The sequence below is a fragment of the Megascapheus bottae genome, chromosome 18 (genome assembly GCF_031878675.1).
Source record: "Megascapheus bottae isolate mThoBot1 chromosome 18, mThoBot2.hap1, whole genome shotgun sequence".
Lineage (NCBI taxonomy): Eukaryota > Metazoa > Chordata > Mammalia > Rodentia > Geomyidae > Megascapheus > Megascapheus bottae.
The window spans coordinates 45,184,510-45,328,688 of record NC_143526.1 but is presented as its reverse complement, the minus strand read 5'-3'; the positions used below and the strand labels follow the sequence as shown (position 1 = coordinate 45,328,688).

The following is a 144,179-nucleotide window of genomic DNA, read 5'->3' as shown; positions in this document are numbered from 1 at the left end:
CTGCCTGCCGTGGAAACAGAGCAGGCACCAAAGGAGCAGATATTCTCATAGGGATGGAGTATTCCAGGGAAGGGGCCCTTTTTGAATACTTATATTTTTCACACATCATTTTAAATGATGCACAGAAAGCAAGAGAAGCCAGCCTGGTTAATTTCCAAGGATTCCGTGTTGGGATAGAAAAGTCCTCAACAACAACCCTGGCTCATGCCCTCAGTGCTAACGAGGCATTCATTTTCTACTAGAATTGTTTGTGACCTTGTGCCATGCTCTCTTGGCAGCTCTGACAAATGTTTCAGTCACCTCAAACTAAGAATATTGGGGTCCTTCTTAGAGGTGATTCCTGCTCACCCTCAAGCAGGAAGCCCGGGCTAGGTAGGCAAACTCAAGGTCAGATCCTGCCTTATTAGAAATGTGGATATTTTGTCAATGATGCATTTTTGCACCTATTTAGAGTTTCTGCAGGCATCGAATTACAATCTCCTTGCTTTCGCAGCTGAGGTTCACTGCCTCCTAAATATCTGCACAGCCTGCATTCTCAGCCCTAGAAGAATCCTGCAAAAATCTTATTGATAAGCCAGGTGCTGGTCACTCATACCTGTAATCCTAGCTATTTGGGAGGCTAAGATTAGAGGACTATGGTTCAAAGTCAGCCTGTGGAGGAAAGTCCATGAGAATCTTATCTTCCATTAATCACCAAAAAGCCGAAAGTGGATCTATGGCTCAAGTAATAGAAATGCCCCCCTGAGCAGAAAACACTTAGGGGGAATGTGCAAGCCCTGAGCTCTAGCCCTAGCACTGGCGCAAAAAGAAAAAAAAATCATATTTATAAAAGCCAGGAAAGGGCCAGGAGTTTGGGCTAGTGGTAGAGTGCTTGCCTAGCATGCACAGAGATCGAGTTTGATTTCTTGCTACACATGCATAGAAAAACCTGGACGTGGTGCTGTGTGTGGCTCAAGTGGTAAAGCTCTAGCCTTGAAAAACCACAAGGACAGTGCTCAGGTCCTGAGTTCAAACCCCAGGATTAGCTAAATAAATAAATGCCAGACGAGATGGGCAGCCCTCTCTTTCTCCATTAACTGCTTCTGACTTTCAGCAAAGCTATTTGACACTCCTCAGGCTGTGGGGTGACGCTGTCCCCATCAGCCGTTTGTAGTGGGTTGTACACAGCCAACCCTCTCCCCAGGCCTGGGCCTTTCTTACTGACTCATGAGAAGAATCTGTTTCTGGTTTTTAACTTGCTAGGCTGGATGCACAGCTCTGTCTTGCTGTGTTCCAGAGTTCCCATTTATTAGGGTCTCCTGCTAAGTCAGCCTGAGGCCATAAAAGAAAGGCTAAGCACTGCCAAGTTATGAGAAGCTCTCGGCTCTAAGAATCCAGGCCAGGGCAGAGGAGAACACAGGCAGATGCGTGGTCCTGTTGAGTGGTTCTAGGGAGACGGGGGGTGGGGCAGGATTCAGCACCAGTCTCCCCCCAAAATCAAAGCACAAAACGACGCCTGGACCAGCAATGTGCCCATACTGTGGCTCTTATCATTGCATTAAGTCATTCTCCAGACTTATTTTTCCTCTGAGGACAAATGATATCTCTCTCAGGGTGGGGGGAGTGAGTGTTTATATACACTCACACTTGGGTGTGCCTGTGTTTGTGTATGGGTGTGTACATTGTGTGTGCACGTTCCTGTGCCTGGGTGTGTTTCTCATCTTCAGGAACTCTTGGTTGTCTACTGAAACATAAAGAACAGGACATTTTCTCATGTGAAACAGAACTGCCCTGACGCTGGGCGGGAGCTACACAGGATCTCCTTGAGTATGAACTGGGGTCCTTTACACCTACCTCCCCACTGCTGGGAGGCAGGGAAGGAGGGAAGGAGGCAAAAGGGAAGAAGGGAGAGTTGGAATTCTGCAGCCAGGTTGATTCCAGCCACCACTACGGAGCCTTCTTAAGGAAAGCAGTATTGTTTGCTCCCAGCTTCCTTTGTTTTCAATTCTTGCAGGGATAAACCACACCAGAGATGCTGGAGACATTCATCTGCTTTCAGATTTAAGGCCAAGTTCCTAGCTGCCACATCCCTTTCATCTAGCAGAAACCCAAATGTCCCCGGGGTCACCTTGGGTCACAACCTCTTTCTACCAAGTGTTCTTGCTTCAAATTAAATGGCTTTGGGGCTTCAGTGGGAGTCAGTTGCATTCCAGCCAAGCCTGACTTTGCCCCCAGACAGCTCACATCCTCAGAGTAGCTTTCGGGGGGTTTTCAGTCCCTGGGAATCCATGAGAAAGGTCAGCTGGTAGGGTCAACTTTTCCAACAAACTCTGAGATTGAGCCCCGAGGCTCACATTTTAAAGCATCTTGCTGTCAAATGTTCTAAGAACTCTGCAACTCCAATTCCAAACCAAAGTGCAAGGTGTGCTAGGTTTCCAAGCAGGAGACTGAAGTGGTTACTGGAAAAGACTAAATCATGAGTGAAAGAAAACGCTAATCACTCAGAATTTGGAGTTCAGGCCCACTGCGATACAGCCAGGGCCACCTTCTTCTTCATGACCTGCTCAAAAGCAGAGCGTGGAACTATTCTTCCTAAACCCAAGTCCACGGTATTTCCGGTGTCTCTTCTGCTGCCCGCCAGGGCTCAGGGCTCTGGTAATGCTGGGCCCTGAGGTGGAAAGCCAGGACCTGGGACCTCAGGAGTCCTCGACTACAAACCCTGGGCATGCCAGTCTGCCAAACTCCCCGGGGAAGAAGGGGACTCCTCTTCCTTCCAGAAATCTCCCTCAGGAGTGTAACTCATCAACTCATTCTCAACGGCCACCTTTCCATTTTGTGGAGGAAGCTGGGCCGGTGAGCTCAGGCAGCTTCTTGCCCCCGTTCCCAGACCTTGCTGTTATTTACCAAGCCCAAAGGAGAATAGGAAATGTCAGAGGAAGGGCCCAAAGGGCTGGACTAAATCCCAACCCACCTGCAACAACCTTTGGCCACCTGAGTCTTTATCAAGCTGCTTATCAGCAGCAGAGGCAGCCAGGTGGCCTTTCCCAGAGTCTGGGAACTTACATGCTAATTGATGCTAACAGCTGTGCACCTGCGCCTTACCTCGGGAAGGGCTGGAGGCCTCTAGGACAGAGGGTGTGGGCTCCTGAAGGGTTTTCTGAGAGTGACTGAGGGAAACTGAAGTCTCTAGAAGACCAACTTCAGCAGCCATAGAGAAAGAACATTCTAGTCATTAGTGCCCCTCAGTACCCGCAATAGGCAGGGAGACATCCCTAGCTGGGAAGGGGCTCTGCAGGTTGTACTGGCCATAGTGGGGGCTGACCAGATGCACTGACCACTGCCCGTGCACTCTCCTGTGCCATCTTCCAACACCTTTCCTCACCAGGGTCTGGACACACTTTCTCAGTAGAAGATTCTGCATTCCAGCAAAGACAATGTGGTCCGTGGCTTGAGCTCCTGACCATGGCAGGTGGGTCTGCTCCCCCAGAGGAGGCAATGGCAGTGAAGGGGCCCTGGATGCCTTTTCTATCCCTAAAGTGAACATTCATGGGAAGCAGGAATTGGGAGGGCTGGATTCAAACAGACCCAGGCCTGGCCCTGCCCAGCCTTAGGGACAGCACCAGATAGCTGGAAGGCAGACCAGGGCTTCAGCCAGAACAGACGCTTATAGAGCAACAGTCACATCAAGCAAAGTCCTACCTCAGGATGGCGCAGGGGCCTTTAGTCTCGCTCTATCCACTGCGGACTTGTGCTTCTCTCACCTCCAGCGTGCTGTGCCTACGTGCTCAGCACTGAGAGCCCACCTGGCTCTTGGAAGCTAATGCACATCCCCACCCTTCTTCACAAACCCAGAATATGCTTCCAGAACAAAACTGAGGACACTGAGCTGGATCAGAGATGTGGGCTTTTGCACCTGTGCTCATTTATATTCTATCAAGTCAACATGTGAAGGCCATAGATCCATCTCCCAAAGAATAGAACCACCTTTGGGAGTCTGGGCTGGGAGACCAGGTCTTTCCTGCACCATGGGTTCCAGAGCCCACGCCAGTGCCACCTAGACCCGGCACCCCATGAGATCTCATTGACTGCCATGCGATGACTGAGGTGTGCCCGCTGTTATGAGATCAGATCACTCAGAACGCTTTCCCCAAACCACAATGGGCATAAAGCCATTGTCCTTCTGTCTCAGAGAACCACGTCTTCACCCATGCCACTTCTCAGGGCTGGCTCACAGACCAGGTGACTCTTACAGGGGTCCCTCCAATCCTCATGAGGGGGGAAACCCAGCTGTTTCCAGTCTGCAGAAAGCTGGGGTTCCAGAACCACCCCCAAGATGTTCTGGGGTTTGGAAATGTGTTAAGAATACGAGAGGCCAGGGTTTGAGGTGACGTTGTCTGTGTGTGGCAGAATACATTAGAATGCCAGTTCAAATATTTTGTTAATTATGAGGGTGGTGATGATTTGGCTCTTTACTTCTCTGGGGAAGAAAAGAGCATAAAACAAATGCCATTCTTGTGGGATTGTGTAAGCGGGGCATGCCAGGCAAGCCTGGGCAGCAGACTGGGCATCTCACGGATACGGCCAGTCCTCAGGATCTCAGAAGACCGGAGATCACTGTGAGCTATGGCTTCATGCAGTCAACACCTCACTGGGGGGGGGGTTCCAGCACCCCCACCTCACCAACACACCAGGACTCGGGGGCAAAGCTCCAGCGAGCGGAGGCTGCAGATACCAGACTTTCCACCGCACTCATATTTCCAAAATCCTGCCCCGCTCTTTCCATAAATACATTCCTGTTTGTCCACCATGTGGCTCGGAGTTCTGTTTGGAAAACATGATCGCCATTGCAGTATCACAGTGCCTTGTTCGTTTGTCTGCGTTGGAACAAACAGATGTCAAGTTCCCTCCACCACAGGGCGGGGAGAGGACAGCGGGGTTTGCTGGGTGCTTGGAAGCTACTCCGTGGACCAGCATTCCTCTGTAACCAGGCCAGGGGACATGGTGAACACTGACGGCCCCGTGATGGCAAGTGTTATGTATCAACTTAGCTAGGTTATGGTGCCCAGCTGTGGAGGTCTCTTTTTATATAAGATGTCATTAACAGTAAGATGCCGAGCAAAGCAGACTACCCTCCACATGGAATCGGAAGAATGAAGAGTGAAGAGTGAAGAATGAGGATGAAAAAGAAGGAGCAGCAGAAGAGGAAGAAGAAGGAGGAAGAGGGGGGTGAGGATGAGGCTGAGGGGGACGAGGGGGAAGACGAGGACAAGGAGCAGGAACGGCCTCCTCCCGGATGCCTTTGGGCTTCAGTCTGACCCGCCAGCATCTGCTGGCATAGGCAGCCCAGCCTCTTGTCTGGAGCAGCAAGCTCACCAGCCACCTTCTCTAAGTTGGCCGCCCGCTGTATCTTGTGCATATCCTGGGAGCCCCCTGTCTCTGGAGAGCCCCCAGCGCAATGCCCGCCTTTTCCTAGGTACAGAGGAAGAGAGTGCCCAGCCCAGGTGCCCAGGAGTGAATGCACCTTGTCCACCTCTCCTCCTAGCTCATTCTTCACAGATTTCCAAGGCAATGAAATGGGTTGTGCTTTCCCTAGTTTGGGTCTGTCTGTGATTTTATGGGTAGGTAGTCAGGTTATCTGGGGGCTGGGGGAGCATGGGAAGTTCCTCACAAGGCCAAGGGGTTCCTGTGTCATGAAAATGTCCCTGTACCCTTCATTACCTGTGGCCTCAGGCCCTTCTACACAGCCAAGAAGAGCCACTGTCAAAGGGAAAATCTGCTTCCTTTTGGATGTCATGAGCTTTGGGGAGATACGATGAAATGATCGGGGGCAATGTACCCCAGGAAAATGTGCATTCCCACCAAGATCTGCAGGGTGGTGCAAGCTCTAGGAAGAGGACTCCACCACACACCTGCATGAAGCAGGCTCGCCGGAGGTAGGGGACTAATAGACTGGAGCTGCTCAAGCTGCAAAGCTGGGGAAGAAGCAGGTGTCAAGCAGCACAACTCAAGAACCCACTGCATTCTAGGTGCTCCAGAAAGGGCTGACCAAGCTCAGGCTGAGGAAGGAAATGAGAGAATCCCTATCTTCTATCTCAAGACTGGCCTGGATATTCCTTCCCCTTCCCCCCCACCCACCCCGGATGCTCCTGAGCTGGGGAGACGCATCCTGAGATGCATGCAGTGTCACCCGGTCTCAGCCTGGCCCTCTGAAATTTCTCACAAACAAAGGCCAGGTGGGGATTGTGGGTGGGCTTGTCTGCATTCAACCACAAGGGCTCAAGGAAGAGTGGCACTGAAAGACTGAAATGCCCAGTGTTTGCCCTGAAGCATCAGGACCCTTTGGGCTCCTGAGCAGAAGGGACCAGGGACAAGCTACATCCTGGAGGAGTGAGACTGGAAGGAATGGAGGATAGGGGTAGCTGGGCTGAGCTAGAAGGGGCCCAGCTCCTCTGGCAGGGCCTCACATAACAGGGGCCTTTAACTCCATGCAGTATTTCTTCTGATTCTTCTATTTTTCTCAAGTCCCGTGGTCCCTGTCACTACACCCCACCTCCCCACCGCTTTCTTTTTTCAAATTGCAATCTTATTCCAGATATTTTCAAGATAGCAAGCAGAAGGAAAAGAAGGCATCAGTGATGGCTGAAGGAAGGTAGAAAGGCCATGCAAGAAAATCTTCCTTATGATATTTATTTTCTTTGTTTAATTTCAAAGTGCTCTAGTCTGGTGGCCGTCACTTTTGTTGTCCAAGCAGCTTGTTGAACATACAAACACTGGATTCATCCTTCTTCCCCACTATTTAGAGAAAAACAGAGTAAGGGCAAAGGGGAAGAGGTAAAGTCAAACTTTGAGAGAAAGTGATCAAGTTAGCTATCCTGGGAAAAGTCAAAGATTTCAGCTTTGTTTTAGGCCACACAAAACAACTCCAAATCTGGAGGCAGGAGTCCTAACACCTCAGATGTGTTCTAAGTAACCACTTCCGCCCCAGCCAGTGTTCAGGGGCTTGGAGGACAAGTGGAGGGCTAGAGGGGTCTTCAGGTGCCTCTGCTGGGGGCTAGCATGGGAGACTCGCTAAGCCCAGGGCTCTGTCCCGTTCCTGGGGATCTCGGTTCTTGGGAGCTACTTTGGCGAGATCACAAAGACAGAAGGATAAGAATCACAGAAGACAAGTGTCGGGGTGGTGGAGCTTACCAGAAAAGATGACTGTGACTCTGTCCGAGAATATGAAGTGATCCAGGACAGCCCAAAGTCATAGTGGTGACTCAGGGAGCCCAGCAAAGGCAGCGAGACAAGCAAATGCTGGCGTGAGGACCAGGAACAGAATTTGTGACAGCCCGGGTAAAGAGCCAGCGTGTAATCTTGCTCAAAGGGGATTAAGAAATGCCACCTCGGCCCAGGGTCCATCTCAGTGCTAAATGTGTACAAGTGACCAGGTGGTGTGCCAGGATGCTGGTCCTGTCAGCCATACTGGCATTGTGATGTGGCTTAAGGACCCACCAGGATGTGGGTAGAGCTCAGGTCGCCTGCTTTGAAAGACCTTGCATTCCTCAGACCTTGCTCTTCTTCCTGGAGATGTCCAGGTAAGAAAGACACTTCAAAGCTGATCCCTGAGGGTCTCTGAGGTTATAAAGGAAGGCGTGAGGGAAAAATAAAGATGTCTCCAAACACAGGGGCCAAGTGGCCTTTTCAGGCCAAGGATCTGCATTCACAACCATCACCAAGTTCCCAGCCAGGCATCTCTAGTGAGAATGTGCAAGAGTCTCCCAAGATACCAAAGAATGGACTCCAGCAGCTGCGTGTCCAAGCGCAAGTTCTACAGATTCAGAGAGAAAAACCAGGTGGTGGCCAGAGCTAAGTCAAGTCCTCTAGAGTGCTTGCAAGAGGTGTGTCTGCAGAAAGGTCTCCTGGGGCTGGGAGTACAGCACGCTCCTGGTGGCCCACTGCAGGCTGGCTCAGGACTCCATGGGCTTGTGTCCCCAGGCCCCAAGTGAGTAAGAGCTCTAAAGGACTGGGGATGGGAGGGGGAGCCCTCTGTGCCATGCCTGGGGCCAGAGCACGAATCACCAGGGAAGAGCAGTGGTGCACCCAGCAAGGCAGGGAAGCAAGAACCTATCCTATCAGCCAGCACAGGGGCTATCGAAGTCTGTGAGCCCACTGTCCCCTCCCCAGGGAGTGGGCTGCTTTCAAGGAATTTTTAGGCTCCTTAGGGTCTGGCCGGGTTAGGAGCCCACTTAGTCTCCTGGGGCAGGAGAGCTGGCTTGGGAAGGAGGCTCAGAGAGACTTCTCAGGTGTCTAATCCCCTGGCCTGATTATTTCCCCTCTGACAGAAGCCCCCACCGGCTGGATTCCTAAGTCTAGGATTGAGTTTCTCCTGGGCCAGGCTCTCAGAGGGCATACACACTGAGTGAAGGCCAGAAGGAGGCCCTGTAGAACCCAAAGGTGGCGCCAGGGCTGTGCCCCTTCCTCGCCCCTCCCCTCCTCCCTCCCCACCCCGCCCCCCCCAACTCACTCAGGAGTGTTGATCCAGATGATGTCTAGGTGGCAATAGTAGACACACTCCTTGTCCTTGTAAGTGAAACACGTGCAGCGCCGGGCACGGGGGCGTGCAGGGCCCCCACTGGCTTCCTGCTCCCCAGACTGGCCCGGACCCTGCACTGCTGTGGGGGATACAGTCTTCTTGCTGGGGCCAACCACAGTGTCTTTGCAATCCCACTCAGCTCTGGCTGCAGAAGGGGCCTGGGGCACGCTGGTCCTGCCAGAACCCCCAGCCTGGGGGCAAGGCACGATTCCTGCAGGAGGCAAAGTGAGGGGTGCAGTGAGGGGCCCTTCTGAGCTGCAGGGGCAGAAGGCAGCACCCCCAACCCCTCAAATCCTGGGCAGAAGCAATGGCATGCATGCAGTGTACACACACTATTTGCAAACTCAGTCCCACAAAGTTTGCGAAACTATGTGCCCCGAGTCTGAAAAGTGTGTAAGTTATGTGCATACTTGGTACAAAGCTTGCAAGCTATTTGCACTCTGCAAAGTCTGAAAATGATTTTGCACTGGATGGAAGAAAACTTGCACGCATTTTGCAGACTTTCTGGGACGCTTGCAAGCGTTCTTTGTAGTCTCAGAGTGAGTAGTTTGCAAAGTTTCTGAATAGTCCCAACTTCGGGAAAAACTGATCAAGCGGTCAGAGCTGCAACCCCCAAAGCCCCTGCGTTCCTGTTCTGCCCCAGCCGGTCCCCGCCCCCAGCCTCCCGCGCTGGCTCTCAGCAACGCAGACCCCTAGCCCGGGCTCCTTTTGTGTGCGCTGGCGCCACGCGTGGTGCGCGCCACCTACCCGCTTACCTGCGGCGGAGGTCACTGTGAGCCCGAGAAGGAGCCACAGCCCTGGCTCCATGAACCCCGATCAGGCGCTGGAGGCCGGGGCCGGGAGGACGGCCGTGTGTGGCTGCGAAAAGGCACTGGGGTTGGGGCGCAGCTTTGAGGTCGGGCGCGCACTGGCTGCGTCCTGGCTCTGGCGGTTGGGAAGCGTCCGTTGCTGTGGTCACGAACTTTCAGAGCTCTCGGCCCATCTCCGCTAAGGGCTGGCGGCTGCGGCTGGGGCTTTTCTGGCTCCTGCACCACCCCCTTCGCCTCCCCGCCTCCCGGAGGGGCTGGAGCTGCTGTGCGGGGCCTTTGAACCTGGGGCGCACCGGGGGTCGCCTCCACGGCGCGGGGGCGGGGAGCGGGCCTGGAGCCCGGGCTGCGGCCGGCCCGGGGCGGGCGAGGCGAGGCGCACCCAGGCCGGCGGGGGCGGGGGCGGGGGCTGCGAAGCCTGGTGGGTGGGGTGGGGAGGGTGGGGGCCTTGACAGCTGCAGAAGGCTATGATCGCGGGAGAGCTCTGCAGAATGGCACTTGCGCTGCTCCTCTGGCTTGCTGTCCCAAACCTCTGTCCCCAAACAGCAGCCCCTGTCCCAAGAGCAGCCAGTGCGACAAGCTGAAAGGCAGAACGCGTCCTGGCTCTCCTGAGGACACCTCCCCCTGGCTCAGGGACTGCTGTGCCAGGGCGCTGTGTACTTTACACCCTGACTCACGGGCACGATGAACTGATAGGTGGAGTGGTGGTCGGGAGCAAAGTTGCAAACATTCCGGAATAGTTAGCGGTCTTGGGATGTCTTTTCAGGCCCGTGGCAGGGGGGGTTGCGTCAGTGAAGAGCCCGCACCTCTTTGTACAACTGCAAGGTGGAAAGGGCCCAGGGAATCTCCTTTCTTCCTTCCTAGCCTCCAGCTCCCCCAGGGGAGACGCACTACCTCCATCGCAGACACACGCCTGGGAGAGCTGGGTCATTTTTCACTTCCCAGGACACCCACGTTAGATGGAAGACATCTGTAAAGCCCCCGTCCTCTTCCCGTCAACCTTGGGGATCAATACCCTGCCTGACCCCCCACTCACAGCGTCTTCTTAGAGGAGCTGTCAAAGGTGCTTCAAGTTCCACTCTGCACACTCTCTCACAGCCACCATGACAGGAGGAAGCTCAATTCAGTCCCCTTGAGAGACCCCTTGGAGAAACCCACACGGAGAGAAAACGAGGCCTGGTAACCAACAGCAATGTCAACCCCTGAGACGAGCAAAGAAGGTGATGCATTCCTCCAGACTCCAGAAGGCCAACAGACAGCAGGCACGGGGTGCTGGCAGGTGGCAGAAGCTGGAGTCCCATTCAGGGCGCCAGCGGGCGGGGCCTGTAGGGAGGGCTGGCTCCCTTTCAAGTTGTGGCCGGTGTTTCTGAGGGAGGGAATGGGCTTTCCACCAAGGGCCAGAGGAGGAACCAACATCCAGATTCCAACAGTCATCTCTTTCCTTGAAAGGAAAATGTCCTTCTGTAGCTTGAAGAATGGAGAAAGAGAAACTGCACTAAGGAGCTGAAAACGACAAGGGCAGACCACAGTTCCCAGACACTCCCAGACGTGGGCAGGAGTCGATGGCCACTTGTTTCTGCTGCCACTGAGTGAGGAGCCTGTCCTCACCTGAGGAGGTAGGGCTGGCTGCCTGCGGGAATCATCCCTGCCTAAGATGAGGGAAGTTGGCAGTAAAGAGGCAAGCACTTCCCAGGATGCAGTCCATCAGCTGGTCCTGAAAATGAGGCGGCCCGGTGGCCCCAGGAGGTTCCCTACAGTGGCACCTATGACTGACTCACAGGGAAGAATGGTCTCCCCCTCTTTTACTCTCCTTTGGCCCTGCCAACTGTGTCAGGACATTAGGCACCACCACCCCCCTCTTGTACCAAGGGGAGCTGACTGCGGGCTGAGCCTCAGGCAGGCCTGGACTCCCTCTGAAGGGTTTTTATAACATTGCTACCACTACACTTCGTTTTTTTATATTTCTCTTTAATTTATGGCAAGTAATACTGGTTTTCTTCATGTGTTAGTGATAAATTAATTTCTAAATTAATTTACTTAAGTTTTAAAAACAATTAAAATGTGAAGTAATCCATTGTAAAGTTGGTTTGGACACTTGGCAAAAATCACAGTTTGTTTGCCAATGAGCCAGTCCTAGAAAGCTGGGGTTTGAAGGGCAGTGAGCATAGGACTCGACAAGGAGGAGGAGGGAAAGGAAAGAGGAAGGGACGGGGGATGGGGCCTTTTTGATTGCCTGGTCCCTAAGCTGGATGAAACAATGGCCCCTCAGAAGGAGCATTAGGGAGGGGAGATCACATTCTTGAAAATACCTTCAGAATCTGCCTGGATTCCTAAAACACATGCAGTAGGTTCTGGAGAATTGGTGGCATAGAGGAGCTTCAATAACTCTTAGTCTGCTCTCTGAGGACAGTCACAGACGGGAGAGCCATGGCTGCCCAGAGGACATCATTAGCCAGAGGACATCATTCTTCACACCGCTGGCCCTGCCCTGAGGACTCAGAGGGCTTCCTATTCCTCTCATGCTTTGACCTGGGGGGACCTAGGGAAAATGACAGAGGGGCTGGCTACCTGGCAGCTCCCTTCTCCAGGTGGGGGACTGGCTTGTCATTTGCCTCACACTGATCTTTAACCATCGCTTTGGAAGCTGCACTGGTCAATGCGGGTTCTTTCCGCTCACCAAGTAACCTTACAGTAGCCTTGCAGTTTCATCCTGTGGGGGTTGTTTGAGGAAACCCTACCCTTTTCTACGTGGCTCAGGTAGAACCCGAGTGCCCCATGAGTGTGAACGTCAAGGCATGAGAGATAATGTTGTCTGATTGGCTGTAGTGATGGGTTCAAGGCTGGGTATGTGACCAAGTTAGACGACTCAGAGGCAGTATCGGGACTTCTCTAGTCAATGAGATTGTTCAAAATAAACAAAGCCTGCCTACAGCTGTAGATAGCTGTCTTGCCACTATGAGACCATACTTTGCCTGAGAATGGGTCTAATAGGGTGAGAACAGGAGATGGAGAGACTGGATTGGAATCCAGATGTAGCTAGGCCTGAAATCCACATGAGCCACAATTGATTTCTAGTAGCTCGTTGTTTGTTTTTGTTTAAAATCCTTTGGGATTCTGGCAATTTCAACCTGAAAAGTCCTGATTGGGATACTCTGTGTGCTATGCTTGGTCACACGAGAAGGACGTGTGACATCTCACCTTCCCAGTGGCAAAGAGGGCCTGAACGTTTAACTCACTGTGTGGCTCAGAAAAAGTTCAAGCAAGCCAGGTTCTGGTGGCTCAGTCCTGTAATCCTAGCTATTCAGGAGGCTGAGATCTGAGGACTATGGTTCAAAGCCAGCCTGGGCATGAAATTCCGTGAGACTCTTACCTCCAATTAACCACTAGAAAACTGGAAGTAGTTCTGTGGCTCAAGAGGTAGAGCACTAGCTTTGAGCTTAGGAGCTAAGGGACAGTGCCCAGGTCTGGAGTTAAAGCCTCATGATGGTCAAAAAAAAAAAATGTTTAGGGTAATCAGTCTATCAACCATCAGGCTGTGGTTAAGGAGTCCAGATTTAAACTCTATTCTATCTCATTCCAATGGTTCATAACCGTTAGCCTCTTGAGCTCGTCCCCTGAATTCATTCTTGTTTCTGTTTTCTTCTGTGAACCATGGGCGAGTCATTGCATTCCCATCTGTCCGATTTCCTTATTCCCATAGTCTCCAATGAAAGGTCACACAAGGGGATGGTGACCACGTGTCTCTTCTGCAGAGGGACACTAAATAAAGGGTCTTTCTGCCCCTTCTAAAGTCGGCCCACACCCCTTGATCTTCCTTCACTTCCTCTGCCATCAATATGCCCCAGGAGAAGTCACAGATCAGGGCAATTCTCAACTTCAGCTCAGCTTGGTCTGTGCCCTTATTTTTCATTAACTTCTTCTAAGCCGACAGATGTGTGGCTGTTACTCTGAGCCCGGACCTCTCACTTGTATTTGGAATCAAAACACAGCCATTAAGAATTATCTCAGCTAAGCATCCCCTCAACTTGCTCCTTCATGTACTTTATAACTCTTTTGAAGATTGTTTTCCCTTCCATTTGAGGGATTTAAGGGACAGTAACATAATACATTATGGAGTTTTCCATTCTCCAAGAATTCTTCCATCCACTCTGATCATCCAAAGCTCTGGACTTGCTCAAAATTGGGACAATTAAGTGCCCATCTGTCCTGTGATCCCCACGTCTTAGCGCTGCCTCCCCTGGTGATCTGATGGCTGATTCCCAGGCACCTGTGGGGAGGTCCCGGCCTCCAGTGCCCTTACTTTGAAGGCAACTTCCCAGTGAAATAAATAAATTCACAACGAATCTCAACTTCAGATCTGCTAACTACACATGCATTTCCTAAAGGAAATGGGCCAATCCCTCAGAGAAATCTGACAATAAGTGCAACCAGAATTGTGCAGGAGTGCTCCCAAGTTTTCTTCTCTGCTTTCTGCTGCTCACACTGGCTGTCACTGTTCCCTTGTCATCTCTCTGTATTGTGCTCCTACAGATTGGGTAAGGGGCTCACCTCTTCCCCCAGAGAACTCTCCCCACTTCCACAAGGTCTGGGTTGTTCTCCAGAGCCAAACTCTGCCTCTGGACTAGCCAATCAGAGTATCACGTCATCTCTGAGACAGGCACGATTATGGTCCCTCTATAGATGTCTGTAGCTCCATCCTCAGGACCTATGGATGTGTCACTTGGGCACAGTTATGACTGGGGATCTTGAGACAGGATATGAAAACTGGAATACTCAGGGATCCCAGTGGCCACACAAATGAGCTCTAGAAGCTGGCAAAGGGCTAAAAAGTGGATCCACTCCTACAGTCTGCAGAAGGAACACACTCCTGTCACTGTTTTTTTTTTTTTAAGACTTCTGAACTCCAGATTATAGGATACTACATTTGCATTGTGTCAAAGCCCAGCTTGTGGTGATTTATAGAGCAGCAGTGGTAAATGAATACAATTTGGAATATAGTGGTTGATCTTGGGATGGGTCTAAGAGCCATGCCCAGTGGGTTCAAACCAAGTTGATTGGAGGGAGGGAGACGCTCCTGCCTCTCATGGAGCTTCTGAACAGACTCAGTGGGAGCTGCAAGAGGCCACCAGCTATCCACACCTCCAAGTGAAAAGTTTTCCCACAAATGGGCCAACAAAGAGAGGGGGGATGAAAAAGCATGAAGGTAAGTTGAGCTTTGAGTGCCTGCATCCACCGGCACTGAATTTCCACCCCACGGTCAAGGCCCCTCCGCGTGCCCTCGCAGGCGTGTGGACACAGCTTGTTGAAGCCTCCCGGAACTGTGCCTGCGCATCCGCACTCCTGCTGCTCAGGAAAAGCAGAGCAGAATGAAGGTTTGATCTGGGGACACAAGCTCTCTCAGCAGAACAGCTTCTGAGAAAAACGCGCGATGACTCTCAAAAGCTGAGCTACCACATGTCTAACCTACCTGTGACACGTGCTCCATCCAAACCTCTCGTGAGACAGAAACTAGGTGAGGGGAGCAAAGGGGCACCCGAGCCCCACATCACACATCACATACCCATCAGAGGACGTGCTAACCACCTCACCAAGGCTTCTGGGCACACGGAGTGTCTGTCTGTCTCTCCATCCACCCACAGCATCAGCCCTTCGTGGAAAGACTACAGGTGCATACTTATGATCTCTCCTGTCTACATTTTGGTCCCCATTTTCCTCAGTAATGGTTCCAGTTTGTATCTTTCTGTCTGTCCTAGCTAGGAGTCCTCACCCAAAACGCGCGCACGCGCGTGCGCGCGCGCACACACACACACACACACACACACACACACACACACACAGCCTTCTCACTGTATCTCAAATAGTACATGCACATTTTTCCTGGCACCTTTAGTGCCTTAGCTAAGGTGGGAATTCCAAGCATCCAGAAAATTAATGGCTGAATCATTTTGAGTAAGTTAAGTCAACATACCACAAACACACCTGCCAGCTTTACCTCCTTGAAGTAGCCTTGGCATTTATTATCACAGAAATTCTTCACAAGGTAGATCCTTCAAAAGCTCATCCAGCGGGGAGTTCCTGTGTCCAAATGAAGCCAGTGGTGGATGATCTCAGCAGAGGTTAAATACCTCTAAATGTTTGCAGAATGAAAATATTCACAGAAGCATTTTTTCTGTTCCCAACTCATTGCAATTTATCCAGAACCACTCCAAAGCCCCTTTCAAATACTGTTCCTTCTAACAACCTCTTCCTGATTTGCCTGTTGAAAAGGTTATTTTCAGATTTTTTCTTGCCGCGACTAAAACACTTAGATTTTGCACCAAAAGGTAATTATAATGTTCTGAGGCTTTCGAGTCAAAGATTAAAGTCCTGGATTATAGTCTTGCCTGTCCCTTGCTTAGCTGTGTGACCTTGGAGAAGCCTTTTGACTTTCCGAATCCCAGTTTCCTCTCTGTGAAATGAGGATACAAGGGTCCGGACCTAGGAGGTTGGTGGACAGGCTGAGAGAGCCTAGGGTTGATCCCGTGGATGTAGTCCCAGGAACAAAAACAATAAGCATTTGGTAAATGTCACTCCGCAGTGGGGGTGACTGTAGCAAGAACTCTTGTGTAGGGGCATTTTCCTCCCACCAGAGAGGAAATCCTCGGAGGAGGAAATACCAGTTGTCCATGGTTCTAGCCACACCAAGACATTGAAAACACCCTTCATGGTGATGACCAACACCATGACGGCTTTGGGGCCCTCTGTGCCGCTTCCAAGCCTCTGCCTGTGTCTGGGGGCCCAAGCATCCACGTGGTTCTTGACAGTGGCAAGGATAGCACAGCGCAGCTCGAGGGCAGCCAGGAATGTCCTTCCTGGGAAGCAGAAGGAGCCCCTGCACACCTGCCCGGCACGGTGTCTGAACATCCTAAGGGCAGCGCAAACGTCGCATGGCAAAAGGCAAGTGGTGTAGAAAGGATGGGATGAAGAGCTGCAGGCCCTGCAGTCTGACACAACAGGAAAACGATACCCTCCAGCCTGTCTAAAACACCCATCTGTACACATACCCCGGGTGAGTCAAGTGTGAATCGGGGATCTATATACCTCGCTTGCCACTGCTAAAAACTACAGTCGGTGGTTTACAAAAATAGAGGAATCCAGGGAGTAGAGGTAATTCGTTGCTATTCAAGTTTATGGCTTTATTGGGGTTTCCCACAAAATACAATAGCTAGCTTTATTTCATTACTACTTAAACTTTTGTTCTCAGAATCAGACATAAAAGAGGCTGAACTCGCCCTACCTTCACTTCCGCGTTTCTTACCTGCTTTTTCTTCTTGTCTAGTTTTCCCTCTCACAGATGGGGAACTGGATAAACTTTTAGAGTTGTTTTGTTGTTGCTGTTGTTTGGTTTTTAACGCCGGTACTGGGGTTGAAGTCGGAGCCTCGTGCTCTAGCTGGGCTTTTTCACTCAAAGCTGGTACTCTAACATTGGACCCACAGCTCAACTTTGGGCTTCTTTGCTGGTTAATTGGAGATAAAGGGTCTTTTGGACGTGTCTGCCCAGGCATTCTCTGAACTGTGACCCTCAGGTCTCAGCCTCCTGAGTAACTGGGATCATAGGTATGAGCCACCAGCCTGGCTGTTCAGGCATTTGGAAGGGAGGTAAAGAAATGATGAGTTAGGGGACCGGAAGCCATTGAAAGGAAGGAGGCAGAAGGCTGCCTGATACGGAATTTCTAAAACTTAGTTTGAGGAATGGTCTCCTCAAGCTATGGTGCAGATGCTTTTTCTTCTGCAAGAAATTTCACAACTACATCTTTAATGAGCTCCACATTTTCTCGTGTGAAAAGGATTTCCTTCAAAAAGACCAGAGCAGCCGTCTCAGCAGGACAGAAGTTAAACAAAGGAGTAACTCAACTGAGCCTGGAAGTTATAACTCAAGTTCAAAACTCTAGAGAGGGCAGATTTGACCTGATACCTGACACACAGGTCCAGCGTGGAGACAGACACAGCATCATCTCCTGCCAGAACATGGTGATGGATTGGGGAGAAAATGGAAATCACTGAGGGGGTGTGGGGCTGGGGAGAGATGAGAGGTGTATGTGTTTAAGATTAAACTCTTAGTTTACAGAGATATCATATAAGATCACCCTGAAAGTATGCTTCAAGGGGCCCGATGTCCATTCCTTTACCCACTCACCGATTTCTCAAGCACCTACTGGAGCCAGGCACTGCCCCTAGGAACAAGATGTGGCCCTCGGAGACCTCCACACTATTGGAGAGGAAGGCAATGAGACAAAACAAATATTAATCAACCTGATGTTTGGTCTAGTGTGTTGGTTAGCTTTTTTTTATTACAATGGCAAAAACATTTGAGAACAACCGGCTAAAGAAGGGTTTCGGCTTGGTTCACTATTCCAGAGATCTCACTCTGGTTATTTGAATTCCAGGGTTCCTGGGTCCAGGCATGCTGAGGCAGTGCACCAGTGTGGGGAGGACATGACCAGCGAGTTTGCTCACCTCACCACAGGCAGGAGGCAGAGACAGAGAGGGAGGAAGACACACCTTCCTGCCAGGACCAGATACGCTTTTCAAAGGCACCCACCAGTGACCGGCTTCCTCCACTAGGCCCACCTTGGTGGGCTTCCGAGGCAGACGAGCTAGCTAGATGGGACAAGGAAAGTAAGACACAGTAAATGGCCAGCTGCAGACAGTAGAACAAGGAAGCCCAAACTGAAAACTCAGCGGCAGAGCTTCCCCTCTCACTGCCGCATTGGCCCTCCTTTCCGGGTCCCGCTCTGGCTGCCAGCTGCAGAAAGACCCATCCAATGCTGGTTTTTCTACTTGGTGGGGTCTGGCCCTGGCCAGCACCCTGCGGGGACTGTTTTCATAAGCAGCATTTGCAGACAAAGGATGGTAACATGCCTGTGTGTATTCTTTGTCAGTGCTGCTTGAACATCAAGCTTTCTAGAAGGATTGTTCCAGATGCTGTCCCCTCCCCTCCAGTACCAGTGGCCCTAGTAACTCAGCTCCCCTAGGTAGAATGAGCATCCCCATTCGTGCTGGGACTGCTGTGGCCCAAACCAGCGTGGAAACGCGGGGCACCTGGTGATACTTCTGGGACAAGACAATCCTCAGCCTTTCTCTCAACATGTGAATCAATTAAGAATTCCCACCAGACGCTGAGGACAAGGTGCTGTCGTGTGATCCAGATAAGCCACGGGGATGATGAGTCCATCCACACCAGTGGCTCACGGCGCCATGCTGGGCACCCAGGCCAGGCAGGATTGGCTCATACTCTGCACTTTAGAAGCCTATGATGTTCCATGGAAAAGGCAGGATATTGCTAGAGCACAAGGCGGATGCAAACAGACAGAGAAGGTATCTCCTACTGCAAGGGAAATGGTGTCCAAAGCAGCCAGGCCCGTTCTCAGCAGCCGTTCTGGGATCTGTGGGCTCCCTTGCTGGCATGCAATCGAATCCAGGATGTTTGTCAGAACTATTTGTCTAAGATGTTTCTTTTGTCATTTTTTTCCTCAAAAAGTATTCTTTAGAGCTGGGGGTAGGGGCTCATGCCTGGCGTCCTTGTTACTCAGGAGGCTGAGATCTGAGGCCCAGGATTCAAATTCAGACTGGGCAAGAAAGTCTGTGAGACTCTTATCTCCAATAAGCTGCTCAGAAAAAGCCAGAAGTCGTGCTACGGCTCAAGCGGTCAAGCGCTAGCATTGAGCACAAATCGGCTCAGGGACAGAGCCCAGGCCCTGAGTTCAAGCCCCAGTACCAACAACAAAAAAGTGACTTCAGAAAATAGACATGGTGGTTTGTAATCCCAGCTACTTAAGAGGTGGAGGCAGGATGGAGAGTTCAAAGCCTGCCCAGGCAGCTACTGAGGCTCTATCTCCCAAACAAAAGGTCTGAGGACTCTGCTCAGGTTGTAGAGATAGATGATGTGCTGAATTCAACCCCAATATCAAAATAATTATTATAATAATGGTAATTTATTAATTAACAATGAATGATTATATGTTAGATATACTCAAAAAATATCTAATAGCATTATTATTATTATTATTATTATTATTATAAAGAAATGTCATTAGTTACACAAGTGGGAGCAGTCTCATCTATCTTAAATAGAAGATAATTATAAAATTAGACATAATAGAAGCATAAAACAACATCATCAGTCTTCTAACTGAATCTGAACGAGTGTCAAGGATTCTCAGCTCTCAGGTCTTTCTTCCAGGTTGGGAAGCATCCAAGATGCTGCCGCCAAAAGGAAACTGTCTGGAGGACCATCAGGACTGAGACCAGGGGGAGGCTAGCCTTAGCATGCTAGTACACATGAGAGACCAAGACAGACTCAAGAGAACTAGACGTGTGGTGGTAGGGTGATGCACACTGAAGCTTGCCAGCTGGGCAGCTTGGCGAAGACTGCAGGGTCATATCAGAGGCTGGGCTCGGCTGGGCTTTCCAGGTCGAAATGACCACAGTAACCACCCTTCACAGGCTCACAGCCTTGCTGAGTGAAATGACACCGTGTGACATAACTTCACCAAAACAAACCCCATCATTGCTTTTGCTCTAATAATGACGATGGCGGTACGAGTTGAGATCCACACTCCCTGCTGGGGCGGGTGAGTGCTTGTTTATCTAGAAAACACCCAAGAGGATTCTATGCCAGTAGACATTGCCCTGCCCTCGACGAGCAGACACTTTAGCAGGAATGCAGCGTAAGTCTGGGCAAAGATCGGTGACAAAGATGATGAAGTATGCTGTGCCAGAGCAGAGCCAGCTGATGTGGTCTCTGGAATCAGGAAAGGCTGGGCAAGGCACCCCTGTTCTGAGCCCACCATACAGATGGGCAGACCTAAGCTGTTCCTGGGCAGACTTCCCCTCCCCGCCGGGGCTCTCCACCCCACGTCCTCCCCCGCTGGGGGAAGGCCAGGCAGGCCTCGGGGCGAGGGTGTGCCCACCACCAGGGAGTGCCTGCCTTCTGCTGGTTCAAAGGGCTGCCTGGGTGTGCCTTGAGGCTGCTCTGAGGAAGCATGCCACCGTCACCTGCACTGCCCCCAGGGAGCGCCCTGCCCGCTGGCTCACCACAGAGGTGCAGGAGCGAACGTCAGGCACTGCCAAGGTGGCTATAAAGCACCCTGCTTTGCAAAATATTTCTCCTCCTGCAAAGTCTAAGTCATTGGTCGCATTAGAAACCTGGATGGAACATGTCTTCCTCAAAGAGTTGAAGTGAGTCCACAGACAGCCCCAGAAGACAAGCCACCGCAAAGCTGAACTTAGGACCTGGGCTCCCGTGGACATCTGAAGAGTGACCGTGGCTACCACCACCGCCCTCGGTGGCTCCTCACTCAGGTGGCTGGGCCAGGCCTTGCTCTCAGCACCCTCTGGGCCCTGTAGGGCCATGTAGAGAATGGACTGCCTCCTTCTAGGACAAAAGCAGGAAGTGACCAGAAGGTCTTGCTCCTGCATTCCAAACAGAAGTGGTTGGCGACTTCCCCTGGGGTTGCAGTGTTAGGAGTCAGGGGAAGGGACGGGCAGAGACTGCTGGACTTTGTGATGCCCTGGAGTTGGGTGGGAGAGAAGAGTGCTGGGCAGGAGTCCAGTGCCTTCTAGGATTTGGGACCTGCACTTGGGAGGAGGGAGTGCTGTGACAGTGTTGACAAATCTACCTTCTGTGTGGGCAAAGGGACCCCTCACCCGTCTAGCAGTGGAAACCAGCCAGGAGGCCTTGCCAAGCCCCCACCAGTTCCTCTCTTTCATTTCCACCTTCTTTTCTACTTCAGACACAGAGCACAATTCTCAGAGAAGAGTCTCAGGGATAGGAAGAACAAAGGAATGACTCTTGGAGGCCAATTCTGTAGCCCAGTAAGCTGAGCAGACCTCCCTCCCTCTGTAGAGGCTGCCCTCTGATCCCTGCCTGCCTCACCTCTGCTCCCTGGAGACACTGCTGCAGGCGGGACCTCTCCAAGCCCTCTGTCACTCCAGCACACCTGTCCTAGGCTGTCTCTTCTTCCCAGGCCACAGTCATTTCCAGTTGGAAATCATCGTATTAGCTACCGACCTTACTGCTCTGAGTCGACTGAACACAGAGGGAAGTGACAAATGATACCCCCTGAACAACTGGGCATGAAAAGAACTCAAAAGTGGCACACACTCATGCACTTTGTGTCGACTGGAGGTGGCTTTGAACTGCAGGTCCTGAGCAGCGATTGCACAAAATAACTTTAAGAACTGGAATCTGCTGCCACATAATTCTTGCTCTGCTTTTTCCCTAGACGTCTTTCATAAAGAGATGTGTGCTGGTGTGGGTGGTGGCAGGGCCCTTCCTCGGCTGGGCCTTAGTGAGAGGAGGGGGAGTAATGCTTACCTCTTCCTGGATGCTGGCAGGGCAGCCCTCATCTAGCATATGCAGCCGCAAGCAAAGTCTCCTATGGCTGCTTTGTAGAGAAGTGGAGGGGAGGGGAGGAAAGGGGAGAGGAGGGAGAGGAGAGGTCAACTCCATTGGGCCTCAGGTCCCCTGATGGTAGGCGTGGCCATACTGACACCAGTAGATACTCCTGCTATCCCAGTGGTCATTTCTCCCTGGCTCCTCTGTTTAAAGTGAGCAGGGGTGGTATGACCCAGCTACTAAGTGCTGTGGGAGGAGGTAGAGGCAGAGTTGGCGCCACACCAGAACCCCCCGTGTTCATGGGTCCCACGCGTGTTCCTGAGTACAGATGAAAGAATGCTTGGGGAAAAGTCACATATGTATTGAATATGCCCAGCTAAGTTTCTTGTCATTGGTCCCTAAACAATACAGTACAACACCCATCTGCATAGCATTTGTATTTTATTAGGTATCATCAGTGATCCACAAAGGAATCTGTGTAGGCTATGTGCAAACCCATCGTTTTGTCTAAAGGATTGAGCATCTACTGATTTTAGCACCCTTATAGGTAGCGAGTGATCCTGGAACAAATTCCTACCAATATCACAGTATCACTGCACTTGTGATCCACCTAGAGTACGCTGAGATGCCAAGGGCGATAACTGGGAGGGAGAACTCCGTCGGTGTAGACCTGTCCCGGGGTCGCACAGGTCCACCTGCTTGCCCGGATAAGACAATGTTGTGCCTCCCTCCCCGCCCCTCCATCCCTGCTTCTGTTCCCAGGCTCAGCCAGGCCCAGGTCTGAGGAGTCCTAGGTGTGTCTGTGTATGTGTGTGTGTGTGTCTGTGTGTATGCGTGTGGGTGTGGTGTGTGTATGTGTGTATGCACGCGTGTGTGTGGTGTGTGTATGAGTGTGTGTATGTGTATATGTGTGTATGTGTGTATGTGTGTGCATGCGTGTGTGTATGTGTGTATGCATGTGTATGTCTGTGTGTACGTGTTATGTGTCTCTGTGTGTGTGGTTTGTGTGTATGTGTGTATGTCTGTGTGTATATGTGGTATGTATGTATATGTGTGTATGTGTGTATGTGATGTGAGTGTATCTGTGTGTGTGGTCTGTATTTGTGTGTACATGTGTGTGTATGTGTGTATGTGTGTATACATGTGTGTATGTCTGTGTATATGTCCGTGTGTGTATGTGTATGTGTGCTGTGTGCTGTGTGTATGTGTATGTGTGTGTGTTTGGTGTGTGTGTATGTGTCTGTGTGTGTATGTGTGTATGTCTGTGTGTGTATGTGGTGTGTATGTATGTGTGTGTATGCATGTGTGTATGTCTGTGTATATGTCCGTGTGTGTATGTGTGTGTGTGCTGTGTGCTGTGTGTATGTGTATGTGTGTGTGTTTGGTGTGTGGGTATGTGTCTGTGTGTGTATGTGTGTATGTCTGTGTGTGTATGTGGTGTGTGTGTATGTGTGGTGTGTGTGTGTGTGTGCACGTGTGTGTGGTATGTGGACTTGCAAGGTCAGCTACAGGGTATCTATGGCAGAGGCCAGATATTTAGAGGGAAAAAGATGGTTCAAGTCTCCTCCCTACCTTAAAAATTACCAGGAGAAAGAAAAAGGAACAGAGGCCTTTTCCTTATAAACTAAGTGTGAATGTGCCCTGGGGCATTTTTTGTTTTTTTGCTCCCCCTCGCCCTCCCCCCACATTTCCAACCTGCTCTCGGACTGCTGGACTCAGTTCTCCTTGAGTGAGAAGAGAGGATGCAGGTGAGCTGTGGTCTAAATGATCAAACATATGCAATCTTATTACAGAAAAACATACTCTTTCTCTGGGCCAAGCATTGCAATCTGTGTCTGCCCTGTTGGGTCCCCAGATCTTTTGTCCGAAGAAAAAAGAAGCCAATTTCTCCAGCAGGTTTCTTGCCCTTTATGAGAACATTCGCCCCATTTGTAAAATGTAAGAATTTCTACTGGTTTTTACTTTTTTAAAAACAGAACCAAGGGCTTTGGGGCAGTTTCTAACTCTTGGGGAAATTTAATTTTAATATACATTAAGATTTTTCTTACAAGAGCTTGGGTCTTATTTGAAAGAAATCTTTCATTTGATAACTTTGGAAAATATTTCAAATTAAAGGATTCTTTTGCTATTTAGCTAAATTCAATGGGAACTTGTTCCAGAGAGTTGGTCAGTGGCCGGAAGCAAGCTCCTATCCTGTTGATGCATTTTTAAATTTGGCTTACGTGTTCTATATCAACCCCTTAGAATTCCTTGTACAAGCCCATTTGCAGCTACGTGTCCATGTGGGTTCATCTCGGTGGGCCCTCAGATCGACCATTAATTTGATCAACTAGTTTTAAAACCTGACATATTGAGCAATTGTACTTGCTGGCTTTTTCTTTTCCTGCTTTGACTAATAAAATTACTTTAAAATCATGTCTTCGTGTGTGACATTAAGGAAAACATAATTGTCTTGTCCTTTTGCCTGACATTTTCTTTAGACCACCGATTTCCCTCTTCCTGACCCAAAGTTTGTACATTTTGGGGGAGAGAGGAGGTAGAGAGATGCTTGGAAATTTACTTTAGCGGATCAGAAGAAAATTCCAGGCAAAGCAGAAGCAATGAAATTAAAGGCTCAGCTGAGGACAAGTCCCAGGAGCTACAAGATGTTTAGATTTTATTTTATTTTATTTATTTATTTTTTGTCATAGGTCCCTATGCACAGGCGTCGGGAATCCTGGTGACTTTCTGGGAATCCCAAAAGCATTGTGGGAAAAGGTTGGGTGAGTGTTGAGTTGCTTTTCATCTCTGATGTGACTGTGTTGAGTTGGGGCCTTTCTTCTGCCTCAACAATAGAGTTATGAATAAGATTTCACGGTTAGGGAGAGCCTTAGACGTTTCGGGAAGCACGGGCAGGGCCTCAAGAGAAAACACTTACATAAACCGAAAAGGAGGCCAGAGGTTGTCCAAATAAACCTTGAGAAACAATCGTTCTGAAACGCGCTGAGACCAGCCTGTGGTCTCGTGTTCAGTCAAAGCTGCCAGGACTCAACCGAGGAGGAGATGGGTGGGGAGTGAGGAGACTCAGCCTACTAAAGAAGCCCATTGCAGCCCTGAGGGCCTGAGATTCTCACACTTGGGAAGCATGAAGGAGGACACACAGACAATGATGGATCTGTTGGGAACAGCTGCCCACCTCCCAGAGAGCCAAGCCATGATCTCAAGATGAATTTGAGTCTGGTGGGACAAGGGACAAGGAGGTGGCTTTGACCAAGATGCATTGGTCCTAAGCAATTGAGTGAAACCCAACTCCTTCATGACAACTAAGTGATTAAATAAATAAATAAATATTTGTTTAAATAAATAAAACCCCAAAACGGGAAAGTTCTAACACCCAGATGAATACGTGGGGTGAAGATGATGCACTTTCTTCAGCGCTCTCATGACTGAGGAATAAGGAGGCGTGATTGTGAACGTGAGCGAGAGAGGAAGAAGTGTGAGCATGGGAGGGGTGGGAAGTATTCAGGAAAAAACAAATGACCCTTAGCAGACCAGCGGTGAATGGTGACTGGAGGCCTTGAACAAATGAAGCCGGTGTATCTTCTGGAAGGTTCTGGAAAGCGAATAACTGGCATCACCTAAACACTGGCGAATGAAGATGGCAAACTTCCTCCAAGTCATAAATAGCAGAAGGAACAGGATTTTAACATTTGCATTTCATGATAGTTCAGCTTCTCCTCCCCCCCTCCCCCACCGCCATGTTCTTATCCAACCCACATGGTACTTTGTGTACTTTTCTTCAACGTGAGATGTCGTAGGTGTATTTGTATCAGGAGTTTTCAATTGGAGTGATTTGCTCCCCGGGGGACAGTTGACAACATTTGAATACACCTTTGATTGTCATTACTCCCTGTGTATGTGGGACATTGTTGGCCAGGGATGTTGAAAAACTTCTTCCAGTCCATAATACAAAGAAGCGCCTTGTCCTATTGTCTGTCTTCCGTGACTGTGGACCTCAGTCCACTAGGCTGAACATTTTGGAGCATCCCAGAGGTCTGACAACAAATCCTCACTGAGAAATTCTCTGCTAAAGTGGGCTCTGTGTATCCTAGCTAGAAGGAACCGAGCCCACTCCCCCATACTGAGACAGAAGAATAATTCCCTGGTTCTGCGAGTCAAGTGTCCTTGGTACTCTCACCTGAGTAACTGCGCGGGCAGGCCACCACACCCGACACCCCAAACACGAAAGTGCCTCCATTCTGTGTGCTTCATTCTTCCACACCCACACTCTGACCTGGGAGAAGACATTCTGTTTCTCATCAGCGGAGGCAAGAAACACAAAGAGCCAGAACCCCTTTGATTTTCTATTGTCTTATAAACATATTCGAGGGCTGGTTAATGCGCCTCTGGGATTTTAATTTCTCTTGGAAAATAGTGGGAAAAAATACAATGTGGACCTGGCATAAATTTAAACCTCCTGGCACATGAGCATATGCCCTGTGCAATATCCACCTCTTCTAGGTGTGTCACACAGCCCTGATGTCACACAGCGCTGAGACGGTGTCTGGCTAGCTTTAGAGCATTTGTAAGTCCTAAGTGATTGGGCCAGGCACTGAGCTGAGCCAGCATCTTCCTTTCATCCTGCCATATAACAAAGTAATTCGTTTTTCCTAACACCCATTTTTCTTCTGTGGTCCCAATATGCTGTAAGCTTTTCAACGATTAGGAAAATGTGACTTATGATGTTGGGATAATTGCAAAGAGCAAAAGGCAGATCGCTTATAACCATCACTACTTCTTCCTCAGCCAAACAATAGAATGCTTATTTGAGTTTAATTGGACATTCACAAGAACTAAAGACCCAAGAAAACAACAATAACAAAAGAAAAAGAAGAAAAAAAAACAGGCAGTCTGCAGCAGCTTTCAATGGTTCAGTGAATTTTTTGACTTTGGCAATATGCATTCAAGAGAAACTATACTTCAAGTATTCAGACAATGATTCTGTTTTGTACCTTCACTGCAGTATTGAATGAGTAACAGGAGCTCTTCTACACATTCTTAATAAATAGCCTTCGTGTTTCATGACCCTTCCCATCTGCAGGCTGGTGTGAGTTCCCAGACACCAGGGCTCCCTGCAGGTTGCAAGGGTGCTTTGCAGCTTTGCAGCTTTGCAGGTACATTCAATGCATAGTTTACTTAGCAAGCATTCACCACACTGTACTGTGTATTTATTGGGATATCACCTTACCCATCTGGAGAGAAGAGGCAATCGGAACAATAGACAAGGCCCTTGTGCCCTATAATGCAAAATACCTCACATTTGCATTGAAGTTTCTATTTTGAAGCTTATCTCCATGCATTTTGTGACTTCCAGGCATCTGGAGTGCTAGGACTTGGTCTTTGTACCTACATGGGTCCACATGCCATGGGCAGGAACTTAGATTAAGGACAGCCTGACCAGAAAGGCCAGTCAAGTCCTGCTCTCCTCATTTTGCACACAAGGAAACCAAGAAAGAGCCTTTTGGAGGGTCCTCCCTGGCTTGGGAGGGAAGTTAAGGTTAGCCACTGTGGAGTTCTCCCCAGCTGTTCTATTAGACCACACATCTCCTCCCTTCCTCACTGTCCCTACTGCATGCTGAACTGTCACACCAAGACTCTGAGCTTCTGTCTACGGGCTGCTTATCTCTGGCCAGAAATTGGTATGATGGTTTATATTCTGGTTCCTCACACACCCCAGTTACCAACAGCTGGAGCCTTAGCTCCAAGCAGAGGGATGGCAACTCAGAAGCCACCAAACAAACGGAAATGAATGGCATATTACCAGACTGGAGGTGAAGGCCCCATCACACCCTGGACTGCTGATTCCTGGAGGGCAGGAGTTGGTCCTGGTCACCTCTGTCTGAAATAGATGCTTCACCTTCATGCTTGAATCCTCCACCATCACTCGCTGTCTAGTCCTATGGATTCTCTCTGCCTTCTTCTAACCATCCTCCAGGCATGTCACCATGGAGTCCTAAAAACCGCCCTTCAGACCAGCTGAGAGCCTCAGCCCTCAGAGAAAATCGCCCTGCCGTCTTTTCCCAAACCTATGAGCTTGGGCTAATGTAAGGAAAACATGAGACACACCTAAATGGAGAGACTCTCGACAAAACACCTGATCCGACTCCTGAAACTCTCAGGGTCCTTGTTACCTTTGGATATTACGCAACACCCCAAAAGGCTCAAGTGCTAAAGGCTGGGTCTACAGTTGGTGATCTAATCGCTGGGCGGTGACTAGACCTTGAAGGCTCTGACCTAATCCCCGGGTTACTTTGATGATAGAAATCACGAACCTTTGCTGGTCTCATAATTCCATGGCATTATGGGAGATGGTGGAAAGTAGGAAGAAAGGACCTGTTGGAGGAAGTGTACCTTAGACTTGCCTCTTTCCTGCCCTCCCACCCTCATTCCTGGCCATCCTGAGAAGGATAGCTCTGCTAAGCCAGGCCCTTTTAGCTATCAGAATCTTCCGCCTCTCCACGGGCCACCGCTATGGCGCAAACCTCTGGCTTATTTTCCTTGGATGGAGATCTCAGAAGCCATTAGCCAAATGAACCTTTCCTCCGTTAAGCTGTTTCTCTCAGGTATTTGTCACAGAGATAAAATGTCTAATTCACCTAGTCATCAGACCCTAGAAAAGTCTGAAAAGCTGTCACAGATCAGAGAAATCTATGGAGGCAGTGACATCTAAATTGAATCTGGTGCCCTTGGTAGGGTCCCCAGCCTGAAGGAAGCACGGGAAGACAATGAGTGACGTGTGAACACACCGTGGCCTTTAGTGATTGGAACACAGCGCTGTTCCTACCGTGTTGTGATAAGCTCTTGACAGTGAACAAGAGGTGGGTGCAAGTTTTGTGGGCGCTCTGTGCTACCTTTGCAGCTCTTTGTAAATCTAAAGTGATTTTAACATTAAAAAATGATTCAGTTTCAAACCATCTGCCAAATAACATAGCCCACTCTAAAGTAGGCACTGTGTGTGTGTGTGTGTGTGTGTGTGTGTGTGCACGTGTGTGTGGCACACGTTCATAGGCAAAAGGAGACTGTCCAGAGGAGTTCAAATCATCGGCTCCTAACCTGATTATCATTCTAGCAATTTCTCAGACCTTGCTCTAAGATGTTCTGTTTACCCCAGGGCTCCCAAGAATTAGATCACGAAAGAAGATCTCAAAGAGATAATTTCTCTGCTTGGAAGCATGAGTGACCCGCATGGCTTGGGGGGAAAGAGAGAAAATGAGGCTGCAAGGTCTGAGAGCTGAATGTCTCACGCAGTAATTGAATCACTTCAGCCCTCGCAGGGAGCCACGTCACCAGACCCAGTTAGAAAGCCGACGCTCTGACACCTCCTCAGAACCCCTAGAAGTCTTGAGTGCCTGGGTGGCTTGAAAAATGGTCCTAATGCAGTGGGGCCTGAAGGACAGGAAATGGTCTGGAGTAACCTCTCACACCGTGAAGGCACCAAACTTTCTGCTCCTCTAGAAAAGTCAAAAGCCCACATCTGCTTCCAATCAGGGAGACAAACTTTCCATCCAGAGCACCACATTCTCACACATTCCCTTCGCTGACTCTTCAAGGCCCAGCACAAGGAAACACACACACACACACACACACACACACACACACACACACACACACACACACACACACCCTTTCAAGATCTGGGCCTTCTCTCTCTCCCTCCCTCCCTCTCGCTGTTTCATGTGCTCCCTTCCCCCTGGCTGATGTCACTGTGTCCTCAGCCACCTCCCGCAGTACCCTAAGGGGCTCCTCAGAGGTCCCCTGTCCTGGCTCTTGAATCTGTTCCCCCTCTCTCTCTCTTTCCCCACTTCCACACCTACCAGTGGCGTGCACTTCTAGAACCTTCCAGGGCTGCACTCTACTGGGCAAAGGAACCCACAGGTCATACCAGCCTCTCCACGTTCCTCACTCTTCTTCCCGCAGCATGCTGGGCTCCATACCCACGGTTGGCTCATGTCTCCAGCATCCTCCACTCATCCCCACACCAACTACCCCCTCAACCTCCCTGCCTCCAGCCAGGCCTGGAAATGATAGCCTCCGCAGCGGGAGTATGAGCCAAGCAGGTCAGACTTGAACCTGTCACAAGTCCAGGTGACCTGCAGAGCCCCTCAGCAGGATCACTGGGTGGGCTGGAGTGGGGCCCTGCCTCTTCCACGCTGAGCTGGCCCACAGGGGCCGGTTGTACGACCGTGATCTGGGAGCACCCCCCTTACCTGCTGGTGCACTGGTCCTCGCTCTTTCCTCCTACCTGCCACTTGAACAGCTCGTCAACTTCCTCCATTTCTCTGAACATGCTTCCCTGTCCTTCACATGCTGCAGGGAACCCACTGAGTCCATGCGTGGCTTCTGCTGACTCACGTTCATCCTCCTGGTCCTTACAATGCTGCGAGGAGCCAGCTGAACCCCGGGATGCACACGTGGGCTTCTGGGGGGATATCCACAGCCACGCTAAGGAGGCACCAGGGAACGACTGTCCACAAGTGTCACGCGGTCTAAAAGGAGAGACACACTGTAGCATCACCACAGATGGGTGGGCAGACATCCATTTTCTGACTTCTCTCCCTTGGTCCAGACCATGGGCCTCAAGGCTTCCTGTGAAACCAGAGCAAATGGCTCACATTTGCCATCGTCTTGCCAGGGCCTGTGTGTGGTCAGCTCTGAAGCAGAGGGAGTTGCCACCTTGTTTTCCAGGCGAGGAAATGGAAGGCCAGCAAGGAAACACAGGTAACTGGGAAAATATTGACTTGTCTCTGATCCTGTTCAAACCCTGATCCAGGCCGAGGATCCAACTCTGCCCTCCAGCCAGCAGCGGTGGGCTGGCACCTGGGGTGTCCCCAGGGACTCCAGCAATGCAGCTTCCACAGTAATCCACCAGAACCCAGAGCAATTGGCGTGGGCCAGATGACAAGAACTTCATCTGGCTTGAATTATGATGGACTCGGGGTGATGTTGATATTTTTCATGCTGTACTAGAACCATGATTATTTTCTTTTATTCATTTATTTTCTTTTTCTGTCAACTGTAGCTACTAAATCCTCTTCAGTATAACCTTCCTGATCTTCCCAAAATTACCCAGGATGAAGAGGATTTGCTGTTTCCTAAGCTAGCGGCTCGGCAGGGCTTGGCCAGGCTGCCCACGGATAGACAGACAAACTGACAGAGACTTTCTCAGTCTTTCTTGTCCATGATGGCTGGCTCAGCAGGGAAAGCTTGTCTCTGAGACACTCCTCCCATCTCCACTAATTCCTTTCCCAACTGGCTGCATCTGAAGCCAACTAGCAGAGCCTCTGTCCTTCCAGCTGTGGCCTTGTCCTCGGCCGCTGGTTCTGACAGTAGCACCCAACAAGAGCCCCGAGAGACCTTGCACCTTGCAGTTGAATGTGGCCTCTCCGTGCTTCCATGTTTGCCTTCTCCCTGGCACTTCTTTGAAGACCTTTCAGGATCTCCAGGCTGCTGACTGGGTGGCCAGTGACGGGTCATTCAGCCCTGGGTTTATGTGTCACCAACTTACCAAAAAATGTCCTCATCAGACCACTTGGGCATTCAATGTGGACATCCCAGAGCCCTCTGTGGGGACTCAGCAGCAGACTGCGTGGCTCTGTTTTGAGATGGGAGGCCAGGGCGGGTGGGGGGGGAGGGGTCCTGCGGTCAGTGTGACCACCCTCCCCTTGGGCAGTGGAGTACCACAGGCTGAGAGCAGCTGAACACACTTAAGAAAAACTCACCTGGTCACTTACACAGACAACCGGACCTTCCCAGCTGAGGCCTGAGACACCTCGCAGGTTTTCAGGCCCAAACACACTGAGGACAGGCATGAGGGGCCAACTGAAAGCCGATGTGACCACTCCGTGAAGTCCTACGCAGCTGTTAGGATAAGTGCGAGAAGTACCGGCCACATGGCTGGGGCTTCGTTGCGCAGGACTCAATGGGAAAATCAAGGAGCAAGACAATATATGAACAATACCACTCGTGTAGGTTGGAATTTATGCGAAAAAATGTTTATCTGTGGCGCTAGAAGTTAGAGAGTGGCTACTCTGAAGGCGTTAGTAGTGGAGTAAAAGCAGCATGCCGACACATTCTGGAAGCTGAAGGCTCTTCTAGTCTTACTTGAGTGAGGCTCTGAGTATAGAAGAACGGTGTGGTGGCTCACACCAGGGACTCTAGCTACTGGGGTGGCAAAGGTCAGGAGAATCTTGGCTCAAGGCTAGCTTGAATTTAAAAAGAGAAAGGAAGGAAGGAAGGAGGGGAGGAAGGGAGGGAGGGAGGGAGGGAGGGAGGGAGAAAGAGAAGAAAGGAAGGAAAGATGGAAAGAAGGAAGGAGAAAAAAATTTCAAGACACACTTCTTTTTCTTTTTGATATTTAGTTAATTTAATAAATGAATTTAGCTTTCATTATCTTTAATTAGTTGTGCAAAAGGGTTTCCATTCAACATATCAATTCATGTGCACAATACATTTGACTGGTTTCACTTCTCCCCAAAGCAGAAGATATTTGTTTTATTTATTGATTTTATTAAGAGATTTTATTAACTCTGACTTTTTATATTGTATTTCAAATGCCATTTTTTAAAAAACAAGCATTCAAGAATGGAATCTCTATATGCAATCACTGGCACAAAAATTTAAGAACAAAATTAAAATTAAGCTGAGATTTTGTATGTCATAGATTCATATCAATCTATATAATACATCGATATATGTCTATAGAATATATATCCTATCATAGACCTATATGTCTACATATCTCCAAGTTCATGTCCATGACCTTGAGTACCCGAGTACTGAGTCATCACTCTTGTACTGTTTGGATCTAATATCCACATATCAAGGAGACCATGCGCCTTTCGTTCCTTTGGTCTTGGCTTGTCTCACTCAACCTGATTTGCTCTAGTTCCATCCATTTCCCAGCGAATGCTGTTATTTCATCTTGTCTGGTGGCTATGCAGAATTCCATTGTGTATATATACCACATATTTTTTGTATCCATTCATCTGCAGTGGGGTATCTGGGTTGTTTCCATCATTTGGCTATTGTGAATAGTGCAGAGATGAACATAGCTGAGCAGGTGTCCTTGTCATATCCTGGGTTATGATGCTCAGGGTAGATGCCCAGTATCGGTATGGCTGGGTCACAGGGAAGGTCTATTTTTAGTTTTTTGAGGAACATCTAAACTGCCCTCCAGAGTGGTTGAACTAGTTTGCATTCCCACCAGCAGTGCAGTAGGGTTCCTCTTTCTCCACATCTCTGCTAGCATTTGTTGTTACAAGACACCCTTTTTAATGAATAAAAATCTAGGCAATGGGGCCAGGAGTTTGGCTTAGTGGTAGAGTGCTTTTCTAGCATACACAAAGATCTGGATTCCATTCCTCAATACCACGTACATAGAAAAAGAGGAAGTGGTGTTGTGGCTCAAGTGGCATAGCACTAGCCTTGAGAAAGCCCAAGGACAGTGCTCAGACCCTGAGTTCAAGCCCCGTGAATGGAAAAAAAATCTAGGCATCACTGTATGGCAATACAATCAGCTATATGGGGAGAACAAATAGGAGGATCAAAATCTAGGCCAATCTGGGCAGAGAACAAAAGCCTCCTTGAGAAATAACAAAAGTAAAAAGAAATAGAGGTAGGGTTCAAATGATCAAGGGCCTGAATTCAAATTCCAGTAGTGCTAGGAAAGAATCGAGAGTATGAGTGGTGGGTAGAAGACTTAAAATTCATCTGTGCGTGTGTCCAAGCACACAAAGCAATAGTCCAAATGACCCATGTGTATGGCAGTCACTCTGGCCCCACACAGACGCTCCATTCCGTTAGGTTGAAAAGACTCAGGCAGGATCATTCCTCAAAGATGGGCCTGGACCTCTGGATTCTCCAAGGCCAAATCTGAAAAAGACTGAATGACTTTTGGAATATAATAAAAATATTAACTATTAATGTCTTTTTTCCTAAGCTTCTGATTGAATCTGGAGTGTTTACCCATGATCTGAGGTCTGACAATAATGAAGTAAAATCCCTATTTTCTTGATGGTTCTACTCAGGGCAAAATCTTCATTCCACACAGTTGTCAAAGTTAAATTCGTGGAGTATAGAGAACAGGGCCTTGTAAATTGCAAAGCATTATGCAAATGGAAGTAAGATATTATCTTCAGCCTGGTGTATGAAGGTCTCTGGTGGTATTGATGATTTTTTATTTGACAAAGATCTATGCTTTTTCTATGCTGAATTAAGTCACTTATGCTAATAAAACAAAGAAATCCAGTTGCCAGTGCCTCAAAAATAATCTCATTTCTTCCCGTGAATTCTAATGACTTTCCTCTTGTCTCCTATTTTTCTTTTTAACTGGAAAATGAAAATAGATAAGGTGCCAGATCTGTGGAGTCATTTAATTCAAAAGAATAAGTGGCTCATAAGTTGAGGGAGGGAAGAAGAGGAGGAGGAGGAAGAAGAAGGAGAAGAGGAGGAGAAGGTAAAGAGAATGTATGTGTGTGTGTGTGTGTGCGAGAGAGAGAGAGAGAGAGAGAGAGAGAGAGAGACAGAGACAGAGACAGAGACAGAGACAGAGACAGAGACAGAGACAGAGACAGAGACAGAGAGCGCACGTGCAGTTTTTACTCGGCCTTAGAGCTTATCTCCAGATACAAGCCACTTGAATCAACTATCCTTTTGGTTAAATGAGACAAAGCCAGCAAAGCACTCACTAGAACGACGTTTCCACTGCCCTCCGTGGACCTGCTTGCTCTCTTTCTTCTCCGTGATGCTCACATTATGGCCCCACCAAAAGGCAAAACCAAGGCAGAGAGCTGCCTAACGCTTGGGAGATTTCTGCAGAGGTCAACAGACATCCTCTGGGTCACTTTCCGCCTCAGAGGCGCTCTCAGGTGAGAAGGCAGATTACGAAAACAAACGTCAGAATCCTGAGCCGTTTTCCAAGCTCTCGATCTCTATCCGGGGCTGCCAGCGCCTGGGTGACCGTAAGGGGCTCTTGGAGGAGGCGGTGGTTAGTTGCGCCTTCCTGTCTGGCCTCCATGCTAGCAAGTCTCAGCCTCCTCCTCCCACAAGGGTCCTGGGTCCCTGCAGGGAGGCAGTGGTGGGAGACCGGGCCCAGGCGGGGTGGGAGCACAACTCACTTTATTGTACGACCTCAAACACATTCCCAAATCTTTCTAGGCCTCCATTTCGTCTTCCATAACTGAGGTTGCTCTGGGAGGTCGGGAGCCATCCAGGATGCCAGGATTCACTGGCATGTTCTCAGGTGTGATCTGGGGGCATGTCAGGACCCTTGCCCAGCAACACTCAGGTGAACCCTGCCTTTCTTACAGAGATTTGCTCAGGACTCCACAAAGGAGTTGCCCAGAGACTCTGCAATGGCCTAGTGCAACAGGCACTAAAAGATGTTTAAATGTGGGGGAAAGAGGCCCCCTGTCCACTAAATTCTTGTTTTGAAAAATGTTTGTTATTTGAAAATATGTAATGAATTTATTGTTGTTGTTCCTTCAAAATTAATTAACAAAGTTAACTGTTTTCCATTTTAATTTATAATACAATAAATACAAATGGCTAGTTCATAATGGAGATTTTTGTAACAAAAGTGCTTTAGGGTCCTCAATTCTTTTTATCGGTGTCAAGGACCAGAGTGGATGACTGAAAAGCTATGGAATATTCCAGAATATGAGTGCCAGCTGCAGATCTGTCACTGGACACGCTAAACCATGAGGTGACTCTTCCACTACTGGAGGAGAAATTGACTCAAGACCAGAAATTCTGAGCCAAGCCAGCCTCCAAGATGGAGTTGGGAATAGGAAGCCTGTCAGGTGCAAAGGCCGTGTGGCTTGTGGGGCTTAGCCAAGCACGGCTCCCTATCACTTCTGGCTTTATCCGCCATGGCCTGCATCACAAAGCTGCATGTGCGTGGGGCTTGGTCAGTGAGTCAGGAAATAGAGGGGGGTTCAGCTTATGCCCGCAATTCAATCCCATGGGCCATTGGGGTCCTCCCATGGGATGGGCCCTTTGCTAGGGTGAACTCTTCTTCCTGAGGGCAGGACACAACTTCCTTCTCCAGCACAGACTGAACTTCTAGTTACTGCCCAATGCCCAAGTAAGCAAGCCCAGCTAAGAATCTGTCATTCTGTTGCTGTTGTTTTGGTTTGGTTTGGTGTGGGGACAAGGGGTTCTCTTCTCTCTAATAGCAAAAAGATCCTTCCTTCCTTCCTTCCTTCCTTCCTTCCTTCCTTCCTTCCTTCCTTCCTTCCTTCCTTCCTTCAACTTTATGTACTTGTGCTGGTACCAGGGCTTGAGCTTGGAGCCTAGATGGTGTCTTTTAGCTTTTTTGCTCAAGGCCAGTTGGTGCTCTACCACTTGAGCTACAGCTCCACTTCTAGCTTTTTGGTGGCCGTGAAGATGAGTGTCTCATGGACATTCTTGTCCTGGTTGGCTTTGAACCATGATCCTCAGAGCTCAGCTTTCTGAGCAGCTCTGATGAACAGGTATGAGTCGCTAATGCCTAACTGCAACATCTTACTTGCTGAGGGAAAGCATCATCTGCTGCAGTCCTCAGCCCCATCCCCAGAACTCTGGGAGCTCAAGAACTCACATGAATGAGGAGCTATCCCTCCCCTGCTGCTTCTAATCAGAGCTTCACACCTAGAGAGCCGGACACAGGACACAATGTACCTTTTGTCCCCAACTTTCCACACGGCCTTTGCGTCTGTGGAAATTGGCAGGGTACAACCAGATGAGCTTGTGCTCAAGACAGATGAGAATGTGCTGCTCGGGCTTTACAGGGAGGAAGCAGCACGTCCTCCCACAGAACGGTACCAGGCTAGGGCCCTTGCTCAGTGGGTTTCACCCTGCTATGGCCCCCACCCATGTCCTCAGGCCACTGGCTCCCCTCAGGTGACACCGACAGCCTGCAGTTCAGGGCTATGTGCCTTCTCCAAATAATCACCCGCAATTCATACGTGTGAGACCGGAAGCTCTGTGTCACTTGCTGCATGAAGTCACCACGCAGAGAAGACCCCAGTGACCCCGCGCTCAGCTCTGAGGTTTGGGGTAGAAGCCCGTTGAGTTTCCACCCTGGCCTTTCCTGCAGATCCAAAGCAGATTATCTCATTCAATCTGTCAGCACTTCCAGTAACCCGACTATAAATTTGAGAGTACATCCGTGGATTTGTTTTATCTCATTTTTGTCTCGTCCTCACATGGGCTCCCTCTTCCCAGTTGGATTCCTGCCCCGTGCTGAGAGTGTGATGGGTCACTCAACCTCTGGGGCTCTAAGGGCCTCTCCTAGCCAAGGATTGAAGCTTCTGCAACTCTGTTTATGAACTGGGTAATAGTCGTGTCTCCCAGGAAGGGATTACAGCGTTACCTTCTTGACATGTGAGTTGTCTTAGCAAGTGAGTCACTCATCATTTATGTATAATGTATGATATAGTGTTACATAGATATTGCATATAACACATGGTATATATCACATATATGATATGACGTGTACTATACCACATATAGTACATATTACATGAACACTATATATGATATGAGCCCTTGGCTGTGGGACTGTTTGCACTGACCAGATAGTTACCAGGATGCTGGGACTACAAGCTTATCTTCATTGTCAAGTGCTGCCTGCTGCCGTTAAACCCATGGTGATTTAAGATGTTAAATATTCTTGGTTCTCAATAGTGCCCTTAATTAAAAACCAATATGCACCTTCTGCTCCAGGACTCTGAGTCTGGGAGCCACTGCCACCGTGACAACAACACATCTTGAAGTGTTTTCCCCGCGCGTGCTTCTCTGCACATGCAGACCCTTCTGCTAAGCACCGATAAAGAGATGACTTCTAGACACTGCCCCGCGAATCCGCTCCATAATTGAATGTTCTCTAAGGGGAAGAGCTCAGCCACTAATTGAAAAGTTTGTGTTTCAAGCTTTCCATCTGTGTTGAGTAAGGCCTGAGAGGGTGGCGCGACGTGGTGCCCTCAGGGAAGCAGGGACCAGCCATTCCCTGCAGCCTGCTCTTCTTTCAGACAAAGTGCGGTTGCTGAAGGATCTCTCTCTCAGTGAGACAAGGATGAGAGAAAGCCCTCGGGTGCAGAGGCAGCCAAGGCTCAGCTAAGCTTCTGGAATTTTCTCAGATCCCAATTCACTTGAGTTCTGCTCCGCTCCTAAGTCAGAGGAGCTGTGCCTTTCTCCACAGGACACAACAGTATGCTGTCGACATCGGGGTCTCCTGCCGTCGTCTACACTTTTATCGTGCTTCCCTTCCTTCCCATGAAGGCAGAAAACAAGAAGGCTAGCTCTCTACTCCTTTCCTAGAGGGTTTGTGGATCTCCAGTCAAGTGGCTGCCCATGAGCTCGGCCCACCCTGCGCGATGTCGTGTAGATGTGCTGTGACAGTGGCCGGTGCAAACGGCAAGGGGACAGAGCCGGTTGTAGGCAACTCCACAGAGCTCCCCACACCAAATGGAGCTAAGAACACCTCCATGCTTGGCATTTAAATAAACCTCCTATGCCACAGCGTGCATTTCAATTGTAAGCCAAAGTGGGAAGTGTATCTCAGTAGATCACTTGCAAGGCCCTAGGTGATCATCATCATCATCATATCATCATCATCATCATCACCACCACCATCATCACCATCACCATCATCATCATCGTCATCGTCATCATCATCATCATCATCATCATCATCGTCATCATCATCATCACCATCATCATCACCATCATCATCATCATCATCATCATCACCATCATCATCATCACCATCATCATCATCATCATCATCATCGTCATCGTCATCATCACCATCATCATCATCATCATCGTCGTCATCATCATCATCACCATCATCATCATCATCATCGTCATCATCATCATCACCATCATCATAATCATCGTCATCATCATCATCATCACCATCATCATCACCATCACCACCATCATCATCATCATCATCACCATCATCATCATCGTCATCATCACCATCATCATCATCATCACCACCATCACCATCATCATCATCATCATCACCATCATCATCGTCATCATCACCATCATCACCATCATCACCACCATCACCATCATCATCATCATCATCACCATCATCATCACCATCACCACCATCATCATCATCATCATCACCATCATCATCATCATCACCATCATCATCATCACCATCATCATCATCACCATCATCATCACCATCACCACCATCATCATCATCATCATCACCATCATCATCATCATCATCACCACCATAATCACCATCATCATCATCACCATCATCATCATCACCACCATCACCATCATCGTCATCATCATCACCATCATCATCACCATCATCATCACCATCACCACCATCATCATCATCATCACCATCATCATCATCATCACCATCATCATCATCACCATCATCATCATCACCATCATCATCATCATCACCATCATCATCATCATCACCATCATCATCATCACCATCATCATCACCATCATCATCACCATCATCATCACCATCATCATCATCATCATCATCACCATCATCATCATCATCACCATCATCATCATCATCATCATCACCATCATCATCATCACCATCATCATCATCACCATCTTCATCACCATCACCGCCATCCTCATCATCATCACCACCACCACCACCATCATCACCATCATCATCATCAATGATAAACTAATTCTTAGCTGTCCAGTCTCAGAAACCTTTATTCCAGAATCTACAAACGTGGTGTAGGTGTTTTGGTTGTTTAGGAAACAATTTCCTTCCTGACTTGGTCCCCAAAGCCCTCTACATGTGACCTCCCATCCTGGAAGTTCCTCCAGTGCTGAACTCATCAAACTGAAAACCCCCCTTCCCTCCAGGCCTAATTCCTCTTCAGAGTTCTGCCTGCAGTGGCTCTGATTCTGCAGCTTGCGTGGGGCTTCCTCTTTTCTCACCAGGGATGGTGAGAAGTTGTAAACAAATTATAATATTTAATACATAAAGTACAAATAAAGAAATATGTAATATATAACATGTGTATAAATGATATGTCATAGTAGTACACAGGTAACATGTGAATAAATAACACGAAATATGCTATTTAATATACTGGGGGAGGGAGAGACAGAGGAAGAGGGAGAAAAGAGAGGGACAGGGAGATAGGGAGAGAGACAGGAGAGGGAGCAAAAGAGAGAGGGAGAGAGAGAGAGAGAGAGAGAGAGAGAGAGAGAGAGAGAGAGAGAGAGAGAGAGAGAGAGAGAGAGAGAGAGAGAGAGAGAGAGAGAGAGAGGGGGAGAGAGAAGGAAAGGGAGAAAGGGAGGGAGGGAGGGAAGGAGGGAGGGAGGGAGGGAGGGAGGGAGAAATATCTAACAAGAAATAGCCTTTCTGGAACCACTATTAGAATCACTAATGCAACATCTAGAAATGTCTTTTACATGATTGAAAGTAATTTGGGGTATAGAAAAAGTCACAGAAATTTATCCTGATGACTGCTAAACATTCTAAATATCCAATAAATGTTTGTTGAAACAACGAAGCCTTTTTTCCCCCTTGTTCTCCCGCATGAATTTAAAACCAGAGGAAGATAATAAGATGAACACATTTGGAGCCAGGCAGTTATTTTCTCCAGATCACTTGTTTTTAGCATAAAAGGGATAGCTACTTGTGATGTATTTTTCCATTATTTTCTTCGTGCAGGAGGTTTTTCTTCTTTTTAATTAATTGATTCTCTTTCGGCACCAGGTTGTCTCAGAACTGAAGACATAAAGCGTCTGTCTTCTGGAGGCTTTCTGGTGACGTCTCTTTTGCTGGTGGACTCTTCTCTGTCGTTGCCTATTCTCCTTGCTGAAGTGCCTGAGAAGCAGCAGCAGCTCGAGTTCATAAATGATGGCCCACATGGGAACCACACATCTAGTTGGGCTTCAGTATCTTAAGAGAAGTTTTATTTTTGCAAAATAAACACAATCAAACTTTGACGAACTGGAACGTTTGGAGGGGTGAGGTAGTTTGGGTAATTTGATTTTCTGTGTAATTTCTAGTCGATGAGAAATCTATGGATATTTTCCAACCCTGATGTAGAACATTTTTTTTGCCTATCTTGGCTTTTGCTCAGGGCCTGAGCACTGTCCTTGGGTTTTCTCAAGGCTAGAGCTCTACCACTTGAGCCTCAGCACCACTTCTGGCTTTTTTTTTTCTATGTATGTGGTACTAAGGAATTGAACTTGGGTCTTCGTGCATGCTAGGCAAGCATTCTGCCACTATGCCAGACTCCAGGCCCAGAAAAAGATTGTTTTAAATAGGATTCTTCTTATGCCAACCAAAGGTCACAACGCAGAGCAGAAAACACCAGGACTGGGGAATGCAGCCAGACATGGAGGAAATGAACTTTAGGCTCTCAGAGCCCTGGGGTCAACTACAGTGTTGCTTCTGTCTCAATCCAACCAGTCCTCAATTTCCCCAAAAACGTTGCCAAGCAATGACCTGAATCACTCCAACCAAACCCTAAACCATCCACCCCGGTGTGGGCACAGTCTTTCCCATGTGCCTGCCCTTCAGAGAGCACGGCGGGTCTGCTCTCACAGGAAGCCTCGTGTGGGGGGATAACTGCTCCTCGAACTCAGACCTCCTTTACAAGCACTCAGTGACGACCACACCACAGGCAGCACAAAGCTACCTCCGACGCTGGGGAGCGTCAGGCTGGGGGTCAAGCGGACTGGCACTTCACAGTAGATGGCCTCCCGTGTGCAGGCTGTAGACGTGCACCCCAGTTCCGCTGTGAGAGCACCACGGAGGCAGCTGGGGGCACACGGGACTGAACCAGAGCCCGTGGGGTGATGGAACCATGTCGGGTTTCCAGTAGACTGCACACCGGAGTGCCTCGGGCTGGGCACTGTGCACTGGGTCCCTCTTTGCTCCCGATCCACCATGGCCGGGCACTGTGGCAGCCTGAGCACAGTTCCCCACCCCTACTGACAGAGGCCACCCACACTGCACCACCCAGCCCCTCCACAAGCCTCCCGATGGCCTCGGAGGAGAACAAGCTGCCCCGTCTTGAAGCAAGACTCTAAAGCACTGCCTCTTGGTTTACCCCTGGGAAAGAAGCCACAGTGAGATGTCCTGGCTGCTGGGGTGGGGATGGAGTTCAAAGGGCCCTGGTGCCCTGGAAATGAGCAAATGAGCAAATGTACCCCCCCCCGCCGTGCCTTGGCGGAGGAGGGGCGCCTGAGGCCCACTGAAGTTCCCAGGAAGATGGGCGGGATGCCAAGAGGATTGACGTCCACGCCACCCTGAGGCCGCGCGTGGGAAGAATGCACAATTCCTCCACCACGGAGCCAAAGCGGTTCAGTGTTGATTCCAGTAACTAGGCGGAATTAGATCCAAAGTGGACTAGTATTTCTTCTGCGCTGCATATCTTCCTTCCTCTGCATCCTCACAGCAGCTGCAGACACACACCTGTACTACTTGACCGGCTAAGAACGTAGAAAACGGAACAGGAAACCATGTCTACGTTCTGAAACTGGTGACAACAGAGATGTCTCTTGCTGCTCTTTCCCACCTGTGGTAACAAGATGGGTCACCAAAGAAAGGTATCGAATGGCGTCACTCATCTCACCATCTTCCTTTCCTCTCTGACTCTGGGGAGCAGCTTCCATTTGTTTAGTTAACCAACGTGCATTAAAGCCTGCTAAAAACCAGGCACTGTGTCAGGGGCTAAGAACACCGAGATGGAGATGCCATGGGCCATAGCCTCAAAGGAGATGATTCCCTTTGGGCCAAATATGAAGCTGGCTCATTTCCTGGCTCATTACCCCCAAACTACTCAGTTCTTTATTTAAAGAGGCTTTTAGTAGGTGTTCAGTCTCTCTCTCTCTCTCTCTCTCTCTCTCTCTCTCTCTCTCTCTCTCTCTCTCTCTCTCTCTCTCTCTCTCTCTCTCTCTCCCTCTCCCTCTCCCTCTTCCTCTCCCTCTCCCCTCTGTGGCATACATATATATTATATATATTTAAGAGATTCTTTAGACCAACTATTTCAAAAAGAGCTATCATTTGTGATTTGCACACTGTATACGCCTAGCTATCTGGCCTTTTATTTGTAATGGAGCCAAGAGGACTCAAGAGTCCTCTTGACTTATATTCAGATTCACACAATATATACACAGAAGGCAACCAGATCTCTGTGGCCAAAGGCAGAGCTGGAGCTCTCTGTCTCTCTTTTTGCACAGATGAAACCACCAATTCCCTGGAGGAAATAATTCACTCACACACAAATGGAAAAGAGTCATCTACCTTCTTGTGGGCTAAAATAGCCATGAACGTGTCCCAGGATAGTCAGGGTAAAGGCCTCTGATAGAAACTGAGGGAAAGTAAAAACACATCCATCACAACTGGAGACAAAGGTCCCAGCTGCCGCAGAGAGAGTTTCTATCCATTCACTGCCCAAAGATCAGCAAGCTGTCAGCAATCAGAAGACTTGAAAGTTGCTCTCTGCTGCTCTTAGCGTAAACAGATCCAGTTCCCCCACCCCTACCACCCCACTCTCCAGTTAAAAGTATGGGAACAGGCCTTTCTGTAGTGTTAATGCAAAAATCCATGCCCATACAGTTCTTATATTGGTTTTTTTTTCAGTAACCAACAGTCCACAAGCCAATCAGCCAGCCAGTCAACAAGCCAGATAGAAAGACAAATAGGTAGGCAGACAACCAACGGCTTACCCACCCACCCAACCAATCAACTGGACAGACAGAAGGAAAGACATTCAGTCAGCCAACTAGTCAAAGAACCAAGAGACCTGACAAGCAATCAACCAAGTTTTGGCAAGTGCCAAAACCAAAACCATTAGCCTAATAAGCCAAGATAGCAAAGAATTCTCATTTTGAGGTTAACGTGATAATTCTTTGATATAGAATATTATTCAATTGTAATTTCTGACTCCAGTTCTGCTTGTCAACAGTTCCACTGTCTTGGAGAAAGAAAATGGGGACAGAGTTGTGCTTCCCAAGACCTAGAGATGCTAGCAGCACCCGAACCTTTCTGACAAACTCATTGCAGTAAATACACCACTAGGGTTGAAGATGCTATTTAAATAGGAAATAGATGGATAATTTTGATACTTCATTGTATTTTAATGTGCATTAGAAAATACAACTAAGTAGCACATTCAATTTCAGATTTCACCGATACTATTGCTCAGAGCAAACATCTTTTTTTTTTACCAGAGACATTATTTGAATAAAAGTATTAAGTTAATAATATATCCACATGTGGCATGTTGATACCTGTGGCAAAGAAAAAAGGCAGTAAGATGATTCTCAGATGACTGGAGTTGGGAAATAAGATATTTATTTATTACTAGTAGAATGCAATGAGTTAGCGTGAGGAAGAAAGGAAATAGGAGCCGTGAATTACTGTGTCTATTTCATCCAAGTTTCTAGTCCCACTTTTTTTCTCCCAATGCCTTGAAGATGTGTTGACTTCAAGTGTCTTCAAGAGATACACACAGAAGGATAATACTGCACTGGGCTATAAAATAAGTCTACTTATTCTCACAAAGAGAATGCATTATCTTGTAAGCAGCTATAATTTTGATGTAAGAATGTTTTTCTCTGTTGATGAGTAATAAGAAACATCCAAGAAACACCAATTCCACAAGGAATAGTTCTAGATTATGGTTTGGTGGCAAGGGCACTCTTGTGGCTTCAGTGTTTAGCTACATTTAAGGGTATTAAAACGGCTTTCTAAGGTGAAAACTACATCAGGGTACACCATGACAGCGGAGGCACATAGCATTAGAAAATGTGCTCTCTTGCTCTCACCCCATCCTTTTGTTGACTAGCATGGAAGACCAACATGGCAGACCCAGTATCCAGTTAACAAGCTGGGAACTGTCTGATGTTAATGCCGTCAGAATCTCATTTGTCGTAGCTTTGTGTTGAAATGTGAGTCCATCACGCAAGACTTATTTGTTCAAAGTTTTATTTTTATCAAAACAAAATAATTTCACCATAGAAAGAAGGAAATACATTTGAATGGACATCCAAGAAGCCAATCACTCCTGGGCTGTCATGACCAACCAATAGAAGAGACCAGTCGTCACATAGGTAAGCCAGTGAGCCAATCAAATGTCCAGGATTAAGGTTTACCCTGACTCCTTTTCTCCCCACGATGACTCAGTGTGATCAGACATTATTATATTTCTTCAGACCAAACTGTGCATATCACCACAAAATACACACGCAGGTAGAAGAATCATACAAGGGAAAAATTTAGCACAAAAGATTCTCAAGCTCCTGAAGGCTATGTTTAATGAGTTCTGAAAGATCAGGACAAAATTTGTGCTTAAGGATCAAGAAATGTAGTGTGGTTCCTTCACACGTCCTATGAGAATAACAACTGGAGGGAAGAGAACACACAAGCCCCGCTTGCTGCAGTAATAGAAATATGATCGCCTAGCCAGCCAGGCAGGCCATTTTCTCCTCCCCATATTAAATTATATCTAGGGAGTTGAGTAGCAGTACATTCCCACCATGATGACAGTTTCCATAACTATAAAAATCTGCTGCAGCAGGCAAATTTTGTGCAAAATGCAAATTTCTATGCTGAGAAAAAAATGAATAATGGGACCATTCGATGTAATGAATGTAAATGTAAGGAAATACTTTTTGGCATGAGACAGCAAATCGTTTATCTTTCATGCTGAGGCCTCTGGTCACAACCCACTTTTGGAAGGCTTAAAAGGAGGGTTTTCGGAAGGGAAATTCTCATTTGTTTTAATAGCTTTGTGGGCAACCAATAGATATTAGAGACACCCTTCCATGTCTTTTTTTTGAGCACTCTGCTAATGAAACATAAGTTCTCTTGTGAGTTGGGAGCCAAATGGGTATTAGCTACCCCAAGAATCCCAAGGTTGTATGCAACAGAAGAGATTAACTGTTCCTCACCATGCCTCACAGCACGAGGGACCATGCTGACCCACCAGGACCCACAAAACATCACGGGTCTGTCAGTGGTTAACATGGCCCAGGGTGTAAATGAAAGAAGAGAGGAAGTAAATGCGGGATGGTGGGGGGGGGCAGGATGGAGAGGGGTGGAGGGCAGGGGGGCAGGGGATGGAAATAAAGACATAACATCCATTGCATATTCTACAAACTTTAAGAAAAAATGTAGGGAAGCCGGGCACAGTGGCTCACACCTGTAATCCTAGCTACTCAGGAGGGTGAGATCTGAGGATTGCAGTTCAAAGCCAGCCCAGGCACTAACGACCTTGAGACTCTTATCTCCAATGAACCACTAGAAAACCGGAAGTGGTACTGGGGCTCCAGAGCTAGGGCAGTAGCCTTGAGCTGAAGAGTGCAATGACAACACCCAGGCCCACAGTCCAAACCCCATGACAGACAGACAGACAGACACACACACACACACACACACACACACACACACACAAGTAGGGACAGGGTGAGACTGAGAGGATGTGGAGTGTCATGAATCAAGATTGATGGTATCATGTACTGCTGTGCAGAATGGCAGCTTCTTTGTACAACGACTCGGTCTCTTTCCTCCACACAGCTTAGAATCAAGAGGAGGTCAAGCACAGGTGAAGACGGTGCAGCTCCAGGCATCATTGACCTCAGGTATCCTGAGCTCACCTTGCTGCCAAGTCCAAGTCAACAGCCTAGCCGTATTCTTCAGGTCGGAAGCCCAGGCCAGCAGCTGGCTTAGGCCCTTACTAGAAGATACTGGAAGGTGGACAGCCAGGGGGCCGGGGAGTGCATCTCTATTTCAGGACCTCGAGCACGCTGGACAAGGGCCCCGCCACTGAGCTCAGAGTCTTGTTTCTGCTTAGGCAGGATGCAGTATGCACTTACAATGGATGAAACTACGGCTGTTACCCGTCAGTAACACTGACATTTTGTTTTCAGTACCCAAGCTGCATTGTAGGTCCCCAGTGTCACCCACCAAATGTATTCTACTAACTGCAATCCACTTTAAGGAAACCTGTAAGAATATTAGATTGATCAAAAGCAGAGACTGTTCGTTGCTTTGTGGAAGGATTCTACATTGAAATACGTTCACCTTAAGACAGTTGTCAATAATCACCGCTCCCAGAGCCATTCAAACTATGTTATTTTTTCTATTTCTTTTATTTTTTAAATCTACTTGACACAGTTTTCCACAACTCCACGTCGATATAAGGTAAGGTTCCCCCGGGAACATGGCTACTCATGAACTAAAGGACTAGGTGAAGTGAGATGGTTTAGTGATCTGCCTGCCTTTGTAAGAGACCCAGGGAGTCCAAAAGTCAGAATTAGCATCCCACCATCTTGGATGTAAGTTGGGTGATGGGCAGCCAGCAAGGTTGGCTTCTAGGGGAGCAGAGCTCTGTGAAGCCATGACTTACCAGCGGGAGGCCTGTCAGTCAAGAAAGAAGTGACCACCAGAAACAAATGATATGAAAGTTACTTCTCTTCCTTGACCAGTGGGAAAAGGTCTACTTTGAAATGTTCTATGAATAACACCAGAATTAGAAAATTTGTCTCACGGGTATCTATGTCTGCCTTCAGATGTTTTCTCTCTCTCTCTCTCTCACACACACACACACACACACACACACACACACACACACACACACACACTATTCTGGGTATGCTTTTCAATCTTTAAACTATGAGCTAACATTTCTAAGCAGGCAGAATGCATCCCTCCAACAAAACCAAACAAAACACCAATCTGGAACTCTGGTGAGAAATCAGAGCTTCTGTAAGCTCCCGTGTTCCTCAGAGTAATTCACCGAAGGTATGTGTGCTTTAGTTCCTCAAGATCCTGGCCCAATTTTAATTTGAGAATAGAAATCAGGGCTTCTGCAACCTTGGCTTCCTTAAAAAAAAAAAGCATCAAGTCACAGAACCCATGTGTGAAAGGCAACGGAGGTTACTTTAGCATCGACTCTCACCAGGATCGGAAGCGGAAGACACATTTGGCTCATCTTGTCTAATTCTCTCCCCCCAAGCTCTCCCAGCTAAAGACACAGCCAGGACTTCCTCTCCCGTTCTGTCAGGGCTCAGACGGCTTTGCTACCCTGCCTTTCTCATCAGTGAGACAGGGTGCATAAAGGGAGTTGATCGCTGTCGCTATGGGTTGGCTTGTTCACATCTAACATCCCGTCTGCCTCTCTCTGTGTGTTCTTGGCTGGGCTTGCAGTCGTGTAGTTATCAAGGACTATGTGGGAAACGACCCTAGGCCCAGCCCAGGCTAAGGAAAAGCTGGACTTGCACTGAAGGTTTGTATGAGGAACACTAAGCTGAGGCAATTCCGGTGAAGGTGCTTGAAACCGGATCATATTTGGTGGACTGGGATGTGTGGTGTGCCTTGGGTCTCTTCCTTGCTTTTGAAGTACAAGATCTCATATGAACAGCACTACATCAAAGTTAAGCCAGAAGTGCTCGGCTATAAATTTCAGATTGTACAAAATCATACTAAAAGCAAGTAGAAAATGTTATTGAAATGCAGCAGTGTAAACCTCTTTAAGTTTTCTCCTATCTCATTTAAGGAGAGGGAGAAGGCTCTGCTCAGCGGGATGGCTGACGTCGGTCTGTTCTTTTCTCGGCACAGAGGTGCACTGGCTTGGAATACTGGGAATTTTATCTGTGCTGTTCTGACTTACACAATACAGAGGCTGATTTAATTTGACAGCAAAGTAACACCAAGCCCCCAAAATAAAATTACTGAGATGTAAAACAGCGTCAAAACTCCAATTAGTTTTGTATCCTTGAAGCTTCTGGAAGAAATCTAAAAGGCTCCCGTCACAAGGCGCAGGCATCAACTGAAGCTGCACAGATTACTAAAATGTAACCCTCTAATTGAAATTGCTCAGAGCACAATATGACAAAGAGAATCTGAGGAAAAGAAGTGGATTTTTCCCCCTCAAAAAATATGACTCATTACAGAGAGACAGTTCTGTTGACTTTTTAACACAGCGTTCCTTTGCAAGAGCTAGAAGAATGGACGGGCTCGGGTGTCACAGAAAAGGCACCAGGTATGAGAACTGTGCGTGCTTCCATTGCTTGACCAGTGTCCTAACAGAGAAGTCGGCTGTCCTGACTAACAACGAGGCCCCACAGACAAGCAGTCCACAGTGGACTGTGGCCGTTTGATTGGAGGGAGGCAGAAGTGAGCCGACTTGCAGGCTGACCCTGAGGCTGCAGCTTCGAGTATGTGGATCTACTCTAGCCTGTGCCCACCTGCACCAGAGCAATGGGGAAGGCTGATCTGGGGTTTGGTATTCCTTGGAGTTGGCTTGATAAGAACCCCAAATGGCTGTCCTGGCCTACAGGAATTGTTTTGTTGTTGTTGTTGTTGTTGTTGCTATTTTAAAATAAAGTCTGGTACTTCTGTCAAACTTACAGCATTTGCTTGTAAACTGCCAACAGCCCTAGGCATAGACGCCGTCTCTCTGGAAGGGTCATAGCTCTATGACCTAGGCATAGACGCCATCTTCCTCTGGACGGGTCATAGCTCTATGACCAGTCGGTCTTCATCATCACTGCTGGTGTCGCTAAGCTCTACCCGAGTCTGCCTCCTCATCCCTTCCAAACTCCTCTTCCTGATGGATGGAGAAGGAGCTTCGGGGAATTCTAAGGGCTGCCCCAGGCTAGGAGGAGCCACACAGCCCCTTGGAGCATCCGGTCCCGGTGACTGACATTTCTCATTGCCCTGCCCTGCAGCAGGGCAGGGGGTGGCTGTTTCCCCACACCTGTACCAGACATTGGAAGGAAAATCTGTCTGGTGTCTCCCTTCCTCTTGTGAACTCACTGAACCCAGTCCTGAAGCTGGCGTCTCAAGATTCCTGTTCCTACGTGACCCCCATGGAGCCACACCCACAATCCTTTGTCCAGATGAAGGTGTTTCTGTCCAAAGGGTCCGTGCTGTGGCCTCGGCTGTGGCTCGTCTGTTCCGGGAGCTCTGTGGCTGAGCCCCTTCTACAGCTGGGTTGTGGTCTTGCACGTCTGCACCCTGAGCCCCCAGGGGAATTCCAACAGTGGCCACAGAGATGGCAGCAGCCTGGTAGGGAACAGGGCCTGGGGACACCCAGGAAGCAGACTCCTCAGCATCGAAGGAAAGATGTGGACTGGGAGCTGTGGGGTCTTGGTCCTGGGATGGCAGTGGTGCAAAGTCAAGAGCTTCATCCCGGAACAGAGCATCGGCCTTCCCTGGGGCCAAGCCAGTAGGGGTTTGCACAGACAATCCTGAAATATCAGCCATGTCCAAGTGAGAAGAGGCTCCACGCTCACGGGCCGATGGAGAAATATCCTGCCACAAAATACAGAGGAAAACAAAAGAGGGAGGGGAGGAGGGTTAATTGGTACAAAGAAAACTGTGGCCAGAACTGTGATCTTCGGTGAAAAGCAGGGCTGGAGACACCATGGTTCTTAACCCAGAGTGAACTTCAACAGGGCGCCTCAGCGAGTTTCCAGGAATAACTAATTGGTGCGTTCACTCGAGTTAAGCTTCTCCTTGGTACAAAATAGGTTGCCGAGCATGCGATGTGTTTTGATCTGACTTTGTTAGAAATAAACACCTCCATTATCCAACCAATCCTATTCTCAGTTACTTTCTATTCTCAGTTACTTCTGTTCAAAAAAACAAGGATATAATTACAGAGTGCTATGCATTGAAGTGTCTTCAGATTCACATTTTTCAAAGAATGGTCTGCACTGGCGCTTTGGAGATTCTTCATCCATGACTTGACAACCACCTGGGGGGTGACTGCGCATGGCAGTAATGCGGAGATGGAGCGATACATCTCTCCAGGTAGGAATTAGTCACTTACTTTAGAGTTCCAAAAGGCCATCAGAAATCATCCCAACAGTTTCACAGCCAAAGTCGCCCCATTTTTCAGGACAAAACATTTCAGAAATGTTTTGACCAAGTAGATTGTGTGTTTATGCTGGGAAGCATTGGTAGGCAACCCTTCATACTCTATGGCTCTATGAACAGTGACAACGGGAAAGGAAAACATTAATCTAGATCCTGGACAGGTAGAGCCAGCTCTCGGCCACTAATTCCCACCTTTCCACTTAGGCTGTCCACCTCTCGGGCAATCCTTGCGCTTTCACTGGGAGCGAAGGCTTCTGGGAGCAATCTGCAGTCCTCCTCCTTCCTCTCTTCAGTCCCATAGCCAAGCTGCAGTTCTGCCTCAGGTGAGTCTCCTTGCAGATTCAGCCCTGGAAGAGAGGTCATGTTTGTGGACATCAAGGATGACAAAAATCACAAGGAATAAATCCCAGGAGGTTATGGCAGGCAAGTGGCCTGCCACGTGGCCTCTGTTTGGACAGAGTCATTTTCTTGGTCATGCCTATGTTAATTTTACATTGATTTACATTTTCTCACCCCCTAGAGATCACACATTAAGGTCTTCATTGGAGCTCTAGGCAGCAAAGAAGGAGGCCAGCATTTGTGATGCTCTCTTTTGTTTTTTTTTGCTATGGTGACCACCACTTGCAGGGATAAGGGGGATTTTGAGGTACGAGGAGATGTTGCCTACAACCATAAACAGCCACCCCTGCCTTCCCTTTTTCCCTCTCCTCATTCGATTTGCTGGCAGGGACACAGGAAACAAATCCAAAGGACTTCAGCATTACAGAGAAGGCAGATTCTATCATAAGCTGAACTATGAAAAACATTCCAGACAGTCTGTGTCAATGAACAAAGCATGGAAACTACTTAGAAATGTGACCTAGTTTTAAATTAAAATTACCCAGAGTTTGGAAAAGTCAACCCTTTCCACGTCTTACGAAGTCCAGCCCCCACTGCCCACCGGCCTTCCCTCTTTGGATTCGGTTGGTATTTACCTCTCTCATTCCTACTAGAGCATGTCTGCTTATCCATTTGGGTTCAGTCCCTGGCCTTGCCTCTGGCTCATCACAGAGGTAAAGGCTCGCCTCTCTTCCCCCAGCTGCCTCCCATGCTGACTGTCACCTGCCCTTGCATGTCCCATGCACCAGTCTTGTGATCCTGACACCAGGCCTTGTTCCGTGAATGCTCAAAGTTCATTTTACCTCATGCCACTAGGCCATGAGTGCATTATGGGTACATTGCCTTTCTTGCCCAAACTGATTTTCTGGAGGTCATAATTATTTTTTCTTTTACTTAGCTTTCTGCACACTTATTGCTAAAATTGTTCCTCAATATCTTTCCCAATTGCCTAAAATTTCATTTCATTTCCTTACAAATATCTCTCTTGAGAGTCTGAAACGCTCATGCCGTAAGCTGTGAAACGTTTTATGTGTTATTTTTCCTGCTTTTAAAGGAGGGGGAGACCCCTCAGAAAATGTGGTTGCAGAAATGAGACCATCCAATGAGGAAGACCCGATGCAGAAAAGATGTTCCAGCTGAAGGAATTGTGAGCACAGAGACCCTGGGGTTAGAAGGAGCCAGGAGCTAAGGCCAGCGTGGAAGAGAGTCGTGACCAAAGAAGTAAAGGGAAAGTGAGGGGTGCAGGATTCATGGGGCCACATGGGTCTTGTAAGGACCGGAGCTGTGAGTTAGAATTCTCCCGCACACTCCCGGGAGAGATGGACGGTGTCAGTGGGTCTGCCCTCCCCTCGTTAAGGCTGTGTGCTGCTCCTTCCCCCGAGGATGACCTGCACAGAACCAGCAGCAGAGGGGGAAATGCCAGTCAGAGTCTCAGGGCACCATCCCTTCTAGCGTCAGTACACTAGCCGTCCCAGGCTCACTCCACCATCCATTGCAGGTTCACTATATCGTCGGCCACAGGCTCACTCCCCCAGTTACAGGATCACCACACCAAGGAAGCCCCACTGGGAGCCAGCTACAACTTGACCAGAGCAGTGGAGAAAGTGGGGGGATTCAGCTAAACTTTCCTTTTCACCCATGAAAAATCATCAGGAAATAAGCAGGCTGATCATGTTCTGTGGTCTGCTCATTCACCAAGCACAAGCGCTCTTCCTGAGAGAATTAAGCTCTGCCCCATGGTGGCAAAAACAGCCAGGCAATTCATTCAATTCAATGAAGAAGGAAACCCGATTAGTATAGAGAAAATAATCAGATTGGCTAAATGTCTTCCCAACAGGTTGTTTGGGTTTTTAAGCTTAAGCAGAAAAGGTCATATGCACATCTGACCACTAACTTCCGGCTCATCCATAGAGAAGATGGAGCAAAGCCATTGATTCAATTTGTTTTCCACCCTACAGTCTACAGAGAAAAGTGAGTTATCTGGAATAATTGTGAAAAATGCCCAAATAATGCCACTGAAGTGTGTTAAACTAATTTGAATTATTGAAGCAGGATGCTAACTTGCTTTGAAATAAATGGCCCTTTTCAAAAAGCTAAGGCGTGCCATGGTCAAATTTTAAAGCCCCGAATGTGAGTCTGTTCCGGCATCAGCATCACTCCCTACGCACTTAGAAATGACAGATTCCAGCATCTTCATGCAAGCTTTGGAAATCTGACTGCTCTTCTACAATTACAGGAATCTTAATAGCGATGCCGTCTCTCATCACAACTCTCAGCCGTGCTGTTCTCTTCCTGATTAAAGGCTGTGTTTTTAATAATTCCTCTCAGAAATAATTGCCATGCCACGATGGGTAGAGGAGACTGCTTAAATGGTTGCAGCAATTGTAAATGTAGCCCTCTTGAAAGGCTATAGGAAACTGGGAAATAATTAAAAAGAAAATGATGTGAAGAAACAAGAGGAACCAACAGAACTCTAGACACCTTTAATGCCAACCCCGCTTCCGGCTGTCTAATTTCTAAGCCTTATTAAAATGCTAATAAATGTATTACTCAGCCATCATTATCTGAAAAATGTAAGTCATTTGAAACAGTTCTTTCTCCAAATACAAGCCCAAACTCCATTAATATGAAGTCTACAGACACTAAAATATAAGTTGGAAAAGTGTGTTTCCACTAGCCTTCCTTGCAAGCCCCAAACAAGGTAATGGGAGTCTTCTCTCAGTCTACTGATTTGAGCTGAAATCGTTCAGAAGTAACCCTGACACTACAGAATACTCAAGGTGCTAGCACTGAACATTTGCCATTGCTTTAAAAAAAAAAAAGGTAGGCAGACCTTTCAAAAACCCTCGTAGGGACAGTGATTAGCTTACTCATTCAGATATTTACCGAGTCTGGTTGATTTGGATTTTTAAGGGTATATTTTGAGCCCATCCTTGAGCCATTATTATTAAATCAGAGTTACGTGAAGGCTGAGCATGAGAACCGCACTAAGCCAGGTGCTGGTGGCTCTCCTAACTACTCAGAAGTCTAAGATCTGAGGATCAAGGTTCAAAGCCAGCCTGAGTAAGAAAAGTTTACGAGCCTCTTCTCTCCAATTACCAGTAAAACAATAAAATTCAGAAATGGAGATGTGGCTCAAGACTAGAATGCCAGCATTGAGTGAAAAAAGCCAAGCAAGAACATAAAGGCCCTGAGTTCAATCCCCCAGAACCAACACAGAAAGAAAGCAAAAGGAAAGAAGGAAGGGAGGGAAGAAAGGAGGGAGGGAAGGAGGAAGGGAGAGAGGGAGGGAGGGAGGGAGGGAGAGAAAGTCTAGGCGAGACAGCCGAGCTAAATGTAGTTGGTTCATTGGTAAAAATGGCTGTTTCTTTCTGGAGGTTGCTGTCTAATAAGGAGCAATAAGTGAATAATGGCACAAAAAATTCACCAAGAAAATGTGGTGAACTATGAAAGGAGATGCAAGAAGGTGCCCAGAGTCAGAGACAGCATCCTGAATAACCTCGCTCTGTAGGAAAGAGTTAAAAATCACCCTTCCCGAGCCATCACTAGACCTTTCCATTAGTCATAAATGGAATCCCCATTCATCTATTTGCCCAACCTGTTTTCTTCAGGTCTGTATTGTACATGTAACTTCAGTGGTTGTTTGACAGGAAGTGTGTTGGTGAGTACGGGCTTAGCATCCTTTTTGGCTGTAATCTCTTTAGAAAAATCCATATGTCTACAAAGGGTCACAGAGAGAGAGGGTGGCAAAGGGTCAGGAAACAAGCAGTGTTGAGTAGCAAAATGTAGACTTTCATTCCACAAGCCTGGAAGGACCTGCGAGAAGAGCATAAAGCACATTTATCCAGGAAAGCCTGGATAAGTGAGCCATCCTAATGGAATCTTTTGAACGTTTGCCTCCACGTAATCATGAGGAAATCTGTTCTTTCTGCTGCCACTTTTCTTAGTGTTTCTCATCTCCTCTCTCCTTCTTAGATGGAAAGCAAGCAGGACTAGAGCCCTCTCTCCCAAACATTCTTCACCTAAACTATATCTGAGGCAATACGATGTGTAAAACCTTCCTTTAAGCGAAACAAAGTTTTTTTTATCATATCCAGATAACAAGAGCAGACCCATAAAATACAGAGTCCAAATAAGATTCTGAACTTGAAGAAGGTTAAGGGAGGGTGGGGATAAAAAAGAAATGCCATCGCTGAGATGGATGATCTGCTTTATGTATCATTGTTTTGGAAGTCTTCTGGTGGCTGATGAGAATTGTCTATGCGGGAGGACATAATCAATATACCTGGAAGAGAGTCTCATGGTTCCTCAAGATTTACAGCCCAGAATGAAGGAGAATTTATTCGGTTTCAGCAAGTTCAGAGCACGGTAACTTAACTAATAGCTTTAGGGAAAGTAAGAATGCTTCTCCATTAACTCTAATGGGAAGAATGCAGGGAGGTCATTGGAGAGATGGAGGATATCTTGTCAGCAGACTCCTGCCTGGCTCCCATGTCACAAATGCCGCTGGAGCAGAGTCTGACAAAGCAGGAATTGGGGAGCACAGGCCCAGCAGTAAACCAGTTGTCCCAGGCCTGCAAGAGCAAACAAAAGACCTCGATGAAGAAAACTGCATGGAACAAAAGCAGAGCCCAGCACTGTACCAGGGCCTTCTTCCAGTGCTCTTTCCCAGTTCATAGAAAATTGTGTCATCTCTGTGTATGTGTGTGTGTGTGTGTGTGTGTGTGTGTGTGTGTGTGTGTGTGTAATTAGGTAAAGCTTTTACCTTAGAACCACCTATAATCACACTTTGCCCACATCCTTGTTCTCAGATGAAAAGGCTGTTGTTTTGATCGCTTTATCTTCTCAGGGATTTTCAGCTCAATAAATGTGGGGCTGGTTTGAAATGTTGCAGTGACTTAAAGGCTGGTCGGGAACAGAATTCAAAATGTTCCCTCATCGATGAAATGATAACAATAGGAACATTGATCCCAAAATTTACTGAGGGAATGTGTTTGGTGAGTTTGTTAGGAAAAAAAATCTAGAGGTTCTCCACCAGAAGTGGGGGCATTTCCGGTGGTCCTGGCTGAGAGCGTGGTGAGCAGGGATAGTCAGGAGGCTGGGAGAATGTTCTTGGTTTCCCAGAATGTGGGTAAACCCAGTCAGACCAATGAGGAAGTACCAGGCCTCAGAGCCCCCAGATACCAGGCTGAGAGGCCCGGCTTAGTTGGTCTCTAACTTACCTGAGGGAGGCTGTCAAGAGGAAGCACACCCCACCAGGGGTGGGGGGGTATGTCTTTAAACAGTGACAACCAATTTTCAAGACAGCCATACTGGGCTTAGCCAAGGTTTCTGGGAGCTGAAGTTGGCCAGTCCAGGCCAGTGGGTGAGCCTGGGAAATTCAGAGGCGCTCAGCAATGATGAGAGTGCTTCCCCGCCGAGGCTGTGCTGCCTTTCCTGAGGCAAAGTTCCCCCTCGTAAAAGCAACCAACCAGCTACAATAACCAAGTACTCTTTACCATTGTTGTTGGGAGAGTGAGTGGATTGTCTTTGAAAACTGATTTGGTAGTGTGTAATGGAAGGGATATTTTACAAAGTGAAAAGTCACTGATCAAGCAATCACTCTTGAGAAATGGATGCAGTTGGGCATATATATGTATATATAATGTATATATATTTATATATTTCATCTTCTCTTGGAGGGGGAGGTGAGTACAGGTGTGCCTCCATTTTGTACAAGATATATTAAGGAGCAAAGAATTACAGATGAGTACCTATTGTAGAATCCTTTTGTGTTAAGACAAGCAACAACAACAGCAGCAAAAAGGTCTACATTTATATGCGCCTGGACAAAGGTGTAGAAGGGTGCATACCAACCTAACTCTGGTGGCCTCTAGGGAAAGGAACATGGCTTTCCCTTGATATATGGATGTTACTGTCTTCATTGTGACAGACATGGAGTTGCTTCTTCAGTTGCCAGGGAAAGAAAAGGCAACTGGTGATGCTGGTTCTAGAGTTCAGAACAAAGACAATGAAAGCCCCAACTTATGCCCAGTTGTGTCTGGACAGTACTGAAGGCTAAGTCAGGCTGTTGTCGTAAATCAGAACCAATGGCTGATGGAGAGACAAGTCCTTCCTTGCCTGCCAGGATCTGGAGTTTTTAGTTTCTCAAGCACAGCAAACCTGAGAAGTCTACAATGCAAAGAGAAAAATATATATGTTTTCTGTCTCTAAACAAACAGAGTATTTTTGTACTACCATTTTGGAGATTTTTTTAGGAACTTTGCCCCCTTTGGAGTAATCATCTGAATCTCTTTTTTTTTTTCAGAAACCACTTTTCTCGATGGTTCTCATTTCTGTTCTCTTTCTTTGATGAAAGGCAATCAATTTGAGAACACTTCACTTACCATTTTCTCCCAGCCCCCTACATTTTTTTCAGTAGTGGAAAAGTATGCTTAAAATCTTAGGGTAAGTCAGAACTTCAATCATGCCCAGACAATAAGAGAATGCTCTAAAAGAAAGACAGGAGAAGACGGTGGATAAGAAAGGAGACTAAATGAAGGGAAAAAATGCTAATATTATTTGAATGCTTTAGTACTAAAATTAAATCAAGAAAATCTACTTTATGGATCATTAATTTCAAACTTTCTTAACTCAATGAAAACTGTAGAGAGAAAAGTTCAGCTTTGGAATATAATTGATGTGTTTAAGCAATTGGCTCGTCATTCCTGAAGATTTACACCCTAGAAGGAGGTGTTACCCTGTTTCAGCAGTTCTGTAAGCAATATTACTGAACTGATGGCTTTAGGAAAAGAAGAGCTTCCCATTAATTCTGACAGGAAAAATAATGGGACAGAGCCATTAGCTCTAGTCAGAGAAATGGGGAAGCAGCCCTGGGGTTCAAGCTGCCATTTTGTTTCTTCTTGGCAAAACATATTGAGGTGATTTGTGATGGAGAATGGGACACCAGAAATGCCACAGGGCACCCCGCTGCCACAGAGCTGTCTCCTCAGGGCACAGAAACCCAAAGGACAAGAAGAAGGAGAAATTCTCCTCCAATTGATTTCAGTGAATGGCATATCATCCTCACAGAGCGCTCAGCTCTGCAACCTCTGACACACAATTAGGTAAACCTTTCACCTCCAATAGTACCTGTCAGAGCAGTTCCTTTTGCTTTTCAATTTTTTTTCATCAAAGAAAGACAGCTGCTGTGTAACTTTGGCCTCAGAGGAATTTTCCCCAAATTATGACAGTCAGGAAAGGGGGAGGAGGAACCCAGATAAAATCCTTTAGTCACTTAAAAGCTTAGCTATGTATGGAACTCAAACCAAGAGATTCCATGCAAAGGAAAGCACATGAGGCAAGGAGAAAGAACAGCAGAGCTTCCTGCTCCACTCTGACCTCACCCTGCCTCTCTTGGAATTAAATACAGGTTTGTTGCTAATAATTTAAGGAGCACATTTCTACAGAGTTGATGTAGTGTACTCTTAGCTAAAGAGAAGAAAATTAGGATATAATTATATGATAATCAGTATTGTGGTAAATGCCACAAGGAAACGGGCTGGGAATCACACAAGAACACCTAATCCAGTCAGTGTCCAAAGTGGACAGTGGGAGAAATGGCTGAAATGTCACCTTGCAGGACTATGTCGGAGAGGCAACAGGGACACCCAGCCTCCCTCCACCGCCCCAGGCACTCAGGGGATGTGTGTGCAGGAGTAGGAAAAAAAAAAGTAAAAATCTACATTAGTCAAAATGGCTACATAACAGGATATTTCTCTCCCCTAATGTGATTTTCTGCAGGTTTGTCTCCTTGTAGTAATCATACATTTTATTCTAGAAACATTTTTCATGGTGGAACTCAGTTCTTTTTCTATTACTTTGATGCAAGGCAATCAATTTAAGCTTTCTCTTTTGGAGACTTCTTTTTTTCTCTCTCTCTCTCTTCCTGAAAAATGTGTAAAGGCATGTTCAAAATCAATCTTTAAGTTCAAGCTTAGGACCAGATCACCTGAAATTTAGGGAGAAAGAGAAGAGATGTACAGACAAAAATAAATACAATTATTGAAAATATCATTTGAAATCTCCAATGCCAAGATGGAAATCAGGAAGATCCAGTCTTTGAATCATTATTTCCAATACTTCTCATTAGTAATTGAGTCTGTAAATGATAGTCCATTTGTCGAAATATAATTGAGGTTTGGGGAGAGTTCATTTTTCGTCCATACTTGCATCCTTAAAAAGGAAAAATTGATCCATTTCAATGATAATAGCGCAGGAGGAAGATTTGCCATTCCAGCCTTCATTTCCTCATTAATTCTGAGAAGGGGAAAAGGGACTTTCGTCAAACTAGAAATGGAGACATGAAAGATAATATCAGAATTGGCCTCATCCATTCTGGTTTTTTCTAATCACCTTAAGAAGAAATTAACACCATCAACAACAAACATTCCAGGCCCATCTCTGTGCAAAGATAAATGTGGAGAGGGATTCGAAGTCTACAAGCAAATCAAAATTTCAGACTATAGAATGTAAGTTAGCAAGAAAACGAGGGACAAGGCGGGTTCAGTGCTGCCTGCCTACCATGTTGAATTTAGAGTCATTCAATTTCCACAGAACCTGTTGGTTTGTAGTCTCACTCCAGCTCTCCAGTTTCATTCTCTCTTTATTTTCCATGTCTTAGGGAAAAGGCAAGAGTTTGGAAGGTTGAAAACTTGTCCACTGGGATATTTCTTCTAAACAACAGCAGCAGAAGAGGTGATCTGAAATCTTTCAGTCTTGTAAAGCCTCATCCAGGAACAGAATTCAATAGCATCTTTTAAATGCTATTCAACAGCGAAGAGACCAGGAGAAAGGGGGAAACATAAATAAAAGTTGCTAACACACTCTTTAAAGTTGTTCCCCTCCAAATTTACTGGAGATTAAATGCAGTCTGATTTCCTTTCTAAGTGTAGTTGTCTTAATTATGAAAGACAGTCAACTGGATGCATGGTAGGGGCAATTGAAATGTTTTTGACATGGCTTCATCTTTCCAGTGACGAAGAAAGAGCTCTTGAGAATCTGAGAATCTACCATGAGCAACTCAAGGGCATTTTTCTCAGCAAAAGCTTCTATGTCGTTTCTATGGATTCCAGTAGGAAATAATAAAGGGGGCCAGTAGTGAATTCTTTCAGACCAAAGCAGAGAACGAAACATCAAAAGTTAGCTCAGCCCTTCTATGAAAGGAACGTGGGGACTTGAACTACCTGGGCGCATGTAGTGTGGAAGCTGAGACAAGCATGAAGGGAAAGAGTAAAGAGAAGAGGACATGGACCGATTCTCCCAGAAGTCTCCCAAGTCACTCTTTTGTGCTCACACCAGCTTTAGAAATTCAGTCTTTTATGACATGAAACTGGAATCAGAGGGCTTTCTTACTTCAAACACTCTCTGTTGGACTCAGAACAGCCTCCTGTGGCTCTCCTTCAATGGAAATCAGTCTGGTTAAAATTCACTAGAAATTTAAAAGTTCCATTGCTCTCACAGACCCAAAAGTTCTGCCCTGAAAGTGGAGGGAAGATCACAAACAGATCACGAAAAAGGAATGATCAAAAAGAAGAAATAGAAACTGGGCACTGGTGACTCGCCCCTGTAATCCCAGCAACTTGAGAGGCTGAGACAGTGAGGATCGAGGTTGGAGGCTGGGGGAAAAAGGGCCTCGTGAGACTCCTTGAGTAACAGCCAGGTGAGAGGGTAAACACCTGCCGTCCTCACTATGTGGGAGACGTGCGTGACACTCCATGAAGCTGGACGTGGTGGCAAGTGCCAGCCATCCAGCCATGGTGGAAAACCTAAAATAGGTGTGCCTGAGCCGCAAGTGAGGCCTCCACCTCACAGATAACCAGTGAAAGCAAGGGCTCAGGGTGGAGTACCCGCCTGGCCCCTAAAAGATCCTTAGTTCAAAACCCAGGAAAAAAGGAGGAGAGAAAAAGGAGGAAACTTTAGAGATTAACTTAACCACCCAGATTTTTTTTTCCTTTCCTTTCTTTCCTTTCCTTTTTCGGAACAACAATTGACATCTGAGAACCACCTAGAAATCGCCCCGGAGGCTCCCATCTTCCCTGAAGATTTCTAGTTGACCACTCACAAAAGCAATATGGTTTGTAATTCTAAGGTAATAGAGAGAAATAGAAGAAGAAAAAGAAGAAGAAGAAGAAGAAGGAGGAGAAGGAGAAGAGGAAGAAGAAGAAGAAGAAGAAGAAGAAGAAGAAGAAGAAGAAGAAGAAGAAGAAGAAGAGGAAGAAGAGGAAGAGGAAGAGGAAGAGCAGGAGGAGCAGGAGGAGGAGGAAGAGGAGGAAGAGAAGGAGGGGGAGGAAGAAGAAGAAATCTAGGAGGTAGCAGAAAATGGAAGGCCGCCTCTAACTCTTGTCTGTAGAAGAATGTAAACAACAGTGTGCACCCAGAAAGTTCTGCCTGGGGAAGAATGTGAAGAAGGCCAATCCCTTCTGAGCCACAGAGTTCTGCACAGATGATACACAGGCGCTCTCGGGTTGTGCAAAAAATAGAAGAGCAAACACGCACACACACACACGTGCACACACTCACACACACTCATATATACACAGGCATGCACACATACTTCCTAGAAGTATTGGAAGACAATCTAGACGCTCTCAGGCACCCTCCAGACTCTTCTCCTGAGCAGGGGTGGAAATGACAGCCTCGGACTTCGTCTGACAGCAGTAGCTGAGCAGATGTGCTTTCCTCCCTGAAATCTCAGAGTCAGCTCCGAAACATTCACAGAAAGGCGGAAGTGAGTCAAGTCTGTCCAGCTACAATAAAGAGGGGATGGGACCAGAGAGCCCAACAGGAAGCCATTGTCATTGCAACTTCATTTAACAAATCCTCCTGATTTATCATTCCCAACATGTTATTATGAAATGCAAATCAGAAAGCGAATGGGCAGCTTCCGTGCCCACGGGATCAACGCCACACAATGGCTCTGAGACAAAACTGTGGACTTCATCACTGTGGAGGCTGCTAGGAAAATCACAAGCAAATGCCAGGGGCTTCTATCGAAGCATAGAAGCAGGGAGTAGGGGTTCGGGCTGATGTGCTCAATCTGGCCACTCGTGAAGATTACTGGGGTTGATGTGAAGTTTGGGGGAGGAATGTGCAAGGAGCCAAGAACCCAAACATTCCAGGAGACCAGGGACAGGGACGTAATCATAATGCCTGGGTGCTTGCTTGTTTCCAACTCTCTGTGCAAGAAACAACCTTCAGAACTTCCCTTTTGAGAAATTACTTGCCTATTTTTCCCTCTAAGACTTCCCCCTCCTGAAAACAACAAGGCTTTCCACGGTCCCCGCAGCGCCCTCTCCAGCCCTGTGCTCACAGGGCGTAACTGTGGAGAATGTTTCATTATTGGGAAAGTTCTCCAGGGAAAGAAATCCATACCCAGACTAATAAATACAAGGGGGTGGAAGGATGGAAGAGAAAGCAGTGGGATGAGCTAACATGATGTAGACAATACCATTTAGAATAGGCTTTATCCTAGCCGGTATGGTGGTTCATGCCTGTAATCCTAGCTACTCAGGAGGCTAAGATCTGAGGATTGAGGTTCAAAGCCAGCCTGGGCCCTAAAGTCCGTGAGACTCTTATCTCCAATTAAAGCACTAGAAAATGGGAAGTGGCATTGTGTGTCCTTGAGCTGAAGAGCTCAGGGACAGCGCCCAGGCCCAGAGTTCAAGCCCCACGATAGACAAAAAAAAAAAGAGAGAGAAAAGAATAAGCTTTAGAAATGTACCCTATCTATAAGACAGAGCAGGCTGATGGCAGCTTCTGGGGTGGGGGTGAAGCCAGAGGTGGGGCTTTGATGCCCCAATCCTCACCAATTTCACATCATAGCTTTGAAGAGAAGGAACACAATTGTGGCTTCCCACCACTGGCAGAACAATGACGAACCTGGTACAAACACGTGGACAGAAAGCCCCACACAGGTCAAGATGAAGGGGCAAAACTGGACTTGAATTTTCAAGTGTGGAGGCACACAGGGAGAAGCTTCCAGAAAGGGTGACTGCCCCGGTCTCTCTGTGGTGCCTTAGGGGAGGGCTACCACACAAAACACAGATGGTGCCATGTTGAGTGAAACAAGGCAAGCTGAGAAAGACAAAGGCTGCGTGCTTTCCATCTAGAACTACAATTATCGTCATACTAAAAAAGAATCCGTGATTGTAAAAGGTGACTGATCCATGGGGGAACAGGGGAGGGGGATGGAAAACGGAAGAAGGACTGATTGATAAAAACGGCCTCCTGAAACCCACCAGAATGGTTTAAAAAAAGAAGGATGAAGGACCAGTGTGACTTTGATCAAAGAACATCATAGACATGCATATAAAGATCACAGTGAAACCTCTTGGTGTAATAGATACAGACAGACAGACCGACAGACATAGATGATGGACGAGATGGATGTACAGGTGTGGGGTGGATGAAGGGGTAGGGAGCCGGGTCCAGTTCCTCTGTATTTCAGGCTCATTCTGAATCATTTTCAACAAAAATATGTCTTTTGCCACATGAAGGGCATATCTGTGCTTACCAAATCATTTATGTGTTCTGCCCGATTCTCCCTGCTGAACCACCCCAGGTCACAGTGGAGGGGAGGGAGGCTCAGTGGTCTGCAGTTGGCCAGTGTGGGCTGGCAGCCTCCTTCTCTACCCAGCCCTAGACGCTGACCACTGCGGGGTCACTGCCCCACGACTGCATTTGTCTGTTATCATTAGATGCATCTTCATAGAACGGAACCCCACAAATACCCCCAAGTGTGGACAGACCCCGAGGCTTTCAGAAGGAATAGTTTTTAGGGCTCTGAGAGACTCAGTAACCCTCACAGGCAAAGACAGGATGCCAAGTTCCACAGAAGACCACACCTGCAGCCCTCCTGTCCTTTCTTGAGGTTTTTCTAAAAGACTACCATGGAAAACAACCTTCAAAAAAAAGGCTATTGTGAAGGATTATTAGTCCATCTGCACAAAAGAAAAAGAAAAAAGGTGTATGGGCGGGGGGGGACAACTCGCTCCATCCTCTCCATCAAGAATCCATCTGCTTCCCCGAATACTTTGCTCACCACCAGGAAAGACTATTATGTATAGTTCATTATTTTGAAGGTTCTTCCTGGGTGAGAAACACGAGCTAGCCTTAATAAATGGGAGAGCTGGAGGACAGAGGAGCAGGAGCAGTCTCTGCAGATAATAACCTTTAAAAGGGGCATTATGTAGCCATAAGTCCTGGAGTTCTGCACAGGGCAGCCACACTCAATGATTACAGGTTTGGGAACATTTTCCAGATGAGAAGTTTGTTATGCTGCTAGCTTCTCCCCCAAGATCTTCAAAATGGCAGAGGACGGGGAGAAAAATCTTTTGAAGGGAACAAAAGCGTATTCTACTTGGCACGGGCATCTACTTCAGATAAAGGGCAGGACTGGATGTTTTTTCCACCAGAAACATCTTTGCCCATCAGTGGAAGGCAGGGCTAGTAAGAAACAGGCCTCCAGGTGGAAAGGGGGGCCTGGCCCTGGCAAGGAAAGAACTCCTTGACATCACAAAAGAGACAGAAAAGCACATAGGTGAAAGACAAAATGGAAGGTTTGGCCCCGACGGCGAGCTGGCTGGACTAGAGGCAGATCAGCTCTCGATTGTGGGCTGCTTCTAGGCACTAAGGGGGAAATGTAAACCACAAGGACCATTTGGGGGAGTGGGGATAGACCTTGGAGAGGACCCGGGGAAGAACGGCTTTACAAGGCCACCAGACAGATTGCCAGATGGCCAGGACAAACATGGAGACCCCATGTACTTCCTGTCAGTGGGAGCCGTTTTTAACGTCACCGTGCAAAAACAACCTTCGAAAATCCTACCTTAAAAAATCCTTAGTCTGTTTATATCAGCAATATCGCTCCCTACATAGGAGCCCCAGGACTGTCCACCATCCCGCTCTGCACAGGGACAGCCTTGTACTTGCCATGGGGACCCTGTAAGGGCTCCACAACCTCAATGGTTCTGTGAGGACAAGAGGTGACACTGGCCAATAACTCCCGGGAGAGACGACAGTGTCCATGAGACAGGAGAGCAAGTAATAATATCTCTAATAGGGGCTCTGTGCAGACATGTTCCCTGTGTGTTCCTCCTCCTCCTCCTCCTCCTCCTCCTCCTCTTCCTCTTCTTCCTCCTCCTCCTCTTCCTCATCTCCTCCTCCTCTTTTCATATTCTTCCTTGTCTTCTGCTTCCTCATCTCCTCCTCCACCTCTTCTTCCTCCTCCTCCTCTTTTCTTCTTCCTCCTCCTCCTCCTTTCTTCTTCCTCTTCTCCTCCTCCTCCTCCTTCTCCTCCTCCTCCTCCTCCTCCTTCTTCTTCTTCTTCTTCTTCTTCCTCCTCCTCCTCCTCCTCCCCCCCCCTCCTTCTTCCTTTTTAATAGGTAATATCGGTCCTCTGACTAGAGAATCAGGGAATATTTTCTCAGCAAGGATTCTGATTATAATCAAATATTGCCAAGGAAAGTAACCGTAATTTATTGTTCTAATAATGGTTTAGTTTGGGTCAAGGCCGTGGTAAACTTGGCCCCTCATCATGACTCTGTAAAGGTCCATGTTGACTTCACCTTAGAAATACTAATTAGACCATGCATCACCAGAAACTTGAGTGAGGTGACAGGGGGACCCCCAGGAGACAGAGGAGAGAGCAGAGAAACAAAGCTGACCATAGAATTTATCTGAAGGAGGAAACAGAGTGGCTGAGGGTAAGTGGTTGGACATGAGCCAGAAGATGAAGGACAGCATCAAAAATGATGGCAAATTGATGGTGGGCCCCAGGCCACTAGGCTGAGAGCAGCTCCGGGTCCCCTCCTCCGGGTCCCCTCCTCCGTGCCCCAGTCTCATCTAAGGGTGAGAACCACTTCAGTGGTGACACCAGAACACCTGTTGCCCTCCCACCCCTGCCAGAAAGAAGGATGCTCTGAGAAGCAGTTGCCTCCAGGGGGGGTTCGGCTGAGACCCAGGCCGAGAGGTGAACATCAAATCTTTTTCTTCAAAGCCACTCTGCTCCTGGAAGGTGTTGACAGTGAGGACATGGGTGCAGAGCATGTGGGAATAGCATGCTGGCTCTCCTACAAATCAAACCTTTCTAAAACTAGAAGTTCCTTTAGAAATGAGAGCCAGCCTGAGAGCCCTGTGCGTTCTTCAAGGGCTAAGCACACTCCTTTCACCTGGGGAAGGGCGGGGATTTGCTTGGAGAGTCTCACAAACATGGCTGAATTTGAAAAACTTGCGGATGCTCCCAAGTTCTCCTTTGGCCCTGGGACTGGGACAATGCCACTCTTGAAAGGTTGCTCCTTGCGCATAAGGCCACTTTCTCCTCTTCACAGTGGGTTGAAAGTGAGGACCATGGAGTCACCCCATGGAGGTGGCCCTGGACGCTTCCCCAGGTATCCAGTGTAGGGTATCTGTCACTTACTAGGAAGAAATTCCAACAGCAATGGACAAAACAACTGGGAATGGGCAGAAAGGACAGGAGAAGGGGTGCAGCAAGGCCTGTACTCGTAACCTACCCACAGGGCCACTGTACCCCTGCAGTCTGGACCCCCCCAGCTGACCTAGGGTGTCCCCCACCTGTTAATGTATTTTTCCCATAGAAGGAAAGCTATACGGAGTCGGGGCAGCAGTCAGAACAGGAGTTGGCTTCTTTCTTGTTCCTTTCTGGAAGGTGGGATGGGGTTGTGGACACACACACACACACACACACACACACACACACACACACACACACACACATCCAGTTGTGTCTAGGACTCCTATTAAGCATTTGGGATACAGCAGAGCCATGGATTCAGTCTGATAAATACACTTGGTGAGCCCGGAGGGACCGGGTGGGGACAAGGTCGTGGGGATGGGAAGACACACAGACCGTGGACCGCAGATCCACGGCTGGTTCCTGGTAGGCGGTTTTGCTGTGTGGTGTCAGTTTGTTTGTTCTTGGGGCTTTTTTATCCAGTGGAGGAAATGGAACCGGCTGAGCTCCCCAGAATTCTGGCCAGACCACCTGTGACCCAGTGAATCCATCAGACAGGAGACCCTAGGGCACAATGACAGTGCTGGAAGGCCAAAGCCTGTCTCTGGAGGAGACACTGAGCCAGAAACATCCTGTCTCCTGCCTGCAGTAGGAAGCAAGAGAGGACTGTTGTCAAGACAACGGCCATTCCGCCCCCTCTGAGCAGAGGCGGTAAGGAGCTGGCCTCGGGGGCCAGGCTGCGGGATGGAAGTCCAGTCACGCCCGCTCTGGGCCTCTCGGCCTCCCCTCCATCTTCCCAAATGGAAGCAGTGGCTACCACAAGCGCCGAGCCCCAGGCTGAGACCCAGGACAGAGTGCTCCCCCACCCCCATTCCATCCTCCAGGCCTTCCCCAGCCCTTCAGCCACAACCTGAGGGGTAGGTCTCACTGCCACGCTTGTCCAAGCCCGGGGACAAGCTGTGGTGCAACACCCATTCCAGGAGCTGGCCAACTCCAAACCAGTCCATTCTGCACAGCCGCCTCTGGAGGATGAGTGTGCAGACCCTGGGGGTTTGGGGGCCCCCGTCAGGCACAGGACCCACTCAGGGGTCTCAAGGATGACGTGAGGCCCCCTTCATGCAGGCCTCTCCCCCCACCCCACCCCACGGCAGAGCAGCAAGGAGGCACGGCTCCGCTCCGCTCTCCACTGATTGTAATCATATTTAAAAACTCCGTTTAATGCCAATTTGCATTCATCAAGAGGGTTTTTTCCTTCCTCCTACTTGAACGCTGCTTCGCTGTGAAGGCGCCATGAGCACTGTGAAGGGAACTGGCCTTCTGTGCACAGAAGGCTGCGGGTCCCAGCTTTGGGCTGGGCTTCGGCAGGGACCCCTCCTTCTGCAGTGCCCTGGGCTCCCTGACCCTCACCTCCATCTTGGAGGGTGCTCATGCTCCCTGGGGTGGGAAGCCATGTCCTGAGCACACTGCACACAGCACACAACACTCACAAAACACCACACACCACACACACACCACACATACTACACACCCCATATACCACCCACCACACCACACACCACACTCACCACACCCCCCACACCCCCCACACACCCGTGGCTGCAGCTGTCTGGAAAGGTATCCTAGACGTGGGGTAACGGATTGCCTTGGTGCAGCTTTGACGGAGCGTCACCCCATGCTCTGTGTAAATACCAGTGCGAAGACTCACCTTCGGAAGGAAGAGGGCGGGGGTTTGGGGGTTCTTTTTGCGGTCCTGTCTATGTCTTAATTCAGGACACGGAGCCCAAAAGCTGCCGTCTTCTGAGCTTTGTTCCAGATCCTCAGCCACTCTGCAGCCAGATACACTGCCGCTCTCTAGCACTGGCATTTCCTGTGGCCTTGTGGCCACAGGACCAGGAAAGCCACTCTGGCCAAAGCCAGGAGAAAGAAAGTCCCAAGTATGGCCAGGTGCCGTGGCTCACGCCTATAATCCTAGCTACTCAGGAGGCTGAGATCTGAGGATCGTGGTTCAAAGCAACATCCACGTGACTCTTATCTCCAATTAACCACCAGAAAACCGGAAGTGACACTGTGGCTTATGGGGTAGGGTGGTAGCCTTGAGCTGAAGAGTTCAGGGACAACACCCAGGCCCAGAGTTCAAGTCCCACACTGACAAAAAAAAAAGAAAAAGAAAAGAATGAGTGTCTTTTCTAACTCATGCCCTTCCAGAGACAGTGTGCACCCTCTCCTTTTTTTTTTTTTTCTCTTTTCCATAGGCTGGAATGCACACCCAATGGCAGGAGCTGAAGCAGCCCTTCTAGCCTATAAATTGAGAACACTAATGGTGAAGAAAGAAGAGTACTGAGACAGGGAGAATGAAGGTCCCCAGAGCAACATGAAGCTGCTGTAGGAGACTTTAACTCTTTATACCCAATGGCTGCTTGTGAAGGAAACTTTCTGTGCCTTTCTGTGTGTGTGTGTGTGTGTGTGTGTGTGTGTGTGTGTGTGTGTGTGTGTGTGTACTGATACTGGGGCTTGAACTCAAGGTCTCATATCTCATTAGCTTGGCTTTTGCTTAAGGCTGCCACTCTACCAACTGAGCCACACCTCTGCTTCTGGCTTTTTGGTGGTTAATTGAAGGAAAGAGTCCCATGGATTTCTTTCTTGCCTTGTCTGGTCTCCACAGTCCTCAGATCTCAGCTTCCTCAGTAGCTAGGATTCCCGTGAGCCACCACTGCCCAATTTATGTATCTATCTTTCTCAAACCACTGCCATTTTTCAATGAGAGAAGACCAAACTCATCTCATCTACCAGCACACGGGATGTAAGGTACCAGTGGGAATGCACGCACTTATCCTGCCTCCTAACACTCGAACTACTCTACAACCTCGAATGTTTGATGTCTGCTAATTTGCTAAATTCTGAACCTTTACCGTTTCATCATATCTGCAAATTATCTGGACCAGGGCTCAACCCACCAGCTCCCCGCCAACTCTGCCCACAGCTGCCTCACTAACTCTCATGGTTACGCGATCGAGCCAGCCTGGCTCACATCAGGTGGTCTGCCAGCTGACCCGAAGAGCTGGCAACCGCAGCAGGATCTGTAGGAAAGTCTGTCGGTGAACTGTGCTTTCCACGTTAGCATTATCGGCTGCATGGGTTTTCCACTTTTCTGTCATCTGCTGTCAGGAGCAACTGGACTTCCGGTATGGAATGTGTGTCTCTCCCTGGACTCTATCCCTGTGCGCCATCTTCTCCCGGGAAGCTGAGCCCCAGGGTAGATGGGAAGACAAAACAGCTGGTACTGTGCAGGGTACCTAGTGCTAAGCCAAGATGTGCCCCAGATGAGGGGCATTAAATGTGTTTCCAACTTCCGACGTTGCCATCTTCAATGGGAGGGTCAGGGCACAGCCCCTGCCAGTATGAGCTCACTCACTTCTCATTGTGACTTACAGAATGCCATTCAGAAAGATGCATTAGCTTGCTGGGATGCAGCCAATGCTGGTTCATCTGACAAAATCAGTTTGGAAAAAGGTGATGGAGAAGAGGGCCCTTTAACGTCAATGTAGTGATTATTTCCGGGCATTTGGGATACAATTATAAGCCCTAGATGGAGCTGTAAACAAATCTCTTAAAGACTGCTATAAAAAAAATTTTTTTAAGCAAAATGGAACATGTTTGTTTTGTGGAAATTGCGGCTAGCTACCTACCGGAGAAATGAAAGTGACTGTCGTAATACTGTGTGGAAATGGGTGCTTAGGGCCTGGCTGAATTCCTACGATGGCATTGTACTTGGGCTCTGAAAGCACTAAATCTCCATGAGCTGGCAGGAGAGTGGAGTGGCGCACTCTGAAAGCCCTATTAGATGAGTCAAGCCAGCGGCTGTGTGATGCCAACGGCTTCTCAAAGACGCACGCTCTAAGTTCAGCTAGAGCTGCGTCGTGCAGCGTGAGCAGAACACATAATGGTCCCCAACTCTGAGTTTACGTAATGGCTGATTTAAAGGGACACGGGCAACTGGATTAATCAATTCCGTGGTGGGAGCAGGCAGGCCTGTGTCTATTCCACCTGCATCTTTAGAAATCATCCCTCAGGGTCACCCCACAGGCCTCACAATCTTGGTGACCAGGCCTGGTGAACAAATCCATGCCCTAGGGTCCTCTGAGAGTTACTTTCTGAAGGTGTGCAGGGAATAAGAGGAGCAAAAAAAAAAAAAAAGATAATGGTGGGGGCTGGCCCTCAGCTGAAGCTCACAGGCTGCTGGGGAGCACATGTAGCCCCAAGTTTGTCCCCACCTAATCTGGAGAGGTATAGCCAGCTAATTCCATAAGGCAAAAAGGGATATCTAGCTATATCTTCGAGACAAGCAAAGACTATGGCCTCTTCATGTGTGTGGGGCGCGAGGCAATGTGGTTCCCAGGAGAAGGAGGAGCAGATGCTGGGCATCTGTAGATGCCACACACATCACTAGCCCCATGGAACAGTGACACAAGACGCCCAGACCATGTTACTGGCTCTGCCTGTCTTTGGCACTTCTCAGGAAGCCAGGGCAGACATAGGTACCCACCTATTCCTTCCTGCCCCAACACCCCATCACAAGATGCCCCTTCTCACCAGACGCCGACCTCACTCATCACCCACCTAACTAAGGAGCAGCTACACCACAAACCTCCCTCACTAAACCCAGGTCTCACGGCAGGCGCCACTGAGCGGGTGTGCATTCGTGTGCATGCTCCTGTGTGTGCAGATGTATGTATCCATGTGTCCACGTGTGTGTCTGTGCAGGAACGTACACACATCTGTGGGGGCCACCAAAAGCCATCGATAAGCCTAAGAGAAGGTAATCCTGGAGAACAGCCAGCTCCCACGTAAGGACTGGCAGCTGAAGACGTGGCTGGAGCCCCAATCCAGCAGCAGGAACCGGGCTTCATTGTCACCTGAGCAGACATGGGTGCTTAAACCTTCCGGAGTTGGCTTTTAGTCCCGAGTTACCCAGAACTGCCCTGTCCTTCACTTACACCCCAGCTCTCCTCTGCCCCAGAGAGCGAGGTGGTACCCCAAGGGCCCGTTGGCCTGCACCAGCCTTCTGGTCATCCTGGAGGTGGGGCTAAAGATGTATTTCCAGATGTCACCTAGTGACATGGCCTGCAGGCCCCCCACAGCATCTAATGTGTCTGCATCTGAAAAACACGTCATGACTTTGAAGAAAGAAGCCAGGCTTGCCTGAGAGGCATTTCGGCAGACATTGATTCATTTAGTTCCCCATTCTTCGTGGAGACCTAATAAAGAAGTCATCACTTCCTTCCTTATCTAACTGCACAGATGACTGCCTGGTGAGTGCAAAAATTTATTGAGTGGCAAAAGGAGAGGCAAAGGAGAAACATGCCCGTGTCCTCAGAAGCATCAAGAAACTCAGCCCTGCTAAACCACCTGTGGAAAATCCAAGGAGAGACAAAGAAGACAAACAACACCCAAAACAAAACAATACCCCACCTTTAGTCCTTCCGGAAGCCCACCAGAGCCAGCCCGGCCAAGGGCATTTCTCAGCAACTTAAAACGATCTAAAAATGTTTCCCATTCCTTAGTTGAAAACAAGACATGGTATTTATGCACTGAGTCTCCAAAAAAATGTTACATAAAGGAGTAGTCAAAATTAATTAAAATTAAGGACAAAAGATAAAAATTACGAAGTGAAAATTTCAGCCTGGCCTTCATTGAAGCAGCATGAAGCCATCCACCCTGCAGAGTGAACAACAGAAAATTAAGCTGGCCAACCCAGGAAGCAATTTTAAAAGGAGAGGAATTGCTTTTGTATTAAAACATACAGCGCCAATCTCTCTTAAACCATGAACATGCAGAATTTTAACACTCAATAACCCAGTCTGTTTAATCCATCTGAACAAAGGTCAGGGGAAATGCAGGCTCGGGGGTTTTGGTGGTCTCCTTGACGAGGCTTTCTGTCATCACTGCAGTGGGTGGTTGATTTTGTATTCTCTGCAAACTCGTTGGGGAGGGGGGTTTTGAAGGTTCAATATTTTAGCACTCAGAGGGGATGTCATGAGTTGGCCTGGATTTTCTCCCCAAGACACAACAGCTAACACACAGTAGGTGCTCAGCAAGTAGTCTTTGAATGCAGGAGTGCATGAGTGAGTGAGACCCTTCACCTGGGTCTGACTGGGCCATTCGGAATGAGCACCCAGGTACATGGAGCACACAGCAGAACACCAGGCCATCTGGAGGAATCAAGGCCCGGGCTAGGACTGAGCAGCCGAGGCAGCTCCAGTAGGGTCTGCTCTCTGGTGCAGTGCCATGGCATCCCAAAAGCCTCCCCAGAAGGAGATGTCACCAAGCCACTGATGAGATTTCATCTGTTTCTCCAGTATCAAGGCTGCAAGGAACCTGGGTTGGTGAATAGTTGGAACAGAACACACACACACACACACACACACACACACACACACACACACACCTATCAAGCCAGGACCTGAATCTCCAGTGACAAGAGGAGGACCCCCTTCCAAGTGCCACCAAATCCCCAGGGGACTTCCAAGCTTTCAGTGTGCCCTCCTGCAGTCTCCCACACAAGTACTCTTCACCCACATCCAATTACCCTGAAGGTTTCTATCCATCCATCCATCTATCCATCTACCCATCTATCCCTCTACCTATCCATCTATGTACCCATCTATCTATCCATCATCTACCCATCTATCTACCTACCCATCTATCCATCTACCCATCTATCTATCCATCTGCCCATCTACCCATCTATCCATCTGCCCATCTACCCATCTATCCATCTGCCCATCTACCTACCCTTCTACTCTTCTACCCATCTATCCATCTACCCATCTATCTATCCATCTACCTATCTACCTATCCATCTATCCATCTACCCATCCATCTACCCATCTACCCATCTATCTATGTACCCATCTATCTATCTATCTATCTATCCATCATCTACCCATCTATCTACCTACCCATCTATCCATCTACCCATCTATCTATCCATCTGCCCATCTACCCATCTATCCATCTGCCCATCTACCCATCTATCCATCTGCCCATCTACCTACCCTTCTACTCTTCTACCCATCTATCCATCTACCCATCTATCTATCCATCTACCTATCTACCTATCCATCTACCCATCTACCCATCCATCTACCCATCTACCCATCTACCCATCTATCTATCTACCCATCTACCCATCTATCCATCTATCCATCTACCTATCCATCTACCCATCTACCCATCTATCCATCTACCCATCTATCTATCCATCTACCTATCTATCTATCCATCTACCCATCTATCTACCCATCTATTCATCTACCCATCTACCTATCCATCTACCCATTTACCCATCTATCCATCTACCCATCTATCTATACATCTGCCCATCAATCTATACACCTACCCATCTATCTATACATTTACCTACCCATCTATCCATCTATCCATCTACCCATCTACTCATCTATCCATCTACCCATCTATCTATCCGTCTACCCACCTATCCATCTACCCATCTACCCATGTATCCATCTACCCATCTATCCATCTACCTATCCATCTATCCATCTATCTACCCATCTATCCATCTACCTATCCATCTACCCATCTATCTATCTACCCATCCATCATCTATCTTCCTTTCATTCAACCATCTATATCCATTTATCCATCCATTTATCTATACATCCACCATCTATCCATCTACCATCCATCTATCATCTATCTATATCTGTTACCTATCTAATACATCTACCCATCTATCTCTGCATCCTCTATCTATACCATCATCTATACATCATCCTACATTCTGTCTACCCATCTATCCACCACTGATCTATCCATCTATCCATTTATCCCTCTGCCGTCTATCTACTCCATCTCTCCGTCCTCTCATCACCCAGGGATGCATCTGTTCGTTGGGTTACTGTTTGATCAGCAACAGGGAGACTCAGGCCGAGCAGAGCCCGTCCCCACCCAGGAGAGCCGGTGGCAGGCCTCAGACCCAAGCTGGCCGCCTTGGCAGAGCCCCCTCGGCTGCCTCTGCTGGTTCCCTCTGGTTCTCTCTGCTTTGCAGCAGTGGGTGCTTTTATTATTGTTGTGGTTGTTGTTGTTAACATATTTTTCTTTTGGCTTTTTCAAACCGTGGCCGGTTCTTTAATAAACAGTCGGGTGGGCTGGGTGGGCCCTGTGCTGGGCAAGGGGATGCCAAGCCTGGCGGCGGGCGGGGCTGCGGCGGGCCGGGCTGCGGCGGGCCGGGCTGCGGCGGGCCGGGCTGCGGGCCGGGCTGCGGCGGGCGAGGCGGCGGGCGGGCGCTAGGCGGCGCGCGCGGCCCTTGGAAGACGCCGTGGGCGCCCTGCTCCCGCAGCGGGCCCGCCACCCCCACCCGGCTGCAGTGGTTTCAGCGAAGTTTGGTGAAGTCGCCGGTAACTTTGCCGAGGTTATGTGAGGTTGTCGTTACAAAAAAATAAAAACCGGGGAGAAAAACAGCTCATGCGAGACCCGGAGTCACGGCGCGGCGAGGGCGGCGGAGGGGGCCCGGGCTTGGTGATTTTCCAGAACAGTGCCCGCTCCGCCGCGGCGCCCGGCCCCCGCCCCGCGCGCCCCCCGCCCGCAGAGTCGCAGCCCCGCGCGCCCCCCGTACCCCCCGCGCGCCCCGAGCCCCCCGCCCGCAGGGCCGCAGCCCCGCCGCAGCCCGCGGCGCCCCCTCCCCACGGCGGGCGGGCGGGCGGGCGGAGGGGGGGACAGCTCGGCGGGACGTCGTCAGGTGGCCGGGCGGGGGCGCGTGGTCGGCGGGCGGGCGATGACTCAGCCTGGGGAGGCTGGAAAATGGAGAGCCCAGCATCTCGAGCGCGAGGCTCCGGGGCGCCCGGGGCGCGCTGGGCCCTGTCCGCGCGAGCACTTGGAAAGATGGCTCCATCCTGGTCGCCCGGGGCCTGGCGGCGGCCTGGGGTACGCGAGGACGCGGGGCCCCTTCCTTCTGGAAGGTCAGAGAAAAAAGACAAACGCAGAGACCAGCCGGGACCCCGAGCCCGAGCCGAGGACGACGCAGCAGCGCCTTAACCCAGTCCAGACCCCTTCCGGGCCTGGGCCTGGCGTCCGCCACGCCGACCCTCCACACCACCCCCCCCCCCCAGCCCCTGCCCACCCGCCAGCCGGACCTCTGAGCTTCACCCCACTCGTGCACTGCGGGTGGGGGATCTCAACAAACACAGGCCCAGTGAAGTCCTAGCAGGCCTCTGGACTGGGGGGGGGGGGTCCAGCGGGTTACACCCCCATGAGGACCCAAGGCAGGGGACCCCATGCGCAGTGCTCCACAAAGTACCAGGCGGAGACCCTCGTGCAGCCTGAAGCCCCCAACCAAAGCTTTGCCGGGTGGCCTCCCCCCACCCGGCCCCAGGGAGGCTGAGAGGAAGGCTGGACAGAGGGGCCAGGACACAATGGAAAAGACTTTGTTGGAGGTATCTGGTATCAGGAAAGACAGATTCACTTTACTTAAGATTTAAAACATAAAGTGAATCTAATTACAACAGAAACCTAGTCCTCCATTCCAGCTAGACAGGGGAGCCGGGCCTGTTTCAAAGGGAAATGAAGAAAGCATGGAGCAGGTACCATATTAGCATGAGAACCAGACTTTCTCCATGACCTCACCAGAGGTTTAAAGGATTACTTTCTTATTAGAATTCTGTCACCGGGAGCTTGCTCTGCGTTTACTTCCATCAAGAATGGTGCTAGAGGAGGCCTTGCCGTGCCATTAACACCTTAGACAGAATTCATCCGAGACTCCCCTTCCCTGCAAGTCCACACACCCCCTCCCCTGGGAAGGTGGTTCAGCTTTGGGTGGGGGTGAATCCTGCTGGGGGGGGGGGGCACTGGCAGTTCCACAAGCTCCATGCCTGAGATCCATTTTCTTTATTCTGTCTGGTCCTGTGATTTCATTTGGCTGCTGGTTTGGAACAGAATTCAAGAGCAAGGGAGTAGGGATGATGCCGAGTGCTCCTCCTCTAGGAGTTACAAGGCCATGAGTTCAAATCCTACCACCACTAAAAATTTAAAAAATTAAAAAAATAAAGCTAGAACGAAACTCAGACTGCGCTGATAGCATTCATGCTCACAGCCACCCCAGTGGGGCTGGTCTCCAGAAAGCCTTTTGCAGATAGCCTCTACCCCACTTCTGGCTTAGGATGGAAGGTAGTGTGCCCTTCTTTCTCTAACTTGGAACCAAAATAAGCATTTATCTTTCAAATCCGCGCAGCTAGAGGTCTCTGTTTGTGACTCCCACCTCCTCAGCCCTCGTTCTTCCCCTGAATAACACCTTTGCCTCCTGGCTTTCAGAGTTCTGAATGGTTGCTTGAATTCTACAGGAATCGATTAGCATTTAGAGAAGTAAGTCAATGGTGGGTACGCGCTGGGGCGGTTCCATTTGCAGTGGTTTATGAGTGAGGCAAAAAATTCTTTACAACGAGGGATGTGAGGAGGACAGAAAACAACAGCTCCGTCCCCCTACCACGGTGGGGGCCGATGGAGGGGCCCTGGGGACTGGCACGCGCGTGCTCCGAGGTGCCGCAGCCCCCCTCAGTCCCTGCTTGCGCCCGCCCCTCTTCTCCTAGCTCCAGCCGGCCTTGTCAGGAGCCCTCATTTAGAAGCTTAATCATATCAGCGAGCTCCCTCCATTGCATCTGTAATGACTTGTTTACCAGTCTGTGCCGGCTCCCCTTGCCAGACCCGGCTGTCCCAAAGGACAGGGGCCGTGTCGTGTTCGCATTTGACTGTGTCCTGCGCCCACACACTGCCTGGCACACAGCAGGTCCAGGCTTTGTATGCCAACCTCAGGCTGGTGACTCACCTATTCCACTGAGGTGCTCTGGTCTACCGACCAGTCCCTGGGCCCCTGTAGAAGACAGTTCCATGCTGCCTCCTGCCTCCATCTGTCCTGGGGTCTGGGGACACACTTACAAGGGCCTGCCTCATGCATTCATCCAGGAGAAATGGCCTCTGAATTTGCTTGGAGGGGTTGTGGTACCCACTGTCTACCCCTCCTCTTTTGGGGTCACCATCTCTCCTTTACTCGTGTGTGTGTGTGTGTGTGTGTGTGTGTGTCTGTCTGTCTGTCTGTCTGTCCCTCTGTCTGTCTGCTTGTCTATGTATCTGTATGCCTGCTTCTGCTGCCTCTGTCTGTCTGTCTGTCTGTCTATCCGTCTGCACATGCATGTGTTTGCATGCCTGTAATGGGGCTAGAACTCAGGGCTCTTCTTTTTTTTTTTTTTCATTCAGCCTGGTACTCCGCCATTTGAGCCCTGGCTCTACTTCCAGCTTTTGGGTGGTTAATTAGAGTTAAGTCTCACAGACATTTCTGCTCGGGCTGGCTTTGCTCCTCAAATTTCAGCTTCCTGAGTAGCCCTGCCTCGACTTATTCTTTTTTTCTTTTATTGTGGGAATAATATAGAGAGGGGTTACAGTTCCATTCATCAGGTAGCAGGCGCATTACTTCTCACACACTGATAGCCCTTCTCATGTTTTTGCCCCCGTTTTCCTCCCCCCACTCCGATCATCTTGTATGGCGAAGTCTTCCACCTGAGTCCAGAGGCCAGAATTACAACATTCAACAAAGATCAGTCACACGACCCCCTTAGCTTGGGGACTTGGATCAGGAAAACTGGTTAAGCTTCCATAAGCATGGAAAGCTGAGCAGAGTCAGCGATGCTCAGAGATGGAGAGAAACTGATTCCTGTTAACACCAGGAGAAACTCTGGATCTAGCCAAACCTGAAGCCTTCCTTCTCTGAAATTTGTTTCTTTCTTCCCATCCCTTCCCTTCCTTTCCTTCTTCCTTTTTCTTCTCTCTCTCTCCTTCCTTTCTTTTCCTTCTTTTCCCTCCCTCCTTTCCTTCCTTTCTTCTTGTCTCTTGCTTTCTTTTCCTTCCCCCTTCTCGTTCTTTGTCTCTGCAAATTTGAAATAAAGCCCTTTTTCCTTGCAACCCAATAGTTCTTTCCCAACACAAGTCATTGAGTTGAGACTTCTGCTTCCAATAGCAACATTTTAAACTAAGATAACCATGATGTCTGTTTGGGAAGAATAAAAGCTTAAAGAAAGCCGCATTCTATCAAATTGGCAGTCACAGCTCTGTAAGCTTTCTCATTTTATCCCTGGTGTCTAGACTGGAGGCCCCAAATCCCACCTGAAATCAGAAGGGACTGAGAAATTCATCTTCTCTGACTTCCGCCCATAATGAGGAAAGAAGATCTGGCCAAGCCATGGACGATAGTCCTGAATATTACTGTTTGCTCCCAGGAGCTCCGAGCTGCTCTGAGCCTGCAGGGTGGAAGCTGAGCCACACTTGGGGCAGAGCAGCCTGCAAATCAATTAATCTCTTTTGCAAATTGCTGAGTTTAATGAATTGGCAAGGCACAGAGGAAGGCCTGCGTGGCTGTGTCCTGCTTGGTGACAAGTCTCCTGGAGCAGACTGAGAGAGCATGCTTTGCTGGGGAACAAGCCTATTAATATTTGAAGAGAACATCAAATGGTGCCCAGTGGACTAAAGTTTGGTCAAGACAAAACTCATTAGTCTGGACTCCAAAAAGAGAAACAGCATCGTCAGTCCCCCGTCTCCTCCTCTGCACTCTTCAGACGGCCCCTGCCTCCCATGGCATTATGGAGCTGGAAGTGGGCGGGAGTTGGGTAGGAGGTAGGGATCAAGCCTGCGGGCCACAGCCATCAAGGCAGCACCCCCACATCTAGGGGGAGAAAAGATCAAGTTGGGTAAGATAAGGGACTCAGGGGTGCCCTAATAATCCACTAGTAGAGGAGATTAAGTCAGGGGGCCATTTAGAAATCTCCATTTCAAATGTGCAGCCAGAGACCTACAAGGCCTTTTCTGGGGTCTTTCCTTGGGAGAGCCTCTTCCTCACCAGTCATGAGCCAGCCACCAACTCCTCAAGCGCCCCTGCCCCCACCCCGGCCTGCCCTGGTCAGCAGGCTGGGCTAAGTCTACAGGTGGCATCAGTGTGGGACCACTCTGCAGCCTCAAGAAGCATGTAGAGGTCTTTACCTCTGACTGCAGCCCCAAACTCCAGCTTCACCTGAGGAGCGCGCAGGGACTCCCTTAGCCTTTTGACAGACCGATTCCTGACTACATGGCTCTTACAGTTTGGTTTACTCTTTGGTTCCTTTCAAAGGAGAGTTCTTTCTGGAAACAAGTATGGCGGGCTTCTATCTCCATTCCTCCTCAGACCCATTCCGTCTTCCCCCATCTCACAGCTCTGCGGACCTGCCCCTCCCCTCACCCTTGCACTGGCTTGCTTGTTCCCAAGACAGCAGCCTGCACTTCCCATGCACACCCTGGTCACGTAGGGCATCTGTCCCTGTGGGCAGTGCCACCTCCCCTACCCAGGACACAAAGCATCCCAAGGCTCTGGAGCTCAGCCAGGAAGGATCGGGAAGGAAGCTCCACCCTGCTGGATAGGGAGCTCGGCCTTACACGAGGGTCTTGACAGAAGGTTGCTTGTGGACTGCAGCCAACTCTGCTGGATGGGGAGTCTAAATCCACTCCATAAAAGTCAAGAAAGCAGCAGAACTGACCATGCAAGCCAGTGTGGTGTGTACGGGAGGAGGAAGGGGAGGGGCAGGGGAAGAGGGTCTCCCCAAAGGGCTTCCATTGACCAGGGCAAGGGGGAGCATAGAGATGTGTGATTTCAGTCAATTCACAAGCATAGGATTAAATAAAACAGAATTACATAGTAAGAAAGTTATTCTTACTCATGTTTTCTTTTAATCTCATTCTACAGAGAAGAAAGGCTCTTCCCCAACTTCCAAACTGTTTTGAACAGAGGTAATTTGTACTAGAGCTCATAGACTTCAACTCACAACAGATTCTAGGTAGAACTTATTGACCAAAATACATGGTTTGTAGTGTGTGTGGGGGCAGTATCTGTGTGTGCACATACCAGTATTAGGGCTTGAATTCAAGGTTTGTACAGTTTCTGAGCTTTTTTTTTTTTTTTTGACCAGTTCTGGGGCTTGAACTCAGGGCCTGGGTGCTATCCTTGAGTTTTCTCAAGGCTAGAGCTCTACCACTTGAGCCACAACACCACGTCCAGCTTTTTCTACTTAAGCAAGGAATCGAACCCAGGGCTTACTGCATTCTAGGAAAGTACTTTACTGCTAGGCCAAACTCCTGGCCCATCTGAGCTTTTTATTATTATTACTCAAGACTAGCACTCTACCACTTGAGCCACAGCTTTTCTTGGTTAATTGGAGATGAGAGTTTATCACAATCCTCAGATCTCAAGCTCCTGAGTAGCTGGGATCGTGGGCATGAGCCACTGACACCCAGAAGTTTGTCTTTATCTTTGTTATGTTCCCTTACTGGCACAAGATATTGGCTTTCCGTTTTCAGTTGTGATACATTTTCTGTTAAACATAAAAGCATTTTTGTTGTTTTTTGTGAGAGATTATGGAAGACAGGAGAAGGAAAGACTGGTCTAGGAGCCTGAGGACAGACAGGAGAATGCCTGAGGGATCAAAAAAGGACGTCTATGTTTTGGAGTCCACTAAGCCCCAGATTCACGTGTCCTCTGAGCACTTCAGGCAGATGGCTGGAATGCTCTCAGCCTCAGTTTCTCCATTTGCACAAGAAGGAGAAAAAGTCACTCCTGGCAAGTTTGTTCTGGAAGGCAAAACGTGGATGAGCTTCCTAAATTGGAGATACCTCCTGAGCTTTGCTTTGGAGAGCTTTCGAAAATCTCCCTTGGAAATGTGGTCCCTGGCTTCCTTGTGTTTACGGGCAGAAGCCGGGTCAGCTTCAGGAAATTGCAAAACGATCAACTCAATGCAGTCCTTCTTGTTCAATAACACATCTCTCCATCAATATGACTGCAGATGTGTCACTGGGCGCAGGGCCCCGCAGGCCGCACTCTGGTGTTCCCATTTTAGTTGATGTACCCGGGAAGCAGCACGATCTCCAGAGGGCCCAGCAAAAGCTTAAATAATCAACTTTAACTGCATCGATGTTCCCTGTTCACTTCCGCAAACTGCGTTTCTGAGGAAATATAGAAGAGTACTCGTTAAACCATGGCATGTTTTAATGTTCCCGGCATCAGAAAAAATAGAACAGGCCTCGGCTAATGGAACCAGTCCTTTTAACACAAGGAGCTTCAATAATAATAATAATAATAAAAAGCTGATGTGTCATCAGCAGGAAGAGCTGAGCACAGAAACACAGAAACAGGACAAACCTAATTAAGAGACTCTTTGGGCTGGCCAGGGGCAATCATGGTGATATTGGCAGAATACTGATTAGGCTGTGTACAGGTGGGTTTTCAGTGCGTGGGAAGAGAATGTTCCACTTGAAATACAAACACATTTCGGTGATGTGGCCCTGGGAACAAGTACTCATCTCATCAGAAGAGTTGTGCTCAGGCCCGTGTGACCAACATACAGGACAAACTTTGGTATCAATCTTTCATCTGGCCGAGCGCTGTGTCTCACGCCTGTCATCCATCCTAGCTACTCTAGAGGCTGAGATCTGAGGATCCCGGTTCAAAGCCAGCCCAGGCACTAAAGTCCGTGAGACTCTTATCTCCAATTAACCTCTAGAAAATCAGAAGTGGGGCTTGGCTCAAGGGCAGGGTAGTAGCCTAGAGCTGAAGAGCTCAGAGACAGTGCCCAGGCTGAGTTCAAACCCCATAACCCCCCCCCCCAAAAAAAAAAGTCCTTCATGTGTCCTACAGGGGCTTCCATTGTCTCGTCTAGTGGAAGAGTAATTCCAGAGTATGAGAGGACACACAAGTGTTCACACACACACACACACACACACACACACACACACACACACGCACTCCTGTGTAGCTGTCCTTCTTCAGTGGAACCCTGACTGGGAGAACAAAAACCAGTGGGGGAATCACTTTCAGGACAAGGTTTGCTGGGCTGGAAAGGGCAGTTCTTAGCTGGATGGTTCCAGCTGGCTCAAAGTGACACTCCATGGAACATCGTCCCTAACTCCTAAGCTGGTAGGGGAAAACAGGTGCCAGGTGAAATGAGATACCACCGAGGACAGGTGTGGCCTGATCACACCTGCATGGAACTGACACCCTGACTTTTGAGGCTCCCCTTTCCTAATCCAGGAAGGTGCAACTTCATTATTTTCCCAAATCCCCATGACAAGAAACCAATCCACTGAGATGTCACAGCAGTGCTAAGCCCCAATGGCGCACAGCACATGGCAAGGCAGGGACCCTGGAGACCAGCTCGCACCTCTCTTCCAAAGGAGGATTTGCTGTTTCTCTTCAAAGCGGCCTGAGTAGGCAGGTGGGTGGGCAGGTGATGGACGGCCTTTTGCTGACCTTGACTCTAAGCTGGCAACAGCCCAGCTTAGAGTCCTGGGCACAAATCCCATCCTTCAGATGGATTGGTGGCAGGGGTTAAACCAAACATGATTTTGACTGTACGTGATTTTTTGCCTTAAGGATCACTTTGGAAAGGAGCCCTTTAAGATGTGATTCTACCAGGTGGACTTTGGACTAAAGAGATGGAAATGACATCTTTTGGCTCAGAGCATCTATCTCTAAAGCCAAAGTGACATCAGATAGGCCTCAAGATGGAGGGCCCACTCTGCAGAGCTGAATCCTATGGTCTGGACAGCACAGCCATCCAGACTGGACTTTCCCATGGTTCAAACGACTTGCAAGTACAAAGCAGAGAGCAAATTTCATGCTCTTTTGTTTGGCTTCTGTTTCTTCCTTCGGCTGTTTGAGTTTGCTTTGTAATTGTATCTCACAGTATAACCCAAGTGGGCCAGACCCTGGAGAGCAGGTGGGCTTGCTCCGCCTCCCCAGTGCTGGGATAACAGCCGAAGCCCCCCACCACACTCCACTCACGTGCACATCTTTGAAGAGGTGGGAGTAGAGGCTCAGCCCCAAGGAAGCCAAGAGATTTGCATCTGCTCAGCAGAATTGCCTAACAAACTCTGAGCCCTCACCGCTGCGCTAGCCAAAAGTTCACAGCCAGTGGGATAGAATTCACTCAGGATTTATCCTGAAAAATAATGAGACAACAAAAAAAGTTGTGAACCTAAGCTGTTAGGCCCACAAAGATAACCCTTCAGTCTGGAGGTTATAATGGCAAGCTGTGACCTCATTGTTCGAAACAACAGAAGCTAACCAACGATTGAGGGGCAGGTTAGAATACGTTTGCACACCAAATTGCAGCGTGGATCATGGGGCTGTTGTTCGCTTCCCACTCACTTTCTCAGCAAGATGTTTGGTTTGTTTCTTTTTCTGCATCTTTGTTTTTACCGAAAGCACACTGTAGAGTACTCTGGATTCTTCCAAGGGCCTCTCCTTGCCTGGGGCTTCCCAATCCATCTCCCAGTCACCTCTGGTCAGCTTTCCTAGCGTCCAGCAGGCAGGTCTGAACAGATCACGGTACTCCACGGGGTCCAGGTCCAGGAAGGCCCAAGATGCAGAGAATATGTTCCCCCCACCAAGACAACGGCAAAGTCACAAATAATGAGCATGGAGTACCTGTCTGTGACAACATCCTAAACAGAAGTTATTTAATACTTAGGAATTGCTCATTCTAGAATTTCCCATTAACCAACACAATCAGTGATGGGTAACTAAAACAATTGAAAGCAGAACTGTTGATACAAGAGATGATCATTTATTCAACTGAAAACTAGCTTGATGCTTGCTAAAGTGACAGGGAGAAAAGATTTAGAGAGAGAGATGGAGATAAAGACAGGATGGGGGAGGGGCGGAGTTTGGCCTAGTGGTAGAGTGCTTGCTTAGCATGCACAAAGACCCAAGTTCAATTCCTTGGTACCACATACATAGAAAAAGCCAGAAGTGGTGCTGTGGCTCAAGTGGCAGAGTGCTAGCTTTGAGGAAAAAGCCCAAGGACAGTGCTCAGGCCCTGAGTTGAAGCCCCAAGACTGGCAAAAAAAAAAAAAAAAAAATCTTCTTTAGGGCTGGGAGTTTGGCCTAGTGGTAGAGTGCTTGCCTAGCATGCACAAAGACCAGACTTTAATTCCTCAGTACCACATACATAGAAAAAAGCCGGAAGTGGTGCTGAGGCTCAAGTGGTAGAGCTCTAGCCTTGAGAAAATCCAAGGACAGTGCTCGGGCCCTGAGCTCAAGCCCAGGACTGGCAAAAAAAAACCCCAAAAACCTGAAAAGACAGGATGGGGAAGGGGGGGCAAAAAAGAGAGAAAAGAAAGGATAGAGGAAAGAAAAGAAAGAAGAGAAAGAGAGAAGAGGAGAGAGAGAAGACAGGGAAAAGAGAAAGGAGAAAGAGAAGAGAAAGATGAGAAGAAAATCAGAGATAAGAAAGGGAAGAGAAAAGAGAAGAAAGAAAGAGGAGAATGGAGAGAGATCAGTGATCAAGGAAGACGGTCTTGCTTAGCCAGTCGTCCTCATGAGCAAGCTGTCCCATATACATCATTTGGGCTGTAGGCTAGATGTTTGCTCTCTCAAGATATTCAGTGACTTCAATTCTATGAACCAGTCCAATCCACACACACACACACACACACACACACACACACACACACACACACGCACACAGAGTGTTCTGGTCTTAAGGTGGTGTTAGCCCAGGAAGAATGTTCTGGAAGACAGTTATTCTCTAGTTCTAGTGGCCCCTCCCCTTCTTTGCTGGAAACTTGGCTGACACAAACTACTGGGTTTAGGTTTCAGAAAGGAAAAAAGACTCCATTCTCAGGATTGGCTCACAAATTTTAATCAATGTAAAATCTTATAAATTAGGTCTTTATCCTTCCTAACTCCTCTGGCCTTCTGCTCAGAGATGACTTCACCACCAAGCCATCTGTTAGTTTGAATGATAAGTACCAAGCTATTGGAATCATTTAGAAGAGGAGAGAGAAATTAAATATTTTTTTAAAAAAATATTTTTTTAAAAAACATCCTCTCTCATTCTAAGTTATTGACAGGAAGCATCTGAAAAATAAAGATGAAAAAAATAGCAGTTCCATCTCAGTCCTTGGACATAAATATTATTGACCAGTATGTGGAAATGTCTTCCTAATTCTTATTGAACTACAAACACACGTGTTTATGGCTCCTGTACCTTTCCATTAGCAAAGCCCTCTCCCCAAATGCTCAGTTTCTTCATTAGATTTTGTCACATTACCCCAAGTTACAGCCCCTCCAACATCCAAGACAACCTGCCCATTATTGTCTTGCCCTGCGAAATAAGTGCTTCTACTTTACTCTTAAACACTCATAGGCACACAGAGACATGCCCACATATATGAACTTACTTTGCCCTTGGGACTGCGCTGTGACAAAGTCGGGTGCTACTGATGCTGAGACAGGGAGTGTAACAAAGCCAATTCTCCCCAGGTAGAGGGAGCTTGGGACCCCACTGGGCTCCTCTGCCTGTCTCGCAAGACTCCTCTGAGTCTGAGAGGTTTTCCATGGGGATGGAGTGACAAGGTTGATGCAGTGATTTTCTGGAAGTCTCTCTGCTCCTATATGGTCCCCGGGGGCCATGAGCAGGCCAGAAACATGCCTGATGATTGGGTGGTATGGAAAGACAACCCAGGAGGGAGTAGAGGAAGCAAGTATCCCATGCCTGAGCTCCCACAGCCCCAAGGCCAGAGGGTAAGGCTGACTCTACCAGCCAGTGGCGGGATGTCAGCTCCAGCCTGCACCATCTACACAGCTATAACAATGATTATGTCCTAACCAGCCAGCCAGCCCTTCCCCAGAAGGGAAGCACACTAGACTCTGATCCCTAGAGTCTAACATCAGTCCTGTTATTGGAGGAGAGGAAGACTGGGTGTTTATGGTATGAGCTTGTGATGTAGCTCAAGGTCACAGGAGGCCCAGACGAGGTAGAGAGCCACACGTTGAGCGTATGTGAGCGTCTCTTCTGTTGGTTCAGATGTGGGCAATGACTCAGGTGGTCAAGCAGTGGTCCTCAAGCCCTAGCCTACAGAACCTAAGGGAAGCCCTCAGCACCAGGGCGCTGTCAGGGTTCTCAAAATGAGATAAACCTGGGCTCAGTGGCCATGCCCAGCAGCGGGTATCCTTATAAGAGAAAAGCAAAGGGGAGCTCCTCATGATGGGGGGGAGGGCAAAGACGCACTAGAGATAGCAAGGATGTGGCCACAAACTCTAGGATACCCCGGGCCACCAGTAGCTGGAAGCCGATGGAAGGCTTCTCTCCAAGAGCCTTTCATGGAGTGGGAGGTGCCAGGATTGTATGAGAGAATAAAGCCACTGAGGTTGTAGCCATTTATTGGCCTCTGCTCAGGAAACGTCCACATTCCCAGTACCCTACAGATGGAAGATTGCTGTCCACCCTTCCATGGGGCCTGAGCCACATCCCACATTTCTCCTTCTTGTCTACGAGCCTTCATTTCTTCAATCCCCATCCAGAAAGCCAAGTCCTTCCTAGAAGCGTCTGGTGTCCAGAGAGCCTGCCAGCCCCGGCCACTCTGTGTCCCTCCTCAACGCACACCAGCATTCCTTCATCCCTGGCCCTGCGTCAAGAGCCTCACACTTGCATTTGGAATCTGCCTGCGCTGTGCCTGTGTGTCTATGATCTGCAGAGTAGGGCTGCAGCTTTCCTGCACAGTCAGATCCACGAGACCACCATCACAATCCTTATTGTGCAGCTAGGAAACCAGTGTGGGAGCCAACTGGCCACCATGGGCATTCTCTGAGTAACTGGTCAGAGGTGAACAGTGAATCCATCCTCCCGTCTCCCCTGTGTCACAGCTACCACGGCATGGATTTTCTTTGTCGGTCTTCAAGCCACAGCACCACAGCCCAAAACCATGATCAGAGAGGTTGGTGTGGTTGGCGGGAAGCAGCTAAGGAGAGAGCTGGGGAGAGACTCCCATCGTTCAAGTCAAGAGGGAGAGTTCTGGTTGGCAATGCAGGGTTCCACCCCTCCGCAATGAGATCTCCCGCCCTGAGGAGCTGAAGCCACCAGCCCTCTGTCACTGCCTTGGCAGGATCTCCCTGAGGCCACCTTTGGGTGGCCTTAATGACAGAAGCGAGAAATGCAAGCACCAGGCTTATGAGGAGCCAAGGGGAAGAAAAAGTTCAGGCAAACAAGGAATGGGGAGGCAGATAGCAAAAGGGATCAGGCCCCATAGCTTTCCCTGCCACCAGCATTCCTGTACCCAGTTCTTCACCTCTGAGGTGCTCTCAGCTATATACTACACTTGGCAGAACACTGAGTTGGACCTGGATGGCCAACCATGGGTTGTAGAGAAACTCCCGAGGAATCTAAAAAGCGGAAAAGACTCCGAAGTTAGAGTACACAGTGACAGGAAAGGCCCATGGACAATTCAGTGCTACACCACAGCCTGTGGGTCTTTGCTGCCCTACAGACCAGCATAGAACCCCAAGCCCCTCCCTGCAGACCAGTATGGAGCCCATAGACTTTAAATACAGTCCAGTATGGAGCCCAGAGTCCTTCCCTAGAGTCCAGTGTGGAGTCCAGAGACCTTCCCTAGAGTCCAGTGTGGAGCCCAGAGACCTTCCTTAGAGTCCAGAGACCTTCCCTACAGTCCAGCGTGGAGTCCAGAGACCTTCCCTACAGTCCAGCGTGGAGCCCAGAGACCTTCCCTACAGTCCAGCGTGGAGCCCAGAGACCTTCCCTACAGTCCAGCATGGAGTCCAGAGACCTTCCCTAGAGTCCAGCGTGGAGTCCAGAGACCTTCCCTACAGTCCAGCGTGGAGCCCAGAGACCTTCCCTAGAGTACAGCATGGAGTCCAGAGACCTTCCCTACAGTCCAGCATGGAGTCGAGAGACCTTCCCTAGAGTCCAGCATGGAGTCCAGAGACCTTCCCTACAGTCCAGCATGGAGTCCAGAGACCTTCCCTACAGTCCAGCGTGGAGCCCAGAGACCTTCCCTAGAGTCCAGCGTGGAGTCCAGAGACCTTCCCTAGAGTCCAGCGTGGAGTCCAGAGACCTTCCCTACAGTCCAGCGTGGAGCCCAGAGACCTTCCCTACAGTCCAGCGTGGAGCCCAGAGACCTTCCCTACAGTCCAGCGTGGAGCCCAGAGACCTTCCCTACAGTCCAGCGTGGAGCCCAGAGACCTTCCCTAGAGTCCAGCGTGGAGCCCAGAGACCTTCCCTAGAGTCCAGCGTGGAGCCCAGAACCTTCCCTAGAGTCCAGCGTGGAGCCCAGAGACCTTCCCTACAGTCCAGCGTGGAGCCCAGAGACCTTCCCTACAGTCCAGCGTGGAGCCGAGAGACCTTCCCAACAGTCCAGCGTGGAGCCCAGAGACCTTCCCTACAGTCCAGCGTGGAGTCCAGAGACCTTCCCTACAGTCCAGCGTGGAGTCGAGAGACCTTCCCTACAGTCCAGCGTGGAGTCCAGAGACCTTCCCTAGAGTCCAGCATGGAGTCCAGAGACCTTCCCTAGAGTCCAGAGAACTTCCCTAGAGTCCAGTGTGGAGCGCAGAGACCTTCCCTACAGTCCAGCATGGAGTCCAGAGACCTTCCCTAGAGTCCAGAGACCTTCCCTAGAGTCCAGTGTGGAGCCCAGAGACCTTCCCTACTGTCCAGCGTGGAGCCCAGAGACCTTCCCTACAGTCCAGCATGGAGTCCAGAGACCTTCCCTACAGTCCAGCGTGGAGTCCAGAGACCTTCCCTACAGTCCAGCATGGAGTCCAGAGACCTTCCCTACAGTCCAGCATGGAGTCCAGAGTCCTTCCCTAGAGTCCAGCGTGGAGTCCAGAGACCTTCCCTACAGTCCAGCATGGAGTCCAGAGTCCTTCCCTAGAGTCCAGCGTGGAGTCCAGAGACCTTCCCTACAGTCCAGCGTGGAGCCCAGAGACCTTCCCTACAGTCCAGCGTGGAGCCCAGAGACCTTCCCCACAGTCCAGCGTGGAGCCCAGAGACCTTCCCCACAGTCCAGCATGGAGTCCAGAGACCTTCCCCACAGTCCAGCGTGGAGTCCAGAGACCTTCCCTACAGTCCAGCGTGGAGTCCAGAGACCTTCCCCACAGTCCAGCGTGGAGTCCAGAGACCTTCCCTAGAGTCCAGCGTGGAGTCCAGAGACCTTCCCCACAGTCCAGCGTGGAGCCCAGAGACCTTCCCTAGAGTCCAGCATGGAGTCCAGAGACCTTCCCTACAGTCCAGCGTGGAGCCCAGAGACATTCCCTACAGTCCAGCATGGAGTCCAGAGACCTTCCCCAGAGTCCAGCGTGGAGCCCAGAGACCTTCCCTATAGTCCAGCATGGAGTCCAGAGACCTTCCCTAGAGTCCAGCATGGAGTCCAGAGACCTTCCCTAGAGTCCAGCATGGAGTCCAGGGACCTTCCCTACAGTCCAGCATGGAGTCCAGAGACCTTCCCTACAGTCCAGCATGGAGTCCAGAGACCTTCCCTAGAGTCCAGCATGGAGCCCAGAGACCTTCCCCACAGTCCAGCGTGAAGCCCAGAGACCTTCCCTACAGTCCAGCATGGAGTCCAGAGACCTTCCCTACAGTCCAGCGTGGAGTCCAGAGAGCTTCCCTACAGTCCAGCGTGGAGCCCAGAGACCTTCCCTACAGTCCAGCGTGGAGCCCAGAGACCTTCCCTACAGTCCAGCATGGAGCCCAGAGACCTTCCCTACAGTCCAGCATGGAGTCCAGAGACCTTCCTACAGTCCAGCATGGAGTCCAGAGACCTTCCCTAGAGTCCAGCGTGGAGTCCAGAGACCTTCCCTAGAGTCCAGCGTGGAGTCCAGAGACCTTCCCTAGAGTCCAGCGTGGAGCCCAGAGACCTTCCCTACAGTCCAGCATGGAGTCCAGAGACCTTCCCCAGAGTCCAGCGTGGAGCCCAGAGACCTTCCCTACAGTCCAGCATGGAGCCCAGAGACCTTCCCTACAGTCCAGCGCGGAGTCCAAGACCTTCCCTACAGTCCAGCGTGGAGTCCATAGACCTTCCCTACAGTCCAGCGTGGAGTCCAGAGACCTTCCCTACAGTCCAGCGTGGAGTCCAGAGACCTTCCCTACAGTCCAGTGTGGAGTCCAGAGACCCTCCCTACAGTCCAGCATGGAGTCCAGAGACCTTCCCTAGAGTCCAGCATGGAGTCCAGAGACCTTCCCTACAGTCCAGCATGGAGCCCAGAGACCTTCCCTTCAGTCCAGCGTGGAGCCCAGAGACCTTCCCTACAGTCCAACGTGGAGTCCAGAGACCTTCCCTACAGTCCAGCATGGAGCCCAGAGACCTTCCCTACAGTCCACCATGGAGCCCAGAGACCTTCCCTACAGTCCAGCATGGAGCCCAGAGACCTTCCCTAGAGTCCAGCATGGAGCCTGGATACCCTCCCTACAGGTCAGCTTGAAGCCCCAAGACCTCTCCACAGATAACAACTCTATACTCTGGCCAGAGGCAATTCTGCTGGGTGAGAAGAGACAAGAGCCACAGACACTGGACAAAGAGTGATTTTTCTGTGCTCCCCTGCACTCATCTAGCCTCACCCCCAGAACTAGAACCTTAGCATCCCTCAGTGAAAACACCTTCCAACGTTCACACCAGCTGTGGGTCAAATTGTATGCAACCAACCTTCTCTCCTGCCCTCTCTTACCAGAGGTCGTGAGAGCAGGGTGGGGGAAGCAGGGGAGAGCAGGTGCCCTTGGCCTATATGGGCCACTGGAGGTGGACCAAGGTGAACAAGAAGATGCCCCATACCTCGTTCCCTAGGACCGAAAAATCACAGACATCAGATAGAGCCCAGGGGCAGCACTGAGCTATCAGAAAAGGGTGGTCATTCCATCATTGCTGGCCAGACAGGGCCTGCAGCCTTGCCAATGGTCTCCATTCTTCCCACTCAACCTCCACAGGTGAGGCCAAGGATGGACTCAGGACTGCTAGGGAGAGGGGGAAGAGGAGGGCACAGGTGTATCAGGGTCCAGTGAAGCGAATTGGCCGGTCACCCAGAGGTAGCTTAAAATTGCTCTTTCCCAAGAAGCTTCCACTGTGAGTGCATGCTTCATTTCTCTCTGGGCCTGGCAAAGCACAGCCCCCTGACTGTGGCCCAGGTGAGCCCTGGGCCCTGGTTCTCCAAGAACCTGTCATATACTCATCTGCTGTGCACGTCTCCCACCGCCACATCCACGCTCATCCTTGGAGTCTTGGCTTCTCATCGCATGCCCTCTCCGTGTCCTAGGACATCTCTGATGGTCTCATAGATGCCAGCCTCATGCGCCCAGCCCCTCTAGACACAGCCTATCTCCTGGCCACCCTGCACCACAGCCTGGACGCCAGGGTCTGGACCATCACCCGGACACCCAGTCTGACCTCATGCCAAAGAAAGTGTTACCTGCCACTTCCAACGAAGCTCGCCTGATGGTCCTGCAGGGCTCTTGTCCCTTGAACAAGGGAGGAGGACAGCGTCCGCGTGGCACGCAGTGTGGCTTGCGAAGTCTGCTGGCTCTCAGTTGAGCGTGGCTCTGCCAGAAACTTCCTTGGCACCTGTGGGGCAGGGAAGTACATTGTGGAAGTCCACCTGAACGAAGAGAAGGGGCCCGGTGGACATGCCCTGGGGTAGGGGGAGGGATGGGAGAGCCTGGGCAGGCCTGAACCAGCTGGTAACCCCCACCACAGGATAACAGCAACGCCTGACTGGGGAGGCTGAGAAGTCACTCAGGGGGAGCTCCTTTCAGACGTGTCTCCATCTGCCCAGCAAGAAGGTGCGGAAAGTAGGTTTCTCCGATCAAATATTGAACTAGACAGTCTTTCCTCCTTGCTAAACACATGGCCCAATAGAACCCGTTGCCATGATGGAAAACACTCGCTAACCTGAACCAACCAATTCAGCAGCCACCAGCCATTGTGGCCACTGAGCATTAAAACAAGGTAGTTTTAGCATCACTGAGAAATGGGGCTTTAAAGTATATGGCATTTGAATGAATTTACATAGTCACCAACGACAATAACCACAGAGGGCCTTGTGTGTCGTGAGGAGTCCTTCTAGATCACCTGATCTAATGGTCCCCCAAAATAAAGCCTTGCACGTCAGAGGGAGGGAGGAGAGGAGAAAGAGGGGAAATGTTGGCGCACCCACTGGTGTTGGGTCTCATCAAAACCTTGTCATTCCTGTCATCAAACATCCACCCTCTTCAGTAGAGCAGGACGTGGGTATCAATGTGTGAGCACACAGTGTGTACTGATTAGGAGGCAGGCTCACAATAGTTTACCGATGCAATGTGCGGCCCTAACCAGAACCGCCACTCGGCCCGCACTGTAGGCCAGGTGACATTTTGTAGGCATGTGAGCTGTGATAAGGAGCAGCAGCCTGTGCCCTATGCTCTTTTTAAAGACCTTTCATTGACGACCAAGCACAGGACTCCCATGGTGCTCTGCGGGTCTGGGGGGGAATCAGAGCAAGAGGACTGGGAGGCAACCCAAACGGACATTTCCCCCTGGATTTGTCGGAGCTGTAGCCAAGATCTCACCACAGATCCTAATTACCAGACTACCTGCAGAATTTCAAATGATGTCTGCAGACTGCGGCATTCTTCCTCAACGAGGAGGATGTGCCTTTGCTTTTTTCCTCAGCTTTATTGGTATCCACATTTTGGAGAAACTTCTGTCCTCTGTCTGAGGCAGAAGCTGTTGAACTCACCTGGCGGGGCGGGGCGGGGGTGGGTGTACAGGAAGGAAAAGGGGCTGCCTTGTTTTTTTAAAGCCAATAGTCTCTGTCAGGACCTCAGGTTCGCAAAAGAACTAGCAGAGCCAGGGTAGAAAGCCACAGGCTGCTGTTCCTCTAATCACAAACTCCTGTACCAGCTGGGACTCCTGCGGGGCCTGGGTGGAGAGTGATTTCAAAGTGCAGAGACAAAGAGAGGAAGGGAGGGGGGACCGGTGGGGAGGGGGACCGGTGGGGAAGGAGGGATGTCTTCTACTTGCTGCAGGCCACCTTTGCCCCAGCACCAGCAGGTGAGGGAGGCGTGCTAACCAATGTTAAGAATGGCACAGCTTGAGCCCTGTGGACTCCACTCAATCAAAGTAATGAGGAGACTGTGGGGAGTAGTCTCAGCCCCTTCTTGCTGAGGGCAGAGCTCAGCAAGGTGGAATATGTTCCCTGTTGCCAGGGGAGAGCACTCACGTGGGCCTGGTGATGTCCTCAAAGCAGACCTCTGTCTAGTCAAGGACAAGAGCTGTTCCTCACTCTCCTGAGTCCTCCCAACACTTTTGGGTACAGCCTTACTCTGGGAAGGTAGATTCTGCACTGTGCCCCACCACACGTCCAGGCACTGGCCTTAGCCCCTCTCAAGAGGACCAGGCCTGGTCTTGCCCCAGTTATATGGGGTGGGGTTGGTGAAGAATCACAGTGGCACCACCCACCACTGACTGGCCTTGCCATGGTGTAACAGCTCTGCCCACCTGCTGCTGAGCAGATAATCTGTGAGACCCAGCTCACCCTTAAGGGCACCCTGAGGCCGAGCTGGGCAGGGACCTCCAGTGTCACCTGTCCCGATGCCTGTGCTCCCCCTCTTCTTACCCTGGCTTCCTCCCGGAGCTTCCTAAGAGCCCACCTAGAATGTTTTAAAGAGATTCCAGTTGAAGGTTCTTTATCTGACACCCCAGTCCCCAGCCCTGTGCTTTTGTCTCCTGTATCTCTCGGGTCTTTATGTAGCATTCTCTTTCCTGGGCCCAGCTGCCTGCAGACTTCATTTTCCAGGCCTCATAGATCCATGTTGGAAGCCCTCAGGCTTGTCTCAGAGCAGCCCAGCAGAGATATTTAGACGCTGGGCATGCAAGGTCTAGAGTTCAGGACCTCCGCTCAGACCGAAGGCCCCGGGATTTCACGGAAGGGACAGAGAGAGGATTATGTCCTGAACCTTAACATTGATTGAGATCTGTGGACACTCTGCTACTCTAGCCCACCCTGATGCTGACCTGCCTCTCTCTCACATTCTCAGCCTGGAAGTTTCCTCTGTCCCAAACTCTTCTCATGTACTCTCTCCACCCACAGCAGAAGAAGCAGAGAGAAGCAGGGTGGACAGATGTGCAACAGAGCCTTTGTGGCTGCTGAGCTGAGTACAACCAGTGCCTGGGACTGCACTCAGCGGGACATGGGGCCTTGGCCACAAGTGGTGAGGCCCACGTGCTCGAAGGCCATGAGAGCTCGGGGAGAGACGTCTGTGTCTCTGTCTCATCTAAGAGTCTGCCCTTACTGCGTAAGCCAATTACATTAGAAGCCAAAACGTAAGTCCAGCTCACAGACAGGTGCGTATCTTCTTGACAAAGACAACCCCCATCCCAGAATGGAGGCTCTCCCCGCAGTGACCAATGCACACAGAGCCCTCGCCCACATGCCTGCTCTCCTCCTGGTGGACTCTCCTTCTCTTGGGGCTCCACAAGTCATCGTTCATCTATCGGAAGCGTCCTAGAAGAAGTTGGTGTGTAGTATGCTTGGCGCGGCCCCACACGAACCACAGGACCTGGTCCTGGGCCCATCTCACAGGGCTTGCGCAGCTCACTTCTCCAGTCCTCTGAACCTCATGTCAACCTTGGGGCCCTCAGGCATCCCAGGGTGGATTTTCTACACTGTTCCATTTTCCTGGGAAAACAGATCCCCCTTGTCTAATCTCTCTCCTTTCACTTGGGTTGTTTTCTCAATGAAAGTAGGACAGTGTGGTATTTGTAGTTGGCAAGAGCCCCAAAAGTTGAGTGGCATACAATGGAAGGCCCTGAAATAAAGTCCAAGTCAACATGACAAGCCAAAGCACAATCCATAAGTATCGGGAATGTGGATTTGTGAACATCTGCAAGCTTTGTAAGGAAGTCTAAGACAAATGGTTCACAGACCTCATGCGATCCCTGGCAAATAGCCACATGCGTGGGCATGAATGTTTAAAAATACTAAAGCCTGCCTCGCTTATCAGACTACTCAAACTCAAACAAATCAAAATCATATCTGTGATGCTATCTATATAACAAAATAAAAAAGCAAGTCTTCCTAGTTTATGAATATATATTTATCCATATGAGAAGGAAATGTAAAAGGTTATCTCTTACGGAAGACAGAGCGTAAGCCTTCATTTCATAGGCAAGCCCAAAAGGAAACTATCATGAGGACATCAGAAGACATCAAAGTACACAGGTTCTAGCCAAGCCTAATCAGGCGTACCTATAGTTTTAGCTTCTTGGGAAAGGCAGGGAAAGGTAGGAAGGTCGCAGTCAGAGATCAGCTTGGGCAAAAAGGTTGCGGCTATATTTGAAAAAAATAAAAGCCTAAAGATCGAGGCTATGAGTCAAGTGGTACTGAAAAATCAATTGATCAATCAATGAAACAAAAAAAAATGCATTGCTTACTTGATGGAGGCATCTGTCTAGGACAAGGATAAAGAAGGAATGCTATATTCCCATAGAACAGTGAAAGAAATACTCATCCCCTACACTGGACACAACTCATAATGCAGATTAAGAGACAGATTTTTAAAAGTGTATTTAAATATGTTGGTGTTTTGATTGGAAGGGAAGAAATCATGAAAAGCCAGAAAACAACAGAAAATGGAGAGAGGAAAGGTAATGTATTCTTGCAGAAGGTATTTGCCAAGTCAGGTGAGTCTGAGTATGTTTCCTCTCTCTGAGAGGACTGGACTCAAAAGCTCAGCATGCATCCAGGGAAGAGTCCAGGGTGCGGGCTGAGAAGTCAGAAGGCCAAACCCTCTGCCGGCTGAGAGAAGGGAATGGAAGCCCTCCTGTTCATGCCATAATGATAAGACAGGCTTCCGGTTGACCGCCAGGAGACGCACAACACCGAGACAAGGAAAAATAAATCAAAAGCCAAGAATTCCATCCTCACTGGGCTTGAGCAGGAACATAGCAAACAAAAACAAAAACACAACCATTTCCTGGAGAAATCCACTCCCAACCCAACTCTCAACATTCCAAGAGCATCAACTCACAGTCAAAAATTCCAACAGCCAAGCAACCCGTTGTCTGGAGAGTTAGCACTTAAAACAGAGCAGACAGGCCAAGTCTCTACACATTAGCTTATAAAATACAAAATACAAAGTATAGCTCTAAAAGCCTGGAAATAAGAATAAAGAGCAGGAGCCCGTAAAACAACCATTTTTGAAGAAGAAGATGAAGCATTTTAGAAAGAAAAGATTATGTCTATGCACAATGAAATCCACATTTCCGTAGGCTAGTGAAAGCAGGGGTGTAATGAAGGCCTTCCCTGTGCCGAGGCCCTGAGTTCAAGCCCCGATACCTACTCATAGGTATTTGCCCCAGAGACCTTCAAGCACCTTCCACATGTATGTACACTTGGATATGAATAGCCATGGCAGTTTTCTTTATAATAGTTCCAATCCAAAACAAAGCAAATAGCTATCAACAAGTGAAAAATCCTGACCGGGCCACCCAGTGATACACTCTGAAGTAATGGAATACAGTCACGCCGAGGCCCCAGGGACTCACACCTGTATTCCTAGCTACTCAGGAGGCCAAGACCTGAGGCTAATGGTTGGCAGGGACATTCATGAGACTCTTATATCCAATGAGCCACTGAAAAGCTCCAGGACAGTGACCAGGCCCTGTGCCAATAAATAAAATAAATTAAATTAAATCATGCAGAGACAGAGATAAATAGACAGACAGATGGAAAGATAGACAGGGACAGGTGGTAGATAGATAGATAGATAGATAGATAGATAGATAGATAGATAGATAGCCGATAGATAAATAATAGATAAATGATAGATGGATAGATGGATGGATAGGTGACAGACGGATGGATGGATAGATAGATAGATAGATAGATAGATAGATAGATAGATAGATAAATAGATAGATAGATAGATGATAGATATAGATAGATATGATAGATAGATAGATGATAGGTAGATAGATAGATGATAGATAATAGATAGATAGACAGACAGACAGACAGATAGATACTTGGTGGCAGGATGGAAGAGCTATACACGGGGATAGAGAAACTTTAGGCCGTAGCAGACATGTTCTTGATCTTGATTCTACTGTTGATACACATATAACAAAACTTACCATCAAATCATATGCTTTAAATATGTTAAAGCTCAATTACACTTCAATTAAGCTTAACCAAAATACTGAGTGGGTTAAGAAAAAATTTAAAAATATACCTGAACAAAGTATTCCGTTCTTAGCAGAGAGACACAAATGTGTGTTAAATCAAAGACACAATCTGGGCCTGGTAGTCCACACCTATAATCTCAATATTTGGGAGCTGAAGCAGGAAGATCACAAGTTCAAAGCCACCCTAGAGTACAAAGTAAGTTCGAGACCAGCCTGGGAGATATAGAAAAACTGTCTCAACAAAAACAAGAGAAAGCACTGAAGCCTAAGACCAAGATACATCACTTCACTGTTTCAGAAAGAGGTGGGGGGGATGCAGTTGCGACATCCTAGAAGGTAAGGCTTGATGGCCAAGAATTTTCCAGGGACATCAGTCACTCCACAGATCATAAAAGCCCAATGGATTCTAGTAGAATAATGAAAAGTAATATACCACTCCATATATCAAAGTAAAGCCAGGGAAGGCCAAAGATTAAAGAAGATCTTAACAGTGGCCAGAGATAAAAGAGTTCCCAGAAACAGAGAAGAGGACTGATGGCTGGCTCCCCACAAAATGGAAAACACAGATGACCCAGAGTAGCTTTGATGTGTCGGAGGAAAAGTTATCAAGCTCCGAGTGGGTCCCAACAGAAACGCATTTCAACAGCCGTGATTGACACAAGGACATTTTCCCACTAATAAAGTGGAACGTTTTTTTCTTCTCCCCAGGAAATTCTAAACAATATGTTTTAGGCAGAAGGAAAAACTCTCGGAAGGAAGGACCAAAATGCAAAAGAACAAAAGGAAAAACTGATGAGGTAGGTGGGCTGTGGGCAAGGGCGTGGGGGAAATGTAAATAAATGGGCTACAGAAAACAAATAACAGACAGGGAACAGTATTTATAGAGTTTATAAGAGGCCGAGTCTCTTCACCTTAGAATACACACCGGACCCTATAAATGCTTTCAATCACTAAAAATCTGATAACAAGGCTCACAACGTTGTGAGCCTGGAGGAGCCACTCTGCCCACGCTCCAGCCCCCCAAGATGAGGAAGAAGAAGGAATTCGGCCTGACTTCCCCAGTGTAACCCACCTCCAAAAACATAACATTGAGCCTAAAGCTCAAAGGAATGGAACATTTGGCGAATTTGTATATTTGTAAAGACACAAGACATTCTTATATATGACGAGGGATGCACAGACTTACAGTCAAAGCCCAAGAATGTAGGTTGGAAATGATTTGTGCCTAATATCTAGAGCTACGTAATTCTCTTTTCAATCTAACTTTTATTTTCCATATATGATATAGAATACATAAAGTCATGCTTTGTTTTTTTATTAAAGAATTTATTAACGTTGATTTTTACATCATATTTTAAAGGACAAGTTTAACAAACAAGTGTTCAAGGAGGGAATCTCTATTTACAATCACTGGGATCATGCTTTGTTTTTAAGGCTCAGAGGCAAATGTGACACATCGTTGATATCTGTTAATGTCGTTGAATCACGTGTCAGGTGTTTGTCATATATATTTCTTTTTTTCCATGTCCTTGTGCTTTTAATATTTTTTTCAAGAAAAGGAAATGGGAACAAAACAGGTAGCCCGTTAGATGGATTTGATTATTCATGAGCTGAATCCATAGGAATCCTCTACTTGAAGATTTCACCTTCTACTGAAATTAAAAGACAGCGGAGAAGAAAACAAGAAGGTGAATGACAGCATGGCAGAAAACACAGTTCAGAACACTCACATGGCAGTTGCACCAATAGGTGAGGTCCATGGATGACCAGGACCTAAACTGACAGATAGGGGATCGATACGTGATAGTAGATGATAGATCAGCAGATGACTGATACACCAACCGACACACAGACGACTGATAAATGCTCATAGATGAGATAGAAGATAGGGAAATGGCTAGCAGCTGAGGACTGATAAATAGATGGACACACATACATGGCAGAGGAAGACAGCGGACACAGTGACTGGTTCTGGTGGCCGAGTTCCAGGCCCCAGAGCTGGTAAACATGTGGCCTTACATGACGAGGAGTTGGGAGGTACGATCAGGGCCTTGACTGCACAGGGGGAGGCTAGCCTGGGGGTGAGGGGCAAGTGGGTCCAAAGCTCCTGCTCAGAGGACTGGGAGGACCTGGAGCGCCAGCAGGAGCTCAGGCTGTGACACGGAGACCTTGGTCCAAACAGAGCCACACTGAGACTTCTAACCAGTGCACTATGAAATAGTAACTAAGGGTGTGCTGTGTGAAAGCGCAGCCTACATTTGATGTTCATTACAGCGGCCATGGAGAACGCTCCACCCAAAATGAACGTTCTGCCTGGTTATCTGCACAGCAAACGCGTGTCAAACAAATCCTACATTCCTCTCCGCTTCTGTTAGAAACTGCTCATAAATTACAATGGGAAGAGGAGACGGGCTTCATTCCTTCATGATTGCAGTCCTATAGAAGAGAAAATCGAAGCTCCAGGCATGGTCCCCTGAGCACTAACCACGAAGCACTCTAGAAGGGGAGGGTGGATGGCTTCCTGCCCTGTCCGTCAAGTCTCTGGATGGAACAAGTAAGGAGATGACATGGAGCGACACTCCCCCAGAATCTCAGGCCACACAACTCCACCACCAAAATGCTGACTGATCGTTCCTTGAGAGCTAAGGAAACAAACCCTTACGGTGACTGTGCAGACCCGATGGCTTCCTTTGGAAGAACCTCTTCTTACCCAAGATCACCTCCCCTCACAGACAGGGCCCTTCACAGACGCTTCCCAGACAGCAGAAGCACACAAGTGCTGTGGCGGCTGCTTGGGAAATGTGGGGAGCAACCCAACTATTTCTACTAGTTGGGTCGTGACAGACTTGATCCTCTGGGCCAGCTGCCATGAGTGCAATGAGAAACTGTGACACAGTTCTAACTAGTAAAACAGGGAGACGATAAAAGGAGACGTTGATGCAGTGAAAGTCCCTAACCCAAAGCTGTATGACTCAGCTGAGCCTTGCCCAACCAGATGAGCCGTTAGCAAGTGGGCTTAGAAGTCAGAGGTTTACGGCAAAGGTGCTCTTTCCACCATTTTAATACAAGCTGCCTGAATTCCATACCCAAGAACAATTTATTCTGCTAACAGTGACAGAGGGTTTGTAGGTCGTTCTTTCCCTCCCTCCTCCCCTCTCTCTTGGGCATCTGGTGAGAGCAGTGCTCAGCCTACACCTTAATTTCAGCCTGAGAGACTTTAGCAAGAGCCTGGCTATACATGCGGCCAGACTTCTGACCTCCCCAAACTGTGGGATAATAAATGAGCATTGTTCTCAGCCACAATGTGCCCATTTGTCATTTGTCATTAAAAAACAAAAAGGAACCCACAGTTGAAGTTCTCTGAACTACAGGTCCCTTATCTATAAATTGGATAACGACAATCTCCATGCCAGGGAAACTGTTTCAGGCCTGTAAACAAGACATCTTGTGCCGATCGGGTGGAAATGTTAAGAAGTGTTGAAAGAAAGGCCTTGAACCGGTCCCACCTCCTCCACTTCCTCGAGGAAGCCAGAGGTCCTCTCAGCCTGTTGATGGCATTGTGGCCGCAGGGCCAGCTCCATCCTGCACCAGGGTCTCTTGCCTCGGAGGCCAACTGGCAGTTGTGCATCCCCAGCAATTACTCCTTCCCCTCTGAGCTCCGAGAACCTTCCTTCTACCCGCAGGCTCTCTTGCTGGAGTTCAAGCTGCTCACCACCTGCACTGGAAAGGATACTTCGTGGAATGGGGGGCAAGTGCCCGGAATGGGGTCCCTGGAGCCTTTGGCCCCCTTTCCCATCTGCACAGGGATTCCCGCTGACCTGCCTGAGACTCTGCCTTGTAAACACAGACCCAGCGGGTATGCAAGGCTGTCACTACATGTCACACATGCCACGCATGCCACGGCTATCCTGGCCAAAACCCCATGCTATGTCCTGAGCCAGCTCAGCCCTAGCACCTGAGCCTGAATCTTAGCCTTGCCCTACATGGCTGAATGGCCTTGCCCAATCAACTTCTGCTTCCTGGGTCCCTGTTTCCTAAGGTGTAAACAGAGCCTTTCCCATCTGCTTTCTGAAACTGAAGGTGAATCGTTGGTGACCTGCAGGCCCTGGGGCAGATCAGAAGGACATTTCAGCCATAGCCTGAAACAGAGACTGCAATCCATAACTTGCCCTTTCAAACTCATACCTACCCTGGAGAAGGACTGTCTGCTCACTGTGTCTCAATCTCCTCAGTGAAAAAAAATGGAGTTACCAACCATCAAACATCGGAAGAACAAACAATTCAATGAACCGATGAGCCAACGTGTTGAACAGATCCCAAAGGGAAATGTAACTGGAAATGACATTGGGTTTCTATCTCACCCCAGTCAGAATGGCCATTGTCAAGAAAACAACCAACCAATTCTGGTGAAAATGCAGGTGTATGCGAGAGGTGAGAGACCACGGAAACCCCACTGCGCTGTTGGGGGAGTAGAAATTACACAGACACTGTGGAAATCAGTATGAGGATCCTCTGAAAGCTAAGCCAGAACAGTCTTATGATCCTGCTATACCACTTCTGGACAGGTATCCAAAGGAACATGAGTTATCACACAAGAGAGATACTGCATACCTATTTACAGTAGCCCAAGTGCCCAGGAGGGGATAAAAAAATTATGGCACAGACACTCAACAGGGTATTATTCAGCATAAGAGGAAATCATGGCTTATGCAGGAAAATTGATAAGATCCATGTTAAGTAAAATAACGCATATTGAGAAAGACAAACAGCACACATTTTCCCTCATAGAGAACTCTTAAGAGGCTTTAAACTTGAGTCTCATGGAACCCAGAGTTAAAATGGAAGGATGGGCAAGTAGACCAGGGAGTGTTCTTTGGTGGTGAGCACTAGCACAAGTGGGGAATGCAAAGATGGAGGTGTGTTGGATCAAAGTACCACACACATGTGTATAAATAATAGAACAATGAAGCCTGTCACAACTGTGTTTAGAAGGGGAGAATGGGACAAGAAATAAAGGATGGAAGAAAAGGAAGTCGTAGAAAATGGAATGGAAAAGTGTGTGTGTGTGTGTGTGTGTGTGTGTGTGTGTGTGTGCTAGGACTTGAACTCAGGACCTAAGTCCTCTCCTCAACCTATTTGCTCAAGGCTAGCATTCTACCACTTGAGCCACATCTCCATTTCTGGCTATTTACTGGTTAATTGGAGATAAAAGTCTCACTGTTTCATGCTCCAGCTGGCTTTGAACTGTGAACTTTAAGATCTCAGCCTCCTGAACAGTCAGGATTACTGAATGCCATGGCGGCCTGGAGGGTTTTGAGCAAAGGAGTGAGTCTGAAAGAATGACATGACTCAGGCGAGACCGGACACAGCATGCCCCTCCCTGGGCCATTATAGGGGCACAGGTGTCTCGCGGAGAAAGCTGGAAGATGATGCTGCTAAATGTTCCTGTGGTTTTTCTCCCAAGGCTAGAATTACTGGGAGGTTTTATTGTCTTCCCTTGTTCATCTGTATTTCCTAATTATTCTGCAAAGGACATACATTGCTTGCATAATTAAAAAAGCAATAAAAGCTGTAAATAATTAACAAGATCTCTCTTCAGGACTTTAATTGGATGGATGTGTTTTCAACTCAGTTATTGCAAATATTTGCTGGATTCCTGGCTGTGGAAAGGTACAATTGCAAACCACAGGACAGTGGAGTCACGCAGGGTGAGCTGCTGGAGGAAACAGATGCAGTTGGGGCCCACAGAATGGAAGCCCCCGCCCAGAGCACAGACATCATCTGATTGCCGGGTGGGGTCTTGTTCCAGGCTTAACTAAGTCCTCCTTTATGTGTCCTCGCTCTGGCCCCACGTGGAAGGGTGGAAGCAGCCACAGGCCTACCTTTTGGGATGAATCCTTGGTTTTTTCTGTTTGCTGGTCCCACGAGACGCCTTCACCCTCCTGCGCCACGGTCCCTTCTTCCGCTCCGGGCCTGACACCGGGTCCTGGCACTGCATCCCTGGGATGGCTGGGTAGCTGAGCTGAAAATACCAGGCATGTTGGCAAGGCCCTGCTCCAGGTCCTCAGGTCAGCGGCCACGTGGCAGGATTCCATGCACATCAAAAGAGGCAGCTCTGCACCCACCAAGGCCTGAGCCCATGAAGGGCTCCAAGCAGTCCACTGCACAGCGGGGCCTGACAGCTATTTCTGGGCCCCTGCTGACACTGAGTCACCAGAACCTAGACCTTTGGTGGAGACTAGATGCTGTAGACATCATAGCAAATGTCCTTCTCAGGCCTCAGAGGAAGGAGGGCTCACCTGAACCCCACACCTCCCTTATTCACAGGCCAGGCCAAGGGCAAGCCTCAGGATCCCCCGGGGAAGGTGACGTCATGCACAAGACCCCAGACAGTAGCACTGTACCACAGGGGTCAGATGGGCCCAGGAGCCCAGGTGTGGGCATTCCAGCCAGGACCATGGCTTTGATTCGTGGATTTATGAACAATATCCTAGCCCAGAATCTCTGGTGCATAGTTTGCATAGTTCTTTATTTGAAATTTACTTTTTCATGACTTTTATTTTTTAGGTTTATTTGACCCGGGCCGTTATTCTCTCCCATTCTACATATGGTGCCCTCCATCTCTCCTCCAAGCAGGCTGAGAAAATATGAGGGAAGGCAACCTGGCCTCTTTCACTTCCCGGCTGACCTGCTATGAATTTTACCCTCCACATCCCAGGCTAAAACAAAGCTACAATTACCTCACTCGCCTTTGGCGCTGGCTTTCGCCCTCTGGACCTCGTCCTGGTCCGTCCCCCAGTGCCCAGGGGCAGCGGAGGGGCACCCTCAGCCTTCAGGTGGGCTCCAGGGCAGTACAGAGCCGAATACATGGATGCAGCCCTCTCCTTCTGCTCAGCAGGCAGAGGCAGGCTCAGGCTCAGGCAGCACCACGTGAGCCGGGGCTCTGCCCGCAGGGAGGGGAAGGGGCTCTGGGCCCCGCTCCTGGGGGTCCCTGGGTGGGATGACAGGAACGGTTCCGGCAGGCTCCAGGCCTGGCCCTGGGGCCTGGGGAGGGCTGGGACGGAGGCGATGGGCTGGGAAGGACAGCGGGTACTGAGTTCTGCCGCGGGCTCTGGAAGAGCGTCTTCTGGGGCATTCTTGTGAGGTTGCCCCTTCTCCTGGGGGGGTATCCAGGGACTCAGAAGACCCCCAGGGTCCTGGGCCCCTGCTGACGTGCTGGCTTGGCAGAGGCAATGGGCAGCATGAACGTAGCACAAGGGTGCGGTTGGGAAGGGGGCCGTTTCCCAGGGGAGCCTGGCAGCAGGGCTGGGAAAGTCCTTGGTGACCAGAGCCTTGGCTCTGGACCTGTCTCCCTTCTTGCTTTCTGCTTGTATCTCTTCTCTCCTGTCCCTTGGCCTGGACAGGCTGGGGTCTTCCAGGGGACCCTCTGTCTCACCCGGGATTGGGCCGGAGGCTGAGTTGGGAGGCAGGGATGATACTGATCCAATAGCAACTGGCTGCTCTGTGAGCTGCTCACGTGTGCAGAGAGAGCCTGGGTCCTGCTCTGGCACGGGGGGCACAGGCAGTGTGGGGTGGGCCTCTCCCTGAGGTAATCTGAGGAGGTACTTGGGGGGGAAGGTGCTGTGTGTCAGCCCCACGGGGGCTTCAGGAGCCCCGGGTGGGGGAGCCAGCTGCAGGTGGGGTCCTGAGACCCCGGTGGTGGCAGGAAGTGGCATGGGCTTCTCCTCCCGTGGTGCCATCTGTCTCAGGGCAGCAACAGACGCTGCGGAGGAAGCTCCTGGGTTTACCAGATGACCCTTGGGGGACTCCATACGCTCCAGAGGCCTATCTGAAATCCCCTGGGGGTCACTGTCCTGCGTCTGGGACAGCAGAGAGCCCGCCTGCACAGGACCACCTGGGGCCTCGGCTCCTGGGGGAACTAACTGCCCCGTCCCTTCCACCCTCAGCTTTTTACTTTCAGATGGGAGCTTTTCTTCCGTGGGCAGGGGCTCCCCGGAGCCACCGCTGGGCTTCCTCGGGACAGCCTGAGCCCAGCCAACGATCTTCAGCCCCTCGTCTTCTGATTCCAGCCTGGCATCTGGCAAAGCTGGCTGGGGAGCCTGTGGGCCCTCTCCTTGCCCTGGCTCCAGTTGCCCTTCTGGAGGATGCAGAGGGCTCCTGGTGCCCACAGGTGGGAAGCCGCTGCTGCAGAGGGGAGAGGGAGGCTCCGTCCTGGGCTGCCGGGGGGTGTCCCGGCCTCCTGTGCTGGGCGCTGCCTTCCCCTCCAGGAGTTCTGGGGTAGGGGGGTGTCCCCGCGCCCCCAGTCCAGGCCCAGCCTCCGCAGAGGCAGCGGTGAGGGCAGGGGGGCAGCTGCCCTGCGCGGGGCCTGCACTCTCAGCCCCCTCTCCCAGCTCCACTCTCGCCTCCCTGGACTTCCTCTTCTGGTAGATTCTCTCAAAGGTCTCGTTCCCGTACACCTGCCACTTCTCCTGGGAGAACATCTTCGCCCTCCTGGGCCGGCCCTTCTTGCCAGCCCCTGGGCCTTTGCAGACCGAGCCGTCCCCTGCGGCAGCTCTCCTCCGGTCCAGCTCCTCGGCCCGGGCGGAGGTGTCCCCGCTGGAGACACACAGCAGGTCCTCCACCGCAGCCTGCCGGACCAGAGCCCGGGGGTGGCCGCTGGGGACAGCCGCCACGGTCATCCCGGAGCAGCAGCCCAGGCGGGCTGGGGGGAGCCTGGGGCCCAGGGGCTTCTGCGTCCTTGGGGACACGTCCCGCAGGCCCCGGGGCTCCAGCCGCGTCCTAGAGCCCTCCACGAAGGGCAGCGAGTTGCTCCTGGTGACGGGGATGCATTCCACAGTGGTGGACAGCTGGGTGGGCACAGAGTGGAAGAAGAGGGGCCGGGCCTTGTCCGGCGGAGGCGGGAGGGTGGAGGGGGCAGGGCTGCGCCCCGCCCGCCTGCGGCCGGGCTCCAGTGCCCGGATGTCGAAGTGGAAGGAGTCTTTGTAGGTGTAGGGCATGGGCAGGTCGAGGCTGCCCTGCTTGGACAGCACGGTCTTGCGTGGCCGCACGTGGTCCAGCTGTGGGTCATCCACCACCGCCTGGTTGTGCGAGATGAGCCGGGCAATGCGTTCCTCCAGCTGTTTCTTCTCCAGCTCAGCGTCAACACCCCCAAGCCCGGGCCCCAGGCCTCCTTCCCCCTCAGACTCCACACTGTGCTCCGACAGACTGTGCAGGGGGCTGCAGGTGACCGGAGGCTGCTCGGCGCTATCTGAGCGGGACAGGTACCCCGAGTCTGTGCTCTCACACTTCCTCAGCCGGCCCTCGGAGGCCTTGGCGTCCCATGGCTTCTCCAAGGTCGTCTCCTGCTGCCGGGACATGGAGCAGGCCTTGGGTTCCAGAATCTTCCGGTGAGGCTGCGGGCTGGCCAGGGGAGGCCCTGGGGAAGCCATCTGGGTGTGGTCGGCTGGGGCCTCTCTGGGGGCAGCTGTGGACCCTGGGCAGGGAGCAGCTTCCATCTTCATTTCTAGGCTGTGAGCAGCTGGGGACAGATGGGCCCCCGGGGAAAAGGCTCTTTCTGCCCCCTGGCTTCCGCTGTGCCAGCTGCCATCTGCTGTGGCGGGCTCTTGGACCCTGCTCTCCTCCTCTGGAAGGCTGCTCCTAGCCCCGTCCGACTCCAAGGACAGCCGGGCATTGTTGAGGTGTGTCTGCGTCCGCCTGTGCTTGTACAGGTTGCTCTGGGTCTTGAAGGCGATGCCACAGGTGGCGCAGGGAAAGGGCCTCTCCCCGGTGTGAGAGCGGATGTGCTTCTCTAAGACGCTCGGCTTCAGGCAGTCCCGGCCACAATGCGGGCACAGGTACTTGCCTGCGTTCTTCACCTTGCCCGGGCTGCCCAGTGCGGGCCCCAGGCCCGGAGACAGGACAGGCAGCGCCCCAACGATGTTCACCGTCAGTGTCGGGGCACCAGGTTTGCTTGCCTGAGTAGGGCCAGGCCCTTCGGGCTGCAGCAAGGGGCTAAGGAGGAAGGGCACGCTGCCCCCATCCAGGCTGCCCATCACCAGGGGTGCCCGCGGCTGGGGGCCCCTGGGAGGCAGCGTGTGGTACACAGGGAGGGGCAGCGCCTTCAGGAACACAGTGGACAGGCCTTGCTCTTGTGGCAGGATGACAGGGCCCAGAGTCAGGCGTGGTGAGGCTTGGCCACTTGAGGCTCCAGAGAGACCGGGCGTGGGGTCGGCTTGTCCTTGGCAGAAGGGCCTGGGCAGTTGGGTTCTGGGGTCTCCATTCCACATTGTCTGGGTGTCCCAGGATGTCAGGCAGCCTGCAAAAGACAAAACCCACGCTTTACCACTTTCCCGCACCAGCTGCCCCTGCCACACCATCGTTTGACCCCAGGGACAATCTCCAAGCCCCCTGGTTCCCACGACAGGAAAGGAGAGCCTGGGATTGAGCCTGCGGGCCAGCTGATCCGTGGCAAAGTGTGGCCCAGACCCACGCTTCCCCCAGTGCTCCAAAAGGAACTCCTGCTTCTTGCCTTGCAGAGGCCTGAAGCTGGTTTGTCGCCAGTATCCCTGGCCCTGGCACAGGGCCCACCCAGAGGGCACTCTTGTAAAATGCACCGATTTCATGACAGCAGGAGTTGGATGGCCCATCTGAGTCCTCAGAGCCCAGAGTGGCTCTGTACATGGAGGACACACCCCCTCCCTCATCAGAGTCCCCATCTCTCAGTCTGAAAAGTGGACAGGGCCTGGAGCCTCATCCTATTCTGGGATTTTCCTGTAGAATGAAGATAATAAGGAAGAAAAACTGACCAAACTTGCCAAACTTAGTCAGTTAGAATCTCTTTCATGAAATTAGAATTTCAGACCAACATGCCCGATGTCTTCCATGCATACTCAATGTGGCCCCAATATGGCCCAGGCCTTTCTTCTTGTGCAGGTCTGCCCCCAGTGGCTCATGGGTCATACTTACTGAAAGAGTGTGCCTTGCTTATCCATAAGGCTAAAGTTACGTGGGTACCCTGTATTTGATCTGGAGACACTACTAGGAGAAAGAGCATGTTTCCAATCTCAGGTGGCACTTGGGTCTCTGCTCAACTCAAAACCCAACCAGAGGAACAGATACAGCAGGACAATACTGGCTAGGCCCATGGCCAAACAGGCCTTAACCAGCCACCAACCCACCACCCCACCAGCACAGCCCCGGGGAGCTCCACGCACTCTCCCCTCCTCCTGCTCAGCTCCTTCAGCACTGACTTTAGAAAGCTGCTGCTTCATTTGCAGGAACCTTGCCAGCCACCTGCTCAGCACAGCGCTAATTAAACGTTAAACCACGCTGGGCGTGGTGGCGTACACCTATACCTCCAACAACTGGGAAGCGGAAGGAGGAGGATCACAAGTCTGAGACTAGCCTGGGTGTCTCAAAAAAAAAAAAAAGTATTAACTTACAGATAAAGTTCAGAGCAAAGATAGTATACTTGATATTTACACGCAAAAGAAGAAAGTTACCCTTTTCCTCACACCACATGCAAAAATGAATCAGCGCTGAGCACTAGCGTTCACATCTGTAATCCAGGCTGCTCAAGACTGAGGGTGGCGGTTCAAAGCCAAGCCAGCCAGGAAAGTCTGTGAGACTCTTATCTACAACTAACTGAAAAAAAAAAAGCCATAAGTGGCATGTGGCTCAAATAGGTAGAGTGATACTAGTATTGAGCTAAAGAAACTGAGAGACTGTACCCAGGCCCTGAGTTCACATCCCGTAACACACACACACACACACACACACACACACACACACACACACACACACACGAAAGAATCAAAAACCTAAATGAAGATGTGAAACCGTAAAATTCCTAGAAGAAGGCGTGAGGGTGGGGGGAGGGAAATGGGGACCAAGACATGAGAAAGGGTATCAATGTATGTGAAGTAATGCACCTTCTATCTGGTGAATATAGTGTAACCCTCTATTAATTACAATAAAAATGTATGGAAAAAACTCTTAGAAGACAGGATTGTTTTGCTTTAGGATTTAGTGATGAGTTCTAAAGTATGACACCAAAAGCACAAGCAAGAAACTATATATTTGATTCAAAATTTAAAACTTGTGAGTCAAATCAAGGGACACTATCAATAAAATGAAGATAGACAATGAGAAAAATACATAAAGATCATGCATCTGACATACCTAGAATGCATAAAGATAAAATAACTAAAAAACAAAAGAACAAAGGGCTCAATTTTTAAATGGAAGCTGTGCACTGTAATCTTAGTGCCAGGAACATCTAGAGTTCAAAGATAGCCTGGACTACATAACAAGACCTTGTCTCAAAACAAAAAAAAAGAAAGAAATTAAAGTAAAAGGAGTAAAAGATTCAAACAGACGTATCTTCAGCAAAGATACACAATTTCCACCAAGGCACAAGAAAAGGCATTCACTATGATTAGTCATTAGAGAACTATAAATCCAGATCTCAGCAATGTACACAGCTACTGGAAAAGAAATAAACTGAAATCCTTCCAGAGAATGTTTGGAGATGCTAAACCCCTGCATTGCTGCTGCCACAGTCACAAGAGAAGAGCTGGACAGAAGTCAGACACCAAACGGCCTAGCAAGTTCACTCAAATTCTGTTTAAACAAAACTTGTCCACAAACCATGCCAAGCATAGCTGCATATTCAAAATCACCAAAAGACAGCAATGATAAAAATGTTCCTGGGTGGGGAACGGTGTGAGTGGATACAGAAAATGTAGTGTGGCCTTCCAGTGGAGAATTGTACTGTCACGTTCCACTAGAGCCTTGAAAACATGATGCTGAATGAAAGAAACCATGACATGAAAAGTTACATAGTCAATGACATCCATGTGCATTTTTAAAAAATAGGCAAACTTAGAAACTTGGTTACAGTGGTGGCCAGAGGGCGCCAAGGGTGAGAAACGAGCACTTGGTTCAGTAAAAAGTTCTCCTGAAGGAGCACTGAAGGAAATGTGTTGGTGGTTTCTACCAAGTGGTGTGTTTACTAAATAAGGCCAAGGTGGCCATGTTAAAATAGTTAAAATTCAGAACTTAAAGTGCATTTTACCTCAATAAAATGGTACTATCTCATTTTCTGAAAAAGGAAAAAAAAGTACTTCTATAATTGAGTAAAAGTGCGGAAGGAAGGAAGGAAGGAAGGAAGGAAGGAAGGAAGGAAGGAAGGAAGGAAAGAAGGAAAGAAGGAAGGGAAGGATCAAAGAGGAGATTCTTCTGCTTCTAAAACAGAAATCCCTGATGGGTGGCTCAGGCAATGAGTGCTTCTTTCTCGGTATGGAGTCTGGAGGCCTTAGAAGAGGTACCAGCAATTCCATGTTTGGTAAGAGCTATCACCCCAGCCATAGGTGGCATCTTCTCACTGCCCTCTGGCATTTCCTACATGGCAGAAGAGGTGGTAAAACCCTGCTACATTTGAATCTGATCTGTGGAGGTGCTGGCCTTGTGACCCAGGTACCTTTTAACCCCTTCCAAGTGAGGGCAAAGATTTTGACAGACGAATCTGAGGGACACAGTTAGTCCATAATAGATACTGAGAACACAGGGGAACCTTCCCATCCTCAGTTCTCGGAGCTGTTTGATGTTGGCTTTGTCCAAAGGATAAAGTTCTGCCAGGAAGAGTCCATGTCTATCTCCCCCGACCTCAGTGTTAAGGGCATCTTGGCCCACCCTGGCCACAGCAGATGGATTAACACGGTAAAGGACAGCAAATACCACACCTTTATCCATCTTCTGTTCTTTAACCCCAAGGGCTGCTTCCTGCCTGGTGCCCACTCTGTTCCTCTCATGAGCCTCTGCCCAACACGAAAGATGTCACATCAGCAGCCACCCGCAAAAGTCCCAGCCTCCGAAGCATCTGACAGCATATAATTTTTGAAGAAAAGATTAACAGATAGAAATGTTCAGAAATTAGTAGGTGGCTCACAGAGCTCAGCAGCAGCAAGGGAAAGGAAAATGGAGGAGGGAGATGGAGAGGCTTTCCTCTTTCTGCAAACTGCAGATCTAACTTCTTGGGGTTTTGGGGTGAGGCAGCCATGACACCTGGTTTTCTCTGCTCTAAGAACAGTGTCCCTAGGACTGAGTCACCCAGTAGCTGGGAGGAATTAAGTTACATTAAAACACCAGTACTCTGCCCATCCCAGAATAATCACCACACTGATTTGAGTTTTCAGTGATCACTCTATCTCTCCTACCTCATCTCCCCAACGTGGCAGTCTCCATGAATCTCTGTTGGATGGAGTCTGTAGAACACTGCCCAGGAGTCATTGGGGGCAGGGAAGACAGGACACAAAGCCAGGGGTCACTGTGCACGATTGAGCCATCTGCCTCGGGCCGCTGTCTGGGAATACCCGTTCCAGTGGGGCACAGGAATCCTGATACCATAGTGGACTCTGGGCCCAGGACCCCAGAGGGGTCACTTGGGGGCCAGTTGTCCCCCAGTGAGCTCTTAAATGGTGATCAGGGGCTCCTGGCCCAAAGGAAGGAGGTCTGATGTGAAGAACCAGTGCCTCTGCCCTGGGCTCTGCTAGGGGACGGGGAAGGGGAAGTGAGGGCAGGGAAGAAGTGGCGGGACCAGACGATGAGCAGCAGAGCCCCCCTCCCCGCCTCCCTCTGGGGGAGTCCCGGCCATGCCTCCCACGGCAGAGGCCTATGTCCAACCTGGGTCCTGGCAGGAGGAATGGAGGCAGCCCAGAGCTGCCCGCTCCAGAAAGATCTCCAGAGCACCCACCTGGGGACCCAGTCAGAGAAGAGGGGCCAGTGACACCCCATTGACACCTCCACCACGTGACCTCTAAGGAGACAGGAAGGTGACAGGGAAGGAGTGGGAGGAGAAGGCTGAGCATGGCTGACTGGGGGTGGGAACCAGGAAGAACTGTGCCCCTGTCCCAGCGGACACATTGGCGTTTGCCTCAGTGAATCCCCTCTTTTGGAGCAGCTGGCCCTTCCTCCAGGCAGACGGCTCTTTGGCTCAGCCTGAGTGACAGAGAGGATACAAACACTGTTTCTGTTGGACTCATGGGGAAACTGAGGAAAGGGACTGAGAAGGCAAGAAAGGACTGGGATGACCAATTAGACTCAATTTCAAGTGCTCACTCCTCGCCCTCTGCAGACTACCACATGGAAGACCAGTCACTCTTCTGCCTTCCGGCCAGCGGCTATCCTGCCTCCCCTGGCTCTCCATGCTGGTCATATTCTTTGACAGAAATAGGTAGGTTTCTGGACCAGTGGAAGTTGGGGAGGTAGAGAAAACCAAAGGAAAGAAACAATGCCCAAAGCTTTCTAGATCCCAAACAGCCCTGAGCAAAAAGAAACCATGAAAATCCCAGTGGAGCTGATAATTTCAGAGTCCTGGAAGAGGAAGTGATGGAGAAAACTTGACCAAGGCTTTGGAAAGGAACTGGCTCCGAGCCAGGTGCTCTACTAACAGCTTGTCTGAAGGTTTCTCCATCCTGAGCACAGGTGCGTGCCATTAAACTTGAGATCCTGCATGGGATACCTCCATGCGAATCTGCCCAGTGCCCTTAATGCCTCAGAATGGACACTTCAAAATAGTCTAAAGGTAGGTGTCATGATGCATGTTCTTTACTCAATTAAAACAGTGAGAGAGACCCGGGCACCATGGCTCATGCCTATAATCCTAGCTACACAGGAGGCTGAGACTGGAAAGCCAGCTGGCAGGAAAGTCCACGAGTCTCTTATCTCCAATTTAGCCAGCCAGAAATGGAGCTGTGGCTTGAGTAGTAGAGTGTCAGCCTCGAGGTAAAAAGCTAAAGGATAGTACCCTGGCCCTGAGATCAAGCCCTAGGACCAGCAAAAAGAAAAGAAAAATACATAAAAAAGAAAACGGTTAGACATACTGATTACACAAGTAGAAAGCTCACCGTTGCACAGACACCTGTATGTGGATGTTTATAGCAGCTTTATACATAGCTGCAAAAAAGCCGTGAAAGCAGCCAAGGTGTCCTTCAGTTGGTGACCAGATAAACAGACTTCGGTACACGCTGACAATGGCACATTATTCAGCCATAAAAAGAAATGAGCCGTCAAGGCACAAAAAGACACACAGGGACTTTAAATGTGTGCTGCTAAGAGACAGAAGGCAATCTGAAAATCTGCACGATGTATGAACCCAACTGTCTGACCTTCTGGGAAGGTTGGAACAGGGGGAGCAGACGTGCGAGGTTGCCACGGGATGGAGGATAGGAAGGAGGAGTCGGAGATACATTCTGTATGAGGGTCACAGGGACCACATACCAGTGCCTCTGGCAAACCCACACAATGAGCGTACCACCAGAGAGTGGACCTTGACGTAAAACATGACCTCAGCCACGATGGCAAAGGCACCACCAATGAGATGGCTCTGTCACTGAAAACTGAAGTTAGTAAGAGAGAATTTAAGTGGGACTGTGTGTGTGTGTGTGTGTGTGTGTGTGTGTGTGTGTGTGTGTGTGTGTTGGTACTGGGGCTTAAACTCGGGGCTTTGTGCTCTTGACTTAGCTTTACCACTTGAGCCACAGCTCCATTCCAACTTTTTTGGTGATTAATTGGAGATAAGCCTTACAGACTTTTCAGTCTGCGTTGACTTAGAACTGTGATCTGCAGATCTCAGCTTCCCGAGTAGCTAAAACTGCTCTAAAAATCGTTGATTCTGAAAACATTTAAAAAAAAAAAAAACAACCAAGCCTGGCATGGTGGCTCACGCCTGTAATCCTATCTAGTAGGAGGCTAAGATCTGAGGATCTCGGTTCAAAGCCAGCCTGGGCACTAAAGTCTGTGAAACTCATCTCCAATTAACCACCAGGAAACTGGAAGTGACACTGTGGCTCAAGGAGTAAGGTAGTGGCCTTGAGCTGAAGAGCTCAGGGACAACACCCAGGTCTAGAGTTCAAGTCCCACAACCGACAAAAACAAACAAACCAACAACAGTTCTAAAGAGAGAGGAGAGAAACACATAGATGTCCATTCTCACCAGCAAAAAAACACAAGGCAAAACCACATGCTGCATGTTCTGGTCTCTGCCAGGAATGGAGCAACCAGAGCAAACATGCATCATACATGGAGAGGCAGGGGAAAGGGGGCCATGAAATCATTGCTGCAAAGGAAAAGTTGGTTTTCTCTAAGAACAACTAAAACAGCCACACGTTTGCCAGGAGGTGTCCTGAAGTCCCAGCTGTGGCTCTGAGATGGTGACAGCCCTCCCCGCCCTGCTGCCAGCACTTAGCACTCACAGCCTCCGGTCCTAATCACACCCATTCCATAAACAGCTCTTGTCAACCTCTCCTCAATTACTGGCTCCATCTAGCCTGCCAAGGCCCAACCTGAAATGACAACTTAAATGACATGTGTGGGTGAATTTTCCCACAGTACAGCAGCACCCCAAACTTTTGACACAGTCAGGAAGGGCCTAGAAGGGTCTTATGAGGGTGGAGTTCCCTGGATCTGAGCAACCCACGCTCCAAACTCAGCAATCTGTTCCCAAGACTGGCCTCGTTCACCAGAGGCAGCTGCCCGCCGTCTCCGCTACAATCGCGTGCCCTTCAATTCACCCAAATTAATTTTGGTTGGTGATGAAATTATGTTTTTGCTTAAACAAATTAAGAGAAGTGAGCAAGCCAGAAGGGAGTTTACAAAGACACAGTGTGCAGAAAGCGTGAGCAGGTCCGAAACCCATGGGCATCCCAGGCAGTCGCCTCATTGTCATACACAAATGGCGCCACTTCCCCCAACACAGGCAGTATTGGTAGATATCTGCGGGGGGAAGGCAGAGGCCAGGCTGCCTTTGGCTGATGGAGAGCCTGCGAGTATCCAGCAAAAATCTCAGCCTCACCCCTAACCCACCCGTGGGACTCAGCAAGTACCCAGGACCTCCAGTCTCTCACCCGTCACACGGGGACAGGCAAGGACTCACAGGTATTCTCTACCTGTGTGCATCCCAGCAAAGACGGAGCAAGCTGCTGACAACGAGTCCCGTGCTTTCCGTGCTTTCTCTTTCTGGAACACTTTCATCTCCACCAGTGAGAGGTGAATGGATGTCACTCTGCTGGAGCCAAGCCACGTGAGACTCCTCTTGGTTTTCTAGAAACTCCCAGGCTTAATAGATAGAGTCTTCCACAAGCAATGCTAATTTGCCTGACTTCAACCTCACAGGTTGAACCCAATAAATACATATATCCATAAACAAATAGATGCACAGTGATTTCCATCACTCGAGCACACCCGTAGTCCTCAGGTGGTGGGCAAATATCAGAAGGAAATGAGACTCCAGCTTGGGCCTGGGACTGGGCTCAGCTGAGACAGCGGCTCTTATACATGGGACATAATGGCACACCAAACACCAAACCCCGCCCCCTGACTGCATCTGCGGACCAAACTAGGACAGAAGAGAAACTCACACACCACAAGAAAGACTGGCTGAGTTGGAGGTCCTGGGAAAGAATGTGCATTCGTAGACTGTGAAAGCCGACCTTGTTCCCACACCCTGCCTCTGCTGCAAGGGGCTCTGCCGCTTCTTCCAGGGAAACCTCGGAGGCCACTAACCCAAGTAGCATTGATGATGAGCTGTCTCGGTCTCAAGGACAACCCTAGCTGAGGAGAGACCCAGAGGCTCCCAGCTAAAACACCCTCCTGGTCCAGCTAGACCCAGCATCCAACCACTGTCACCAGTAAGCCCAGCTGAGATGAGAAGAGACAGCTAGTGAAGCCAGCCCATCTCTGAGCCACAGATTCATGAACTAAATGGACAGTGGTCATCGGAAGCTGCTGTTTGGGGGATGTTTGTTAGACAGTGCCCAGGTTAACTTCAGAATGGAGGCTACCTGAAGAATTTCAAAGGTCACCTCAACCGCTGGCCTGGTCTGCCTGAGCACTGGCTCTCGAGGCTAGCACCCGCTTGTCCAAGAATGCAATGCTGGAAGTAGTCACTGTTCACAAGACCCTGCTCGAATGAGTCACGTGACATCTCCTCAGATATTCCAGTGTTCTAACACCCCACCAACCAGATTCTCCAGGCTCCCTGCAAGAGCCGGGGCAGTTTCAGAATCACTGCAGCCAAGGGCAGCATCCATCTGCTGCCTGCATCCTATTTCCTCAGCCCATCTCTGAAAGACATATGCAGTCTGCTCATTTGAATTTTATTTAATATATATATAGATTGACCTTCTGCTGTTGTTTCTTGGGTCACTGCAGCTCAAGCATTTGTAGACATTTTGACACTCATTTTAGGTCAAGTGCTTGATGGAGAGGGGGCGGGGGAGAACAAGATCATAGATCTTGCTAGAAGTCTCAGTGGTTAAGAGGGAGGCACTAGAAAGTTGGCTTGGTCCAGATAACACAGCCTGGCCTGCCATGTTGGGTCTTGTAGGACTCTTTAAGCTGGCATTTGAGAGGTGTATGGCTAATACAAAAACAAGCCAATGATTCGAGTTTAGTTTCCACCTCTTGTTGAGTTCATCGATGGGTCTATTCTAATGGTTACTGAGTACTTCCTATGAGCCCAGGCTGCTTGGCGGGTTGAAGATGATTGGCTCTTGTTTGCTATGGGATGGTGAGTTACCGGAAAGCAGCACTTCCAGGGCACAAGGGGATGAGCTGGCATTTTGCTGGGTGCAGGACACCAGTGAATAAAAGAGCTTGTATATGTTATGGAACTCATATTTCATTCTGAAAACAGACATGAAATAGCTTTTAAACATAGTTTGTGTGGCATCTTGGGAAAGATATAATGAAAATGATAGAGCAGGGAAAGGAAGGGAGAGGTGGACGGGAAGAGAGTGGGTGAAGGTAGGGAGGGAGGACCGTCATTCCCAGAAAAGGGCTAGGTAGCACGCCTAGGAAATGGAAAGGGCTGAGCCAGGCTGGCTCCTGGAGAAGACAGTTTCAGGCCCCACAAAGACTACTGCCAAACCCTCGGGTCAGGGCGCACATGGTATGTTTGAAGAATAACCCTCAAAATGGAAGGAACTGCACCCAGAGGCTGGCTTACTCCACACAGGTTTGGTGATCCTTTCTGGCCAAATCTTTTGTTACCCTAAGACTTTGTTTCCTCATCTACAAAGTGAAGAGAACTATGGGTGGCTTAAAAACAGCCTGAAATGATTGATATCAGAGGCACCATGCTTGGTTCAATGACAAAGAGAAGGAAGAGACCTGTTTTGATGATAGTGTGGTTACTTCGCTGGTGCAGTCAAGTCCAAAGACAGGCCAGCATGAAGGAACCATGACAATGACTGCCAATCTTCCTCTAGTAAATGTCATATTGCATATGACCTCCGGGCTGGTCACATAGCCCAAGACCAGACTCACTACAGGTCAGTCTGAGCGGGAGTTCTGACACCATTCCCTGCAGCTTAGAACACACAAAATAAAGTCTTCCATGGCCATGTGATCTATAATTGCTTTCCAGACTAGACACAGATTCGTTTATGATGTGAAATAATGTAATTCAGAATATTCTATCTGTGATGCCTGTTGTTTTATGTAATTACAATAATTAGCCAGAAAATAGCAAACAGATGCAACTCTGAGTTCAAAGGAGGGTAGGGGAAAGAGTCTCCAATACCGGTGTCATTCTGAGCACCGGTCATCCCCGGAAGGCCAGGTGTGATGGTCTGCTCATGCAGACACGGTGTGTATACTACATGAACCACAAGAAGCTGTGGTTCAACAGGTAGAAATTAGGAATCATTGGTGGAAGAGCAGGAGAGCAACTGAAATCCCTCCCTCTGCGGGGCCATCCTGACATTAATTCAGTACTGTGTGTACAGAGTAAAAGTACACTCTTTTAGGGTAGCATTCTGTAGATTTTGACATGCAGGTACAATTGTGTCACCATCAACATAATCAAGAAGTGGAAGTGTACCGCCTCTGCTGTATTTGCAAATGCCCTCTGCACATCTTCCACTGTCAGTCATCTCCACATGGCTGTAATACCTAATACAAGTGCCACACGAACAGTGGCACTGTTTAAGAAAAGATGCACTAGGGCCGGGGGTTTGGCCTAGTGGTAGAGTGCTTGCCTAGCATGCACGAAGACCCGGGTTCAATTCCTCTGTACCACATACATAAAAATAAGCCAGAAGTGGTGCTGAGGCTCAAGTGGTAGAGCTCTAGCCTTGAGAAAGTCCAAGGACAGTGCTCAGGCCCTGAGTCCAAGCCCCAACTGGCAAAAAACAAAAAGAAAGAAAGAAAAGATGTACTTGCTCAGTGTGTCTATTTTTTTCAAATGCCTCCCATCCATACCTGACTGGGTCCACAGATGCTCAGGATGGACTGTCCATGATGTCATCCTTAGAGAAATCGCCTATTGGTATGAGGCTGTCTCACGCATCCTGGCCAAATGCGTGATTCCCCTACAGCCATAGCTTTGGGCCCATCTTCATCTATCGCTGACGCAGGCCTGCCTGTGGCCAGGAAGCCACACAGAGGGGCTCTTCCCGCTGGAACCCCCCACTTCCCTCTCTGTGGCACGGGAGCTCCGAATCTTCTGACCCCACTAGTGTCCAGATTCATGAATGCACAGCCACGTCCCCAGTTAAGGAATGCTCACGTTCCCGCTGCCTTCTAGAAGCTGGTGGTCCCTCAACTCAGAACCTCCAGACCTGCTCAAGGCTGGCTAAAGCAGCCAACTTCTCCACTCTAGTGGCTTAAACCAGATAAGCCTGGTCCTCGCCCAAGTTCATCCTTCCCATATCACTCCCTCTTAACCCCAGGGGACTACCGGGCTGTCTCCCATGGTGTACACTTGTTCTTTGACTGTGGTTCATTGTTCTTACATTACACTCACCCAGAGTAACGTTCTAGGTGGTTTCTGTCTCCTGACTGAACAGAAGCCACCACAGATTTGGTCCCAGGACAACACAGGGCTTGGGGGGGGGGGGGCGTGCCTTGGAACTTGCCCGTGAGAAATACCACTCCTTTAATCCATGGTCTCACAATTAATTGAGCCACCACCAACTGCTGCTGGTGTCACATCCAGGGCCTTGGGAGCTGGAGTGGCTCTGGTTGGTGTGCGGCAGCGAAGAGGACTGTGGTGTGAAATGGATTTTTCTGAATGTCCTTGAGTGCTTAACAGGCAGCAAATTACAAGCTCAGCTCCGTTAACGCCCACCTCAGGCCAGAGTTGGAGAATCAGATGGCTTCCTGCCTGCCACCGCCATGGGGATGGCCTTGGTGAAAATCCAAATGAGGATGCAATGGTGCGAGGCGCAGAATTAAAGCGGCAGAGGATTCAGTCTTGCCCGGTTTCTCCGGTGGGGTTTGGGGTATCGGGAAAGAGAGGGATCCTAAAGTTGGCTATGGGTGGTTCTTCTTAGAGCCAGTCAGTGCTGCAGGCTCTTCTGTGCAGAGTTGGTTACCCCGGAGTTGGTAAAGAGCAGCAGACTTCGGGTCATCCAGGTGACACCACTTGACTGGGGTTGGTATGCCTTGAAAGAGGACTGGGGCATCAGTGATTCCCAGAACTCACCACGACCGCCCCCATCGGCCACAGAGACAGCTCAGCATGGCCTCCAAATAGCCACTCACAACAACCCAGGAAGAAACGGCTCGGATGCCCAAGGAGATGAAGCCCTTCCACACTAGCCAGAAGTCAGGAGTGTGTGCAAATGGACCAGGAGCGTGTCTGAAAGGAGGTAAACAGCCATGATTCGACTGAATTCATTCCTGAGGGTGCTCCTGCCAGATACGCAGGGGGACCGGAAGGCATCGAGGCATGCCGGTCCCAGTTTCCTTGCTGGTTGATGGCTGGGTGGGTTGGAGACCTAGAGCTGACTCAGTGAAAATGCCAAAGCGTCCCTTGCAGGATGGAGAAGGGAGTCTGAAGGCCAAAAGGAATGCTGGGCATTCAGTACCCTCCTCCCCAGCTACCTTCCTCTGGAGACCAGAGCACCCCTCACCAAAGCCCTGGCATCCCATCTGAGCTCTCTGCTTGCTTTCTTTGGGCCAGGGAGGGGCTACAGAGGACACTTCCTCAGCTCCAGGTGATATAATGGGACCTCAGAACTGTACAAGGCCAAGTGGCATTCCTTAAATGTCAACAATAAGGTAGGCATGTGAGCCACAGGGACTGGTGCCAGCAGGGCCAATGGTGTCGCTAGGGTAAAACCCCTAGCCAGCCTTCGAAAATATCGCTCACTCTACCCAGAAAGACCACTCGTCAGGGCAGAAGCCAAGAAATCCGATTGGATTCTCCAATGAAGAACCACAGCCTTTTGCTCAGCTTTAAGAACAAAGTCAGTTTGTAGAGCCACCGGCATTTGACAGAGGAGAAATCCAGATCACCTTGAAAGAGGACCCTGTACTGCCTGCCCAAAGCCACATGGTGATTCTTCCTCAAAGGCCCTCATAGGCACACCCTAGAATGACTGTGGTTTTGAAGAAAAGTAAATAGGCAAACATTTCAGGGATGGTTAAGCTTACCAAGAAGAAAAGTAGCCAGAGCAGCCAAGGTTCTGCCTGAGCCAAGGAAAATGTGGACCAGCAATTGAAGAAGGAAGCCACAGCAGTGTACTGCAACCTCAGAACCAGTCGCACAATGGCTGAAGCCACAGCAGCGGCTTTGTATGTTTCCTGTGATTAGTATGTGGAGGAAGTTTGGTTTTCACCTATACGTAACAGTGTCCACGTCTTTCTCCTGCTTCTTATTTTTAGGGAAGGAAATAATGAGTTTTCAGAGGTGAGCGCGACAGTTAGTCTCAGGGGAGCAGGATGTCCAGTGAGACCTTAGCTGAAGGGGGGCAGTGACAAACAGCCCTCATGGGACACAGTGACTCTGCCTGCCCGTTTTGAAGACAGGGAGATCACGGCCTTCCTCTTGTGAGGCAGAAAGAGCCGCTGTGACGCCATGAAGGGGGTGAGAGAGAAGGAGCACTGGTGACTGTAGCTGTGTTTGTGCAACATTCCCTCTAGAACGTTCTGTCCGGTTAAACAACGTGATTCTACCCAGCTTTTCTCCTCAAAGTGGGCATGAAGCCACGTTTTCCCAACAGGCATGGCTGAAGGCCTACTGCAAAAAGAAGTGTCTTCCTGAACTTTCCAAGGACAGGGGCATCGGTGGTCAGGCCATGGGTGGAGAACAGGTTCCCTGGGCACCCGGGGAGGGGGGCTCTTCCTGGAAGTAACCCACCTGCCGCCCTCACCGTGTGAGAGAGGCCAGCCTGAGGCAGCCTCCTGCAGCCCAGGCCCCAGCTCTGCCACTCCTCTGGAGTACCCCCAGCTGACAGGATAATCTGCCTGCCCGTGGTTAGAGTGCACTCAACACAGCCACTTCCCGCCATGCCATGCGCACACGCTCAGGAGACCTGCAGCTGCCTGCAGTCTACTCACTGGTGCACCACCTCCGCTCCCACAGTGCCCAGTCTCGTTCCACACGTGCCTTCCTCAGGCTCCCTCTCGGTCCCCAGAGGACGTCACCTTGTGTCAGACAGCGTCCAGGGTTCCTCTTTAGTATAGCTCTTTGTTCCTCATTTCACCTATCGTGTGCTCTCTGCTCCTTGACTGGCTCCAGAGCTGTATCAGGCTAGGCCCGATCCCAGATCATGAAGTAACATAAGCAGAATGGAAGCACTGCATTAAGACCAAGTGAGTTCTTAGGCCACTGTGTCATCAACCTAAAGATCAGAAATAGAAAGAGGATAGGAAAATTATACATTCTCAAAACCTAAATAAGACACTTGACACTCATCTCTGGGGTTGAAGGGGAAGTCTCAAGTGTAACAAAAAGTACACTGATGGGGCCGGGAGTGTGGCCTAGTGGTTAAAGTGCTTGCCTAGCATGCATGAAGACCCGGGTTCGATTCCTCGGTACCACATACATAGAAAAAAGCTGGAAGTGGTGCTGAGGCTCAAGTGGTAGAGCTCTAGCCTTGAGAAAGTCCAAGGACAGTGCTCAGGCCCTGAGCTCAAGCCCAGGACTGGCAAAAAAAAAAAAAAAAAAAAGTACACTGATGAAAATAAAACTACAACATCTCAAAATCTGCGGAACACAGCTAAAACAGTGCTGAGAGGGAAATTCATAGCAGTAAACACTTACATTAAAAAGCCAGAGTTTCAATTCTCCAAGCTACTACCTCAATCTAGTTGAAAAAGAAAAAGAAAAACTTGCAAGCCTAAAGCAAGAAGGAAGGAAATAATGAAGAGAAGGGAAGAAATCGATACAATTGAAACCAAAATAAGGAGAAAAATCAACAGAGGAAGCAAAAGCCTTGTTTTTGGACAAGATTAGCAAAATTAATTTAGAATCTCTTCCAAGACTGACAAAGGAAAAAAGACAAAAAAGACAAAAATCAATCTCAGAAATGAACTAGGAGCTATCACTACAGAGCCTGCAGATACCAAGGGCTCACAGGAAAAACTTCCCTACCACACACACTGCACAGCCAGGATGACATGAACAAAGGCACCAGAAAAGTACGAACTGCCACAAGTTACTTAATCTGAAATCAATAGTACAAACAGCACGATAGCTAGCATCAGATTGAGTTTGTGATTTTAACATTCTCAAATAACAAGGCCCCAGACCCTGATGTGGAGAATTAACTTTTAAAGGAGAATTAACACCAATTGTATAGAATCTCTTCCAGAAAATAGAAGAGGAAGAAACACTTTCCAACTAATTTTATGAACCCAGACACTATACGGACATTACCTGACATTATACAATCTGAAAAAAAGGACCCCTGCAAACCAAAATCCCTGGTGGACACAGATATAAAACCTTTTGCAAGTAGTAGCTATAGAATTCTATGAGAGAAAAGAACTCCACACTTCGACCAAAGGGTCCGGGGTGCATACGGTGTAATCCACCCAACTAACAAAGAAGAAAAATTACATAATTACACCAATTAGTGTAGAAAAGGCTTTTGACAAATCCAACACCCACTTGTGAAAAACTCCCCCTGAAAAGGAGAAATAGAAAGAAATCTTCTTAATGTGTTAAAGTGCACCTGCCAAATAGTAGAGCTGACGTGATGCTTGATGGTAAAACCAAATGCCTGTTCCCTGACAGGTCAACAACAGGACAAGAACACTCACTCCTTCTCCTGTTCACGGCTAACAGGTTCCAGCCAGTACAGTACTTCAGGAAAGACATACAAAACACCGGAACAGGAAAGGTGTGTGGAGACAGCAAAGGAAGAAATAAAATTGTCCCCGTTTGAAGATGGCACAATGGTCTAAGGAGAAAAATCTCAAGAATCTACAAAAATACTCTCTTAGAACAAACAAGTAAGTTCAGCAAGGCACAAGATACACACACACACACACACACACACACACACACATATGCACACACGAGTGCATGCACACACAAATCAATCATATTTACATAGCTAGCTGTGAATAACTGGAAACCAGAATTTAAAAAGCAATGCATTTATACTTGCTCAGAAAATAACATACTTAGGTGTAAATCTAACAAACCATCTATAAGGCTTACATACTGAAATCCCCCAAACAGATAAAAGACCTCAAAGACTATAGAAATAACATTGCATTCATGGACTGGAAGATTCAACCTAGTAAAAATGTCAGTTCTTACTATGTTGATATACAGATTTAATGCAATTCCTGCCAGAATTCCAGTGCAATTTTCTGAAAAGTCTAAAAGCTATATAATTAGGAAATGGCATTACTCCATCATTTTTAAGAAGGCTAATAAACAAGGGAAAATCTGCCTACCCAATTTGAAAACCTATTACACAGCCACAGTAATCAAGACTGTATTAAGAAGAGAGGAGGAGACATAGAGCTCAGTAGAGCAGAAGAGCCAAGCACTGTGATTCTCACCTGTGATCCTACGCTACTCAAGAGACTGAGATCTGAGGGTTGAAGTTTAAAGCCAGCCTGGCAGGAAAGTCCCTATGAGACACTTATCTCCAATTAACCACTCAAAAACTGGAAGCAAGCCGGGTGTGGTGGCTCACTGGCTCACGCCTATAATCCTAGCTACTTGGGAGGCTAAGATCTGAGGATCAAGGTTCAAAGCCAGCCCGGCACAAAAGGACCTGAGACTCTTATCTCCAATTAATCTCTAGGAAAATGAGAAGTGGGACTTGACTCAAGGATAGGGCAGTAGCCTTGAGCTGAAGAGCTCAGGGACAGCACCCAGGTCAAATTCAAGCCCCGTGATCCATTAAAAAAAAAAAAAAAAGAAACTGAAAGTGGAGCTGTGGCTCAAGTGGTAAAGCACTAGCCTTGAGTACAAAGAGGGTCAGGGACAGCACAGGCCCTGAGTTCAAGCCCAACAACAACAACAGCAAAGTAGAACAGGAGGAGAAGAAAAAAGGAGGAAGAAGAGGAGGAGCAGGAGCAGGAGCAGGAGGAGGAGGACGAAAAGCCCAACAGGGTTGTTTTTAGGAATAGTTGATCTACTTTTCTTTACTTTAGGTAGTTGTACAAAAGAGGTCCAGTTGACTTTTGCAAAGGCTCAGAGTAACCTCTAAACCCCTGGAGAAAATGTTCAGACGTCCATCAATTGGTATGGAGACAATAGACACTCAAGGGCCAGAACAAACCAGAAATATCCACTTAAAGCTCACGGCTTCTTACTCACACAGAGGAAAAAAAGACTAACTAAAATTATAAAATACGCTTAAACAGGAAACGTAAAACTTTAAAGCTTCAGGGGAAAATAAAATCACAGGAGACAGTCCCAAATTGAGGGCATGGGAGAGAGTTGATAAAAATAGCATGAGCCATAAAAGAAAACAAAAAACATGGATAAGTGGGACCTCACCAAAACTTAATTATTTTGGTCTATAAAACCCTTGTTTATAATAAAAGAATGGAAATGCTTAGCTACTGACCTAGAGGAAATCTTTGTAAACAACTTATCTACTGAAGGCCTCATCACAGAATGTATAAAGAGCGATGACGAATGAACAGTAAACAAAAATCCAACAACAATCCAATTAGGAAATGAGCCTATCACCAAGGAAGATACAGGCATGTTAAGCAGCTCATGAGAAGGCATGTGACACCTTTGGCTACCAAGGAAATGTAAATTTCTTTTATTATCTTTCTATTTCAATCCTGCAAGTCAGTTTGCCTGTCACAACACTGCATCTTGACCCCATGTCAGCCTCTCCTCCTGCTCCTTTGTCTCTCCCAGCCCCACCCAAGCCTATAAAGTTACCTGGCTCCATTTCCACGTGCATACATTATATTTCGTGACTGACTCACCCACCCTTCTTGTCTCCACTGGTCTACCTGCTCCTCCTTGGCCTCCTCCCCCTCCCCAGGCACTGACAACACGAGTTCTACCTTCCTACTACCAGTTTTGTTACACTGTAAATTAATCATTCAAAGAAGTCACACTGCTGGAATTGTCCCCTGCACAGTTATTTCTGTATATGTGCATATGTTCCTCTATGTGTTCTTATGGAAGTTTAGCATTTAGGTCTGATTTCTACAGATGAGAGGAAACACGAGCCTTTTGCCTTTCTGAGGCTGAATTACCTCACTTAACGTATATATTCGTGTTAACCAAGTCTCTTTCCCTGAAAACGACAAATATCCTTCTTTCTGACCGATGAATAAAATTCTGTTGTATGACTATATATGCATTTTAGTGTCCTGCACGTGTATATATGTGAGTGTGTGTATCTCACACACATGCACCACATAGGAAATGCACATTGAAACTGCACGGACATGTCATATTCTGAAAAACAACAGGAAGTGAAACGCACTGTGCTGGCAACCATGTAAAAACCACTGGAGACACTGAGGATAAGACAGTAAAGAAAGAAGGTGGCAGTTTACTAAAGGAAGCATACAATTCCCATTTAAGCCAGCCATGGTATGTCTGGGCATTTATCCCAGACAAATAAAAATACATCTTTATGAATACTTGCATACAAATGTTTGTAGCAACTTCATTTATAATAGCCAAAACAACCATCATCCCAAATAGCCTTCAATAATTAAGTGTTTAAGCCAACTGTGACTTAACCATGCCATGGACTAGTACTCAGCAATCAAAAGGCGCGAACTATTAACACACAAAATAATCATGTGGGTGAATCTCTGGAGAACTGTGCTGAGAAAAGTAGGCCAATCCTCTTAAAGAAACTGAAAAAACTGGCAAATCTTAGAACTGGAGAAGGGATTGGTAGCTGCCATTGGTTAGAGAGAGGGGAGAGCCAAAGGGAATGAGTATGGACGGAGAGGGGTTTGCAGGGATTGGGAGACTGGGTGTCTTGAGTACATCAGCGTCAACATCCAGCAGTGATAATGGTGGCTAGAGTTTGCAAGCCGGGTATTTTGGGGCTTCTCTGGGTTAGGTCTTACTTTTGCAAGGCCTCTGCAGAGTCCTTATCACTCTGTGCACAGCCCATGGCTCTGCCAGGAGCCTCATGGAGGCTTGTGCAGCAACACAGCCTCTTCTCTGGCCTCCTTTTCTCCATGTTTCGAATCGCCTCACTTTTATTCACAAGCACCCTTCTCTGAAGACATTTCTGTGGCTACCACTGCTACCAGCATGCCATGAAGTCCAAGTGACCACAAAGAAATGGCAGCCAGAGGACCTGTGAAGACTGGCCTGGTGGTCAGCCATTCCTGGGGCGAGAAGTCCTGTTAATCAATTGGAACTCAACTGGTACCACCTTCCAGCTGGGCTTAGCCTATCTGCATGCCACCCCCAGGGCCACCATGAGTGAGCCAATTACCAGACCTCAGCCAAGACCTTTCTTCGCACCTCTGTCACCTACAAACCCTGTGACCTTGAGCCAGGCACTCCACCTCTGCTGCTGTGCCTCACTTCTCTCAGGGCTAGGCTCTGGATTCCTTTGTTGGGTGGCTGGGATGGGGGGGGGGCTTATGAGCCTGGGACCCACAGGATCCGCTCCTGGCCCAGCAGCCACCACACCTCCCCTTCCAGTCTCATTTTCTGTGTTCATGATGTTTATGGTGGCTGCCAGGAGAAAGTCTCTGGCTGGTAACCCTTGGCCCCTTGCTGTGAGCTCATTTCCGAAGGCAGCTGTGCAGAAGCTGCTCAGGACCTTTCAGGTCAGCCTGCCCACATGACACTCCTTCTCTGTAATGGCCTCTTCCCCTCCACCCCCTGATTCCCAGCTGAGGGCCACTGAGGAAACGAGCCCGCGTGCCCTGCTCACCTCACAGACTCTGGAACTGCCACCCAACCCAAGGGTTTACTCTGATTAGTCTTACCCTATGATCCCACTAGGAGCTCCTAGAGACAGAGATAGTGAGGGCGGAGAGAAGGCACATTATCTCAAACTGACCCTGACACCGGTTCTGCCTTTCCCCGTCAACTGATGCCCTCATTGTTCTAAGTCGCATCCTGTCCCTCCATGCATTATGGCAGATAAACATCTCTGCTTTACTCTTCCAGAAAAATTTGCTAAGGGAAAGGAGTGGCTCCTTACCTCTCTGAACCTACCTCCCTGGCTTATCTGAGATTCCCTCCAGCTCTTAACTATTTTGGAGACTGGGAAGGCAAATATGTGTATAAACACATGCTCCATGGACCCCAGTAAATGTCACTGAAGAATGTGCCCTTGGAGGTCAGCGCTGATCAGAACAGCTATAAATAGTGTCTCTATCAAATACTTTGATCCTTAGGTTATATTCTGTGTGTGCATATTGAAAACTCTCTGGCTAATACAAAAATATATTTCTAAGCAACACACGTCTTTGGTTTAATTGGGCCAATTATTGGGGAATAAAACCATTTATACAGCAATAAATTTCCCTATTAATGTTTTTATGTTTAGAAGAATATGGCTTGTGAGCCTGGTTTCTGACAGCCATCAAGAGTTGTAGCAAATATTTTGACAAATGCTATAGTGGTGGAGAGAATTTCTGAACTGGGTCAGGCCCAGTTTTATGGAGCATTTCCTTTGTAACTTTATGCTTGAAGATAAATATATCATTCAGAGCACAGGGCCAAGAGTTTGTTGGTGAAAAGAAATGCAGGCATCTTTCAAATTCAATCTCACGGAGTGTTTACATACCTTTATGAAGCGTAGATGTTCTCTGCCCCCTGGTTCAAACCCTGGGACTCTGGCACAATCCTGAGACAACATCCCCAGATCCAGGCAGGACCTCTGAGCAAGCCCCACCAAAGAGCACCATGCCCCAGACACCTCCCCGCACACATCCACACTCTGTAGGCACTCACTTCCCTCTGCTGAGAAGGCATCCTGGGGTCCCCTAGCAATTCCTGCTCCGAGGATGGTGTCTAGAAGCAGCGGGACGATGCTCTGTGCCCCTGAGACGATCAAATAAAAGAGGAGGGCCTCCCAGGGCTTGATTTGTGATCGACCTCCATGTGTCACTGAGAAAGGTATCATTCTGAGCAACCTGGAGGAAACTCGGGCTGAGAGCAGCTTGGTCTGGCTCAGAAAAAGGAAGTCAATTATTCTCTGTGCATTACTAAATGTGATAGTACCAACTCTCAGAAACAGGAAGAAACAAAGCAAAGACCCCCCCCTGCCCCCCGCAAAAGACACCCACAGCTCAGATCTTTAGTAATTCTATCTATTGATCTAACCGATCTTTCCTACACCAGGGGTGGCTGCCCAGAAAGTCTGTGTGCAAAAATATTGCGTTAGATCTGAGGCTGTTCTCTACCAATGAGTAAGAATGAGAGTTGGGTCGTACGTCTTCCTGGAAAATGAGATTGACACTAGTGCTTGCAGAGCTTCCACCGGGAGCCTGGGGGTTCTAGAAGGCCCAGAACCTGCATTCCCACTACTATTCAGGATCTGACAGCCATGACCAGAGCCAACCAAAATGCAGCAGGTCCAGGAAGCAGTTTCCTGTCAGCCAGGAAACTGCTTAGGAAAGACTTTCTGAAGGAGATGGCAGCAGAGCCTGGCATTGCAGGAGGTGTGAAAGTTTCCTGGGAAGGAGAGGCAGCAGGAGGCATGCCCAGGAGTGCTCTGCCACCTAAAGGGTGTGCAAATGGAAGCTGGCATCAGTCCACAGAGCACCCAGAATCTACACTGACAAAGCAACGTTTTCTCTTGGGGTGGGGAAGAGATCCCCAGAGCTCAGGAACAGACAGGAAAAGTAGAAGCTAGAGAAGAAAGCCAAGACTGGGTCTCCTAAGCCTCTGACATGTCCACTCCTCCTTGAAAGCCCAGGCCAGTTGCCCCTCCCACCCCAACTTGACTCACTATACCTCAGGAAAGAATGTGACTCCTGATCCTTCGAAGTCTCCATCTGTCTCTCTCCTCCTAAGTTACAGTCAGCAGGTACCTTATTAGAATAATTTAATGAGAAGGTTTTCCATACACTACTACTTCTTTTTTTAAAAAAAGCAATAAAACCCTTTGGATCAAAAATACTTAAAACCCCTTTGGTTGAAGACAAAGATATCAACTGACAAATAAAGGCAATAAGTGTAGCCTTCCTATAGCATGGATATCAATAGGCAATGGAGGTTCGTGACATTCTGATCACTGGAATATCACAGGTGAACCTTGAAGCCATCCGGAAGTCCCTTCTGTAGGATTCCAGGTCCATGGACTGTCCACAGGAGGCAAACAATGATGGAAAGACAGGAACATGCCAAGAGCTGGGGGAGGGAAGAGAGGCCCGCTAAGGACACTGGATTTCTTTTGAGGGTGTTGGGACTTGTGAGTGTGCACCAGAGTGGTGGCTATCCAGCTCCATGAACATCCTGACCACAGCGAGGGTGAGTGGGTGATACACGAATTCCACCTCAACACGGGATCGTGTTTCTAAGCACCGTGATAGACTTTGGATCTCTGTAGCATACAACAGATGACCAATGAGTTAGACATTTAGTGATAGTCACTAAAATGATAAATTAATAATACTTTTCAGGCCGGGAGTGTGGCCTCGAGGTAGAGTGCTTGCCTTACATACATGAAGCCCTGGGTTTGATTCCTTGGTACCACATACTCAGAAAAGGATGGAAGTGGGGCTGTGGCTCAAGTAGCAGAGTGCTAGCCTTGAGAAGAAAGTGTCCAAGAATAGTGCTCAGGCCCTGAGTTCAAGCCCCAGGACTGGAAAATAATAATAATAATTATTTTTTTTTTCAAAGCAGTAATATGCTTTCTCAGTCTTTTGTTACAGGGGAACAAACAAAAGAGGTAAGTCACTCTCTGGCTAGAGCCAGACTCTGGCAACTTACAATCAACACAGATGATCCTTTAAGAGGAAACTATCTCATGCAGCTAGCTAACAGAAGGAGCCCCAAATCATTACTTCAGGATTCCCAGATGGGAAAAGGAGTGTACTCACAAGGGGAAGCTATCCTGGCCCCGCCGTTAGACCTATAGTCATGTGGGAAGCTGTGGTTAGGAGGAGAAGAGTTCTCCCTTGTTCTGGGGAAACCCGGTGTCTAGTCCCAGGACCTTGCTCCGTCCCACATGTGGGGGTATGCACTCAGAGCACGGCCACCTGTCTTCTCCAGGCTGTGTGTGGAGGGTTGGACGGGTGCCCCACCCCATACCGTCTCAGAATGCAGCCTGGCACAACACCGCTGGGGGCCCTTTGTGAGTGGAATCAAGGGCAGCTGTAAGACTCGTGCCCTCTCACTGGGGTCCCCCTGGGGCTCAGGCACAGTCACCACATCTTGTTGCCAGCCTTTCTCTTCCAGCCTTTGTGACCTTTGTCCCAGGATTGAATTCATAGCTCCAAAAGTATGTTCTAAGTAAACGGACATATTGGCCAGATGTTGTCATTTGTTTCAACACTCTTGAAGAGTCTGTGGAAAACAATTTGAGAAGAACAAAAGACTCCACACCCAGTTGGGATAAGTGCCATCCCTCTTCCCTAGAGATCCATCCAAGGAGGACACCCAGCTTATGTCCCTACCTTTCTCTGTGCCACCTGCCATCTGTGTTGTCTGCCACGTGTGTGTCCCTTGGCTCACACACAGCCACATCATGGCTGTCGGGTCCGCAGCACCCTACCACAACGATGAACCCATATCCGCCCCTCACTGACCTGGCATGGACAGACTTACAACCTCCCTCCTCATCCTAGTGGCGCCTGCCTTGAAGGCTGACAAGCACGGTCTACAACCAGGGGCAGCCGGGACCCCAACCGAGGTGTGTGGAGGACACAGTGGGGTCCCAGGAGGACCGCTTCCCCACTTTGGAACACACACTCTCTGGCTTCCCTGTAAGCTGGCTTTTGCGGAGCCTCTTCCCCGCCCCCTTCCCACTGTCTAACCATGAGATGTTACTGCCCTAGCGTGCTGAGATGTGAGGCTGAGAGAGAAGCCCTCCGCAGGTGTGGCTGCATGGGTGGCCATGGCTCAGGCTGCTAGCACACAGCAAAAATGCCTCCCTTATGGTGTAACAGGCCAAGCACCCCGTGCTGTTATCTGCCTGCACATCCTCGGGCCACTGAAACGGTGAAATCCCATGAATCCAGCCAGTGTCTCATGATCCCTGGGAATGGATCCAGGATCACTAGAAGAACTGAAATGAAAATTATTCCTACTAAGAGTTTCTCTTCTCCCCATCTCCTTCCTTTACGCCTTCAACCAGGAGAGAAGTGTTCGTGAAGTGCGGATACATGTGGGGTCTTGAGTCCCCATCCTGTCCCAGCCAGCGCTTCGAGGCTAACTGGTCACATGATTTTAACCAGGACCTAACTGCCCTGTGGGTCTGTGACAGAAAGGGCTGCATCACTCATTCCTGCATGCCACCTTCCTTTACATTTATGACATTATTTTTCAAATAGACATGCGTTTTCATTTAATTCACCTATGATAATAATGTTTTATATGTACTAGAGTTGCTTATTAATACTTCATTTACAAAGCTATATCTAAAAAATTCACCAACCCTAGCTTGGCTGGAGGAGAGAAGGGGACATTCAAAGATACCTGGGGACAGCTTACCAGAATCACACCGAAGTGTGGGCTTTGAGCAAGAGGAATGTTCTCTATGTATCTCCCAAACATGGTAAAAGTCACATTGAGGGTGACGTTGAGTGATGGAGGCGACTCCTGTGCTAACTTTGCAATCTTTCCATAGATCCAAAATGATTTCAACGTTTATTAAAAGAAAAACAAGAGCAAACAGTCCCTCTTAAAGAAAGAAGGTAAAAAGTGAAAAAAGAAAAATAAACACACAAAAGCCTCCCTGGTGCTTGCATGCCAGTCCTGGGGCAATGCCAGGCATTGCATCTCTGAATATTCCAATGCATTGAGCAATGAAGCAGTCTGGGTCTGAGCTGGTTTCTCCAGCCAAAACCCCCTGGGGACAGCTGAGTGGGGAAGAAGAAAGACGGATGGCCCACGTGGCTATCACCAGTGGCTCAGTGGGCACAGAGCAGGCACAACTTTGCCAAGCCCGTGTCCTTCAGACTTGGGACACAGTTTTTCCCCAAGTGCTCCCACCTCCTCTGACCTGCTGCCTCATGCCATCTCCCCATGCGGCTGGGGTTGTTTGGAAATCAATTGTCCCCTGGACCTTTCCGGACCCGTGCCTGTCATGCTGACGGAGGCAGCTCCCTCGAGCCACGGCATGCATCCACCCTGCTGTAACTGTGGTGCACTGGGGCAAAGGGCATCACCTCCGGTGCCCATGTCCCCACCCCACCTCACAGGCTGTGCCCCGCACCCTCACCTGCCAGGCACACAGGCGGGTGACTGCAGGAAAGCCAGGGGAGGGCCCGGCATTTTGTGTTCCTAAAATTGTGTTCTGATTCAAGAAGCTGTGGTGAGTTCTTGCATTCTCAGCTCTCAGACTTCCAATCAGAGTGTCACACCCCAGTCGCTTCTAGCGCCTGAATGGATTTGGCTGCCATCACCTACTGTTTTTTTAGATTAATTTTTTCAGCTCACAAAGAAAAGGTCTGATATTTCAATTCTAATAAGAAAAGCTAGCTTTGCCCGCTCCCACCTCCAAAGTTTCCCTAGGTGAGGTTAGAAACCCCAGCCCTTGCTGGGGCTTTGGCCCTTCCTTTCTCTTACTGGCCTCTGATCCCTCCTCTGGCTTGATTTCCAACTGTCTATCCTCTGGGTATGTTCTTACTCTTAAGTCCCCTCAAATCCCCTTTGGGAAAAGGCAGAGAGCTCAAACCATAAGCCATCCAATGTCACCCCAAATCCAGAGTTCAAAACACCATCCCCCTGATAAGGTCCAAGCTCACGCGGCCACAGCCCTGCTCTTTCCTGAGCACCAGGGATCTCCAGCCCCTCTCTCAGCACTCGTTGATTTCTATTTCCCTCTTCCTTTTTCTAAGCCACCATAGTGTAGGGTTCACTCTGCCTTTAAACACACAAGAAAAAAACAATGGCCTTTCCCATAACAGGCATGGAAGGGCTAAGTGGAGAGGTGGACCTGGAGAGTGGGGCCCAGGAAGGAGGATGTGGGGCGGTGGTCCAGGTACCAGGGTTCAGATGAATGCACGCTGCACGTCTACTGTACGGTATGATGCCTACGGTTGACACAACTGTATGGTTCTCTACCACATTCCCCGAGAGTGGATCTACCGCCCGCTCTGTGATCACAGGCAATAAATAAAGAAGGAAGTACTGGGAAGAGACAGACATGCCGGTGGCCTGGGTGGTGGTGACGCCTCCATGGTGCGTGCTTTTCCTCCAGACACGGGGCCACGCCTACCCCACGTGCACAGGTGCTTTGCAGGACTTGCCGCTCAGTGCTGGGGATTTCGTCTTGGTTGAGCAGCAGGGCAAGGAAATAACTTGGCCATTCTCCTGTGGAATCTCCCGAGACCCGGCTTCCCACGGGGGGGAGGGGGAATCCGCCCTCCCCTCAGGGTCTCTAGTTTATCTCTTCCCACCTCCAGACAACGAGAGTCTCCTGGAGTAAGAGTCCAGTAGCACTCGGGATCATCTCCTCCAGCAAGGTCAAGTACCACACAATGCCAGCACCAAGCATGTCTGTCACTGCCACCATCCTCACTCACACCAGGCAGGGTACCCACGCTTCTGGCACCCCACCACCAGCCAGGCAGTCCCTCCCAGTAATATTCAGCACCTGAACTGAAACCCTTCGCCCCCCCCCCTTACTTTAGAGACCACATGGAAAGGAAAGTTGACCTGCCAATGAGCAAAATGGGAGCAGCCTCCGACCGCCGGCCAGACCCCTGCCGTCAGCCACCACCCCAGGTTCCAGCTGCTGGTGTCAGCATGTTCTGAGCACACATGCACAAGTGCAGAGATCTGCACAGGTGTGCAAAGAAAAACATCAGCTCGGTGTGCCCAGCCGAGCCTGCCCTTCCTGGCTGCTAAAAAAAGGCCTGGCTTTGTCCAATCTGTCCTTCCTCCTCCTGCCTGAGAGGGTTTTGTCTTTGTGTAGCTGTTCTATCATCTTTTGTGTGCTACACAATAAGATCACTGGAGAGGACACGATGACAAAGGCCAAACACACAGAGTTGAACCAAAAGAAACCAGGAGGGAAAGAGACTCCATCTCTCCAGGTGTTGGGAAGTTTGCACTCAACAGTTACTCATCGGCTCCACAAAAGCTGTTCAAGTACCAAGCTTTTGCTTGAGGCCATAGGAGACGGGGAGGCCAGAAAGGCACTCACCCCTGCAGGCTACCAGCTCCATATGACAGACAGCCAGACAGAAGGAGCCACAGACATGAGTTACACTGTTTTAGGTAGTGATGGGCCCAAGGAAGCAAGAGTAATGGCTGTGGTGAACAATGCAAGTCAGAAGGGCACCTTCGTTCTTCCCGTCAACAATCAAGGGAACCAGCACACAGAGCAGGGAAGGCAGAGGCGGGCTCCAGCTCACAAGTTCTGCAAGCCTGCAGAAGGCTACTGGGTTTGCAATGTACAAGGAACGCGGCCACACTAAGTGCAAAGCCCATGGACAGTCAGGACACAAGGGACACATGGCTTCTCGAACCAGAGGAGAAGCTGTCTTCAGTGGATGACCCGCCAGCCCTCCTCCCAAGTGGAGACTCAAAACAGGAGTTCTGAATTGAAGGAAGGGGAATGTTGGGATTGTGGCATGATGAGACAAGCGTGGGTGGATACAGAAGGAACTGGGTAGCTCGTGTCTGTAATCCTAGCGACTCCGGCAGAGCCTGTGATCTGAGGACTACAATTCATAGCTAGCCTGTGAGATTCTGATCTCCAATTAAATAGCCCAAAAGCCAAAAGTAGAGTTGTGGTCTGTGTAGAAGAATGCTAGCTTTGAGCAAGAAAGTTCAGAGACAGTATCCCAGAACCTGAGTTTAAACACCAGATTTGGCGCGCGTATATGCGCGCGCACGCACGCGCGCACACACACACACACACACAAAGAAAGGAAAGGAGAGAGGGAAGAGGAGGGAGGAGGGAGGAGAGAAGGAAAGGGAAGGGACGGGAAGGAAAGGGAAGGACTCAGGTTGGCGGTTGTTGAGTGCAGTCTTGCTGTTTCACCAGCGAAGACTGTGAGTTATAAAATGGCTACTTTGCTGCCCTGAATCCGCTGTTTAGAAAAGGGCAGCAGTGGCCCTGGGAGGCCCAGTGCTGGTGCGCTCAGGCCCTCCTTCTATGGAACTGGCTACGTGTGCGATGTATGTGTGTGTCCTTGGAGAAAAGCCAGGTTCTACATGCATCTGTTTCCTCACCCTGGCGTGGGTTGGGGGAAGCGGGAGGACCAGATCCGGCCCTGCTCGAGAAGTTCCACCCTTTGTGAGGCGGGAGCCATAGTCACCCCTAGGGCCCAGAGTTCCAGCACATTCTGCACCCCTCGAGACCACGGACGTGCACTGGCAGGACTGGTTTGTGCTCTGGTCTTCCTCATCAGGCCACGCACTTCTCACAAAGTACACAGTACTCTAACTTGTTCTGAGTGGCTCTACCAAGTAGGGACTTAGTAATTGCCATGGCCGCTCCACCGGACTGGGGATGTAAATCTGCTGTGGCTTTTCTCAAAGACCAAGTTGACTACAGAACCACAGCAGCGGGGTGGTCATTCCCGCCCGGAGACCACGGTGGCCACAATCTCTTCACACCCTGTCCTTGACCTGCTGGAGTTCAGCTTACTGTCCACTCCACTGCTCCACCCTTCCTGGGGTGTGCTGGTGGCCCCTGGGACAGTCAAGCAAGCTCTTCCAGCCCTGCAATCAGGGCTTGGCTGTGGAAAGTCAGGCGGCCTGGGCAGAGTCCAGCACAGTGAAGCCCTTTACCTTGTATGCCTTGGCGTCCAGTCCTCAGTGGTGGAGCAACTGCCCCTGCCAAACTTTCTGTTCCCCGGAGTCCACCTCACGAGGATGTGTCCACCTCACCGAGATGTGTCCAGCCCAGAGAAGAGGGCGAGAAAGAAATCAGGGCCTGACCTTCTCTAAAGTCAGACACTGGGCCTTAAGCATACTGGATCTCTTGTTGACTCTGTCTGGCCTCTTTGGGTCCCCTCCTCGGGCTGTGGCTCTAACTTGAGTAACATGGAGCCTGGAAGCTGCAGCCCGTGCACCGTGTTTCTCTGAAGCAAGGGCAGCACAAAGCCAAGCAGGCCACAGAGCTCCGAACCAGGGGTTCCAATGAACCCCCAGGGATTTGGGGCTGGGGATGGTGCAGGTAACCAGGTGGGGTTCTGGTCAGGGTGCACAGGCCACCCTTACCTATCTTTGCTCCTCATACCATGCAAAACCTCTTTCCAACAAGGCCAGAGGACCAAAGGACACACCTCCTCACTCGAGTTAAACCTGCCAGCAGCCCACTGCTCTTAGGATAAAGCAATCTTCTGCCCTCCCCAAGTTCCAATGGTTCCCCAAGAACTCCATGACCTCGAGCATAGGCTGCCATCTGTCTATCTCCCCAGCCCCACCCCTTGATACCTACAACTCTGGCCCAGGCACTATAGCCCCTCAAACCCCTATCTATGCCAGGGTCCTCAGAGAGCCACAAGCATGGCCACATTGCAATCTCCACTCCTCACTGCCTCCTACTGAGCTTTCAGTCACCTGGTCCTCAGCCAAGGCTTCTCAGATGCACTCCACAGTTCAGAGCCCTCCAAGCCCATTACAGCACTAAGGTAGTATGGGTATAATCATTGCTTGATAAACAACACTACTGCCATAAAGGCTAGAAACATTCTCTCTTGTTCACCTGGCTCCACATCCATGGTCAGACAGATGGTGGATGCATTCATTAGATGCATGAACAATGGATGGGTAGATGTTTAGGTGGATGGATGGCTGGATGGATGGATGTTTAGATGGATGGATAGATGGATGGATGGATATTTAGGTGGATTAATGGATGAATGGATGAATAGGTGGATGGATGGATGGATGGATGGATAGATGTTTAGGTGGATGGATGGATGAATGGATGGGTGGGTGGATGGATGGGTGGGTGGATGGATGGATGGATGTTTAGGTGGATGGATGAATGGATGAATGGATGAGTAAGTAGATGGATGGGTGGGTGGATGGATGGGTGGGTGGGTGGATGGATGGATGGATGGATGGATGGACGGATGGATAAGTGGATGGATGGATGGATGGATGGATGGATGGATGGATGGATGTTTAGGTGGATGGATGGATGAATGGATGAGTAAGTGGATGGATGGGTGGGTGGATGGATGGGTGGGTGGATGGATGGATGGATGGATGGATGGATGGATGGATGGATGGATATTTAGGTGGATGGATGGATGAATGGATGAGTAAGTAGATGGATGGGTGGGTGGATGGATGGGTGGGTGGATGGATGAATGAATGGATGGATGGATGGATGGATGGATGGGTGGATGGATACATGTTTAGGTGGATAGATGGATGAATGGATGAGTAAGTAGATGGATGGGTGGGTGGATGGATGGGTGGGTGGGTGGGTGGATGGATGGATGAATGAATGGATGGATGGATGGGTGGATGGATGCATGTTTAGGTGGATGGATGAATGGATGAGTAAGTAGATGGATGGGTGGGTGGATGGATGGGTGGGTGGATGGATGGACGGATGGATGGATGGATTGGTAGATGAATGGCCTCCCAGGTAAACTGAGCAGCGTGTTTGGTTTATGCTGTCCCTTTAGCCTAGATTTCTCTTCCTTTCCTTGATCCACACATCCAAGTCTACACACTCCTCAAGGTGAATAAACCCAAGGGAAGCGTCATCAACAGAGCCCACCAGGAACTACTCCTCAGCTAGCAGGGCCCTCCCAAGGTCTAAACCCTCATGACTATCACTGTGATGTTATGGATCTACTTTAGTGCACTAAACTCTAAGACCTTTAAAGGTGAAAGTCATATCCAGTTTCTCTTGATGTACTAATCCTTATGATCAACTGTCTAAGTGCCATTGAGCCACCAAGAGTTGTGTGAAGGAAAACCATTTCACAGATGAGAAAAGGAAGCGACCAAAGCAAAGAAATGTGTCCCCAGCTGCCTGGACAGGAAGCAGCAAGGTCACCATGGCTGCCATCTCCACCCCACCTCCAGGGAGCTCAACCAAGAACCAGTCACCTTCAGTGGACACCTTTCTCTCATGCTGCCAGATGCAAAGACCAGGGTAGCAGCGGTCTCCTGGGCCCAGTCTCCTGCCTTGGAAAATCTCTCCCATAGCCAGGCGCGGGGGCTCCCGCCTGTCATCCTAGGTACTCAGGAAGCTGAATCTGAGAATCGCCATCAAAGTCAGACTGGGCACTAAAGTAGGTGCGACTCTTATTTCCAATTAACTGCCAGAAGACCAGAAGTGGTACTGTGATTCAAGTGGTAGAGCGCTAGCTTTGGTCTGAAGAACTCAGAGACAGTGCCCAGGCCCAGAGTTCAAGCCCCACAACAGAACCCCCCCCCCAAAAAAAAGAAAAAGAAAATATCTCCCAACACATGATGTCACTTGGCACTGTCAATGCAGGCCAAACCTATCCACTCCAAAAGCCAAAATCCCAAACAACTAAATGACAACTACTATACATCTCCAAAGAGAACTTTTCAAAACAGTGCTCCCTCTTTAAGAAGTCCACAGCCAAGTTCAAGAACTGAAAACTCTTAGTCCCCCTAGGATGTTTGCCTGATCAAACTTCAGGGCTGGATGCTGCTTCAGCTCAATGTCTCAGTGGATGGTGGCAAGCCACTTCACCTCCCCTAGGCCCAGCATGCCATCTGTCCATCAGGGCAATGAAAACTCCAGACTCCCAGGGGACTAGGTCTATCATGAGCACCCAGCCAATTCTAGCAGCAACACTATTGTGGTTAGACTATTTGCAAAGGTCTCCAGGGGCCAGGAGTTTGGCCTAGTGGTAGAGTGCATGCATAAAGACCCAGGGTCCGATTCCTCCATACCACATACATAGAAAAGGCCGGATGTGGTGCTGTGGCTAAAGTGGTAGAGCTCTGGCCCTGAGAAAGCCCAAGGGCAGTGCTCAGGCCCTGAGTTCAAGCCCAGGACTGACAAGAAAAAGAAAAAGGTCTCCAGTCCTAGAGCCTCTCCACAAGGAAGGATATGCAGAAAAAGGGAGTTGCTTCCTCCTCTCCAGAGAGGGGGAAGTTATCCCGGGAGCCACGTGGCCTGAGGTCCCACAGATCACGATGGCAGCCACGCACACAGGCCCCACCCCCTGGCCTTATCCACCCACCTTCACATCCACGCCGAGAGAACGCAAGTGTGACTTCTCCCCAGCCCACGTGCACCGGGAGCACGGGCCTCCCGGGGGTGCAGCAGCTAGCAGCCTGTTCCCCCAATCCTTGCTGGGGTCCCACAGATGGCTGGAGGTTAACCTTGAGGGTCTCCCACCTAGGTTGGTGAGCCTGCCAGGTGGGCCACGTGCATTTGCATATAATTTGCACGTGTTGGCACAGCCCTTCCCATCTCTGCACAGAGCACGCCCAAGCTAACCTGTTATTAATGCTCCTCTGAAGGTCTCACTGCTCTGCCACCCACTACCAGGGAGTACTATGCCAGGAGACAGCTGAGGAGCTGGCAGAGCACTCCAGCTATTCACCGCAACCTCCCCGGGCCTCAGTTTCTCCTCTGGACAACAAATAGCACAGCACCTCCACTAACCACCTCTCGCATATTGAATGTCAGCTTGTGGCCAGAGCTGAGGGCAGCTGGCGCATGGTGGACTATTGATTCTCATCAAAGGGTTGGGTAGAGATGAGGCCCTCTAGGCTGCATTACTAGGTATTTGGCTATATGTAAAAATATATAGGGCATCTGGTGGAATTTGAGTTTTCCAAAGTAGAGTGAATATAAATACACGCTTTAGGATAAAGCTCAAGGCCCACTGTCATTACAAATATCCTGTCCTTTTGTGGCTCTTCCTAAGCTCAAGAGCTCAGTCTTTCTGTTTCCTAACTGTCCAGTTTTCTGGTCTGGGATGGAAGGGCAGGCAGGGAGTATCTGTGATGGTCTCTGATGGCCAGTAAGGGAAAGGAGAGGGAAAGTGGCCGGGTGCTTCCTAATTCAGGTGCAAGTCTCCACTTTGTTCCCGTGGTTTCTGTGAGGGGCTCTGTGGTTATCACTACAAACATGAGGCCACGCTTCCTGTGGCAAAGGGCACGTGTGTTTTCATCAACATAGCCTGTTTCTAGGGCTTCTGTCAGGATGTAAGGCCCACAGTGGATCAAGAGGAAAAGGCAGGCCGGGGCAGGGGCCTGTGAGCCAGCCTGAAGTTGGAAAGGGGGTCTGGCCCCAGGTGGCTGCATGGAGAACCTGACCATGCAGCCCGGGAGACTGACCATTCCTCCACAGTCCTGGGTAGGAAAGCAGAGGGCCAGCTTCAGCCTACATACCTAGTCAAATCTACCAGCAGCCCAGCAATGCATGGATTGCCGCTCCTCCATTCTGCAATGGCAGCAACAACAGCTTGGCTGGACTCCTTAGCCGAGCTGGAGCCTTGCAGGGTAGGACATAGCTCAGCCACTGGCCTCAGGCCCCAGCTGTGCTGTTCACAGTACGGTGCCAGGCTCCCTGGTGACAGGGAGAGACTCGGGAGATTGCAGAATGAACTCTGCCTGGTCTGGGCGCTGCGCTCTAGGGAATGAGTGCTTGCCCACGGGCAGAACGCCACAGCCCCCGGGCGCCATCAGGAGGCATGTCTCATCCATGGTCTTTTCCTTGAGAAGTTTAGGGAGATAAATCTGATAGTATGGAGTATCCTATGTAACATTCTGTGCAAGACATAAAGATTAAAACATATAGGCTCCATTGTGGCTCTGTAAACCAATGAGGGGAGGGTCTGTCCCAAAAGGCAATTGCAAAGATAATGCAGAGCCAGCAAAGGGCCACCTTGGGCTTTTCTGTCTTAGGAATTCTGGATTTACACTGGGACCAACCCAGTGATGAAGAACCTTTAACCTCGGGTGTCCTGTCCCCTCACTGTGAGAAGCAATTATGAGCCACTCAGGGAAACTGGTGGGTTTTCTATTGGCTTTCCAGTGGATGTTATGGTCAGATTCCAGCGGAGGTCAGCAGTCTAACAGCCACTCACCTGTCTAACCTGCCAGGATGGGAAGCCAGCCAGTAGATCTGTAGCTACAGATGGTGCCAGGCCAGAAGGCAGGTCCTGGATTAACAAGGGTGCCCATGTGTTCAATGAAGACACGTGGTCACAGGGTGTATAGTGCATGTCTCCCCAGCTATACCCTGTGTCTTGGCTGTAAATGCCCTGGAGAAGGAGGTGGGGAATTTGGGTATGGTCACGAGGGCAGAACTCACCCAGGCCCTTGAGTCTAAGATGCACAGGCCCAGGATCCCTGAGCCAGCTACCAGAGCACAAGGCTGGGGCTAAGCTTCCTGACTTAAGTCTTCTTGTCAGTGCCCTACTGACTCATATCCTCTGTTCTACCTCTCTTCTTGAGAACTTCAGAGACTCAGGGTAGGAAGTTCTCAAGGGCCTGAAAATTGGCTTTGTCCACAGCCTTTGGAGCTCCTCTTTGGGTTTCTCCAGTCAACAGTAAGACCAGTCCCCTGCTGCAAGGCATGATGGGACCTCTCCAGCCCAAGATGAGGGGCTCCTCCCAGCCGCTGGCTGTAGTTTCCAACCCGAAACGATGTCTGTGCTCAGGAAGATGGCACCCTGGCGCCACAGGGGACATCAACATCAGTGGCTCAGGCCAACTCTGAAATAGAGGACTATTCTCTATAGCTAAGAGAATATAGAGAGGTCTCTTCGAATAGAGGTCACGACAGAGCCCCACTGTCTCATTGACCTCGTAATGGTTTCAATTCGTGAAAGCAGCTGTCCCAGATGGTGGCACTACTTGGCCTTCTGTTTCTCCTCTTGCTTCCCACTCAGGCTGGCCACCATCCTTCATCCTCACCTCAGAAAGCAAGGCAGCCAGTGCATGCTAGCTCTGGCTCTGACACCACAGGCCAGAGGGATGGACGGCCTCGCCTCTGAAGCACAAATCTGCCTTTTAGGCACAACGGGCTTCCATCCAAACAACTTAATGAGTTCCTGCTGGACTACTCCACTTGGTCTATTCTCTACTCGAAGATGGCCCGGGGCCATGAGCCAACTTGGCGTGGAGGTTGAAAGGCTCATCCCTCTTCCCACCAGGGGTATGAAGGTTGCCCCCAAAGCCTTTAAAAAAGATTCTTCACAGCCATGGCCCTATATCTTTTTTCTTCCCTAACTTCAGCTTGTCCACCCCTCCTTTTATTTAAAAAAAATAAAACATAACAATTACATTTCTCCCTTGGCCAAGGGCCAGACATTCAAGGGCTGGAGCCAGGAGATAAAGAGATACAGCCAGAGAGGACAAGGTCAGAGAGCAGAGCATTCTGGACACATGTTTGTCTCAAAACCAGATCCTAAAGGACTATGAACAGTCCTTATTGAGAATCGATGCTTTCAGTTGGAATGGCACACCTAAGGCCCTCGGAACCTTGTATGGAACATGCCTGTGACATTAATTCATGCCGGGAACATGCCTGTGACATTAATTCATGCCAGGCAAAATGTAGCAGCAGATCTTGGAAACTAAAAATAGAGCCTTGCCAACTGATTCATCCCCTGACTGCACAGAATTCAGAGCCTTTTTTCTCTGCTTCTCTTCTAAATGTATATTATATTATGGCCTTTTCCCCTTCTCTTTCTCTCTCTCTCTCTCTCTCTCTCTCTCTCTCTCTCTCTCTCTCTCTCTCTCTCTCTCTGTCTCTCTCTCTGTCTCTCTCTCTGTCTCTCTCTCCCTCCATCTTTGTTGTTTGTGTTCTGCTTTCTCTCTTCCTTGTTGAGAGGTTTCAGCCTTCCGGAGGGGACGGCCCCACTTGGCTACCCTCTGACCCACAAACACACTCCATAAGCAAGGAAATCAGGTCTCTTCCTGGCTGCTATGGCTGGAAGTCATGTCATTTGTGCTGAGTAGCATCCATGCGGATGTCTCTGCCTGTTATATCACACGTGGACCTCCAGAGCTTCATTTCCGATTGCAGTCCCATCTATTTTAAACTGTGTTGATTTCTACATGGAAGGAAGCCTACCTCGTCCAGATTAGCTGGACAGCTGGGTCTGATTGCTTCTGATGGCTGGGCACGGGGCCACTGGGAAACCACATCTCCCCAAGCCCCCTGCATGAAGCACCGGCCATGTGGCCCCCAATGTATGGGTCACGGTGCCTCTCTCTCTCTCTCTCTCTCTCTCTCTCTCTCTCTCTCTCTCTCTCTCTCTCTCTCTCTCTCTCTCTCTCTCTCTCTCTGTCTCTCTCTCTCTCTTTCTCTCTCTCTCTCTCTCTCCAGGGAGGAAGGGACAGCAACCTTGGGTGGAAA

General features: G+C 49.3%; 2 protein-coding genes across 3 annotated transcripts in view; both read right to left on the bottom strand.

The window, feature by feature from the left end:
* The window catches only part of Edn3 (endothelin 3), a 20,980-nt gene extending 11,255 nt beyond the window's left edge, over window positions 1–9,725 (bottom strand). For both annotated transcript variants that reach the window (XM_090352897.1, XM_090352898.1), the window contains exons 1-2: window positions 9,310–9,725; window positions 8,486–8,765 (exon numbers count right to left, since the gene is read on the bottom strand). In XM_090352897.1, coding sequence (XP_090209023.1) covers window positions 8,486–8,765; window positions 9,310–9,361 — 332 coding nt within the window. In that variant the 5' untranslated portion in view covers window positions 9,362–9,725. The remainder of the gene's footprint in view (window positions 1–8,485; window positions 8,766–9,309) is intronic.
* A 38,027-nt stretch (window positions 9,726–47,752) lies between these two features.
* Window positions 47,753–128,856, bottom strand: Znf831 (zinc finger protein 831). Its single transcript, XM_090352584.1, is given in 7 exon segments — window positions 47,753–50,057; window positions 50,817–50,971; window positions 91,793–91,944; window positions 103,428–103,567; window positions 104,286–107,749; window positions 107,752–107,839; window positions 128,687–128,856. Coding segments are annotated over 6 exon segments (4,764 nt in total). The 5' UTR covers window positions 107,804–107,839; window positions 128,687–128,856; the 3' UTR covers window positions 47,753–49,256.
* Between the last annotated feature and the right edge of the window lie 15,323 nt (window positions 128,857–144,179).